Consider the following 144,179-nt stretch of genomic DNA (forward strand, 5'->3'; position numbering starts at 1 on the left):
TCAGCCAGGATGACCCTAGCCATATCCCCGTGAATGGGACGCCGGGACCCCAATCGAACTATCCAACTAACCAACCACCAAATCTCACGGCCCTACCTACGAAGGGTCTGACCTCGGCAAGAACGAATCACTGTCCATGCCGTGGGCGACAAAAGAAGGCAAGGGCCCTCAGAGTCCTCCCTTTCGAAAAAACCTCCGAAGGAGTATTCTACTCCTCTGTAGGCTCAAGGGCTACACCCACCGGGTGCGCTCGCGCGCACCCACCGGCAAGTCAAAAAATCCCCTAGACGATTCTACCCGAATCACCCGGGGGCTCGGAGGCTACTGTCGGGGACCAATACTAGGGTACCCGAAGAGGAGGAGCTAATAACCATCAACGTTGATTCATCCGAGCGGTCAAGAGCGCGACCACACCTCTTGATGGGCTCTACCTCATCAGACCCCCGAGGCCATGGGCTCTATCTCGTCTGACCCACGAGGGTGGCTTCGCCTCACCTAACATCTGAGAGCTGGCTCCGCCTCGTCTGACCCCCGAGGGTGGCTTCACCTCACCCAACGCCTGAGGGCTAGCTCCGCCTTGCCCAACATCTGAGGGCTGGCTCCGCCTTGTCAGACCCTAGAGGGTGGCTCTGCCTCGCCCGACATCTGAGGGCTGGCTCCACCTCGCATGACATCTAAGGGCTAGCTCCACCTCGCCCGACATCTAAGGCCTGGCTTTGCCTCACTTGACATCTAAGGGCTGGCTCCGCCTCGCCCGATCGCTCGGATATGGATCCAAACGGAAGCTCACGACAACCACTATGGTCCAGAAAGTACAACCCAAGGTCAAAGTTCTGGCATCGTGCAGGGAGCGCTCACGTATCAACATGGCCCATCCCCATGACATGTCATTCAAGGGAACTCACATCGCCCACAGTGATGGACACGCGGTCACTATGCTGCCCACTCCCTGTACGGCCGCTGACCAGCGTGCTGGTTCGCGGCGCCGCCCGCGGGGGCAAAGTGGGACATGACGTCCCGCTGACAATACCATGGCATGACCCTGTCAGTGGACAGGTGCCCGGCGTGGAGCTGTCCCTGTCGCCACCTGTCGTGTCAGCGAGGCCCACACAGAGGAAAAGAAAGGTCCGGTGACCCTGAAGGACTTCCTCTGCCTCCCGTTCTCCTTTTTTTCTTCCATTGTAACCCGTGCTTTCCCTTTGCCTATAAAAAGGAAAGCATGGTGTCCCATTAAGGGCATCGGTTCACCACACCGCATAAGATCAAGAGCACCAGCATCGAACTCGGACACATAGCTGAGCAACGACCGAGCTCTCGGCATCCATTCATTCTTTCCACCAGAGACTTTGGACCTGTCCCTCTCTCGCCCGTTTGTAACCCCTACTATGAACTTTTTAGTGCTAGTAACACGAGCAACAACAATGAACTGGATGTAGGAACATTCAGCCCGAACTAGTATAAACCTCGTGTCCTCTTAGCACACCATCCGAGCCAGACGCGCAATAAAACAAATTTACTCGTTGGTGTTTACTTGAAACACCGACAATAGGGTTATCGGTTACCTCTCTCTAAATAAAAAAGAGATCCTTCCTCAGTTCCATGGAAAAGATCTTCAATGGATTAGGCAGATAGACAAATAAGATGTCAATGATGGTTGTACAGTTCATTGATAATGGTGATAAATCTTCTTGCCTAAATTAGTCATGGTATTATTAGTGGAGGAAAAACAAATCTGTCTCAGTAAGATAGAGAGTAACAACTAACTTATGAGTGCCCATCAGTTCGGATGGCTATGTGAAAATTTAACAAAGAATACGAATCACACCTCTTTTATGAATTTGACTTGAATAACAACTATATAGCTTTGGGACTGTAAAACTGGTGAAAAATCCTACGGTTCTCAGCAAACACAACATTATATTACGACAGTCATGCCAAGACTGGCTGCTTGTACCTTATGCATTCGATTATACCTACAGCTACAAGCCTCCACACTACAAGGCCCCCATATTTAGCACTGAACAAAAGTACCTGAAATTCCAGCAAACACAGGCTCCTAAAATTATTAGAAAAACAATGTCTCTTGTGGTAATGCCAGATCCTGAAGCAAATTTGGGGCTTACTTTGAGAGTAATTGAAGGTTCACCAAAGAAAATCACTTGTGTAGTTGTGCCATAGAGTTTGCAATCGAAAGATCAGTTTGAGAAGCACGAAGCACGCCTTCTTCAGTCAACTAGAAGCTTCTCTCATTCTCCACATGTGTGGCCATTCCAATTGCAAACTCATACTACGTCTGGTTCAATCATCCATATGGACAACAAAAAATTCAAATATGATCAAGTCATACCTCTAAGGGATAGAATCTTTGAAGAAAGCTAAGCCTAAGATCATAACGCTGAGGTGACAGAGAGCTGAGATTGGGCTGCAAATCATCACCCAAAGCCAAGTACCAGATTACAACGAAGAAACATAGGTAAATCAGTAATTTTCAGGTAAATGAATATCGAAATTTGCATGCCTGAAGGTGACGTCTCTTAAAAATGAGCATGAGAAGAAGAACATAGATCCAGATCTGAACCAGAGTGTCGATTTATCCACGTTCCTCCACATCACCAACTCAACGATCATTCCCAGTGACCTTTCAACTCAAGAACAGTCACAGTGGAATGCTTAGCAAAATTGAAGCAGACATCCTATAGGTTATAACCATCAAGACTCAAGAGCTGTCATAGTGGAATGCTTAGCAAAATGAATCACGTTTAGCTGAAGACTTGGAGCAAACTTGTGAGGTCCTTGCTGAGCCAATACAGACAATAAGGCATTTGTTTTCTTCTGTCCATTTCCCCTTGAATTCTATTCTAGTTGCTGTCAGAAAGTGCTTATTGTGTGCGCATCAGGCAAGTATCACGTTACTGTTATTACTCTTTGTAGGTAATGCGAAGATATGGAATACACGAACCTTATGAGAAGCTGAAGGAGCTGACCAGAGGCCAAGCTGTCATGAAGGATAGCATGCAACAATTCATTGATGGTCTAGACATACCGGAGGAGGTTGTGGGTCCTGAGATCTTCCACGGGTGAGCCGACCACTCACCGTCGTTGTCGACCACACACACTATGGCTGGAGGTAGAAGAAGAGAGGGAGAACAGAGCGCGCACACACACGCAACACAAGCACCAGGGTTCGTCGGAGCTCTGCAGAGGAGATGGCAAAACTAAACTATCTCACTTTACTGAGTTGCAGTGGGAAGCTATATATACAACTCTACACATCTAATCCTAGTACACAGACATGCCAGGCTATCATGCTGCTACAGTGACTAGATGTGACAGCAGGGCTGACTTTGTCGCCTAACCCTGCTGTGGCCACAGTGCGGCAGGGGAGCCTTTCGACGCCTGCACCTGCCATGGCTATAGTGCAGTAGCAGGGAGCCCTTTCGGTGCCTACCCCTGCCGCGCGTATAGAGGGGGAGCAGCAGATTACTTTACAATTCTTCCCCTAATCCTGCTGCTAACCCTAGAACCTCCACCATGCCGATCATCTTCTTTAGCTCCGTGAACCAAAGACTGCCGAGCGGCTTGGTGAGGACGTCCGCAAGTTGCCGACCAGTTTTGACGAACTCAATGACGATCTGCCCTCCATCGACACAGTCTCTGAGGAAGTGGAACTTGACGTCGATGTGCTTGCTCCGGTCGTGGAGAACCGAATTCTTCACGAGGGCGATGGCGATGGCGGGCTGGTTGTCCACCATCAGTGCTGGTGAGTGAGCTTCCACACCAGTCATCTCGCCTAGTAGTCAGCGTAGCCATATAGCTTGCCACGCCGCTGTGGCTGCCATCACGTACTCTGCCTCACACATGGACAACGGCACCACCTTCTGTTTCAGCGACAGCCATGAGATTAGAGCTGACCTGAGAAAGATGAGCACGTGCAGAGGTGCTCTGCCGTCCGTCGAAGTCCCCCGCCATGTCTGCATCGTTGAACACAGTGAGCTATAGTCCACTTCCACCAATCTTGGGGAAGACGATCCCCTGATCCATCGTCCCCTTGATGTAGCGCAGCAGTCGCATCAACACGGCCTAGTGATCCTCTCGAGGATCCTCCATGAAGCGGCTGACGTAGCCCACGGCGAACGCAATGTCCGACCTCGTGTGGACTAGGTAGCGCAAACCGCCGATGATGCTCCAGTAGAGCATCTACCTTCGCCGCCATACTGGCCTTCGTCAGCTTCAGCCGCTCCTCCATTAGAGTCACACACAGCTTTCACTCAGCCATGTCGCTCCGCTCCAACAGCTTTGAAGCGTAGGCGCTCTGACCGAGCGTGAGCGCCTCCTTCCCCTATCTCACCTTGATGCCGAGGTAGTAGGAGAGTTCTCCGAGATCGCTCATTCGAAAATGAGCCGCCATCTCACGCTTGAAGATATCGATGTCCTCCGCACGCGCGTCGGTGACGACCAAGTTGTCCACATACACGACGACGACGAGCTCCTCCTTCCCCCGTCGCCTCGTATAGAGCACGTGCTTGGTTGCGCACCGCGTGAACCCAAGCTCACCCAGCGTGGCATCAAGCTTGGCCTTCCATGCTCGTGGGGCCTACCATAGCCTGTAGAGCACCTTGCGCAGTAGGAGTACCCTGTGCTCCGCTCCCTTGACGGCGAAACCTGGAGGTTGCCTAATGAAGACCGTCTCCGCCAGCTCGCCATTGAGGAAGGCCGATTTTACGTCCAGATGATGGATGCGCCAGTCCTTCGCTACTGCCAAAGCTAGCAGTAGTCGGATAGACTCCATGCGCGCTACCAGTGCAAAGACTTCCTCAAAGTCGATGTCCTCGCGCTGGACAAAGCCTCGGGCGACGTGACGCACCTTGTGCTTGATAATGGCGCCGCGCTCATCCCGCTTGACCTTGTACACCCAATTCAGGCCGATCAGACGACATCCTAGAGGTGGATCGATGAGCTCCCAAGTCTCATTTTCCTAGATCGCCTTCATCTCCTCTAGCATCGCCCGTCGCTAATTTGCATCGCGCTCGGCCAGCGCGAACGTGGGTGGTTCCTCTGCATTGACAAGAAGCAGCTCTGGGTCATTGAGCAGTCGACCCACCAGGCCTGAGGACCCTGTGCTGCCAATGATGTCGTACAGCCTATGGAACCGCACCTCCTCACCATCGTGGAAGGCATCCACGAACTCGGTGATGTCGCTTGTCGGTGAGGTGAACTCGATCAGCGTCGATGGAGTCCCCTGTTCTGCCGGAGTGATCGCACAGCACCTGGACTGCTCGGCACCCTGGCTGCAGTGCTCAGCACTACTCCTGGACTGCTCGTCACAACTCCTAGAGTGGTTGGCACCACTGTAGGAGTGCTCGGCACCAGTCTTGGAGTGGTCGGCACTACTATAAGACCTCTCGTCTCCGCTACGGGAGCGTTCGGCACCCATCCTAGAGTGGTCGGCACCACTGCAGGACCGCTCGGCTCCACTACGGGAGCGTTCGGCACCCGTTCTGGAGTGGTCGACACCACTGCAGGACCACTTGACACCACCCCTGGAGTGATCGGCACCCCTCCTGGAGTGCTCGGCATCGCCCTAGGAGTGCACGACTCTGTTGCTGGAGTGGTCGGCACCTCCTCTCCAGCATCTCCACCACCATGGATGACTAAGTGCTCGACGATGAAGGTGTTGGTGAAGTCGCCAGCTTCCCCCATGCCTGGACTGTCCTAGTCCCAGGCCACCTTCTCATCGAACATGATGTCGTGCGATACAACCACCTTGTCTCTGCGTTGGTCGTAGAGCCGGTATGCCTTGGTACCTTCCTTGTAACCTAGGAGCACCATCGGTGTGCTCCTGTCCTCTAGCTTAGTGAGGACCGGCTTCGTCTTCCTGACGTGGCCGCTATAGCCGAATGTCCGAAGGAAGGACATGCTCGGCTTACGCCCATACCAAGCTTTAAATGGCGTCTTGCCCTTTAGGGTCTTGGTGGGTGTGCGGTTGAGGATGAACACCACCGTGGTCACCGCCTCACCCCAGAACCTTGCTGGCATGCTCTTGGCCTTCATCATGGATCGAGCCATGCCGACCACCGTCTAGTTCCACCGCTCCACCATACCATTCTACTGCGACGAGTATGGCTCGGTGTGGTGTCGCACCACACCCTGATCCACACAATACGTAGCGAACTCCACCAAAGTGAATTCGCCGCCACGATCAGTCCACAACACGCATAGCTTCTTGCTGCTCTCCGCCTCCACGTGCGCCTTGAACTTCTAGATCGCCTCCGCCGCCTCATCCTTGCTCATCAGGAGTTACAACCACATATAGCGACTGCAATCATCCACGAGCAGGAGGAAGTACCGCCGACCACCGTTTATGGCTGGCGTGATTGGCCTACAGAGATCGCCATGGACGAGCTCGAGAGCGTCCGCTGTGCGATACTTGGCCGCCTTTGGGAACGGCAGCCTCCTCTGCTTTTCAGCCAGGCAACTGTCACACAGCTTGCCTACGTGTTTGATGTGGGGCAGCCCTCGGACCATCTTCTCCAGCTGACCGAGCGCGTCGAAGCTAAGATGGTCAAACTGAGCATGCCACAGCCATGGCTCCTCCATGTGCCATGCAGCCAAGCAGATGGGCTGCTCTACCTTCAAGTCGAGCAGGTACAGCCAGTTCCGGGACCTCTTCACCTTGGCAAGAAGCCGCTGCTCCCGATTCCTGATCCTAAGGACGCCGTCCTTGATCAGTACCTCGCTACCGCGCTCATCCAGCTGACCAATGCTGATGATGCTTGAACGTAGCTGTGGGATGTAATATACATCCGTCTGCATGCGGTGCTCACTGTTCTGGCACCTGAAGATGATGGTGTCGCGCCCTCGGATCGTCGCCCTTGAGCCGTCACCGAACTTCACCGTGCCGGTCACGTTGCCATCGAGCTCAGAGAAGGCTGCTTAGAACCCGTCATGTGGTTGCTGGCGCCAGAGTCCAGGTACCACAGCTGCTCCTGCTCACCGCCCACACATCCGAGGTGGACTTGGGCGCGTGGTTCGTCAAGGTTGACAGCCTTCAGAGCCTTGTCGTGCCCTTCTATCGCCATCACCTCTCCCTTCTCCTTGGCCTCAACGTCGTGTAGTGCATAGAACATCGCCATCAGGAGAGTGGCCTTATCATCCTCATCAGCCTGCCCTAAATGAGCCTCAGCCTTCTTCTGCTGCTTGTGATTTGGGCACTCCTTTGCCCAATGGCGCCTCGTCTTCCCGCAGCGCCGGCAGGCGTTGGGGTCGACCTTCTTCTTCTTCTCTGAAGAAGCCTTATCGCGGCGCTTGTCATCACCACCGCGGCTGGAGGAGGCTTCCCCAGACTTCTTCTCCTTCATCCAGACAGCCCACTCCTCCTTCGTTAGCAGCAGCTTGCCGCTGTACGTCGTTGTTGTGGCCTACTCCATGGGCTCGTCCATCGCCCGCAGATGGTCTGTCACATCCTTAATGGTGAGGGTGGACAAGTTTAGCATCGTCTCTATAGAGAGAATGATCTGGATGTACTTCACTGGCACGGAGTGGAGGTACTTGGAGACCGCCTCTTCTTCGTCGATGGTGACGCCGTGGCTCCTCAGCTTGCTGATGAATGACTGTAGGCGGTGGAAGAAGTCCTCCACCGACTCACCATCCTTGAACTTGAGGGTGGCATACTCCTGATTCAGCAGCTGGGCCGTCGCCATCTTTGCGCGGTCGGAGCCGACGCGCATCGCTACAATGGCCTTCCACGCCTCCTTAGCAGAGTTCTTCGCCCCCAATGGCTCCCTATACTCCGCTGGCACAGCAGCGAGGATAGCCTCCAACTCTGACATGTCGTATTTTTCGTTATCGGTGCTCTTGTCAATGGCATTCCAGAGCCATCGGGCTCTGAGCTTGACCTTCATGGTCACCGCTCACTCGCCATAGTTGGTGCGAGTCAGCGTCGGCCAACTGGTGCCGCTGACCTCCTGCACCGTACGCACGACTACCTCCTATCATGGCTGGGCAGCCACAGCAGCGCCGCTGCTGTCGCCCATCTCCAAACCATCCGTCATCACCAGCGGTTAGTCCGGCGACGGCGCTTGTATGGCTCCGATACCACTTGTTCGTCCCGAGATCTCCCGCACGGGTGAGCCGACCGCTCACCGTCGTTGCCAATCACACACACTACGGTTGGAGGTAGAAGAAGGGAGGAAGAACAGAGCACGCACACACACAATACAAGCACCAGTGTTGCCCGGAGCTCTACAGAGGAGATGACAAAACTGAACTCTGTCACTTTACTGAGTTGCAGTGGAAAGCTATATATACAACTCTACCCATCTAATCCTAGTATACAGATATGTCAGGCTGTCATGTTGCTACAGTGACTAGATATGACAACAGGGCTGACTTTGACGCCTGCCCCTGCTGTGGCTACAGTGCGGTAAGAGAGCCTTTCGGCGCCTGCCCCTGCCGTGGCTACAGTGCAGCAGCAGGGAGCCATTTCGACGTCTACCCCTGCCACGCGTACAGAGGGGAGGAGCAGATTACTTTATAGAGGTTCTATCAAAGCTTTCGCAGCGAACCCCGCATTCGTATACTGGGCTAGCGGAGCATTTTGTCAGAGACATCGAGAAGTGGGTTGATCTTGAATCTGGATTTCAAATCAAGTGAGTTTCCATTTAAAAATGGACACCTCTCCACATTTTTTTCTTTTTGACAACGATGGAGAAAAAAAAAACAGACGGGAACCCTAGAAAATGGAAGTTCAATGCTGCGTGGCCTTGAATTGTTGAACAAGATAATTTGCGTGGTTCTCATTTATGATATTTTCGGCACATGTAAAATGCGCCTCAAGGAATTATGCTAGCTGTATCTTGACGGAAAATTATCGAGCTAAAAAAAGTTGCTTGCTCGATTTCTTATAAATATGGAGTTGTTTCTTATCATGCTATTTTTCTATTTAGTTGCCGGCAAGTGCTATTTTTCTATTTAGTTGCCGGCTTGCCGCATATACAGTAATAAAAACTGGATTACAGGAGAAGACTCTCCTATTATGACTTTGAAAATATTTATAATGGCAAATCTCCAAATCTCCCTTGAAAATAAGGAGGTGCCAGACTCCGAACCTAAGGTCGGACGGGATAGTCCTGGAGCTCATTGCTCTAACCGGTCGCACCGCGAGAAGGTTGACACATACAATAATACTTTCTGTTAAGTTGCTTTGTTGAGGTCGTGTGGGATGTAAATCTGTCGTGCCGCTTCGAAGCTACAGCAATTCCGCTGAGGCCCTGCAATGATATTTTCGATTTTCGGAACAAAAGCAGGCTTTGGTTATCGGAAACACTGAAACGATGCAAATGCAGACTTTGGTAGTCGTTAGATATATTGGTTCCACACGCATTGATTCGTATACAAAGCAATATAATATAATAGGCTAATGATGCTCGGTAGCGACGGAAAAGGAGGTTTACGAACTTACCAGCGAGAGGCAGCCAGCCCGTTCGGAATTGACACCAGCGGTTGTTTGTGCCCCTGAAACGGTGTTTCATCCTTATTCAGGTCCGTCCAGCACCCAGTCACACACTACCAGCCTCCGGGAGTTTTTTTTTTAAACGGCACGGAAGACGGCGGGGGTGAATCCTTCCGTGCTCTTTGCTTGCCGACGACAAACACAGCGAATGTTGGCCGGGCTCTCGACTTTGGAGCCCGGTACTCTGGTAGCGGTAGGGGAGATCCGGCGTTGCTGCCAACACCGCGACCCATGAGACGAGAGCAGCCAGCTGCGGCGTCTCTTATGGTGCTTTTGGTTGGAGGATAAAGTTGAATGAGATTTAGCGATCTATGAATATTAGGATAAGAATATCCATGATATATGTTTGGTTGATGGATGGGATGGACCATTTTTTTTTTGTTTGGTTGGACGGATAAAAGTGAATAAGATAGGAAGAGTTGACTAATTATATGTATTATTTAAAAATAATAACAACTAATTAGACACTAATAAATATACACCAATACTAATTTTGTCATTATAATCAGTAATTTAAAATAAAATATGTTAATTAGCACCCCTCGTATCTACTACACCTAAACAGGAAGAATCCCACTAGCAGATTTCTCCGTGATTTCGTAAAGCCACGTCATTTTAGGGCCCCACGACCACCGGTCACTACGTAGGCTTCTTCCTTTCAGCGAAGCGAACAGGCTTAGTGAACGTGTGGGCATGCAGATGAACGTAGAAACGGAACACCATCGGCCTCTCCTCCTTGCTAGCAACTCCCCCGACCACTTGGTCGCTTCTCCTTCCCAGCGTCTCTTCTCCTACCGTGACCTACGGCCACGATCCCTCTACAAATATGCTTGCGTGTGATGTACTTGCCACGCAGAGCAAGTGATGCGCTCTGCCACCTGGTCGCAACCTATGATCTCCCAAAACACAAATGCAGCCACGATACACCTGAAATAAGGTGAGATAATGAGGATGGGGAAGAAACAGCTTGATCCAACAGAATCGTCGATGTCTTCGTGTTTAAAATGCCTTACTGTAGTGGCATGGTCACCCAAGGCAACGGTCTGCTTGCAATCTATGGCGCTAGCGAACTCTTTGGTAAGTGGCAATTCCTAATTTGCAAACTGTCTTGGCTCAACTCCGGTCCTTCAGATCACCTCCCCTGTTTTATCGTATCCTTGATGAGGTTATTGCTCACACTGCGTTGCAGCTTGAAAGGTGTTCGACGTTTTGCCCAAAAGGGCCATTGCCTGCAGATTCTGTCATTTCTGTGCTCTATTTCTTCAGAGGTCTCTTGCTGCTTGGTACATGAGCTCTCATCTCTTATATTTTTCTGATTTACATTGGAGGAGCAAAGGTATCTTCTATTTTGTAACTCTTTGCGGTTATTGTATTTGACACAACCTAGCATTTCCGTTCATGCAGCAAGAAGACTTCGTTACTCTCTTGACAAATCGTCAGAAACGATTACAACAATATCATCAGGGATGGCACTTGTAATTAGCGCCTCACCTTCAACACAATCATAACCTAGACTCGCCAACACATGGGCTGCCTTGTTTCCAGCTCTACCCAAGAAATTACAAGCGAAATTGCGAAAGTTTAAACTAGCAAAAGACTTTAACTCCTCAGTCAAGCCTCCTTCAGGTCGAACGTCATAGCTTTGGGACTGCAGTGCTGTCTGGACATTGATTTCAAGGATCAAATTCCCAATGCCCAGGTTACTGGCCACATGAACACCTTGCAAACAAGCTATCAGCTCAGCGTGAAAAGCACTCAGCGCATAACTGATTCTTCCTCGGCCCGACATCACCACTTCACCATCATGGTCCCGGATCAAGAACCCCCAGCTGCCGGCCTTTGTTTCATTTATAAATGACGCATCACAATTAAGCTTCAGGTACCCTTCTGGAGGTTTCTGCCATCGCACACTCCGCAGCGGCTTCGGTGATCGTGGAGAGCGAAGTGTCTGGGATACTTCATTCGCATAAACTCTGATCGATCTTGCTAACTCCTCAGCACTCCTCCCCCGCTTCTCTTCTCTGACGGTATTCCGATTCGTACAGTGAAACCACAGCGTGATAACCATGAGCACTGCAATTTGTTCTCTTTCCCCCAAGATATGTGAAATAACATCCTGAGCTGTCAGTAGCCGCGCCAGGTGCTGCCTCTTACTCTCCAAAGCTAGCAAGTTCCAAACCTGTTTGGCGAGTTTGCATTTGAAAAAGAGGTGGCCTCCACCTTCACAGTCTCTTGCACACACCTGGCATTTTGTATCAATGTCCATGCCACGACGTGCTAGACTGCAGCGGAGTGGGTGACTCTCATGCGTCATTCTCCAGAGGAAGTGTTTGACCTTACTAGGACAGCTTAAGCTCCATATCTTCTTCCAAATCAGATCATCTTGTTGTCGGCTTCCTCCTTGTGCAGCTCGGCAATTCCGGCTCCTAATAGACTCATCCCAGAAGACTTTGTATGCACTACGCACACTAAATTTCCCATGCTTATCAAAGTGCCATGCCAACATATTGTCTCGGCCTTCAAAAACTGGGATTACCAGGATGACTTGCTGATCTTCTTCCCAAAACAAATCTTTTACCAACTGCACTTCCCAGTCCCCGGTGACAGGATCAATCAGTTCATCAACATCAGCCACCAAGCTGGTTCCCCTCGGCGTGATAGGCTCTCTGGAAGCATCCCTCGGCAGCCAAGGATCATTCCAAATTTTCAAGCCTCTTCCATCCCCCACTCTCCACACCATACCTTTCTTCATAAGCTGAATCCCCTTCAAGATGCTCCTCCAAGTGTAGGACATGGCTGCCTTTGGTTTAGCATCCAGCACCGTCCCATCCTTGAAGTATTTAGCACGCAAGATACACGCACAAAGAGAGTCCGGTTTCTCCCAGAGTCTCCACGCCTGTTTGGCCAGCATAGCTAAGTGGAAGGCATGAAAATCCCGGAAGCCCAATCCTCCTTCCTTCTTCGGACGCATCAATATGTCCCGGTGCAACCAGTGGATTTTGTGCTTGCCCTCCTGTTGATTACACCAGTAACGGCACACCATCGTGCTCACTTGATCACAGAAAGTCTTGGTTAAGTCAAAATATCCCATAGCATATGTAGGGATTGCTTGCGCCACGGCTTTAATAAGAATCTCCTTCCTAGCCCAAGACAGGAATTTCTCTTTCCACCCCTGGATCCGCTGCCAAATCCTATCCTTGATATAAGCAAAGGTCTCAATTTTTTACTTGCCAACCCGTGCCGGTAGTCCCAGGTACCTCTCATTCAAAGTTTCTTTTGTAATTTGCAGCAATGCGCAAACGTCCGCCCTTCTGTGTGTGTTAGTGTTTCTGCTAAACAGTACCGCCGACTTTGCTTTATTGATCATTTGTCCAGCGCAACATTCATAGAGATCCAGGATTTCTTGTAGCTGTTGGATTGATCTCCCAGCCAATAAGCCCAACGGTCTATTGGGCCTTGGTCATGCGCTCTGATCGGAGGCGCCCAACCCTAAATGGTTGGTGGGCCCCCGTCGCACTGCGCTATATAAAGTGGTGGGGGCCGGCGGCTCAACGTACGAGGTTCACTGTGAGCCAATCTGCCCCACCAACAAATCCTAAGTCCAATCTAGCAAGGGTGCGCAGCCAGCGACGGGAAGACGCCACCGTCATCACCGTCGGCCTCACTGCACCCACCGTGTCGCCGGACTTCACCGACTCTTCCCCATCCATCGCTGCCCGTGCACAGACTGCACCAACGAACCCGATGGAGGCCTCTGGATCTACTCCTTCCGCGGTATCAGGTCGTAAGACCTAAACTACCCCTCTCTGTTTTTCTCTGGTAGTACTAAAACTAGTTCTAGGTCTTTGATCTATCATGCACCCCGGCTAGATCCCTACCTAGACAATCCGAATAGCATAACAATGGTACCAGAGCTTGTTTTCTAGGGTTTTGATCTAGAACGGGTGAACCGTTTAGAAAGAGAAAGAAGTAGATAGATTCGAATTTGGATTCGGATGAAAGAACTCTAACCCTGACCCTAGATCGGGTTCGGGGAAAAGTGAAATCTAGTGCGGATCTAAAAGAAGAAGGGGGCTTCGGCCGACAAAGGGTTCGGTTGAACCCTAACTTCGACCCTTTCGGATCTGAGAAAAGAATAGGGTTCAGATGAACCCTAACCCAAACTGGGTTAAAGAAGCATGGCTCGTGTTCATGTCAAAACCGAAACTCAAACCCGTGGAGAAATCACGGGAAGATGAACAGTGAAATCCCAATCCCTAACCCTAACCCTAATCGGGAAATCGGATGAAATCCAAGCACAAGAACAAAAGAAACCAAAAGGGGAAGAGGGGAAAGGGGTGGCTTACCTCGCCGTCGTGTACGCCGGCGCGCGGGGAAAAGAAAGGGCCGACCGGGGGTGAACTGCTCGCCGGAACAGGCCACAGGGGCGCCGCGGCCAGGCCGCTCGACGGCGGTGCGCTCACCCGCTGGGGAGCGCGCTCGCCGGCGAGGGGGCCGGCGACGGCGCCGGGGGCTCGCTGCTCACTCTCGCCGTCGAAGCTCGTCACTCGGTGCTGCGGTACTGAGGAGAGAAGAGAGAGCTGTGAGGCGAAGAGAGAGAGAGCAAATGAGAATGAAACTAGGGTTTCTGATCGGGGTGGCCGCGGCGGGTTTTTAATCATCCGAACTCACCGCTCGGCCGTCGGATCTGAACAGACGGCTCAGATCGAATGGGCCAGCGTCGCGGCCCAGGCGGGATAGAGCGCGAGGCCGAATTCCCGGCCCAGGCCTAGGTTGCGGCCTGGGCGCGGGGGAGCGCGCAGGAAGACGCCTGCAGCCGTGGGCTGTGGGCCGTTTGCGCTGCTATGGGCTGAAATGGCCGAACACAGTGAAATTGAATTCGTTTTATTTTTTCCAGAAATTTTTTATACATATTTGATGAATTACAATGTCCAACTCTGCACAATTTTGATCCAACGACAATTTTGTTCAGAGAAAAGTAAAGTTCTATAAAGTTTCTGGAAAAATAATATTGAGAATATTTACGTTTTCCGCTGCGTATGTAAAGATGTAATTTTCATTATTAAATTCGAACCAACGGGAGAATTTAATTTTGAAAAATAGATATGTTTAATTGATTATAATATTGTTATTATTCTGACCAACGTTGATGAATGGCAATATTATGATATTTTGTCTTGCATCAATTCTATTTTCTGCCCAACGGTGATATAGAATTAATGTAGAGAACAATTGTATGTTTTAATTTTGACCAACGTTGAACTAAGATATGCAATTGTTGTTGTTATTATTTGTGTTCTCACACTATTTGAATTGTGTTTTCAGGAGGATACAACTTGATGAGTTGTATCAAAGAGATCCCCACTCTAAAAGGGGATAACTACATTGAATGGAAGAAAAAGATCAACTTGGCCTTCATATTGGCTGAGGTGGACTGGGTAGTCACCACACCGTGTCCCAAAGAACCTGTGGCACCGGTGATGGAGATAGATGAGACTGATGCTGCATAGCAGAACAGAGAGCGGGACTTTGCTCCCGTAAAGATGTCTTTTGACCTTGAACATAGAAAGTGGGTCACAGCCAATAAGAAATGTTTGGCTATGATAAAGAATACAATTGAGCCTGCAATAGTGGGCTCAATTCTAGACTGTGACACGGTCACAGAGTACCTAGAAAGAATAAAGAGTCAGTTCACTGGCTCTTTAAAGACATATGCAACCCAGCTGATCAAGCAGCTGGTCATAGAAAGGTACTCTGGTGGCGGCAGTGGCATTAGAGAGCACATATTAAGAATGAGCAATTTGGCATCTAAGCTCAAACCAATAGATTTGGCACTCAAGGATGAGTTTCTTATTCATTTGATTTTTGCTTCTTTGCCAAAAGAATTTGACACCTTTGTTGTTAATTATAACATACAGCCCAAGAAATGGGATTTAGAAAAGCTCATAGCCACGTGTGTGCAGGAGGAGGAAAGAATAAAAGTTTCACAGGGTGGTACTATCAACTACCTAAAAGATAAGAAAAAGAACTATAATAACAGTTCTTCCTCCAAATCATCTAGAAAGGGTCCCATGCAACAGTCTCAGAGCAAGCAATTCCCAGTGGATAAAGACCAGTGTCTCTACTATAAGAAGACAGGACATTATAAGAAGAATTGTCCCGATTTTCTAAAATTGATTATAAAAAATAAAGGTGAGAACATTATTACGTTCGTAAATGAATCCTTGTATGTCAAGTTTTCAAAATCTACTTGGTGGATTGATTCAGGTGCAACTATTCATGTTGCTAATTCATTACAGGGATTCCGTTCGATCAGAACTTTGCAAAGAAGCGAAAGTTTCATTAAAGTTGCAAATGGAGTACAAGCAGATGTTGAGGCCGTTGGTGATCTTCCGCTAGAGCTTGCTGATGGCTTCATACTTTTTCTTAGAGATGTTCTTTATGTACCTTCTTTGCAAAGAAACTTGATTAGTGTATCAAAGTTGGACCATGATGGTTATGATTGCCATTTTGGAAATGGCAAATGTTAGATATTATTTAATAATAGATGTATTGGTCTTGCCTTCCGACAAGACAAGCTTTATTTGTTATCACTTCGTGAAAATGTGAATTCCGTATGTGATGTGAATGAGAATGTATCCTCATCGAACAATGGAAACAGAAAACGAAAGAGAGCTCACGATGCATTGTCGAAATTATGGCACTGTCGTTTAGGCCATATTTCGAGGCGGAGAATAGAAAGACTAGTTAAGAATGATATTCTTCCTCCATTAGAGCTCTCAGATTTAGAACAATGTAGAGATTGCATAAAAGGAAAGTATGTAAAGAAAATTAAGAAAGATGCCAAACGAAGCGCAGGAATTCTACAGATTATTCACACAGATATCTGTGGTCCCTTTCCTGTAAAGAGTGTGGATGGTTTTGATTCATTCATAACATTCACAGATGATTACTCTTATTATGGCTACATTTATCCAATCAAAGAAAGAACAGAAGCATTGGATAAATTTAAGATATTTAAGGCGGAAGTTGAAAACCAACACAATTTGAAGATAAAGATAGTCAGGTCTGACCGTGGTGGGGAGTACTACGGTCGGCATACCCCATATGGCCAAGTTCCTGGACCTTTTGCAAGATTCTTATAGGAGAATGGCATAGTAGCCCAGTATTCTACACTGGGCGAACCTCAGCAGAATGGAGTAGCTGAAAGGCGCAATCGTACCCTGATGGATATGGTGCGCAGTATGATAAGTTACTCCACTTTACCGATGAGTCTGTGGATGGAGGCGTTAAAAACCGCCATTCATATTCTCAATAGAGTACCAAGTAAGTCGGTGCCCAAAACACCGTATGAGTTGTGGACAGGAAGAGTACCCTCACTTAACCACTTGCGTGTGTGGGGGAGCCCTGCTGAGGCTAAAGTTTTTAACCCAAACATTGGGAAGCTAGATCCCAAAACAGTGAGTTGCCATTTCATTGGCTACCCAGAAAAGTCAAAAGGTTTTCGTTTCTACTGTCCAGATAGACATACAAAGTTTGTAGAAACGAGACACGCTGTCTTTCTAGAGGATGAAATGATGAGGGGGAGCATGGTAGCTCGAGAAATTGACCTTGAAGAGAAGCGGGTGTATGCACCCACTCCGATAATTCATGAGCTATTTTTCTCACTACCTGCTGTTGCTGCACCGACAGTACAAGACACTGTGGTGCCAGCACCTATTGTTATTCCGCCTGTGGCAACAATGAATGATGATGAGGAACCTGTTCCTCAGGATCCTATAGAACCTATTGCCACACATGAGGGGGAGCAACAACAGTCTCAAACAGAAAATGTGCCAAATGAGGAGGCCCCTAGAAGGTCTCAAAGAGTTAGAAAATCAGCTATTCCTGCTGATTATGAAGTGTACAACACTGAGGAATTTCAAATGGAGGATGATCCCACCTCATTTGAAGAAGCCATGAAAAGTGATCATTCATCAAAGTGGCTTGAGGCCATGGAAGATGAAATGAAATCAATGAATGCAAATAAAGTTTGGAATTTGGAGATAATTCCTAAAGGAGCCAAAACAGTAGGCTGTAAATGGGTTTACAAAACAAAACTTGACTCTCAAGGGAATATAGAGAGATATAAAGCCCGACTTGTGGCAAAAGGCTTTACACAAAGAGAAGGGATTGATTACAATGAGACCTTTTCTCCAGTCTCATGTAAGGATTCCTTTAGAATCATAATGGCATTAGTGGCACATTACAATTTAGAATTACATCAGATGGATGTAAAGACGACATTTCTCAACGGAGACTTAGAGGAAAATGTTTACATGGCACAACCGAAAGGTTTTGTCATGGAAGGAAAAGAACGATTGAGATGCCGCCTAAAGAAATCCATTTATGGATTAAAACAAGCTTCAAGATAGTGGTACTTGAAGTTTGATCAGACAATAAAGAATTTTAGGTTTAAAGATAATGTTGAGGACAATTGTGTCTACGCAAAGTTTAAGAATGGGAAGTTTATCTTCCTTGTCCTGTATGTGGATGATATCTTACTTCCTAGTAGTGATGTCAGTCTACTACTGGAGACAAAGATGTTGGTGAAGCTTTGTTCGTTCTAGGGATCGAGATTCACCGAGATAGAAGAAAAGGGGTATTAGGACTGTCACAAAAAGCATACATAGAAAAAGTCTTAAAGAAATTCAGTATGCACAAATGTAGTCCCTCACCTGCTCCTATAGTCAAGGGTGACAGATATGGGGATTTTCAATGCCCCAGGAACCAATATGAGATCGATCAAATGAAAGTGGTTCCATATGCTTCAGCTGTTGGAAGCTTGCAATATGCTCAAGTGTGCACGCGCCCTGACTTGGCATTTGTTACCGGGTTACTTGGCAGATTCCAGAGCAATCCTGGAATAGAACACTGGAAATTGGTAAAGAAAGTCTTGCGTTATTTGCAAGGAACGAAAGGCCTCATGATGACGTATAGAAGATCTGATTCACTCCATATAGTGGGATATTTAGATTCTGATTATGTGGGAGATAATAGAAAATCCACGTTTGGATATGTATTCACTCTCGCAGGGGGAGCTATTTCATGGAAAAGCTCAAAGCAAACCGTCACTACATCATCCATAATGTATGCCGAGTTTGTAGCGTGTTATGAGGCAACGGGGCAGGTGAACTGGCTAAAGAAGTTCATACCCGGTTTGAAGGTGGTTGACGACATCAATAGACCACTAAAGTTATACTGCGATAATAATCCAGCAGTACAGTATGCTCACAACAATAGTTCAAGTGGTGCTGCCAAACACATTGACATAAAGTATTATGTTGTGAAGGATAGAGTCCGGGATCAAATAATAAGTCTTGAGCATATAAGTACCAAAAAGATGCTCGCGGATCCGCTTACAAAAGGCTTACCACCCAACGTGCTCAGAGAACATGTAGCCGGCATGGGTTTAAGGGAAAGCCTATGATTCCTGGACTATAAAGGGCCCAAAAGTTAAAGTAACTATTTCAGATCAGAGACGTGCATTGTAGTTGTTAAATCTATCGGTGATTGGCCGTGATGATGAAACATGCTCTATGCATCATCTGTGAAGAAATGAGTAAGGATAAAAGGATTGAAGTTTAAAGTTTAAAGATAAAAGTAATAGTATGAGATCAAGGGGGAGAATGTTGGATTGATCTCCTAGCCAATAAGCCCAACGGCCTATTGGGCCTTGGTCACGCGCCCTGATCGGGGGCACCCAACCCTACATGGTTGGTGGGCCCCCATCGCACTGCGCTATATAAAGTGGTGGGGGCCGGTGGCTCAACGTACAAAGTTCACCGTGAGCCAATCCGCCCCACCAACAAACCCTAAGTCCGATCTAGCAAGGGTGTGTAGCCAACGACGGGAAGATGCCACCGTCATCACCGTCGGCCTCACTACAACCACCGTGTTGCCAAACTTCACCGACTCTTCCCCAACCATCGCTGCTCGTGCGCAGACTGCACCAGCGAACTCGATGGAGGCCTCTGGATCTACTCCTTCTGTGGTGTCAGGTCGTAAGACCTAAACTACCCCTCTTTATTTTTCTCTGGTAGTACTAGAACTAGTTCTAGGTCTTTGATCTATCATGCACCCTGGCTAGATCCCTACCTAGATGATCCGAATAGCATAACAGTAGCTATTTAGCGCCCCCCTCTGTTGCACGAATCAGAATCAAAGAATCATCGGCAAACAAGAGGTGTGAAACACTAGTGCACTTGGACAAACTTTCACTCCCGCAATCTTTCCTTCCCGCTCTGCTTGCTACAATAAGGCCAAGAAGCCTTCTGCACATATTAGAAACAGATATGGAGACAGTGGATCTCCCTGCCGTAAGCCTCTTTCGGGTTTGAATCCTTCTGACAACTCACCATTCACCTTAATACAATAGCCCACTGATGTCACACATTCCATAATAAGGTTAATTCACTGCTCACAAAAGCCCATTTTCACCATCATATCACGAAGGAAGTGCCACTCAACCCTATCATATGCCTTGCTCATATCTAGCTTGATCGCTGCATAGCCAACATCACCCTCTCTTTTATTTATCAAATAATGGGTAATCTCATAAGAAATAAGAATGTTATCTGATATTAGGCGACCAGGTACAAAAGCATTTTGATTCGGAGTGATTATATCAGGCAGCACATCCCTTAACCGGCTAGACAAAACTTTGGATACCACTTCGTAAACCACATTACAGAGACTGATGGGGTGGAGATCAGTTACCTTCTCCGGTTTCTCAACCTTGGGGATCAAAGCAATGGTCGTTTCATTCCAACCCTCCGGTATATGCCCTCCATTCAGCACATGCATCACCTCACGAGTTAGCTTCTCGCCGACCACATCCCAATTTTTTTTGTAAAAAACCGATGGCAGACCATCCGGGCCAGGAGCCTTTAGATCACCGATGGAATCTAAGGCTTGCTTGATCTCCTCGTCAGTAAATTCGGCCACCAGTTTGGAGTTCATGGCTGCCGAGACATGGGTTGGGACAGCACCAAGGACTTGTTGGAATTGTGCCTCAGTGCCGGCCTCCCCCGCCCTGAAAAGCTGCACAAAGTGGTTAGTTATAAACTCCTTTTTTTCCTTTTCATCCTTCACCCAGCCCCCATCTTCCTTCTTCAAACTCCCAATCCGCTTCTCTTCCCCTCCGAACACGCATTGTGGAAATATCTTGTATTCCTGTCTCCAAACCGCAGCCAATTAATGTGAGCACGTTGTTGGTATTTCTTAGCACAATCACTAAGTGTGGAAATTTTAAGTCCATCTTTGGCAACAGTGCCTGAAATAACTGTTGGTATTTCTTAGCACCATCACTATAGGGGTATGGCCCCCGGTATCCACAAGACAAGACATGGGCCGCACCATCAGAGGTGGCCCAGCCCACAAGATCAAGGCGTGCACGGCGCTATTCGGTGTGCACCACAAGCTATTGTATAGTACCAAATAGGCTACTTTCCTTGTAACCCTGCCCTTCCAGACTATATAAGGAGAGGCAGGGGTCCCCTAGCGGATAAAGGAGATACATCAAGATCTATCTACTACATCTCAATACAATACACCAAAGACACAAGACGTAGGGTATTACATCGATCAGACGGCCCGAACATGTCTAAATCGCTGTCTCTGCGCCTTGTGTCACCATCTGGTTCCTGATTACGAACACCCCCACTGACAAATCTACCATCATAGGATACCCCTTGGTGGACTGCCGATGATATTCTGTCGATAGTTGGCGCGCCAGGTAGGGGCGTGCGCTTGATCCGTGGCGAGCCAGATGGACCTCAAATCAACAGCGTGTTCTCATCATCAATCTCGTAGAGATCCATGCCGATCCACGACAACGATTCATCGCTGGCTACATCAGCCCCCACGACAGTAGATCCGATCTTGGAACCATCTCCGAGGTCATCTTCACCCACAACTCACCACCCGCCAGGTGCTCGCCATCAACACCGACCAGATAACGCCATACGTCACTGACCAGACATTCTGTCTAAAGCTAAATCACGCTTTAATATTCTTTTAAATATTCTCCAATCTTCGTTAATCGTCATAATGTTTCTTCGAACTGTTTTCTCCATATTTGCTCTCCAAATGATTTTTCGAACCCTCGAACAGTCATGTTGATGCTCGGACGCCTCCAGAGACAGCCCTATCTCCGGCTCCTCCCTACACGTGCACGAGCGTCTGCCCTCTGTGTTATAGGTGGTCGGCAGCGGCTCCTTAGCGACGCCTGTTCCTCCTACACGTGCACAGGCTCCGCGCTCGACGTTATGGTTAATGGGCTAGTTAGGGCTGGAGACTCAGCTACACACTAACTGTTCGGATGGTTTATATTAAATATAAATATATTTTCATGCCAACTGATCGCCGAGCTACATACGCTATTTTTTTCTCCGAAGTTCATATATTTTGACATCATGTACTACCCATTCTACATGTTTGTATTACAGGTCATCGTCCAGGTGATCGGACCACCTGGTGCTCGGACTTCTCCATCGATCAACTAGTCGGACCGCTTGGTTCATCGACTTCGTCGCCAATCAGTTGATCGGACTGTTCGCCGGTCGTTTCTAGTCAATGCTCACCTCACCGCCAACCAGTTGACTAGACTATTCGTTGCTCCTACTTCATCGCCAGCTACGGTGGGGACTCCTCAGCGCTCGGATTCTTCATGCTCGAGGACTAAGTGGGCACACTTCACTGCACGAACGTCGCCAGCTACGCCGGGGACTCCTTGGTGCTCGAACATCGCCGCCTACGCTGGGGACTCCTCGGCGCTCGGTCATCGCCAGCGACGCTGGGGCCTCCTCGCTCCTCGGTGCTCGGACATCACCGCCTACGGCAGGGACTCCTCGCTCCTTGGTGTTCGGTCATCGCCAGCGATGCTGGAGACTCCTCGCTTCTCGGTGCTCGGTCATCGTCAGCGACGCCGGGGACTCCTCATTCCTCGGTGCTCGGTCATCGCCAGCGACGTCGGGGACTCCTCGCTCCTCGATGCTCGGTCATTGCCAGCAACACCGGGGACTCCTCCCTCCTCGGTGCTTGGTCATCGCCAGCAACGCTGGGGACTCCTCGCTCCTCGGTGCTCGGTCATCACCAGCGATGCTGGGGACTCCTCGCTCCTCGGTGCTCGGACATCGCCAGCGACGCCGAGGACTCCTCGCTCCTTGGTGCTCGGTCATCGCTGTCTACGTCGAGGACTCCTCGCTCCTCGGTGCTCGGTCATCACCAGCGACGCTGGGGACTCCTCGCTCCTTGGTGCTCAGATATCACTAGCAATGCTAGGGACTCCTCGCTCCTCGGTGATCGGTCATCGCCAGCGACGCCGGGGACTCCTCGCTCCTCGGTGCTCGAACATCGCCAGCGACGTCGGGGACTCCTCACTCCTCGGTGCTCGGTCATCGCCAGCGACGCCGAGGACTCCTTGCTCCTTGATGCTCGGTCATCGCCAGCGACGCCGGGGACTCCTCAGTGCTCCCTTGGTGGTTGGATCTTGCTACGTCTCCTCGGTGTGCTATCAAGCTGCTCCATGCTGTTCGGATCAGGGTGCTGATCTTGGGTAGCACGTCTAGGGTCTTGATACGCGATGTCAGCAAGCTTTTAGACTTCTTTTTCTTTGACCCTGCTACAAGATTCATTCGTCATCTTCCAGCAGGTTCGGGGACTAAGTGGACACACTTCACCTTGCGGTGAATGTGCTTTTTCTCATCTCGTTGCTACACCCGGGGGCTGGCTGCCTGCTCAGCTGGTCTTCTACTTTCTGACCCTAGCACCACATGACTACGTCACCTACTGTTAACCTCAGGGACTAGCTTTGGGGGTATGGCCCCCGGTATCCACAAGACAAGACATGGGCCGCACCATCAGAGGTGGCCCAGCCCACAAGATCAAGGCGTGCACGGCGCTGATCGGCGTGCACCGCAAGCTATTGTATAGTACCAAATAGGCTACTTTCCTTGTAACCCTGCCCTTCCAGACTATATAAGGAGAGGCAGGGGTCCCCTAGTGGATAAAGGAGATACATCAAGATCTATCTACTACATCTCAATACAATACACCAAAGACACAGGACGTAGGGTATTACATCGATCAGATGGCCCGAACCTATCTAAATCGCTGTCTCTGCGCCTTGTGTCACCATCTGGTTCCTGATTACACGCACCCCCACCGACAAATCTACCATCGCGGGATACCCTCGGTGGACTGTCGACAATATTATGTCAACAATCACTAAGATTGAGTTAACCTTAGCAACACCGCCAAGAAACATGAACTACAATAGTTCTTAACGATTACAGAAATGATCCGCAAGCACACGGATCTATCATTGTAGCATTTCACCCGGAAGTATTTCGGGTATCGTTATTTATATTTTCCCAAAGGAGGGCAAGGTGTAAGAGTCTAGCATGAGCATGAATAAGATTACATACTTGCATAGTGGACCATAGTTCATGACAGGGGTAAAAATGGTATTTCATGGATAGTGGACACACATCTGAGCCAACCTCAAGGATAAAAGAAAAACAAAGAATAAAAGAATATTCCTACGTGGAGCAGGCATGTTCTAATATAGACATGCAAAGATCAAGTGGTAATCATACAAATTACATGGTTAGAGCTAGAGCTGAGCTTAAGATAGGTCAGGAGGCCACCGAGTACTAGTCTGCCAGCAACCTCATGTGACAATTTAGACTCATGCACCCTACCCGAACGTGGGGGATTACAAGGGACGGATAGGGCTATCACCACCTGCCACCTACCCCTCAACCAGAGAGTAGGAAATGTATTCACATGTCTCTCCATACCCAAGCACCATGCTTGCGTACACAGAAACTACCCAAATTCCCCTGGGTCTCCGACCCTACGGATCGATAGGTAAAAAACTTGGGCATACCCAAAGGCACGATGAACCGCCACCTCAACTTAGCTCTACTTCTACTCATATAAGTCATATGAATGATTAAGCATAAAGTTCTCCATGTCAAGATCATTACATACAAACTATATGCTAGTTCATATATCATGATTATAAACTATAGTCTAGTTCATATGCATTACTATATTGATAATATGAGAACAAGGCTATGGAAGAACTCTTCATAGTATTCATATCAAAGTTGCTCTTCTTCCAAGGAGACAAGCCCTCCTTGATAGCTTTGCTAGCTCCAGATACTACTAAGAAAGTAAAAGTACAAGATGTGGTAGTGAGGTGTAGCTCCAAATGATGTGTGTTTTGAAAGTGAGCTCTACCCTCTCTTTTATACTAATCCATGGTCGGTTTGGCACTGGTATTTTTGGAAACCACCATGGACCGACATAGCATGGCGGCATGCAACCGCCAGAGGAAGCCAGGCCCAGGAGGTAGTGGCATGGGTGCGGCCGCACCCCTGGTGTGCCTGCACCCTGGTGGGGCCGCCGCGTGACCATCTTCACGTGGTCGGTTCCTCTGTGGGCCTGGGCCTTTGCCATGTCGGTGCTTGGCCCAAATGCTTCATTGGAGTGGGCCTTTGCTTGGCTCTTTAGCGTAGAATCTGCATTACGCTTTCTGGATTGCGCATTTTGTTTGTTTTCTACTTGTATTTGAATGTGTGTCCTGCAAAACATGTTTTCTCCAATACAAGTGGAACTATGTCAATAGTAAAGGCATATGTGTCAAAAGATTGTTTATTTCTCCTATTTTGGACTATAATTGGTGGTCAGATTTGATTGATAATGACTGTCAACACACGTTGTCGCCAATATGTGTCTATTTGATACTCCAAACGATCTACTTTGAAGCTCCAAACCGCCTCTCGGGCGGCAGTATGGTTACTACTCGGTGCTCCCTCCACTTCTCCAGCTCCCTCTTTGCTTCCTTCAACCTCTTCTGCAAATCTCCTAAACTATTTGAGCTCCACAACTTTAGGCTACTAGCAACACTTTTGAGTTTTGTATTAAGATTCTCCCCACTCTCCTCCTACATCCATGCCTCCTCTACAACACGCCTGCAGTCCTCCTCTTTTAACCAGTTGGCCTCAAACTTAAACCCATTATCACCTCTCATTGGTCTGCCTCCTTGTATTTTCTTAATGAGAATAATCACCGGCCTGTGATCTGATCTATACATGTCCCCATTTCTCACTAGAACCATGGGAAACTTCCCTCTCCATTCACCATTTGCTATAGCTCTATCTAGCCTTTCTCTCACATGTGTGCTCCCCTTCAGCTACTTATTTCGCCATGTGAACACATCCCCGTAAAAACCCAGGTCATGTAGCTCACAACTGTCTAACGCCATCTTGAAGCGGTCTAAGCAGGACTGCGCTCGAGGGACTCCCCCCTCCTTCTCATGGTGAAAGAGAATTTCATTAAAATCGCATGCACATGACCAAGGAATCCCCGTCAGCTGGTGTAACCGAAGTTCCTCCATCACCTCCCATGTTTTATACTTCAGATTAGTGCGAGCCTCGCCATAAATCCTCATGAATCACCACTAGCCCCCTCCTGTCTCTGAGACCTCCATGTCAATATGGTACTTTGACTTGCTGTGACATACCAAATCAACTCCTCTTTGCCATAACACTGCAAGACCCTGCCTTTTCCTTCACAATCCACTACCTCCATGTTCGCCATCCCCAACTGCACTCGAATTATCGCCATTCTTCTCTCATCCAGCTTCATCTTAGACAAGAAAAGAATGTCTACCTCCTTGGACTTCTGACACTTCAGAAGCCCTCGAACTGCCAGGGACTTTCCCAACCCTCTACAGTCCAAGCAATAAGCTTCATTGGGTCCTGCAGGACCAGTCCGCCAGCCCCACCAAATCTGAGTGTGAAGCAGCAATGTCACCAACAAATCTCCCCACCTTTGCACGCCCTTCCTCATCCACATCCATCTTTGTATCTATTGGTATTTATTAACTTGCCACTTGATTTAGTAGTCACCTAATGTATGTCTACATCTCTTAACATTACTTTATTAGATTGTCATCCCTAGTGATGATGCTAGAGATGCTTGTTGGTACTACCTAGTATTATTACTAGAATGATACTAAGTACTTCTTTATTATTTTATGTGACTAGGAAGAATATATATATATATATATATATATGAAAGTAATCTACAAGCGCACAGATAATATACCATTGTAGCACTTCACCTGGGAGTATTCTAGGTATTGTTATTTATACTTTTACCACAGGGAAGGTTTGGCAAGGACATGTATTGATAACTTATGCTACTGATGGAGAAGTAAATCATAACCAATATTCTACTCACAACAGGGGTAAGTCAAGAGGTAAATGTATATATGAATGGTGCATAATAACTAATCATTGATCACTCAGAGTACTCCTTTCTTTGGCATTAGCATGGTTAAGTAGAATATAAGAGAAATAATTCCTAAGTCATTCTTAATTACAAGTCAAAGCATACATTGATTAGTGCAATTACACTTAGTAATCATGGCTAAGATCAACTTCATATCTACACATAAGGGATATTACTAAGGAAGATTAAGAACAAAGCTTGTCTTCATTCGTAACTAGATCCTACTTGTTCTATATTCGGGGAGTGGACTACAAAGGACTCAACGGGAGTGTCACATCCATGATCTACCACATGACCCAGAATATAGGCTGTATCCGTAGGTAAACAACATATAAGCACCACGCTTACACAATGTTGACCACTCACCCCGTGTACACCAGGGCGAGCGCTATACGAACTTATGCATGAATATGTTAACAATCCAACTATACTAAGCATATAATCAAAGTAGACGATGAACATGATAATTAGGAACATAAACGATATGAATAATAATGTCATAACAATTGTAGCAAACATATAAAAGTAATGAGAGATACAAAAGAGAGGGGGTACAAAGATTATACCAAACCACGCTCTTGACACGATCAGAAATCCAAGCGAAACCCGCTTGCCTCCCTCTAGCCCTAGCCTAACTAGCTATGCCCTAGAATATGATGGAGCTCTAAGGATGATTAGGGTTTCTGTCTTCTCAATTGACTTGATCAGGGTTTCTTGATATGATCCTTGGGGGTGGCAGGGGTTGATATATATAGGCTGAAGTGTCAATTCTGAGCCATCGGATCAAACCGACTTGAATAAACGGTGTAGATGCAATCCCTAATGCGGTGGAGAACCGATGTAGCAACGAGGGGCTGACATGTGGGCTCTAGGGGCCGTCCGGCCTATAGGTAGGGCCAACCGGCCCCACCTGGCGACACCTCGCCCTCCGCTTTGGTGTGGTATCTTCTCGAGTCTTCTGGAACCTTCTGTGGTCATTTTCGCTGTGGATAAGCACGATTAATTTTGACATCTAGGTCCACCTTGACGGTTTTCTGGATAAACCCTGCAGAAAATACAGATTCACCAAAACTCATGAAATTTGTTAGTTTAAACCCCTAGACCTTTGTTGGTGATCATATTTATGCCCTTATACTTGCTGTATGGAGGGTTTATAATGGTTGTTAACTACCGTCAATAAACTCCCCAAGCTTAACCTTTACTTGTCTCTGAGTAAAGCTAAACTCAGTAAATGGCTCAGAAGTTTTAGGATTTTTAAAAACATTGAAGCAACTCCTCAAAAGTATACATGTGTTCAAACAAAAATTCTCCTTCGAATTAGAATAAACCAATCTGACTTTCAAACTTACCCATATTACCTTCAGCCATGTGTCTTCTTAGCCTTCACTTGAGTCTTGAGCAATTGAAAGACAGAACGATCAAGTCAAGCACTATGTCTCAAGTTCTTTGCTCAACCATTATTCTAGAGTTTTTATGAGTTTTTTAAAATAAAACTCAGAGCTTTCATTGTATGACACTCTCAAATCTCTCAATATATGTGGTATTTGTGGATCCTTACCAAGGCAATAGTGATGTTATGCCTTTCTCTTTCTACAACTAAGGCTTATGTGGAGCTCATAGGAGTGGAGAAAGCATGAAAGAGTATACTTCCAATACATATATTGTAAAGTCAAACCTCAGATCCAGAGAGAGTTAAGTCATACAATCAAATCAAGATGTGCATGTGTGTGGATATATATGGTGGCTAACTTAATTCTACTATGCTCCTTGAAAATATATCTCTCTTTTAAAACTTAGAAAATACTTTGCAAGAAAAACATGGGCTATCTTATTCATCTCTTTCTTTTTTTCAGGCAGGCATCTGAGTACCTATTGTTTTAGATATCTCAGACACTTGTCCATTTTTTCTTATCTCTTTTTTTTATTTTCTCTTTTTTTCATGAATAACTTTTGCATAGACCCATGCTTCTTTTCTGCAACAAACTTTTTGAAAGATAACAACAAGAACTTGGAGCATTGATTTGGTGGAAAATCCTATCAGGCATATTTTTTGTGTTTACTCCCAGTGTAGAAGTAAAGCATTTTTTGGTGGATTCAGATGGAATGGCATGTTTTTGCGCCTACCCCTAGTGTAGGAGTAGTGCATATATGGGTGGTGTGTACGTGATATTGATTTTAAGAGCATGACAAACCTCTCATAAGGGTCAACAAAGCTTGACTAAACTCAATGCAAAACAAGCAGCATATATGTGGAAGTTTTCCTATTCTAAATAACATATATGGCTCTGGTAGGAATTCAAGCTTTGTCATATAGGAACTCATCATAAAGCATTTTTATGTTTTTTCAAAAGATAAATCTCTAGAACTTTAGTATTACTTGGAACAAGATAAATAGCAGCTCTGACCTTCTCATATCATATCCGTCAATTACCTAGACTTAGATCAAGCATACGCTACCCATGAGTTTTAAGTTCAGAGTAAATTCTTATATCAAAATAGTCTTATCCAAAACTCGAGAGAATTCAAGGCTGAAAACTAGATACTTGAAAGAAATTACGACAGAGCAACTATTCATCATTTCCATTGCAAGAGATTATCCTCAGAGTCCATTTTATTTAGCTCTTAAAAATCTAGACACACCTTTTATTTTGTTTTCATTCAATTTTTTTAGATCACACCTTACTACTAATATATATATATATATATATATATATATATATATAAGACAAATATAAATTTTTATTTTGCTTTTAGCTATGCATCTCTTTTTTTAAGTAAATGTAGAGCAAACTTAAGAATAACAAAAGGAAAGAAATACTTAGCTAGATACATGGGGGATGCCTTTCCCCGGCCCCAAGCTAGATGTTGTCGTGGTCTAATGTTGAAGTTGAGTGATCCTTCTCACAGCAGATTTGCCAATAGATGTCCTTGTTCTGAAGTGGAGCGAGATGAAGACAACCAGGCAAAATTGCTCTTGATCTCATGTGCATCATCCTACAAAATACCAATAAGAATACCAAAACTCGTGGAATCGATTAGGATAAAGGGTTAGCGGTCAGCCATCCGGAGATTAGTTATTCTTGAGGGTTAGAAATATTTTTGTATTGGCAGAATTTTAACAGGATGTTCACCTAATATATATTTTTTTAGATTTCCTAATTTTATGATATGCATAATAGAAAATATGTATGCATGGTATTTTTAATTTTTATGCCTCCATAGTGAATATTCCCATGGGTATTTACACTGTAGATCTATTCACATGGGGCTTAGGATTTATAATGCAATGATAAAATGCAATCATAAAACTTTTTATCTTTCTTTTCTAAATGCAATGCTAATGCAAAAAAGTAAGTATGCTAAAGTGAAAAGAATTCATGCAATGCTAGAAAGTAAATATGGATAACTACCATTATTACCTCACGATGAGGGTTCAGAATTTTTAAGAAAGACCTTTATTCTCTAGGTACATCTGTCGGTCCTGAAGATGGAGATCTTGATGGCTGCACCTCTAGTGATGGTGACTCGGATGATGTCATCTTTTCTTTTCATACTTTCTTCGTCTGTGGACTAGACTTTGGCGGAGTAGGTTCATCTTTCACAACTTCTTCAGGTTCTTCATTCTTTGGAAGTTGATTCTCTTGGCATCGGGATGAATGATGCCTCCTCCTAGAGTGGGTCTTCTTTGGCTGTTCATAAGTGGTATAACAATTGAAATAGCAGCGTACCTTCTCTCTAGGGAATTGGAAGTGGACTTGTCCCGATCCAACATAGATGATTGCATTGGTCATGTTGAGAAATGGTCTTCCAAGGATGATGGGTGTGTCATCTTCTTCTTCACCCATGTCTAGAACCATGAAGTCGGTAGGGGCATAGTGATCATGTATTCTTACCATGACATCTTTTGCTATTCCTTCCAGAAATCAGATCGATTGGTCCGCCATCTACAATTGTGTATATGTGGGGAACAAAGGTTCGTCACCAAATAAGTATTCATATGTTACCTTGGATATTATATTGACACCCGATCCAATGTCGCTGAAGGTGTTGTGGAAGATCCTTTGTCCAATGGCACACTCAATCGTGGGTACACCTGGATCATCCTTCTTAGCAATGAATGGTGAAGCGAGGAGGTGGTCGTACTATGATCGGAGTGTGTTGATCATGTTGACTGATTCTTCTTGTGGCCGTCTAACCTTGTTCTTCCTTCTTCTATTGTTCTTCTTCTTACTCACTGTCGTCTCTTTGGGCAGGTATGACGTCCGCGGATGTCGAGGAGATCGCAAGATACGATTCTTGAAAGAAAACTTCTCCTTTTTATCCTTGATTGTGAAGCAGATTTTAGCACTGTCCGCATAGATGATGGCTTTTGAGGTGCTTAGGAAAGGTTGGCCCAAGATAATGGGTGCCCTTACATCTCCATCTGTTTCCAAAATCACAAAATCTACGGGAACATATGATTGTCCCACTCGAACAATGGCATATTCAAGACCTCCCTTGGGGTAGCAGAGTGACTGATCTACAAGCTACAAATGCATATTTATGTATAACAAAGTATCTCCATTAATTTTATCATAGATTACCTTAGCCATAATGTTGACACTTGCTCCGAAGTCACAGATAGCTTCTTAGAAAATGTGTGGTCCAATGGTGATGGGGATCATAGGTCTTCCTGGATTGCTCTTCTTTTCAGGCAAGGTATAATCTATCCACCTTCCCATCGATGGTTGTATACAATAGTATGTTGCATTGTGAATATCAACAAGATTTGTGGTTTCTAGATCTTCTGGTTGCCCCGGAATCTTACCTTTGTTGGTCGGAGGAACAGCAGCAGCCAACTGAGCTATTTGTGATTCTACCATTTTATTAAAGCTATGTTGGTTCTTAATAGCAGACGAGAGGCTATCCATTCTATTATTGATATTTTCTAAAACTCTATCATTGGAAGCTAGTTTTCTAGATAAGCCCTCCATAATTTTAGCTTGGCCAGAAATCAATTCTCTCAAGGGTGGTTAATTGCAATTATTGAAATTATTACCTTGAGGGTTACCTTGGTAATTACCTTGGTAGTTCGGCCTCTGTTGTTGATTCCATCCTTGATTCTATTGAGGACGAAAGTAGTTGTTGTTGATGAAGTTCACATCCTGATGGGTTTCAGGGCAGTTGTTCCCTGAATGCCCAATTTTTCCACACTCTTCACATGTCATGCGGGAATCATGAATGTGCATGACTTATTGCTTCTCATTAGCTCGGTCTTCAAGCTTTTTCATCAGTAGGTCTATCTTGGTAGACAACATGACTACCTTCTTAAGTTGATGCATACCTCCTCCTCTCTTGTGGGTCTGAAGACGTTCTTCATTCCAATCTTGGTTGGAGGCTATCTTCTCCACAAGAGCTGTTGCAGCTGGTATGGTGAGTAACAGGAATGCACCTCTAGTAGTAGCATCCATAGTCTCATGGGTACTGTTGGTCAACCCGTGGTAGAAAATCTGCATGAGTAGCCAATTCTCTATCCCATAATGAGGACATTCTGCAATGTAATCTTGAAAGCGTTCCCATGCCTCAGGGATAGATTCATCATGTTGATGTTATAAACTTAAAATTCTCCCACATAGAGCATTGGTATTGCCCGTGGGAAAGAACTTGGCTAGGAAGGCAGTGAAGCAGTTATCCTATGTAGTGTTTCTATCTTTGTTGGCGTAGAACCATTTCTTTGCATTCCCTAAGAGTGAGAATGGGAAGAGGCGAAGTAGTATGGCATCTTTGGTCACTCTTGATGATGAAAGTGTTGTAGATCTCCAGGAAGTGTTGAAGATGAGCACTCGCATCTTCATGTGCCTTTCTACAAAACTGGCTGGCTTGCACCATATTGATGAGAGCTGGCTTGAGCTCAAATCCATTGTCTCCAACATCGACTATTGGTCTAGTACGGATGTTGGCTATAGTTGGAGCAGAGAATTCACAGAAAGTCTTGTTAGCCATGGCTTCAAATTCTGGTGTTAAGCTTCGCCTTATTTGGTTGTCTTCCTACTCTAAAGCTAAGACTTTCTTGAGTTTGGCTCTAGTTCTCCTGATTAATGTTTCTAGATATTCAACGTAGTTTGTCGGAAGGTCAAAACCGGTCATACATTACCCTGCATAAGATACAAAAGTAGACAAAACAAGGGTAAGCCTATTTGAGCAGAGGTCAATGTTTTATCTCGATCACATCAATGAGTATAAGTTTATCCATACTTCCTTTGCCTAGCTACCATCCTCGGCAACGGCGCCAGAAATGCTTGTTGGTATTTATTAACTTGTCACTTGTTTTAGTAGTCACCTAATGTATGACTACATCTCTTAACATTGCTTTACTAGGTTGTCATACCTAGTGATGATGCTAGAGATGCTTATTGGTACTACCTAGTATTATTACTAGAATGATACTAAGTAGTTCTTTATTACTTTATATGACTAGGAAGAAATATATACATATATATACACACACACACACACACACACACATATATATATATATATATATACATGAATGAAAGTAATCTACAAGCGTACAGATAATATACCATTGTAGCACTTCATTTGGGAGTATTCTAGGTATCGTTATTTATATTTTTACCACAGGGAAGGTCTGGCAAGGACATGTATTGATAACTTATGCTATTGATGGAGAAGTAAACCATAACCAATATTCTTCTCACAATAGGGGTAAGTCAAGAGGTAAATGTATATATGAATGGTGCATAATAACTAATCATTAATCACTCAGAGTACTCCTTTCTATGGCATTAGCATGGCTAAGTAGAATATTAGAGAAATAATTCCTAAGTCATTCTTAATTATAAGTCAAAGCATACATTGATTAGTGCAATTACACTTAGTAATAATGGCTAAGATCAACTTCATATCTACACATAAGGGATATTACTAAGGAAGATTAAGAACAGAGCTTGTCTTCCTTCGTAACTAGATCTTACTTGTCCTATATTCGGGGAGTGGACTACAAAGTACTCAATGGGAGTGTCACATCCACGTTCTACTACACGACCCGGAATATAGGGTGTATCCATAGGTAAACAACATATAAGCACCACGCTTACACAATGTCGACCACTCACCCCGTGTATACCAGGGTGAGCGCTATATGAACTTATGCATGAATATGTTGACAATCCAACTATACTAAGCATATAATAAAAGTAGATGATGAACATGATAATTAGGAACATAAATATGAATAATAATGTCATAACAATTGTAACAAACATATAAAAGTAATGACAGATACAAAAGAGAGGGGTACAAAGATTATACCAAACCACGCTCTTGACACGATTAGGAATCCAAGCAAACCGGCTTGCCTCTCTCTAGACCTCGCCTAACTAGCTATGCCCTAAAATATGATGGAGCTCTGAGGATGATTAGGGTTTCTGTCTTCTCAACTGACTTGATCAGGGTTTGATGATATGATCCTGGGGGTGGTAGGGGCTGATATATATAGGCCAGAGCATCAATCCTGCGCCCTCGAATCAAACTGACTTGAATAAGCAGCGTAGATGCAATCCTTAAGGCAGTGGAGAACCGACATTGCAACCGAGGGCTGACAGGTGGGCCCCAGGGGTCGACCAGCCTGCAGGTGGGGCCGACTGGCCCCACCTGGCGGTGCCTCGCCCTCCGCTTCGGTGTGGTATCTTCTCGAGTCTTCTAGAACCTTCTGGGGTCGATTTCGCTGTGGATAAGCGCGATTAATTCTGACATCTAGGTCCACCTTGACAGTTTTCTTGATAAACCCTGCAGAAAATACAGATTCACCAAAACTCATGGAATTTGTTAGTTTAAACCCATAGACCTTTGTTGGCGATCATATTTATGCCCTTATACATGTTATATTGATGGTTTATAATAGTTGTTAACTACAGTCAACAGTCTCCTCATCCCTGCTTCTCTTCTCCACCATCTTGTCCCCCTCTTCTTTCTTCTCACCACCTGAGTTCCTCCTCACCCTTTTGAAAGTTTTTGCAGAGCTTCCACCCTTCTTCTTCTTCTTATCAGCCTCGCCTGCAGGAGCAGGCAAGTCCTCATTGGGAGGGCTGCTAATATGCACTAGTGCCCCACTCTCCTTTGGTGGCACTTGCATGGTACTGTTCACGTCTAGGGCATCCCTCACTGCACCCCCCCCCCCCCCCCCCCCCCCCACCGATTTAGCTCCAGCACTCAACTCACCTACCTCCACTCCCATTACAGTATCTGTCAAGGCAGGGAGCAAAGATTTCTGGGAACCCCCTCCACCATGACCTGTTTTGCTACCTTCAAAGGGCTAGTAGCTCCTTTCTCAAGCTGCACCTCACAGAAGCGATCCGTGTGGCCGATAAGACCACACGTGTAGCAGAAATCAGGGAGGTACTCATAGACAAGAGGACACCACTTCATCTCCTCCTTCCCATCCTCCCCCATGTCCAGAGTCACTCCTCTCATCAGAGGTTTCTTGATATCCAATCTCACCTTCACCCAAAGAAACTGGCCGATCGCCATCTCCTGATCATCAAAATCCACATCCAGCACCTCCCCAATTAAATCTCCTATCATCTCCCTAGCCCTCTTGTTCATCATCCCCAATGGCATCTTCATGATACGCGCCCAGATGGGAATCACAGTGAACTCCACTTCATCAATTGTCTTATTCCCATCAAAGTTCGCCATCACCACTAGATCCTTGCCAAACATCCATGGACCGTCCTCCAGCGCCCACCTCTTCCCCGATGCTTGCAGAAAGGTGAAGAGGAAGCGGTTCTCACCCAGATCTCTGCACTCCACACCCTTGAACAGGCACCAAACCAGGCGTAGGGAAAGCTCTAGGGCTTTCGCTCGGACCGGTTTGTCCGACAACACATTACCCACCGCTTGCGGCTCCAACTTCCCCTTGATCACGCCACTAGCTCCACCAATCTTGAGACCCTTCTGTTCTATCTCTGACAACCGCAGTTTCACCAGCATCACCGACACCTCATCCGCCTTTGGATCCATGGGCACCAACACCAATAGTTGGACCCCGAACCCTACGTCTCGGGCAGCAGGAACTTGGTTAGAAACTTTAGGCTAGGTTCCGAGAAGGAGAATTTGGCGTGGACACGAATGATGGATGGGACATGAACTCGATCTCAGATCCCAATGAAAAATCTAAGCCAGCGATAGAGAGGAAGGAGGAACCCTAAACGCCACCGAGACCTGACTTGAATCGCCAGTTAGGCGACGAGACCTAGTTGAACCATATACTTGACGTCGGAAGCAAGTTGGTTTTGATTAGTAGTGAGACAATTTTCTCTAACATAAGTATGTTTACGGTTTACCAAATATAATAATGATAATTGATAACTATAATAATTTTTTTCTGCCTGCAAGGGTAAGTTCCTGTTACTCTCTTTCCTTAATTCATCCGGTGCGCTCCTCTAAAATTTTCCCTAATTCTCACATCAGCTCAAGATAAGCTCAACACACATACATTTTTATTTTTTATACAATTTTATTTTAGTGATTTTACTATTTGATGCTATATAAATGTTTCTATAATATATCACTACAAAATTCCCGCAATAACGCGTGGGGTATCATCTAGTTCTAATTAGCACACGAAACATACATTAATCAATGTATTAGCACTTATTAAAACTAATTCTACCATCACAATTACAAAGTAATAATATGACATACTAATAATCCTTAATTTATTTACTAATGACAAATATTAGAAGACATGGATAAGCTAGTCTGCCAGATTTTTTTTGGCTCAGGAAATCCAGCATCTAAGGGTATATTCCCTATCGATAGATTTACTTGTCCCAGTGATCATCCAACCAAATGCTGAGCAACTAAAGGCAACCTTAGTCCCTTCTTCGACTCTTTTCCTAGTTTGCTTAGCGCCGTGGGCTGTGGTGGCCGTCGGGCGCCTCGGCTGGGACCATGGCTCCTGTGGGCTTTGTCTAGGAGCATGATTGCTGCTGGGCGCTGGCTGGCAACTAGGCGTTGCTGGCTTGCTGCTGCTACTACTGCTAGTACCAGTAGTAGGCTGGCCCGATGATTTTGGCAGGGACGCAAATGCGACGCTAGTCCTGTACGTAAAGACGGAAGACGCTTGGAGCACTACTACAGATATGAGATTTAGGCCCCGTTTGGTACCGCTCTGCAGTGCTTCGGCTCCCGCACTGTTCATGCACTGTAGCGTGTCAGGAGAAGCAAGAAACTCGAGCTTCACCGGCTCCATGAACAGTACCAGCGCTACAGTGAGAGGAAAAAGGTGGGAAGAGAAAAACAGCTCTGATGCTACAGTGCTGCTACAGTGTTCGTTGCAGGGATGTCAGCCGGAGCCGGAGCTGCCGGGAGCGGTACCAAACGGGGCCTTAGTCCTGGTTGGAAACCAGCTTTACTCCCGGTTTCCCAACCGGGACTAGCAATCCGGGGCTAAAGGTGTTGTTCTTTAGTCCCGGTTTACCACAACCGGGACTAAAGATCCTCCCAGCTTTAAAAAAAATAATGCCTTCCACCGCTGCGCTCTGTGAGATTCGAACCCAAGATCTCAAGCACTGCCTCGCGCGTAGCTTACCACCCCACCTACACAACACATCTAACAATGGATGGGATGCTTTCCTTTTGAACTAACCCATCCGGAAACCTTTAGTCCCGGTTGGTGTTACCAACCGGGACTAAAAGGTCCTTTAGTCCGGGTTGGTGTTACCAACCGGGACTAAAGGGTCTACCTTTAGTCCGGGTTAGTATTACCAATCGGGACTAAAGGTTGGAGGACTTTTAGTACCGGTTTAGCCGTTGGGCAGGGACCTTTAGTCTCGGTTGGAGACACCAACCGGGACTAAAGGCCTTCTAGTCCCGGGGGCAAAAAATACCGAGGCTAATGCCAAATTGGGACATCGTTCTAAAGTCTGTTCTGTAGTTGTGGAGTTGGCCCTTTGCATCTAGAGATGTCGGCCGCGATCGGGCAGCGGATTTGCTCGCTTCCCTTAGCTTGCGGCGATGGTGGGCATTGCCCCTAGAGCAGATAGGAACGAGTAGATGAGAGGATTTATATTTGAGAAACTCTCGAGCGAATGGGAGGGAATAGTTGGGCTAGCGACGCGACCCACCAAGGAGCGTCCCAGCGGACGGACGCCTGTACAGTAGCGTTACCATTTTTATTACTATACAAGCTATAATTTCTTCTTCTACTAAATTGGCCTTCACTATGGGAAACAGTAAAAATGCCGAGTGATCTATGTTTGCCGAGTGCATTATATCGGGCACTCATAAAAAAGTAATATACAGGAATAATTAAAACCGAATTCCCGGAGAGGGAACTCCGGGAAGATACAATAAATTAAGATTAAGTGGTAGGAATCAACGAGCATGTTGCAATAAATAAAAAAACTATTTCTTTTTTCCCATTTTTCTTTCTTATAACAAACACAAGAATCAGCAAACGGTAGATTTGCCGAGTGTTTCCTTCGAGACACTCGTCATATTTACTATTTGCCGAGTGTCAACACTCGGCAAACATCAGACACTCGGCATATTTAATTTTTGTCGAGTGTCAACACTCGGTCTCGATGGGACACTCGGCAATAACCAACACGTGACCCGCGCGTGCGCCGTCCTAACGGACGGCGTGCCGACCGTTAGTACTTCGCTGAGTGTCCGTTAGAGGCACTCGGCGAAGTACATGTTTGCCGAGTGTTTTCTGCCGACACTCGGCGAAGTATATGGGTTTGCCGAGTGTTTATGGAGACACTCGGCAAATCCAAAACTATTTTTCCTCCTCGGCCCTCCACAATTTTTCTACTCCCCACGTACGACATTTGGTACTGCATGTTAAAAGTTGGTCTATTTCTTGGTCTGTTTGCTATATTTAGTGAATTAATTTCATTTTGAGTAATTTATTGATTTAAGTGAAATTTGAACAGCAAGTGATTGAAATAATAGAATAAAATGAGTGGAAAATCATATTCGTGTCATTGAGTCCGGATTAGTGTCTCATGCAGTAAATGAAAAGAAATTTCGAACATTTTGTTCAGGAAACACGACCACGAACATGTGTCCGAATGATTTTTAAATTCTACAAAAACCAAACAAAGTCTGAAAATCACGAGATTTGTCAAGATGTCATGATATCATATGTGGAAGCTGTGGTAAAAAATTGAGAATGTTTCGCACAATTTGTGACGTACGATGCTTACAAACGGAAGCATCTCCAGAGAAGATTCGTAGAACTTAGAAGGATCCGGTAAGATTTAGTGTCCAAGTGACATGTGAATTGGGGTTTGAGTTCAAAATTTTTTGTATAGGCAATACACAACATAGATTGGTTCATGTCAAATTTTGATAATTTTTCGGATCCATTTGATATTTTTTATTTATTAATTGTAATTATAGAATTTTAGTTGATATAAATTAATTTTGAGCTATAACTGCATGAAATAATGAAATAATATTAGTAGAAAAAACAAATATGCATTTTTGAGTGAATTGGACAAGTTTTTTTCAAAATATATAGGAAAAATGTTACTAAAACCAGCTATTAAAGATATACATGAAATATTAGCGTAATTTGCCGAGTGTTTCTATATAACACTCGGTAAAGTAGCTCCTTGCCGAGTGTCTTCTACAAAACACTCAGCAAAGTTTGGGTGCTGGTCCACTGCCAGGCGAGTAGACCTTTTGAAAAAATAAAAAAAAATAAAAAAGGGGGTATGCCGAGTGTCAGATTTCGGACAGTTAACCCGGCGTGACCTCGCACGCCACGCACACACACCACAGACACACGCCGCGACCACCCGACCCCGTCCCGTCGGCGCCCCCGCGCCATCCCCCGACGGCGCACCCCGGCGGCGCCCCCGCGTCCCCGACCCCACTCCATCCCCGGCGGCGCGACCCCGCTCGGCCCGTAGCGGCTCCACTCGGCGGCGCGCCCCCGCCCCCCGACATCGCCCTCCCGGCCCCGGCGCGCCACGCCCGCGGTGGCTCCACCCCCCCCCCCCCCCACTGGCGGCACCTTCCCGGCCCCGGCGCGCCACACCCGTGGCCCGATCGTCCCCCGGTGCGCCACGCCCGCGCCGTCCTAGGTAATTCTAAAATTTTTGTTGTTCTAGTTAATTAGAAACGAAATTAGAAATTAGAAAGATGATTTAGAAAATAACTTAGAAATTAGAAATTTGAAAAGCAATTAGAAATTAGAGATTATAAAAAGGTAGGATGAATTGGAAATTAGAAAAGAAATTAGAAAGTGATAGAAATGGACCATTTTTAGAGAAGATTGAGAGGTAGTAGGATGTCTATAGAGGTGATATAACTTTTTTTTAGAAATTAGACAAGGATAAACCATGAATTATTTGCTTTCTTGTGAGCTATATGCGGTTGTCGGCCATCGTGTCGTTCTGTTGGTGTGGATGTGGTTGTCGGCCATCGTGCCATTATATTTGATGCAGGTTTTTGAAACCTCCCCGTGCAGAAGAGGTGCTACCAAAATTTTGACTTGACACTACTATGTTCATTTTCTTGCAGGAGAGACTCACAAGGACCATCCTCGGGTGGGATTAGGAACTATCTTTACCTAATAGACATTATAGGAACGTGTAGATGCAACGTGATTTTATATATTACTCGCTGATATGCTAGAGGATGGGTGACCGTGAGTGGATGTACATGGGCCACTCTAGTCAGAATTCGTTGACCAATGAATGGATTGACAAGACAGATGCTTTAACTTAGACAAGTTCCTTAGTTAGCTCAAATGATACCAATATTGTCTCACACATGTCTTCTCCTATGTGTAGAATCAATAGGCGGCTTCGAATACTCAACCACAAGACCCGAATCAGTCGTAGTGGTTCCAAGGGCCTCCTCAGTGACTTGTGGATTATTTGTGCATTACTTGTTTAAACTAGAACTTGTGGATTACTTTCTCAAATAAACTAGAACTTATTTGTGTGCCTGTGATGCTTAATATATGCATGTGATGTAATATACATGCCTGTGATTTTTGTTGGAGAGGGGTCCTTTATACGTAACAAAACAGTAAAAACAAGGGGTTTTGGACAGTTTGCCGAGTGTAACACTCGGCAAAAAGGTCCTTTGCCGAATGTTTTTGGCTTTAACACTCGACAAAGAGGCTAGTTTCTATTTTCTGGCAATTTTTTGCCGAGTGTGCAATGTTTGCCGAGTGTTAAAGTTAAAACACTCGGCAAATAAGTAGATGTTTGCCGAGTGTATTGGCTTTAACACTCGGCAAATACGTAGATGTTTGTCGAGTGTCGGAGGCTTGGCACTCGGGAAAGTTGAAGATGTTTGCCGAGTGTCTTCCGTCTGACACTCGGCAAACTCTCCATTACCGTGGACGTCGTTAACCCCCTTTTTGCCGAGGGTTTAACTTCGCCGAGTGTTTTTTGACACTAGGCAAACCCTTTGCTGAGTGCCTGATATTTGACACTCGGCAAACATCTGTTTGTCGGTGGAAAATTCGCCGAGTGCTAGTCGTCGAGTGTTACACTCGGCAAAGTCTTTGCCGAGTGTATTTGGGGCTTCGCCAAGTGCCTGGGGCACTCGGCAAAGTCACTGTTTCCCGTAGTGCTTTAGTAAAGTGGCATTGACTTTTTAGCCCAAAACCATAAAATGATAGAAGGGTGGGCGTTCTGATTCAGCCCGCATGAGCCAAACAAAATAGCCCCCTAGGGTTTTCACTACATATAGCCTCTCACGCAAACACTTCTCTTCCAGCGCCGCCTCCCCTTCCGCCCTCCTGCTCGGCCGCCGCCGCCGTCGCCGCACAGCCGCAGCAATAATGGCAGATTCGAAGGCCACTGCGGCGGTCACCCTCCGCACGTGCAAGGTCATGACCAACCGCCTCGTGTCTCGCAAGCAGTTCGTGCTCGAGGTCATCCACCCCGGCCGCGCCAATGTCTCCAAGGTCGGGGATCTCGTCCTCTCCTCGTTTCTCGGTGATGTTCGGCGGGATCTTGATGGTATGTCTTTTGCGCAGGCGGAGCTGAAAGAGAGGCTGGCAAAGCTCACGAGGTGAAGGACTCCAACTGCATCTTCGTCTTCAAGTTCCTAACCCTCTTCGGAGGCGGCAAGTCCACCGGCTTCGGACTCATCTATGACAACCTCGAGGCCGCCAAGAAGTTCGAGCCCAAGTACCGCCTCATCCGGGTATGTTATTATTGCCTCGCGATGTCATAGTGTAATCGAGTTCCGCGCTTGATTTCGTTGTTTAATTGTCCCGATGTAGGAATGTGTGGTTGATTTGTCTATAACATTCGGTGACTTTTAGCCCTTGTTTAGTTCCTCCGCCAAAACTTTACAACCTATCACATCGAATGTTTGGACATATGCATAGAGTATTAAATATAGACTAAAAAATAACTAATTGCACAGATTGCGACTACTTTGTGAGATGAATCTTTTAAGCCTAATTAGTCCATGATTTGACAATAAAGTGCTATAGTAACACATGTGCTAATGATGGATTAATTAGGCTTAATAAATTCATCTCGTGGTTTACTGACAGATTCTGTAATTTGTTTTTTTATTAGTATCCAAACACCCCATGCGATATCCCATATAACATCCGATGTGACACCCCAAAACTTTACATCATGGATCTAAACACCACCTTAGCTGCTCTTTCAGTGTCTGAATTGTACGAGCTTAGACCAAGGCCCTATTTACTGAAATGTGCTACAGGTGTTCGGTTTGGGCTACAGGGTGTTTGGTTTGAGAAGTCGCTCCATTCTTCAAATTTGGTGGAATGACCCTACCCACATACTATATTAATCATTAGCTTGTGACAAATAAGGTGACGATGGATCAACCTATTCCATTCTGCAAACGAAACCAAAAAGTGAATAGGGAGAAGATGATGGACTTACTCATTCCTCAAAGCAAACACTCTTAGAATCCGCTGATGTTGCCCTGCTATGGTAGTATTAATCATTAGCTTGTGACAAATAAGGTGACGATGGATCAACCTATTCCATTCTGCAAAGAAAACCAAAAAGTGAGTAGGGAGAAGATGATGGACTTACTCATTCCTCAAACCAAACACCCTAAGTGTCTCTACTCCCTAGTATCGGCTGATGTTGCCTGCTATGGTAGTTTGGGCTTTTCCCTGAATGGCTGAATCTTCTGTCTTAAGGCTATGCTGGTTTAGTGGATGCATTTAACATCATAAAAGCCTAAACTGCTATAGAGATATATACTGATGTGTTAGCTTTTACCCCCTCCGTTCCAAATTATAAGACGTTTTGGCTTTTCTAGATACATTGCTTTTACTATGTATCTAAACATAGTGTATATCTAAGTGTATAGCAAAAACTATGTATCTAGAAAACTCAAAACATTTTGTAGTTTGGAATGGAGGGAGTAGCTTACTTGGTTGAGTGCTTGTCCTAACATGTAATTGTGCTTCGTTAAAATGGTTTTAATCTGGGCATTGATGCAAAGTCATGTAATTTTGTATATCACCCAATTTGATGGTATCTCGGACGCTTTTTTTTTTTGGATGACAAGCTTGTTGTAACAGCTGTTATTGCTACATTATTTTAGTGCACATTGTATAGATATTTTCATTCAAGCTTTGACTAGATATTTCTTTCATATATTTATCTTTCTATATCTCGAACCAAGCAAAATTCTTGTGAACCAAGGATGTCTTACCTATCCTGCTGTTGTATAAGAGAACATCCCACTGTTGTATAACTGAACACCAAACTACACCTGAATGGTCTGGGTTAGCCTCTGATCGGTGTTCATTTTCCTTGTTTTCATGATCTAGCAAAGCTCAAATGACTACCCAACCGCCATAAGCAATCCTTTTGACCTTCATCATTGAAAAAATCGGACACCTACTATTATGCTAACATCGGAGCAAAAAACCATGCATATTATTGTTGAAACAAAGAATGGTGGCAGATTCTCTGTGATCATTTTCATGTGGCAGAATTACTGCACATGTTGTATTTAAGCTCGCTAGTGTTTGACTGTCTTGAACCTTCAGATGTCGCCATTTATTGTTGCTGTTAGCCTGTGTTTGATACACCTGTTTGTAGGTGCTAATATTCTGTTTTTCCTTGACAGAACGGCCTTGCAACTAAGGTAGGGAAGTCACGAAAGCAGATGAAGGAACGTAAGAACAGGGCAAAGAAAATCCGCGGTGTGAAGAAGGTGAGTACCAGTAAACAACTGCTACTTTCTAGGTTGCTACTTGTATTCCCCATTGTTCTGGTAGCCAACCACATAATCAATTATGTTTGCTGCGCAATTTTTGCAGACAAAGGCTGGAGATGCCAAGAAGTAAGGGGGAAGTTGCTTGCTTGCCATCTTCGTCTTATTTGGCTTCGGTTTGTTTAGGGTGGGTTCCTTCTGGCAATGCTGAATGTTTAATTAGAAGTAGAGAGGATTTTGCCAGTTACCCATTACGTTGAGTTTCCCGCTGTGCCTTGTGTTCAGTTTTGGGGTACCTTATCAGACACTAGAACATATACTTGTTTATTATTTTGATTTATATTTTGTGTCTGCTGATGAGAAGTGTAAGCCAGACTTCTGATGAAAAGTGTCTGCTGCTCCCTCTAAGACTGTTCATCTTTAAGGCGTTTTTTTACAAAATTTATATATGTACTGTATATCTAGAGAACTTTTCTCACTAACGACGTGTTTTCTTACAAAATTTATAAGTGATCTCGCAAAGTGTCGTTGGTATGGTCAATCGAACAAAAGGCCAGCGAGACAACAAGATGCAACCCTAGTTACACTTGCACACGAAAACCCGTTTAGGTACCACTGGCCGTGGCAGTGCTGCTGCAGTAACCAAACAATAGAGCTACGGTACATCAGGTCAACTAGAAATAAACGAACAGGCCCATTGCCATTGCATCCATTTGTACTGGCTGTGCCTGCGACAAGCCACGCAGGGACCTCTGCCAAAATGGACTGGTGTACCTAGATCAATGGAGCCGGCCCGTTCGCAGAGAAGAAACACAGCTCCGGGCCATCTGTTGGAAGCATTTACATCTTTACTGTTGAATAGAAACGTTTGCTCTCTGATCCGTCGCCTTTTAGGAACGTTTGCTATCTGAACATGGATCGTTCATGAATCGTTGCCCAAACCCCAAAGCACATGTACACTACGTCATGCATGAACAGTACCACCGTTCGTAAAATGTGCGGTTAGTTCAAAGCGCGTCACTTGGCATGCAAGTGAGGCAGGGCTCGTAGTCACTGGAGTGATGAGTTTGACACAGACATCCGGGTAATATATTTGTCAGTTCAAAAAGACCAGGAGCTACTAGCAATGGAAGATGGCTCTATTCACTGGTACCATGCCATGGCATGACAAGATGCTGCAATCCACACATGCACGACCGACCCCGTCGAATTTCACTGGTACTCTATTCCTTGATCGCTGGCACAACTACTAGGCTACTGCTAAGCTAGTACTGCTCCGTCCTCGCTCTAATCTTCATGCTGCCATAGCAGTATGGCATACAGTACAGTGAGAGGGAGCTAACAACGAACACGAGAGGAAGCACACATGAAAATTTAAAGAGCAGTGCTGCAACAGCATCAGCTAGCCGCCGCATTGGTAAGCTACTAGCTTGAGGCGACGCAGTTGAGGCCCAAGCAACCCATCCACAAGCTCCTCCTCGCCGCCCTCTTCTTCTGAAAATCAAAGCGATCGAGGAAATTTTTAGGCCCGTTTGGCACGGCTCGCACCGGCTTCAGCTCATCCGACGAAAACACTGTAGCAGCACTGTAGCAAAAGCCGGTTTTCTCCCTCCTCCCCTCTCCTCTCACTGACGCCGTCACTGTTCATCAAAGACGCACAAGCCAGTTTTCCTGCTTCTCCCCGCGCGCTACAGTGTTTTTGCTACAGTGTTTTGTCAGATAAACCGAAGCCGGTTGAAGCTGTCCCAAACGGGGCCTTAGTCTGCAAGAACCAACCGAAGGATAGCAAGAAGAATACGCGAGCTTTATTTTGCAGTCGCTCTACTATATGCGTCACGTACGACGTACCCGCCGCCTTGGAAGGTGGGAGACAGTGGTATGGTCGTCCGGCGGCGGCACCCGGTACAGGTCCTCGTCGAGGGGCCTCACCACCACCACCCTGCGTGCAGCACCCATGGCTGGGGCGCACGCACTTGCCAGCGCCACCGCCCTCTTGTGCTCAACAGCTACAGAGACGACGTCTCCGCCGCCCGCGGTCCCCGGCCTCCGCGCCTTCTTGGGCGCCGGCGGCCTACGGCGCGGGGGCGGGGAGTACCTGAACCAGACGTCGCTGCAGGCCTCGGGCTCCGGCGCGTACCACCAGGACTCGGCCGCTGCCGCGGCGCTGGCGTCTGGGGAGGACGACGTCGAGGAGGAGGAGTAGTTCCACTCCCCGAACGCCGGCACGTGCCGCCGCCTCGCCTTCTCCATGATCTCAGAAGCCTAGGTGTTGTCTCAGATCAGAAGAAGCCGATGGAAGGCAACGAGGTCGAAGGTGGTGAGTAGACGGATAGCAGCAGGAGCAGAGAAGCTAGCTATGGTGGTGGGAGAAGGACAATGGGCGCTGGATGCCTTGGCACGTACAGCATAGCCTTTATAAATGCGCGCTCCGCTTCGACCCCCATGCCTTGCCGCCTTGGCATGCATCGTCTGGAAGGAAGAACTGCACGCTAGGCAGAGTGGCATGGCACTGGCAGCATGCCAGGCCATAAATTTCTCGGTCGACTGTTGCGCATGCAGTGCCTGAGAGGTCGAGTTGCGCGCGGCCGACGGGTACAGTGCATGCGGCGCGAGTGCACTGTACATGCATGTGTACCCGCGGCATGGCGACGCCTGCGCTCGCATTCGTTGCGCACCACACTACTGGTGCTGCTGGGCCATGGCCATCAACCACGTCAGGGCTGGCGGTAGCAGCGTTGGCTGGGCTAGCCGCCGGCCATTGCCGTCGAGATGAGTGATGAGTGTACTAGAGCGACTACTGAGTGGACCAGAGCAGCCGAACCTGGCCGTTTCCGACACACGGGCTTCGCCCAACCGTTGGTTCCTTCTTTCACTCGTCGGCCTCAGTTTAGTCTTTTCCCAATCACATCGGATGTTTTATACATGTATAGATTATTAAATATAGACTAAAAAATAATTAATTACACAGATTACGACTAATTTACGAGACGAATTTTTTAAGTCTAATTAGTCCATGATTTAACACTGTGGTGGTACAGTAAACATGTGCTAATAACGAATTAGTTAGACTTAATAAATTCGTCTCGCAAATTACTGAGAACTTCTATAATTTATTTTACTATTACTAAACTTTAGCCCCCTATGTTTAAACACCGTCCAAATGTAATCTAGGGTAGCGTCCCAATGCACGTACATTAATGGCGCGTGTGTTGGTTCATTTCTTTCCAAATGTTCACACCAAGCATCCGGAGTGGATTTATTTCTCTTCTTTTTTACAGGATTTCGGATCCCCCCGTCGTAAAAGCGCACCCTACCCAGCATGCTGTTGAGCTAGGAGTAGCTGTGTCCTATCTAACCGTAGTATTCTACTCATACCCAAATAATACGCTCGACCACCAATGTACTACGGAGTAGTACAGTGCAATGGCAGCGCCCCCGCCGAAAAGCCTGCAGAGCTGCAGTGGATTGGGTGGCAAGCTGTTGCACAAAGGCATGCAACACAGGGCCTCGCCACCACCATGCGGGCGCCCTTGGCCGGCCCGGGCGCGCCCTGCCGCCACCGCCCTCGCTTGGGTCCCCGTCGCAACGCTCTTGTGCTCTCCGCCGCCGCCTGCAATCTCCGGTCTCCACGCCTTGTTCTTAGGCGCCGGCGGCTGGCCTACGACGCGGGGGCGTGGACCAGGGGTACGTGAACCAGGCCTAGCTGCAGGGCTCCGGCTCCGGCTCCGGCGCATACCACCGGCACTGGGCCGCCGTGGCGCCGGAGCGTGGCATGCATCTCGTCGCGCCAGGCACGTGCCGTCGCCGCGCCAGGCCTTCTCCATGATCTGGTCATGTGTCTGGACGCACGGAGTCAGTCAAGTTAACGGGTGGGTGGGAGTGGGAAAAAGGGAATGAGGGGGGCAAGTAGTGGGGCTTGTTGTGCATTTATTAAACAGGTCAGGTACAGCGAGGTGAGCAGTGCCGCTCATGGCGCGGCCTCGCCAGCTACAGCCCTACAGACCGGCGCGCGGCAAGGAGGTAACAGAGTCGCGGCAGCAGAGACGATGGACGACGCAAGGATAGGGAGCTCGGGCTCGGCTTCCCTGCGGGTAATAATTCATGCAAGCCTGTGGCAAAATGGGGCGCGGTGTCCTTTGTGGCACGCCTCTGCTCTCTTCTGTGCAACTGCATGCTACTGCCGCGTCTGCAAGCTTTTCGATCGGCGGTGGCCCTGCTGCCCTTCAGTCCCTGAAGACGGGACATAGGTCATTTTTGCTGGGATCTGTTTGGCTTATAAACAGTAGTATTTTTAGGCTTATCCGCTAAACAAACACAAGCGAACAGGGATTGTGCTGGAGCCTGCACATTTGGGCATAAGGAGAGAGAGGGAGAGTGTGTGTGAGAGAGAGACATTGATTAGCTAAGAGCCAGGCTAATAATACAGCTGGCTTGTTGGCTGTAAGGTTCCTTGTAGTCTTCTCTCGGTCCACTCATATAGTAGTTAGGTGTTTACAGTTAATACATGGCCCACTTGTCTCTCTCACAGACTTTCTGGGTTCTTGTGTCCAAATCGGCTGTAAGCTTACAGCCCGCTTCTCCTCTCTCTCCTCCCATCTCTCCTCCACCTCAGCATTTAGTCGGCTTACAGCCTGCTATTATACTTGCTCTAAGGACGCATGACTTTTGTTCTACACTGATTTGAATACCTCATTTACGGTTGGCTATTGACACAACTACTGGGGGTCAACACTCAACGGTGGCTTGTTACTTAGGTTTGTATCAAAATACTTATGATTAAGATTTGTTCTACATATATAAATGATATACAAATAAAGTAATTGGTTATCAAAGCTTTATCCCAATGATAAGGTTTTGCAGCAGCTTATGAGTAGAATAACGCTAGCTTAATACGCTGCACTTAGTAGTACATATAATGATTGTTAGCATAAAACTTAACAGTTTTGCCATTTTTTAGAATGTTGATTCGACCAATTTGAACTTGATGCCTGCTGTCACGGTTTTAATTTGGCCCAGAGTGTTCTGAGAAGTTCTGTAGTCTGCAACTTGCCAAGCATGACCAAAGTGAAAACTTTGTATCTTGAGAAGTACTCCTTACAATCACAAGTCCATCCTAATGTTGTTCTTGCAAACTTCAGCATCACATCCCCTGAGACCTGAGATCGTACACAGTGACGTTTACAAGGGTAACCAAAATGTAATCTAAAAAAAAGGATATTTGGATTCTTGCCATTACAATTTCTCAAGTTTTAAAAACATCATTCCTATTCTTCTTATTGGAAACTTGTCATTACAACTCTTGATCCAACACATCCATGCCCTGATCTACGTCTCCTACGAAGCTGGGCCCACTGGCAGGCGGCGTATTCTCGTATAGGACCGTATTGCCCCTATTCAATTGGATAAGGTAGAGCAGCTGGCGTCCATTCTTCTCCATTCATCCCTCCGACAAAACCCTAACCCCAGCTCTTTCCGCGGCGAACCAGGCGTGAGCGCCGGCGGCGAATTGAGGCGTGGTTGGCGGCGGCGATTGGAGGTGGTGGCGACGGAGACAAACCCTAACCTCACGTCCAGTGGAGGTGATAGAGGCACCCTGATGGCGGGGATCTTAGGCTTAGCGCCTCCGTGTGCGTCCACTGCTCCGGCGGCGATGGAGGACAGCGGCAGCAGGTACCCTTTCTGCATCCTTCGTCTCCATGTGGTCAACACAGTTGGCGATTAGTTGTTATTATGATGATTTGTGCATGTATACACTTTGATTTGGGGATGAATTTACTACTTCTTAGGGCTGGGATGTTTGCGCTAGAGGTTAAAGTCAAAGCTTTTGCTTCCAAAGACTCGACTGGTAGAAAATCATACACAAAAGGCCGAGTGTTTAAGTGGGATGTGGAGTATGGGTCACTGACACTAGACTTGCTGTTGAAACATCTGGCAACTGAAATGAATCTGTGCACTAACCGGACACCCACTGTTTGGTTCTTTGACAAAAGATTGAATGAGGATGTCAAACTAGTTGATGAGATACAGATGGTTGATTTGTTTGAAATGCATAAGGAGGAGATGACCTGCCAGGTTATAGCAGGTGTATTTGATAGTTCAATTTGTGTGGAACATGAGTTTGATGCACTGGAGCCTCTCTGTGTGGTTCCTCCTGATGATGCAGCAGAATTAGGCACTCATGATGCTAACATGCCTAAACAACCAGTAGTGGTGGTACTGAGCCAACAACCTTGCCATGTGCTGCTCCTGAGAATCCAGAGGTGCCTGATGACTTAGAGCCAGATAGAGAGGCATCTAGAGAGCCAGATATCTTTGATAACGATGAAGAATACGTGGGAGTTGATGATGAGGCCATGTATGATGAAGCGCCACCTACTGAGTTTGCACAACCACAACCATTTGACAATGCTAACACTCATGCTACTATTGATCTATCTGATGACTTTGTCCATGTTGAGGTAGAGGTGGATGATGCTGATCCTCTAGAGATAAATGTATTGCATGACCCTGAGAACCCGAAGATTGTGAAGGGGGAGTTGTTTCCTGATATCATTGCATTCAGGAAAGCATTAAGATATTATGATGTGAAGACTGGGTTTGAGCTTGCTCCTGGTTGCAAAACTGATAAGCAAAGGTTCATAGCAAAGTGTGCTGCTGAGGGATGCCCTTGGCGCATACATGCTTCCACCATTTTTTATAAGAAAACTGTACAGGTACATTTCTTTTCTGATTTGTGATGTATCAGTCTCTGTTAACATTTATTTTTTGATTTTTGATGTATTATTTTTTGTTAACATTTTCTTTTACCCTATGCTATTGTAGATGAAAAAGCTTCATGCTGACCACAATTGTCCTACCACCAAGCTAAGAGAAGGGAAAATGGCCAGTCAGGGCTGGTGTGCAGATAGGATTGGAGATTGGGTTAAGAAGAACCCAACAAAGGGAGCAAAGGACGCAAAGGAAAAATTGGAGGGTGACTTTGGAATAAAGTTGAAGTACTCAAAAGCTTGGTCTGGTTTGAAGGTAGCCTTGGATCAGATACATGGTAAGTATGAGGAAAGCTTTCAACTTCTTTTCAATTGGGTTGCACAGCTAGAAATAAGTTCACCTAGAATTAGAGTACAAATAGAGTTGGAGAATATTGGTATCGGTGTTTTGAGTCACCACCAACAAGTAAATTCCTAATATTGTGCGTCTGGCTCGGATGATGTGCTTAGAGGACACAAGATTTATACTGATTCAGGCAAAATGTCCCTACGTCCAGTTTGTCACTGCTACTCGTGTTACTAGCACTAAAAGTTTGCACTAGGGGTTACAAATGGGCGAGAGAGGGACAAGTCCTAAGTCTCTAATGGAAGGAATGAACAGGTGCTGAGAGCTCGGTTGCTCCTCAGGAGTCGTGGTGCTGGGAGAGGGGTCGATGTCCTTACTGCTGACCCCTTCCATCGCCGGAGGGGGTGTCTTGGCGGGGACGTCATGGCGGCGCTTGGAGCCGGTGGGGAGTCATCCCTAGCCTTGATGTCGGCGGGCAGCGGTTCACCTGCGCGGAGCGAGCCCCTGCTCTAGTGGACAAATCCACAGGATCCAGCGTCGACGCTCTTCACCCTTGACGCCGCCACCGAGAGCATGTAACGGGAGAGCCTCGACGTGGGGATCGAGTCCGTGCTTGAGGCCCTGAACCACACCACGGGCGTATTGCACGACGTTGTCGTTCCTCTAGACGGGTATTGTTTGGTCCTGCTTTTTGCCCTTATCTTCCTTTATATGCTTTTTGTATCCTGACAATCGTCTTCATGCAGTCTCTCTTGGCTAGCAGCTGGGGGATATCTCAGTTCCTTCGTCAACAGAAGGATGTCCGGGACCGCATCATCAAGGAGGCGCGGCTACACGGGGAGGTAACAGCTCCGCTTGTTGCCGCCCAGCAAAGGGTGGCGGTAACACCCTAAAATTTGAAATTCAGGAAATGGACCTAAAAAGACTAATTTGGAATTTTTGGTGCACATGAAATATAGGAAAATAATTTTTTTTCATTAAATTAAAATTCAACATAAGGTAGCAACATGTTTGAGCAATCATGCCATTGCATTTGACTTATTTGGTTGAGTGGTTTTGATTGAAAACTCAAAATGGTTAAAATTGCTTTTGCAAATGAAATTAAAAATGGCTTTGAAATAAAAGAAAAGAAAATTTGAAAATAAAAGGATTTAAAAAGTGGTCAATTTTATTTTTGAAAACTTACCAAAATTTGTTCATTTATGTTTGAATTAAAAAGTGTATTTTAAATCATATTTATACTCGATTCAGTTTATATTTGAATTTGTTTTGAATTAAGAAAATAAAAAGGATTTGGAAAAATAAAAAGAAGAAAAAACTCCTCTCCCTCAGTGCATCGTTGGGCCCACTTAGCCCAACTCAGCATCGCGGCCCGTATCGGCCTGCCCTAAGCGCTCATGCTCGCACGCACTTTGCCCTGCTCTCCCTCACTGCATCGCGGGGCCCGCTCGTCAGCGTCCTTTCCTTTTCTTCTCCAAGCGCTTCTTTCCTTTCTTCCTCGCCGGCGATGGCACGACCAAGCATGGCAAGCCGCCGCCGTCACACATGCAAGGAAGGCGGCCAATCGCCCGAGCGCTCTGCTTCCCTTTCATCTACACAGCACCTGCCCACCTACAAAGCCTCGAACCGAGCACCTCCCTCTCCTTTTCTCTGACTGCCGCTCGAGCTCACCACTACCGCCCGTAGCCCCGCTGCTCCGGTGCCTAATCGACGACGTTGACACGCCCGTGAGCTCCGTCGTGTTCCCCCGCAGCCGAAGGTATCACCGATTTCATGGTTTGGTCATGGTTTGCTCGAATTCATCCTCACCCGCGTGCCACTTCTCTCTCCAGCCACCGCTGTCGTCGACCCGTGCCCACGAAGCCTTCCCGGACGCATCTATCGTCTTCCCTAGACTCGCGGTGAGCCCCTGAGCCTCCTTGTCCCTTTTCTTGTCGCGTTTAGCGCACTAGAGTGCTGCAACGGTGATTTCCCAAGCTGACAACCATGGCACCGCCATGGGGAACGCCGCCCCGACGTGCTCCCCATCCCTGTTGCGGTACCCTAGCAAGTTCGCGAGCGCATGTAGTTCACTTTAGTGTGTTTGGTTTCAATCGGGGTGGCCGGAATCGCCATCTTGGCGTTCAATGGTGAGCACGGGCCACCGGCACCCATGGCGCCACCGTCGTGTGCGTCTTCCCTAGCGGCCCGCTGCCCCCAATCACGCCGGCGCCGTCGGATCTATGTTGAACGGCCGAGATTCGAGCGTAACGGTTGGGATGTGTAACCGGTCCACCGTGGCTATGGACTCGGTCCACCGCGCCGCGTCAGCGCGCGTCCACGCACGCGTGGTGCACTGCGCCAACCGCATGCCACCACATGTCAGATCGGTCAGCAACGCGGTCAACAGCGGTCAGTCGCTAGACTTTTTGCGCTTAGGTCCCTGCAGTTTCTAGAAATCAACCCGCAATCCAAATCAGTTCAAAATAAATACAATTTAGTCCTATTTTTATTCGTTTAGGACCCTATAGTTCCCATAAATAGTGCGCGCAGTCCAAAATCCTTGAAAATTCAGATTTTAATTGTTTTAATTGAAAAAATGAGTTTGAGTTAATTACAGAAATGCCATTGAACCTTATTTCATGTATAACTTTTACGTTTTAAGTCCGATTTGACCTGTTAGAATGGTGTTAGGACCGTATTTACATTTTCTAGGTGCTTATACTATTGTTAGGCATGTTTTCAATATTTAAAATTCATGGGTAGATTTAATCTATTATTTAACTAAAGGAAAACTTGTTTAAATCATAACTTTTTCATTTTAACTCTGAAATTGTCTGTTCAAGTTGCGTTGGATTCATAAGGACGTCACCTACGCTTTGGTATCAATGTTTTCTATGTCAAAATCTCAAGAATTTCATGGGTTTAAATCCCAACTTCAATAATAATTATGTCACTAGATTTATAAATAAAAAGTAATAAATTCCACTTCGATTTTAAAAACCAAATATAAGTTTGACTTAATTCAACTTAAGTATTTTCTCTGAAATAACTTATACATGTTTTATATAATTATTGAAATAAATGAAGTATGTGGTTTTGTTTTTAAAGTAAATCTTTCGGTAGTTGTATCTTTTCAACCGTAGCTCCGATTAGCGTGCCTCTCGTGACTGTGTGTTCGTAGCGATGCATAGAATCGTATTTCAAACTCTTTTACTTATTTTTCTATGATTGGTGTACTATTCTGATATAGATGCAATTGTATGCTATGCATGTATGTGTATGGATGTTTGTGTGGTGTTCTACGATTACGTCCAGTCGGTGAGATATACGTGGTGATCTAGAAGAAGAAGGACGTTGAAGATTAAAGCTTACCGAAGGATCAGTGTTTAAGGCAAGTATAGCATGGGACCATCCTTGTTACTTATTCACCTTTAATCGCTTAATTCATATTGCATGTGTCTACCTTGTTACCAATAACGATATCCTAGATATTTGATATCTTGTACCTTGAAACCATGGGTGATTATGCATTGGGTAATATTATGCTAGTGCTCAAGATGAATAACCATGATCTTGTAACTTGACTAATAGAATATGCAATAAACATTAAAACATGACATTTTAGCAACATGGAAACAGGGGGCTGGAGTGTTTAGCTACTTTCTAAATGCTTCAGATTACTCTCCCTAAGGACTTATCTGTAAGTGATCATCCGGGACTTATAGTACAACTGTGAGAGCTATATGGCTCTGGCTTTATCTTAGTATGAGGACCTTTTCTAGCTTGTTAGTGGTTACCTTTATGGCGCAAGAGGGGCTCCGACGGGTATGATCTCAACCTGCCAAGTGGGTGCACTTTGTTAGTCACTCCTTGGAGGGGAGTTTATGCTTATTGATGGGGAAAACTTAGCGGCCCTAACTTGTTAGACAAACCTTTGAAAGGCTTCATTGTGAACCCTGCCGACCTTCCTTGGTAGTGGGTCAAGAGGCTGATCACCTCGGGCGAAAGGGTAAATCACGACTCACAGTGAAAGTGTACAACCTCTGTAGAGTATAAAACTATTATAACAGCTATGCTCATGGACACGAGCGGCCTTGGAACCCTTATAGAATAGAAATGATCACTAATGATTAATTGTTTATGCTATTCATTATTCATGTTTACCTGATCATGTTTTTAAGGGCCTATGATAAATTTGTTGCTACTCAATTGCTTAAAAAGATTAACTATTAAAAGCTAATCGCAGTAAACTAGTGTCAACCTTTTGAGCCTCATGAACCCCATGTTATATTGTTGAGTATGATATGTACTTACGCTTGCTTTAATTTTCTATAATTTGGATAAAAATCCCAGATGGGTACCAGATTGCTAGTCTGGAGGAGATAGGCTTGTGGTCAACCAGTCAATCGTCCCTATGGATTTGGAGTACTCGCCTAAAGATCAAAGTTGTCTTTCCGCTGTCTATACTCTGAGGTTATATTTCATATACTAGTATGTTATGTAATAAGTATTGTCTTTTGATATTACCCTTATTTTGTGGCTATATGTGAGATTTTACTTTCTAGGCTCACATATGGTGTGTATCAAGTTTTGTCCTTAAAACCAGGTGCTACAGTGTCAAGCTGACTCTCCTCGCTGAGGAGGCGGATGGTCTTCAGTCGTAGGTGGTCAAGGTCCATCAGGACACTGATGAGGCCGAGAAGGCATTTGAGGCCCAGTCGGTGAGGTCATGGAAGGACAACGAGGAAGCCACCAGGGTCAGGAAGGAGCGTGATGAGCTGCTCTAGAAAGACGCTGAGACCCACCAGCGGGTCCCTGACCTTCTGGGTGAGGTTGAGAAGGAAAGGGAGCTGAAGCTAGGGGCTAAGGAGAAGCTCATGGCCCCAGAGAAGAAGGCAAGCCTAGATATCACCGCAGCCGCTCGGCTACGTAAGGAGCGGGATGAGCTGCTCCAAACCTCAGAGAGGCTTCACTCAGAACATGGCGTGGCTCATGAGGAGCGCGACCAGGCTTTCCGAGAGTGTGACTAGGCCTACCAAGAGCGCAACGATGCGCAGCAGAAGGTTGGCTCCCTCTGGACTGAGCTCAAAAGCACGATGACTCAGAAGCTGGAGGCTGAGATCGTCTCCGCTGGGTTGGCTGTGGATCTTGCTCAGGCAAGGAGGAATCTTCAAGCGGAGAGCGATGAGCTTGGTATCCTAAGCACTACCCTTGGAGTGTTCTGCGATGACCTTGAGGTGGTGCAGTCCGAGGGGATCAGCTCGCTCGTGGCCCATGCCATCGAAATCATGGCTCGGGTGCGCTAGCTCGAGAGGAATGCTCTTCGCGCCGGGGTCAATCAATCCTTTGTGATTGCTCATTCTCATTATGGGGATAGCATCGATTTGGAGATGATGAGCGATGGCTAAGCGCCTCGCTATGAATTCCACAAGCTAGAGGAGATGGAAGCGGCGGTGGCTCACCTTTCGCAGGACCTAGCGGATAGGATAGAAGATGTAGTTCTCCCCTAGAGAGACTAGTTAGTCAGATAGGTTGAATGATCATTTTGTCATAATCGGACAAGTTCTGACCCCTGTGTATCATTTAAACAAACTTGTCATTTCGGTTTATCAAATCTATTCTTTTGTTTCGGTGTGAACGAATTTGCTTTTCCTCTCTTTTTATGTGTGAAAAAGGGGTAATGCGTTCTGACCCTTCCATTTGTTAAGACCATAGAGTTCGAGGTGTAGGAGGGAAACTCTGATTAAGCTGGTAAGCAAGAGTGCCGTAGCCACTGGGGCATAGGTTTCTTGCAATCTGACCAGCCTTACTCAGCCGTTCATTTCCGCAGACCTTGCCACTAGGTTTTTTTAATGTGAGGAAGGGGTTGGGCATGGCGACTATTTCAGAAAGGGTGTATATATAGCCTTATTAGCCCCTGAGTGAGACCCGACCCCTTGCCATTGCTGGGGTCGGGTGTCACTAAAGATCAAGGAGATGATAGCGAAACTAGTAGGAGAAAGCGTCTCTTATTTTCATATGTCCCCCCTCCCTAGGAGCTGAGCCATCATTCTGCGACCACGCGTTCGGTCTCCTTGCGAGTCCCACTTTCCTTGAGCCCCCATGCATAGCGGGGGCCCAGTCGAGGGTAGGCTCATCTTTGTGATCGTCGCCCCGTCCGTGGTTTTCACAACTGGAGGGGTTGAGCTAATGTCACTTGTCTCGATGGCTCGAGTGACATGCTCGGTGAGCTTGCTAACGGGCATGTTCGAGTGGAATTCGGGTCTATCATTCGCTAAGGGGGTCGGCATAGCCCTCAGGTGGCATTCCACTGCTCCTTAACCCGCCTCCTGGCAGATGCCCATGTCGCTCTAGAGAGCGACTTAGGTGGCCCGCTAGCCTCTCCTCGATGGAGATTCTGTGGGCTTGGCTTGAGGTTAGGATCGAATGAGAAGGTTGAGATGACCCTGTCCGCTTCTAAGTGGGTCGGGTGAAGGTCGCTAGGGCTCATCTGCATTTTTCCCCTGGCTCTGTTTGACACGAGGTGGCCTTCAGCTCTTCGTGGGATGGCCTTTGAACCCCGGTCAGTTGGATTCCCAGGTTAGGGTCGGGCGGCTCGATCCCCCGAGCCTCGTTGGGCTCGGTAGGGGTCGACTGAATTTCATGCGTCACCCCATCCATGGTTTCCACAACCGGAGGGGCTGAGCCAACGACACTTGCCTCGATGGCTTGAGTGTCGCACTTGGCGAGCTCGCTAACGGGCCTGTTCGAGTGGAATCCGGGTCCATCATTCACTGATGGGGTCGGCATAGCCCTTATGTGGCATTCCATTGCTCCTTAACCCGTCTCCCAGTAGATGCCCGTGTTGCTTCGGAGAGCGACTTAGGTGGCCCGCTGCCTCTCCTCGATGGAGATTCTATGGGCTTGGCTCGAGGTTAGAATCGAACGAGAAAGGTCAAGATGTCCCTATCCACTTCTGAGTAGGGTCGGGCAAGGGCCACTGGGGCTCATCTATGTTTTTCTCCCCTGGCTCTGTTTGACATGAGGTGGCCTCAAGCCCTTCGTGGGCCGGCCTTCGAACCTCGGTCGGTCGCCGCTCATGTCGAATGAGACGACTACCGCTTCGTGACACGATGCGAAGCATTGTGATGCAATAATTGCATATGCAATGCTTGGGTGTATGAGATAAATGTATGGATGAGTGTATGAATGCATGCATGGGAATGTATGAATGAATGATCATGCACTAGAAAAGAAAAGTGGGGGCTGGTAAAGTTACCTCGATGGTTCGAGTGACGGGTTCGGGGAGCTCTTACCGGATATGTCCATGCGGGGTGTGGGTCCATCGTTCATGACGGAGTTGGCGTAACCAGCACGGGGCATCCTGCTTCTCCCTACCCATCTCTTGGCAACGACCCGAGCCATTCGATCAACTTGGGCGACCTAACGACCTCTCCTCAATGGAGATTCTATAGGTGGGCCCCTCCAAACCCTTCCTAGGAAGGCGAAGGCTAAAGCTAGGGGTGTGGGGATGAAAACTCTGATCACGCTCATGAGCAAAAATGTCGTAACCATGGGGGCATAGGTTTCTTGCAGTCCGACCAGTTTTACTCAGTGTTTGTGTCCGCACACCTTGCCTCTAGTTTTTTAATGTGATAAAAGGGTCGTTAGGTCGCCCAAGTCTTGTAAAGTAGCAGAAGCAAATAGTTTAACTCACACACACGAGTTCAAATACAAGTACCAGCTTGCTGATCACATCCCACAAAACCATTCAGATAAGATAAACAGAGATCATGCCCGTGATCTAGTCTTCGTCACCCGCCGGGTGGAGACAATACTTACAGAAAGCCTGATAAAGAAGGTCATCTGCAACAAGAGGGAATAAACCCTAAGTACGAGAATCTACTTAGCTAGACTTACCCGTCGAAAACCAAAACAAATGACACCAAGGATCATGCATAGCGTAATTTAGTGGATCTGGCTGACACTTTCTTTTTGCGGAAAAGAATAAGTAATAATGATCAACTCTTAACCTGAGCTAGCAGTGACTTTTAGCCATTAACCTGTCATCTATCTTAGCACCTGTACTAAGCAATCATTTGATTAAGATGCAAACATTAATAACCATAGTAGGTATAAATCGTGGCAACATTATCATCATCGTCCATTTAACCATATCGTTAAATTAATTGAATCTACGTTGCCGCTGCTCAGTCAAGTTCTCACTATCCGGGAGAGACAGCGATTCGAATCGATTCCTATCCAGCTGGAGGGGTATTCCTAAACACAAACCCTGCTTCCCCCGTCAGGGTCACAATCAAGTCACCTTTGGCACAACTCTGGAGTCACGAGTCCGAACAGATCGGCATTCTCTGAGAACCACTCTACCAAGGTTGATCGGGACTCTAACCCGCCTTGGGCTTATGCCAATGGCTCTCCGCACATCCTTACTACCTCCAGAATGTGCGCCACTGCTCGCGTTCCCAGCCTGAGTCGAGCTACTAGGCTTCATGGTCGGAACGAGTTATCTAGCCAGCTAAGTGTTAGGCTGCGTTCGACATGACATAAGGACGTACAGCGTATCGGTCCTTAAACGACACAGACGGAGTCACTATGTCCAACCCTACACAAGACTCCGCTCGGTCTTCATTCATTATTAGCATGGTTCTTTTCCACGATAGCAAATATAGCCAACCGTGATCCACCTCATCCTAAAGCTCGTAGGTGACAGGAAATCACCTGACTTCTACCGCACTAAGCATGGCTAAGCATTTAACCCGTTCCTGAACTTAATTAGGATTCAAGTGCGATATCTGGACAAGGATAGATATATAATGCAACAATTGGTTCCAATCAATTCCTATACTTAATGCATCATCAACAATAAAAGATACTCAAGATATTTGTAAAAACATGGGAGACTTAGAATGCTCCGGGTCTTGCCTTTTAGGAAAGACGATGGGCTATGGTCAGGGCACTCGGGCAACTCCTCCTCAGCGGCTGCTTCGTCGATTGCCTAAACCTCGGGCTCCTCCTCTTGGCTCGCTCCCTTGAACTCTAGAAGCGTCACTCTCTTCAGCACACCTATTGCATGCATGCGCAAGATAAATATCATGGATGCACATGAACGAAGTTAGGAATGCTTGGGGAATGCACATGCTTACTGCAGTCCGCATTTTCTGACTTAAGCTCTATTCAAATCACTTTAACTTACCAAGTTTATACAACCTAATGTACAATTGCTCATCTTCGGTTAAGGACCTAGCACCTGCACCTAAGCATGTTCTCAAGTTAGGCTAGCACCTAAAAAATCAACAAGAACATAGCAACAAAGCATACACACAAACATTCGTATTTCGGCAAATAGGAACTATGCAGTGGTACAGTAAACTGATCATAACCGGAGATCTACAAATCGAAATGATAGGGAACAAGACAATTTGGAAAGTTTATGAAATTGCCTACAATCCATTTTAAGACCTCAAGGCATGATTCCAACGTTTACTAGGTCTAATTTATAGAACCACAAAATCAGGTCCAAACAAGACAGAGAGCAAGCAAAACTATGATCCAACTTTGAACAACTGTAACTCCTAAACTACTGGGCCAAATGCCACCAAATTTTAACAGGATCTAGATACATAAGTTATCTACAACTTTTGTATTCACGACTTTCCCAGAAAACCAAATTATCATGGTGAACTTTGTAAAGTTCCGAGAACTGTCCAGAAAGACATAATGCAAGGAAATATTTATTAACCTATGTTGTAAACATATAATTGGACAAAACCAACTTTACTCACTTATCACATATATCACAAGAACACCAGAAAGTAAAGTGTTCACCACCAATTCCTTTCTTTTAATGCCTTTCTTAATTTATTTAATTATTTAAGAGGAATGATAAACATATATGAAAGCTGCACCATTTAATCTATAAAAATTATAGTAGGTACTACATGCTCCAGGTAGGCTACTGTAAAAATTGTAAATCATTTTAACAAGTATAACCTCCTACACAAAAATGACAAGGCATAAAGGCTCAAAATGACATAAATAGGAAACCCTAGTGAAAAGTGTCAAGCAACAGATTTTATATTTTTCTTAGCATCCTTAAGGTACTAGTACATCCTCCAATAAATTTCATGGTCAATGGATTCATAGATAAATTACTAAAATTAACACAATGATCATCCAATGATAAAAGGAAAATCTATAACTCAAAAACTATACATTCACTGACTCTGAAATTTTTACCAGAGCTTCTACTCATCAAGAAGAGCTCACCACCAAAATTTCATAATTTTGGGAGCACGAGAACTCAAGATATAAATTAAACAAGTTTGTATTCATTTAAAAACACATTTCAAGTTTCAATTTAATTCTTCTAGAAATTCTACTACAAGTGTTCATGTTATATTTTTTCTAAATACTACACTTCACCATGATCCTAACAAAATTGGAACCACCTAATTTGGATCTACAAAACTGGAGATACAAATTTTACAAAACAACACACAAATCTGAATTAATGAACTAGCTTTCAATTCCACAGTCACTGACAGGCGGGGTCCATCGGTCAGGCGGGCCTGCACGTCAGTGAAACGAAAATAGGAGAGGCGGCTTGCTCGACGCGGAACCGGCGGAGCTCGCCGACGGCGGCGTCACTGGCGACGAAGAGGGTACCTCTGTGTTCACCATGACCTCCCGCACCGATTGATATCCTAACCCAAAACCCTACCGGCACCTAAGTACCCCGACCATGGAGCTCGGTGGCTCGGCCATGGCGCACGGCGGTGCACGGCCGTGTTCCGGCTTAGCTGGACCGGCGTTGATGGTGGCATCTTCACCCGAGCATCTGTACATGATGGAGAAGGCTAGACGAGAGCTAGGGAAGGAGGAGAGAAGCGGTGCTGTGCTGGCCACGGAGAGCACAACTCTGGCGAGGTCCAGACGGCGGCGGAAATGAAAATGTGGCCACTACCTTGGTTCTTCGGCTCAACGGCGAGGTGGATGAGCTAGAGGAGGCTACGGTGGAGTTGTGGGTTAGCTAGAGGCAGCGATTTTGCGGTGGCGAGGGCGCTAGGAGACGGCGGTGTGCTCGGCGTCAATGGCGGAGGCAGTGGCTGCTATCGTGGGTGCAACGCTGAGGTGAAGGAGAAGCGACATGCACTGGGGCGCTGGGAGGCTCACGGGTGCATGCTGGGGCTTGATGTGGTGCTCACTAGCCCATCGTGGCATAACCAAGCAGGCCAGCGGCGACGCGCGGCGCCACGCGGTGTTCAAGCCCTAGACGCGGTCGGGAACTGTAGCGCCGATTCAGACTTCGATCGGACGACTGACAGCAAGACTTGACGTGTTCTCCAAATCCATTGATCATTAGTGAAAACAATCTAAATGAAAGTTGTACACCTACATACCAGCTACAATTTCTATTAAAGGATCAAATCCTAATTCTCAACCGATGCAGAGTAAAATCATGCCAAAGTTAGCTTCACCAAACTGTAAATGAAATCAATACTTAGAAATTTTTCTAAGTGTTGAATCAGCCCTCAACACTAACTTGTGGGCCCTTTTTTAGCATGTTCTGCACATTTTCATGAGATGATCATAAAATAACTTTTGTTCCTTATAAAATTTGCTACAACTTTGCTTTAGGTTGCTCAAACATGCAAACACTCTAAGCTATACTTTTTAAATAGTCAAACCAAAGAGCTCTAGGGGTCAACACAAGTCCAACTAGTACTTGGAAGCATAATTAGACAATATGGTCAACATGAACAATGTTCCTAATGACATTCTAAGTGTAGCTAAGTTGTTTGAGAGGCTAATTAGCCACACCACACATTGATCACACAAAAGTCAAGCATCACATGTATTGAAACAAGGAAAAACAAGTGACTTGTTACTTATGTTTCAAAACCATGTTTCATATGTTTCATGAGTTTGTGGCATAGTACTAGCTAACCATGTTTCACTAAAGTGTGTGGCACATGTTGCACTTGAGTGTTGCACACTATTTATTTCCTGAAACATACACACATGGAATATAACAATATGTTGCGATGTTTCAAAAGCATGTTTCATACAATCTAAGCTCATGAATGGATGAATGATGCTCATGTTTATGAAATGCAAGTGCAAATGTGGAAGCCAAACACCTGGGGTGTTACAGTAGGTTTCTCGCAGTTCGACTAGTTTTACTCAGAGTTCGTTTCCATAACCCTAGCTTCTAGGTCTCAACGTGAGAGAGGGTCGGGCACAGAGAATGTTTTCTAGGTGGATATACTCTTAAACGCACGCCGATGCTTTCGGTGCAGAAAAAACTCTAATCACGCTGGTGAGCAGAGGCGCCGTAGCCACTGGGGCATAGGTTTCTCGCAGTCCGACAAGTTTTACTTAGCGTTTATTGCCACAAACCTCGCTTCTGGGTCTTAACATGAGAAAGGGTCAGGCGTAGAGAATGTCCACCAAATATGCTCTTATTAGCCTCCGAGTGAGGCCTGACCCCTTGTCGTTGCTAGGGTCAGGTGTCACTAAAGATCAGAGAGTCGATAGCAAAAATTGATAAGAGAAAGCGTGCGTATATTAAGGGTAAAAGCGGCATAGCCGCTCGATGTTCTAGGCATTGACAAAGACCTCACCGTCGATAGTTTTGAGCTTGTAGGTGCCTGGTCAGAGCACTTCAGCGACGATGTATGGTCCCTCCCACGGTGGAGAGATCTTGTGGTGGTTCTTGTTGCTCTAAACGAGATGGAGCACCAGGTCCCCGACATTAAAAGCCCGACCCCACACTCGACGGTTGTGGTACCGGTGCAACGCTTGCTGGTACTTGGCCAAGTGGAGGAGGGTGATGTCACGTGCTTCATCTAGCTAGTCCATGGCATCCTCGAGGGACGCCTTGAATCCTTGTTCGTCGTACGCCCTAACCCTCAATGCTCCATAATTGAGGTCGGTCAGAAGGATAGCCTTAGAATTGTAGACCATGAAGAATGGTGTGTAGCCAGTGGCCTAGCTGGGGGTCGTCCTCAGGACCCAGAGCACTGTGGGAAGCTCTGCGACCCATCGTCCGTCAAACTTGTTCAACCGGTTGAAGATCCTAGGCTTGAGGCCTTGTAGGACCACACCATTTTCCCGCTTGACCTACCCGTTCGTGCGGGGGTGCGCCACGACAGCCCAATCGACGTGGATGTGGTATTTATCGTAGAATTGGAGGAACTTCTTTCTAGTGAACTACGTGTCGTTGTGCCCTCTATAAGCTCAAAAGACTCGGCTGACCGTTTGGGGTCGGGTGCTTCTTCGGCAACCTCCTTCCTAATGGCCGCAAGCTCCTTGGAGGCGACGATTGTCATGGCATGTTCACAGCACTCGACCATACACTCGTAGGCGTGCCGGAAGGAGGTACCAATGGTGATGACCCCGCATGGTCCTGACATCTTCAGCTTTAGATAGGTGTAGTTGGGGACGGCCATGAACTTCGCGTAGCATGGAAGTCCTAGGATGGCATGGTAGGTTCCATGGAACCCAACCACCTCGAAGGTAAGGGTCTCCACCTGTAATTGGTCGAATCCCCAAAGGTGATGGGCAGATTAATCTACCCAAGTGGCACAACCTACTTTCTAGGCATGATGTTGTGGAAAGGCGCTCCGGTCGGTCGGATGTGTGATCGGTTGATGCCCATGGCGTCGAGCATTTCAGCATACATGATGTTGAGGCCGCTGCCTCCATCCATCAGTACCTTGGTGAGCTGCTTTGTACTGATGATTGAGTCGATCATGAGCGGATATCATCCCGGCTATAGGACGCTTTTCGGTTGATCAGTCTGATCAAAGGTTATGGTGGACTCTGACTATCGAAGAAAGTAGGCATGGTTGGCTTGACCGTATAGACCTTGTGATGCGCAAGCTTTTGGCGATGCTTGGAGTCATAGGCCACCGACCCTCCAAAGATCATGAGGCAGCCATCCATTGTTGGAAAGCCACCGTCCCTCCCCTCAGCATCATCCGCGGTCGGCTTGGGGTCCCTCCCATGCTCCCCCTTGTCGAGGCCTTCGGACAAGAACTGCTTCATGAGGTCACAGTCCTTGTATAGATGCTTGACGGAGAAAGCATGGTTCGGGCATGGCCCTTCGAGCAGCTTCTCGAAGTGGTCTGGGGTACCCTCAGCGGGCTTCTGACCCCACTTGCAGTCGACGGCGGCCACGAGCGAGCCCTCGTGCCGCTGCTTGCTTTTCTTGCTGGGATGGTTGGAGGCGCCTTCGCCGGCGTCCTAATCCCACTTCGCCTTGCCCTTGAAGTGATCGAAGATCGCTCCAACCGCCTCCTTGCCTGAGGCATGGCTTGTGGCAATGTCAAGGAGTTCCTTGGTGGTTTGTGGGCCCTTACATCCTAGCTTATGAACTAGGGACTCGTAGGTGGTCCTAGATAGGAAACCTCTTATGATGTCGGCGTCGGTGACATTAGGCTGCTCGTTGCACTATCAGGAGAAGCGTTGAATGTACCCATGAAGGGTTTCCCTGGCCTTCTATCAGAAGTTTTTTAGATCCCATGGGTTCCCATGATGCTTGTATGTGCCCTAGAAGTTTCCCACAAAGATCTCCTTTAGGTCCGCCCAACTTTGAATTCTGTTGGACGGAAGGTGTTCCAACCATGTTCGTGCCGAATTGGCTAGGAACAATGGAAGGTTGTGGATAATGAAATCATCATTATCCGCTCCACCAGCTTCGCGGGCAAGCCGGTAATCATCGAGCCATAGTCCAGGGTTCGTTTCCCCAGAGTATTTTAGGATGTTGGTTGGTGGTCGGTACCATGGCGGGAAGGCGGCGTTGAGGATGTGTCGGCCAAAGGCCTAAGGTCCTGGTAGGTCAGGGCTCGGGCTTCGGTCCTCACCACTGTCGTAGCGTCCACCACGATGAGGGGTGGTAGCCATGGCTAGCCCCCTCCCTTGTATCCAGCGGGCATCAAGGGTGTCGTGTGCGTCACAGTGGCGGTCGAGACACTCATGCATCGGGATCGTGGTGCGCATCCTACCGCCTTATGGCACCTGGTGGACTGACGCATCCTTGTTGGGTCGCTCTGAGGGTGTGCAATGGCTGGCGTCGAGCTCGCGCCATCGATATAGCGAGCTCTTGGCCTGTTGCACCACTGCACTCTCGAGTAGCGTGTGAATCTCACAATGGGCCTGACGATCCTTGGGCGTCGTAGGCCCTAGAAGCCCCCAAAGCAAGGCCGACACAGCAGCAATGTTCTGGCTCGCCCGAGTGAAGTGTGGGAGGGCTTCATCATCCTCGATGATCCTCCAGTTCATGTCATGGGCCATGGCATGCGCGCGTCCACTGTCTCTATGGCGCTCGATCTCTCGCTCGAGCTCCACGCATTCCTGCTCGAGCTGGAGTTGCGCTTTCTCGAGCTCTTGGTGCTAGGCCTTCAGCTGCTCCACCCACAGGAGGGGTGGGGCCCTCGCATCCCCCTCAACTTCATCGTCGAGGTCATTTGTTGGGGTAGCCTCTTCCTCGTGGATGCTTTCGACGTGTCCCTCGGGGGTACCTGCCATAAAACATTCACAAAAGGGGTGGTGGCTCCCCTGCTAAAGTCAGAGGTGGAGGATGACTCCATTTCTCCCACGAGGAGGTCGTGGAAACTCTGTGACGTATTCGGTCATCCCCACAAACTCGTCATTCTTGGGGGATGGAGGCACGCGTTGCTCCGTAAGGTGGCCAACGGTTTCTGAGGCATTGCGAAGAATGGATGGGAACGCTGTCAGGGCACTCTGGATGAGGTATGCCAGAGAGAGCAGCTCTCCTCCGGCAAGCTGCGCCATGACATTGGCTAACGAAAGGTGAGGTGGCGCAGGTCCTCCTAGGATGGTCAGGGTCCCAAGAAGGCGCCGAGCTAGCGCTCTAACCTCCCATAGTCGAAGCTGAGGAGCTAGTCGCTCCCTAGGGCGTAGGCCTCCGGTGCGTGCAGCTGCAGCTCCTCCAGTGCCTCGGCGATCACATCGAGGCCGGTGGAGTGGAGAGGTTGGATGGCGGCGGGAGCCTACGCCAACTCTTCTTCCACCGTGACGATGAAGTCCAGGTCCCCAAAGCGCACGTACGCGCCTAGGACCCAGCTGACATTGCGACTAGCCATCCGAGGCCTAGTGTGGATGTCAACACGCGCAAAAGGCCCCAACCTAGTGGGCCAACTGTCGGTGTTTCGAGTTGCCACCAACAAGTAAATTTCTAATATTGCACGTCTGGCTTAGATGGTGTGCTTAGAGGGCACGAGATTTATACTGGTTTGGGCAGAATATCCCTACGTCCAGTTCATCGCTGCTGCTCGTGTTACTAGCATTGAAAGTTTGCAGTAGGGGTTACAAATGGGTGAGACAGGGAGAGGTCCCAAGTCTCTAATGGAAGGAATGAACAGGTGCCGAGAGCTTGGTTGCTCCTTAGCCGTGCGCTAGTGTTGTGATCGGTTCGAGGTTCGATGGGTTCATGATTTTTCGATCAGGTCTGGCTTGTATCGATCGTTCGATTGTTCGATCGTTTTTTATCCCCTACATGGGGTGCCCTGCTTTCCCTTTTATAGGCCAAGGGAAAGCATGAGTTATAACAGAGGAAAGGAGGAGAAGGAGAGAGAGAGGGGATGTCCTTTAGGATCTCTAGGTCCTTCTTGTCCTTCATGCGGGTCCCTCTAAACCTATAGATGTCAATAGGGATGGCTCCACGTCGCTGCTCTATCCGTCACTGGCGCCATGCGCAGGCATCGTCTGTCGGTCATGGCGCTCCACTCCGTCCTGGCGGATGTCATGGAGAACTGACACTCCTATCAGTGTTCATACGAGGGTTAGGCAGAACAACACTAGTATGCTCGACAATGTTCCTAATGTGAACCCTCAGGTGTGGCCTGTCGTGGCCACGGGTTATATTGGGGCATGCTAGTCTCTTCCCTGGTGTCAGAGCTTTGACCTAGGCCCATACACTTGGATCTAGAGTGGTGGGTGGTGGCATGGGTCTCCATCAGGAGAGACAGAGTCTGCGGCCTTGGGGTCAGGTGAGGCAGAGCCTGTGGCCAGAGGCCGGGCAAGGCAAAGCCCGTGGCCTGGGAGGTCGAGCGCGGTAGAGCCCGCGGCCATGGTGTCGGGCGAGGCAGAGCCCATGGCCATGGTGTTGGGCGATGCAGAGCCAGCCCTCTGGGGTCAAGTGAGGCGGAGCCCGCGGCCACGGTGTCGGGCGAGGTGGAGCCAGCCCTCAGGGGTCGGGCAAGGCAGAGCCCGTGGCCTTGGTTTCGGGTGAGGCTGAGCCAGCCCTTAGGGGTTGGGCGATGTAGAGCCAGCCCTCAGAGGTCGGGTGAGGCAGGGCCCATGCCCGCAGTGTCGTGCAAGGTGGAGCCATCCCTCAGGGGTCAGGCGAGGCAGAGCCAGCTCTTAGAGGTTAGGCGAGGCGGAGCTCGCGGCCACAATGTCGGGCGAGGTGGAGCCCATAGCTACGGTGTTGGGCGAGGCGGTGCCAGCCCCTAGAGGTCGGTCAAGGCAGAGCCCGCGCCCTAGAGGTTAGGTGAGGCGGAGCTTGCGCTCCTAGGGGTGGGTTGGAGCCGTAGTTGCGCTCTTGATTGCTCGGATGAATCAACATTAATGGCCATTACTTCCTACTCTTCGGATACCCTAGTATTGGTCCCCGACAATTGGTAAGAAGAATAGGTTCAAGAGGGTTTTTGTTGCTTTGAAGCCATGCATTGATGGATTCCTAACTGGTTGTAGACCCTTTGTAGGAGTAGATGCATCTTTTCTGAATGGAAAGTGTACTGGACAGTTGGCTTTAGCCATAGGTGTTGCTGGGCATAACTGGTTGTACCATATTGCATTTGGTGTGTTTCACTCAAAGACTGAGGACAACTGGAAGTGGTTCCCAGAGAATTTGCACAGTGTCATAGGAGACCCACCAGGACTAGTAATATGTAGTGATGCTTGTAAAGGGTTAGAGAAAGCTATGGGGGCTATTTTCCTACAGGCTGAAAATAGGTAGTGCACAAGGCACATGTACAATAACTTCATGAAACACTATTTATGGGATATTTTCGCTGACCATCTGTATCCTACTGCAAGGAACTACACAAAAGGCATGTTTAGGTGGCATATGAAGAAAATCTTTGAGTTTGCTCCAGCTGCTATTGACTACCTTCAGGAGCATCATCCTAGCATATGGTATAGATGCGGCTTCTCTGAGGAAAGTAAATGTGATTATTTAACTAATAATGTATCTGAGAGCTTCAATGCTTAGATCAAGGACTTCAAAGGACTGCATATCCATGAGTTAGTTGATAGGATAAGAGAGGTGATCATGGAGAAAAGGTACATAAGGAAGAAGATTGCACAGAAATGGGGAGATGGAATCCTTCCTCGTGTCATGAAGGACTTGAACCTTATAAGCAAAAATCTGAAAGTTGTGAAGGTTAAAGTTAGTGATGATGAATTTGTAGAGGTAACACTGCTAGATGACTGAAATAACCATAAACAGCACACAACTGATCAGTGGCGGACCCAGGATTCAGTCAAGACTAGGGCCAAATTTCAAAGGCGAAATACCAATCGCTACACCATAGTCTATATGACTATATATATGTGTGTTATACTGGTCGAGAGCAACATGATGCTAAAGTTCTAGTCCTCTTCATCTTCTAAACAAATTAAGAAATCTATAAAATTATATTCTAATTGGAATCAAAAGTTCAAACTCTACATAGAAATGACAAAATTGTAATTGTAAACCTAGAAGATAGAATCAAAATCAGCAGAGAATTGAAATAAAGAGAAGAAATCCCTTCACTCTTCCTATTCTAGAGTTCCTGCTCTGCCAGCGCGGGGCTCCGGCCAGCGAGCGACGGCGCAACAAAATTGGAGACCGGAAATTTGGAATCACAATTAGTTTCAGGTCTAAATCTAACAAGGGAAGCTTGCTTGGTTGCTCTGCTCGCATGCAAGGAAGGTGCCAGGCAGCCAGCAACATCGTAGCAGGTAGTGGGTAGGCGGCCGGCGCCACCATAGAGCGCAGAGCGGAGGGGGCGAAGCCATGGAACCGGAGCGCGGAGCGAAGCATGGGCGGACCCAACACTAGGGCAGCCTAGGCCATGGCCCTAGTTGTGGCCCATGTAACAAGAGAGCAGGTCTTCAGTTTTTGGCCAATCAAGCAGCCCAACACAAGTAGGCCAAGCAACAGAGTAGGGCAACAGAGCACTAGAGCCGCTCGGGGCTTGCCTTCTCGCTCCATAGCTTGCTCACTTCGTGAAACTCATGACTGCCACCACCGCCTGTCGCACATGCTGCACCGCCCACCGTCATCGCCCGTCGCCCTTCACCCCCTCTAGCCCTCTGCTCCGTGCTCCGGTTCCATGGCCTCGCCCCCTCCGCTCTACGCTCTACGGCGGCGTCGGCATGGCTCCTTCCTTAGCCCGGCGCGGCGGCGCCAACCGCCCACCCGCTGCCCGCTACAACGCTACTGGCTGCCCGGCTCCTTCCTTGCATGCGAGCAGAGCAACTGAGCAAGCTTCCCTTGTTAGATTTAGACCTGAAACTGATTTTGATTCCAAATTTCTAGTTTCCAATTTTGTTGTGCCATCGCTCGCTGGCCGAAGCCCCGTGCTAGCAAAGCAGGAACTCTGGAATAGGAAGAGTGAAGGGATTTCTTCTCTTTATTTCAATTCTTTGCTGATTTTGATTCTAACTTCTAGGTTTACAATTTGAATTTTATCATTTCTATGTAGAGTTTGAACTTTTGATTCCAATTAGAATATAATTTTATAGATTTCTTAATTTGTTTAGAAGATGAAGAGGACTAGAACTTTAGCATCATGTTGCTCTCGACCAGTATAACACACACATATATATAGTCATATAGACTATGGTGTAGCAATTGGTATTTCACCTTTGAAATTTGGCCCTAGTCATGACTGAATCCTGGGTCCGCCAGTAGAGGGCTGGAGGGGGTGACGGGAGACGGCGGCGGGTGGTGCAGCATGAGCGACGAGCGGCAGTGGCAGTCACGAGTCTCATGAAGCGAGCAAGCTACGGAGTGTTCATGCAGGGCCTGCTTTTGTTGGGCTGCTGGATGGGCCAAAAACTGAAGACCTACTCTCTTGTTACATGGGCCACGACTAGGGCCATGGCCTGGGCTGCCCTAGTGATGGGTCCACCCATGCAGCTAATCTTAAGAATCAGAAGTGTTCATGTAGGGAATGGCAGGTAACTGGCAAGCCATGCAAGCATGCCTTGGCTTGGATCTTGTCCAATAGAGGTATGCGGATAGCTAACTTTGTGCATGATTATTACTCTGTTGCTAAGTTCAGAGCCGCCTTTGAAGGTAGAGTAGAACCAATGCCATATAGATCCCAATGGCTAGAAATTGATCTTGGGTACAAGGTTTTCCCACCATTACTAGGAAGAGCAGCAGGTCGACCAAAGGTTGTGAGGCAAAGTGGGTGCCTAGAGAAAAGAGCCAACAAAAAGAAAGTTAGATGTAAAAGGTGTGGAGGTTTTGACCACTTCTTCAAGACTTGCAAGCTTGAAATGGTTGGAGAGGACGGTGAGACTGCTAGCACAAATAAAAGGTTAACATTAATTTCACTGATGTTCTGTCATTTGTATTCTTTTCATTTATCATGGCACATAACTGGAATACGTGTGTACACAGGAAGAGACCACAGGATGATACTGGTGGACCATCGAAGGTGAAGAAGAATAAAGCACCAAAGAAGAAGAAAACCCCTAAGAAGAAAAAAAACACCACTAAAAAAGAAGCAGAAAAAGGATGCTGATGCTCCTTTAGCAAGGGTTGTGAGAAGTCTGATGGACCTCATCTCTGATGGACAGTGAGACTGTGATGGTTGTGATAGCCTTTTGTGATGGCCTTTGAACTTATTTTGTAGTCTCTGGTAATGTAATGCCTGTGATGGCTTGTCACTGGCTAGGTGATGGCCTGGAGGTTTTATGTAGTGTTTCTGGATGTCTTTTAGTTGCCTGAGATGGCCTATGCACTTGATCAGTACTTCTGTGATGACCTATGTAATGGCTTGTCAAACTTGTGAACTTGAACAAGCAGAAACTGGATGCTTTTTCTGAGTGCCTTTAATGGCCTATGCTGCTTGTAAACTTGAACAAGCTTGAATGCTTTTGTAAAGCAATGCTATTGTCAGTAAATTTAGTTTTCAGTTTGTGATGTTTCAGTTTCCTCGGAATATATGCACATAGTGCAGGCAGCATACATAGATTCTAGTTCACCCTCTTGCATACAAAATGCTTCCTAATTGACTACTTCCATACAATTGACTAGTTCCATATCTTGCTCATAATACAACCCAAAGCTACACCTACACACACTGCCGCTATCACAACATAATTCGTTTTCACCCTCTGTACTTGCAACTTCAGTTCCAACACGTCCTTCACGGCACTGTCAATGTTCTTGTTCAGTGCATCCACCTCTTGCTTCATGTCCACAATGCGGTCGACAGAACCACCTTAACGGTCTCTAGACCTGGGAGGGATCAACTTCTTCCACCGAGTTGGGAGCTACTCTGGGTTGCGTAAGTATGCAACATATTGCGCCTCCGACATGATGATGTCACAAGTTGTTGGGTCATCCTGCATCCCATGAAACCCTAGCCGCATGAACACCAACCAAAAACTCAAAATCGAACACAAATTGACTTACTTTGATGTTGTTAGGGCACTTCACGAAGCTTTGGCCATAAGTGATCCGCTGTTTGCATATGATCCGCACGAGCTGGACGTAGCAATCCGGGCACTCCACGAGTGGGGGCAACGACGCGCTCTGCGCCGAGTTGGAGCTGGTCGCTGGCGGTGGCCTAACCTGGTTGCCATTCATCCTCGACAATGGCCAGCGGCGAAGGCAGGCCAGCGTCGGCGGGAGAAGAGGCACGCCGCAAGGGCAGGCAAGCGACGACGACAATGGCATGCAGGAGAATGAGGAAGGAGAAGGGAGAAGAATGGACGCCAACTGCTCTGCCTTATCCAATTGAACAGGGGCAATACGGTCCTATACGAGAATACGCCGCCTGCCAGTGGGCCCAGCTTCGCGGGAGCCGTAGATCAGGACATGGATGTGTTGTATCAAGAGTTGTAATGGCAAGTTTCCAATAAGAAGAATAGTAACGGCGTTCTTCAAAACTTGAGAAATTGTAATGGCAAGAATCCAAATATCCAAAAAAAAAAAAGATAACCAAAATGTACATCTGGGAGTATGTAATATTACCAGTGAAGGAGAACCTTGGCCGTACTGCTTTCGGTGTGTTCAGGCAACAATATTGACCTTTGCAATGCGCTCATTGCTGTTATAACTTATCTGTATGCATCCACATTTTTATCATAATAAATAAGAGTATAAGATGATTCAACAAGAATCTAATGACACTGATTTTATTATATTACAAAATTTATTTTATAATAAAGTAATTGTTTGTCGAAGCTGATCCTAACAAAACAAAATATGCTTACCATTCACTGAGAGAGGGAGTAGTGTTATTTACCTATGATACTAAGAGCATCTCCGAGCTCACTCGCTAAATCATAATTTAGAGCCATTTGCATAAACATCGCTTTCTATATCTTTACACCTCTATAGAAATCATTCCAGAGTTAGCCCCACATTTCATCTTTGCTAGGAAGAAATTCGGAATAGAGAATAGCTATATATATAGTGATTTAATTAAATAAGCTGCTGGAGGGTCTTTTCTTACTAATAAAATCTCTATTTCTATTAATTAAGAAAGATAATGGAGTTTCTCTAAAGAGCCCAAATCTATCTTAACTGAAACCTATCTTGACTTAATGATGATACTATGTACAAATAGTAGAACAGGTTAAGATTAAGAGTCCACAAATTTACACCACGGGACGACAGGTGGTTCTCATTGAACTCAGCTCATTCGTCAGAACTTTAAAAAAGCGATTTTGAATCTCAATTTTTGCGGTAAAGTACAACTACGGATGTGCCAAGTCATATTTTTTCTTGAAAGCTTCTTTTATATATATATATATATATATATATATATATATATATATATATATATATATATATATATATATATATATATATAATGAAAACGTTGTGATTTCCTGAAAAAAATGTACCTAGAAGCTTTCAAGAAAAAATATGACTTGGCATATATATATATATATACACTTGCTGTCCCGGCTGTGCTTCTACTGTCTTCTAGTGTGGCTTGGCTTGGCTTAGTTGCGATGGAACGCATTGCACAACTGGCCATTGAGATCTATCTACACATCTAGATATACGGTACTCCATCTGATCATCTGATCACAAAAAACATGTCGTTTGAGATAATATCTAGTTAAATATAAAAACTATAAATATCAATAAATACTCTACTGCTTAGTTTCGAAATATGCAAGATATATGTATAAATTTTGTATTCACAATGCTTGCAAAAATCTCTTACATTTAAATGATTTTAAAAATACATATTAGAAGAAGCCAGTAGTAAAAAAATATGCATCAAAGATCGTACAAGTCAAATGTGTATTTTTGACTGGAGGCAGTACCTGTTAGCATCTTGCTCTCGTAAAAGAAATCTTGATTGCCTACTCAATTACTAACATCTTCAATGATGACTTATAAGTTCTCTAAACATATTATTTCATTTTTATAGAAGAGAGACAAAAACTATCTCTTAATCAAGAGTTAGTCTCATACACATACTCGATGATCATTTGAGACTATTCGTATTATAAGCTATATGTTAAAAGTTAATGTCATAGATAGAGCTAGTAACTGGCTTCTACTGCAGAGGGTGCCCTAATGGGTGTTTAAACGTGCGATGGCATTGTGGTATAGTAGTTACAGTTCCAGTAGCCCACGAAAATATTTCTAGCTTTTCATTATAGTCCTGAAATGAACTTTGTGACTATCAGTACAACTGGAAGGGTATAATTTACAAATGAAACTGTTACAGATACTGTTTGCATGTCTCAACAGAAAATTTGTGTCATTCACTCAAATCATAGAAACTTTGTAAGATACTCTCTGCATTTTCTTCAAGTGCCCGCTTGCTTTTTATCATGTACTTCAACTTGAAAGTTGGTCCAGTTGCTAAAACAAAGCTATTAGAAATGGTTACTGAACATGATTTGCAGATAAAAAGACAGCAAAATCAATAAGACAACTTCTCACTATTATTTCCCTCAGATCAATCTTTTTAAATACTTAACTCAGAATTCTCTTAAGCATTAATGATTTCCCAATCTGGCAGGCACCATCAGAAGAATCATGTGCTTAACTTAGCTTCTTCTATCTGTTGTCGCAGATTCATAATACTTGAATCATCGCTAGGTTATCCAAGCAATTAGCTTGTCTCTGTAATCGCACTCTACCAAAGCTTGTCTTTGATTAACCTCGACTTGAACGCTGATCCCATAATGAGATCATTGCCATGGTGACAATTCCAATGAAAACCTCTGGGCATGATCTTAATGCACCAACTGATCAACAAACTATGAGAAAGACAAACTCAGAAGCTCCAGATGATACTCCACACCTATTACTCAAGCAACAGATCAGAGCTAATACCTCATCTACGTCAAACAAGGCTATGTCAAACATGACAGCTGTTCCTTTTGACTGCTGAGGAAAGCATACACCTGTTTCAAGTTTCCTCTAGATGGCCGTGCATTTACAGCAAATTTGCAGATGAATACTAGCCTCTTCCTCATCTCCAACTTTGTGACATCACTTTTGACAAAATAATTTTCATAGTCAAAGCATCCTTGAAAGAAAGAATTAGTTATTACTTATTCATTCATGATGCAACCATACTAGACATACTTAAAGTACAGACACAAGAAAGTAGGACCTGAGGGCACAACTACTCATCAACAAATCTAGAACATGCATCATTATGTTTTTTGACATGGCATAACAAAAGTGCATCTGCAGGAACTAATAATCTCAAGCACTAATGCAAATTAGGAAGAGCATCAAATCCTTGTGTAGCAGTTTCGCAAGAGAAGCAACATTATTATGCTTACCGTTATCATCGAATAACAAGGCCAATATTGCCAAGGCCACACAAATACTTATATCTTCTCCTGAAGGGAAGTAAAACAATAAATCAGAGCTCAATTAACCACGGACAGAAATGCAAGAAATCATATGACATTCTTATTTGCTGTGCAAGAAAAATAGATGAAATACTGTTTCTTTTTGGTAGGTGAACCTTGTTAACTTACCATTTTGACAGCACACAAGGATTTTTCTCCCAGCAATCAAATTCCTCTTTGCAAAGTCAACTGCTTTTGGAAGGTTTCTCATCAATGAAAATCGGTCATCCTTTGAGCCCTACCAACATTATCAGCATGAAGTAATGTAAGAAAAACCTTACATAAAGTGAAAACACATAAGGTCACAGAAAGGTGCGCTTACCACAACAGATAGCTCAAGGTAAGAATTTTCTGATGAATTAGAAGGTAGCTTTGACGTGCTGTCACAGTTCAGTATGCAGTCCACACCAACTAAGGCATCTCCAACTAAACAAAAGGGCATACCAAAATAACTACCATAAAGAGAATAAAGAATTAAATATGAACACACTTTTTTTTAAATAAAAGGCAGGAGCTCTGCCACTCAATTAAGAGAAAGAGTTTAGAGTTTATGTACAAAATATGAATGCTCTTTGCCAGCAAAATAGTAGGCTTAATTTCCTCGCAGAGCTAAATTAAGTACATAATTATTATATTGACGTGACTGCTTGCCACAAAATTACAAAGAATGGCAGATAAAAAAAGTAATCTAGACATATATTTGCAAATTTTCATATGACACAACTGACAACAGAACATGCTATACAGAAAATTGCAAGTGCCCAATTAATCACCATACCTTGGAATGTAGATGATACTGCAAGGTTCAATGTTCCAATCCAAAAGAGTGGAAGACCATTATTAGAACATTGTGCATCCATTGTACTGGTACAAGGATCCAAGTTCATAGTCCACATCTCGCTTGTCTGATCATCATTACATTTGGCACCACCAAGGCTCTTCAGAGACTTAGATGTAATTTGAGGACAATGTTCACCTCTCTGTGAACGATAAACCCTATCTTTTTCAACAATATCTGCAACTAACTGGTTACAATACAATGATCTGGTCCAGCATCAAGAAGGTCATATGAATGCTTCCAGAATAAGGTAGGAGTTAGACCACGTGCCCAACTCTCTTCATCGTCTCCTGCTCCAGGAATACAGTGCCAGATGAATTCTGAAGACAGTAGCAACTGCTTCAGATGCGGAAATTAGAATAATAGGAGTGAAATCCCATGACTCAAGCTCCAGCACTTCATTTAACTATATGAGTGTCCTTTGTGAGATCCATAGAGGACGTAGTGGCTTTTGCAAACCTACCGCAAGAGAATGAATATCTGCACCACATGATTCAAATTGGTCTGTCCATTCATCAATACACCCCTCTATAGCATTTTTCTCAGTGCCTAGAACCCATACAGGAAGGTGCACGGAGCTATCCCAATTAGATAAATCAGAGTTATTTTCGGCATCTCCATTCAGCAGAGTAGATGACTACAAAGAAAAGTGAAATATTATGAGAACAAGTGGACAAAGAAATCAAGTGATTGTTACTTCAGACAAAAACGATAGGAATATAACGGAGATTATGTTATAGACATTGCATAATCCAAGCATCAATTACTAGAAAAAGTACTATAATTTTTATCTGAGATAATATTATTGGCCTTTATCAACAGTATTGTGAAGCATTGCTGAACTAGTGAACTACTTAATCCTTGCTTCATTTGCTCCTAAAGTTAAGTTTAACCTAAGGATACAGTAAACAAAAAGAGGCTTCTAATGACATGTTCACAGCGCAGAATTATAGCAGGATTTAGAATTAGTAAGGAATGACCAACCAATTGATAATTCACTTCGGCGCTTTTGCGGATAGCACGCGGCCGATGCCTCTCAATCGCTCGGTTCAGGACAGAGCACCAAATGGGTATGGTCTTTGACATGCTATCAGGGAATCGTTTCCCTCTCCTTGTTGAATCAACTATTATGCACCCTCCTCTCTCCCTTGGTCAAAGGAAACAAACAAATAAACTGAGGCTAAATCAAGCTATCACTCAGAAGTTGACGTATTTTGCATTATCCAGGTATATTTGTGCTATTCACTCAAAACAAGGGTGATCTCCAAACACATTGACTCAAATATCCGGATAGTTTACCTAGGATATTTGTGCTTCAGTTCACCCCAAGCTTGTGTTATGAGCATAGAGAAACCAATGAAGCAAAGTTCCTCAGCCTTCTTGGACAGGGAACGAAACTACACTCATAAATCCTAAATTCTGGTTCAAGATTCCTGAAATACCAGAACATATGCTAAACCCTGATTCAAGGTTCCTGAAACGCTTTAACAGTAATATAACTTTACAATTTATTATTATTTTTTGAACAATTAATTCGTTTCATGGAAAAAACCATTGTATTATAGTAAAGTTGAAAGCACCCCCAATTCACAATTCAATCCAAGCAAAGACTACCCGGATCAGCCGTCTCTCGCTTTGAGTAACCACACCAATAATTTTTTCCAGTATACGGAGTAGCAAGAGCCACCAAACTGACCAAAAGACGTACGTAGTACAACACATGTGGTACGCCAAGAATAATAAGGAGAGAAGCAGCACGCACCGGCGAGGAGGGCGAGGTGGAGGTTGAGGCGGGCAGTGGAGAAGGACCAGTTCCCGGCGTGGCCATCCGTGGACTTGAAGTAGCAGGTGGCGGCGAAGGCACGGGGCAGGGCGTACCAGAGGCCGCAGCGGAGGTTGGCTACCAGCGGCAGCGAGGGCCACAGCGCCGCGACCTCCGCCACGAAGGCCGCGTCCTCCGCCACGCTCCGCAGCTCGTTGTACAGCGTGCTCGCCCGCCGCTTGATGCGCCGTGCCGCCTGGTAGACGCTCAGCGTCGCCGAAGGCGCAACGTCGGCCGCAGCCTCCGGCGCCGCCGCGGCCATGGGGAGAGGAGAGAGATGCGAGCTGCGGTTTTGCGAAGTGGGCGCTGGGAGAAGTCCAAGCCCATGAATTGAATCATCTAGATGATCTCCTCCAATGTGAATCCTCCGGGATTTCGGCCCACGCAAACCAGCCTGACAAAAAGGACTGAAATATTACTACTCCATTGTTTTTGTTTCAGAATTACTTCAGAGGTTCTTCTAACCTGCGAATCACTGATGATCTCCTCCAATGTGAAATCACTAAATTTCAGGTGTCATCCATCACCAGTCACCATCAGAGGTGCCAATTTCTGCCGGAGTTAACTGTTTTAAGCAGAAAGCAATCAAGAAGAGCCTCAACGTCATGTGAAATGATAGCGTTTCCACTTTCTGAGGTTGCTGGGAAGTCTTGATCCACATCCAACGCCATCTTTGTACTCCCTCCCCAAAATATGTGTCGTTTTCGCTTTCCGAGAAATAACTTTGACAAAATATATATTAAAAAATATTAATATTTATGGTATATAATTGATATCATTGGAAAGATATTTGAATCTAGTTTTTTCATAAATTTATTTAGAGATACAAATGTTGCACATATTTTCTACAAATCAAGTCAAACTTGCGGCACGGAAACCAAAAGCAACAAATAATTTAGGACGGAGGGAGTATGTTACAACAAAAATGATAGCGTTTCCACTTTTCTGTGGTTCTGCCAATTTGATTTCTCACCAAGTCCTGTCACACATCCATCCGAATTCATGGACACTGCCGAAAATGACAAATAGGAGGGGAGTTGTTGTAAAGTTGTAAGAGCATCACTAAGAGTGCCCCATATCCCCTTCTTCATCTATGTTTTTAGAAAAAAAAGAGAAAAACTCATCTTCAAGAGTACCCCATATTCTTTCTTCAACTTTTGGCACTTGGCAAATAGGGCGCCTCCGCGTGTCGTGCGCATCGGTCTTTCCCCGTGCACGGCACGCGCCATGGACGAAGGACGAACTACCGCAGGCCATGGCGGCGGGCAATCATCGGCAATGCCTTGTCCCTCCGGTCTCTGCCTGTGCGCATGGCCGGCGGCGGGGCGCAGGGGTGTTTGGCAGCCGCTTGCTGGGGCATGGGCGCATGGCCGCCGCTTGCTGGCACATGGCCGAGCAGAGTAGATTTGCATTATCAAATTAGATTTGATTTGATCCCGTGTATATGAAGTAATGATGTTGGCCGGCTGCTCTACTGCTTGTAAGGGACTGTTTGTATGGCACTGTTGGCTGGCGCAAGGTGAAGCTGATACTGGCTGACGAGAAGCAGGCGACGGAGAAGCGACCCCTGTTTGGCTGTTTACGATCTCGCGCGCTGGAAAAAAACTGCCGGCTACAAAATGGTGCGTGGGACCAGAATTTTGATGTTTTGGGAGTGAATTATTAGAAACACTTGGAGGTGGCCTCATTTGTGTCACGAATAGGAGAAGGCTTCAGAATACTGTTGTCGAACCGACAACAGCGACGGAGGCGGGAATGTATAGTGAGTAGCCGGTAGTTCAAGTCATGGGCTTAGTTCTGTTGTTAGCTGGGCTTAAGCTTTGTAATGAGCCTGTGGCCGGTGGCGTGGTGTCGGTTAGCGAACAGCGTCGCGTATAAGGCGCGTTCGGCTTCATTGTAAAGGCAACGAACCAGAACAGTTATATTCTAACTGAATGCTACCTCCCCTGTTCTTGCTATCGCCCCCAATTCCTTGTTGAATCCCAACCTAAATTTCGATTCCTTCTCCAAGTTATCCAGGGATCCATCCGGACCCTGACAATTGGTATCAAAGCCGCGGTGGTTGATTTGCCTTGATCACGCTCGTAATCCCTGTCGGCAGAATACGCTGAATCCTCATCTCGGTGGGGAATCGCGTTGTTCATAGGTCCGAGCCGAGGTTGAGCGGGTTGGTGATCAATCACGGGTGTTGGTGCCGGATTCCTTCGTGCATCGATCCTGTTGGTTATCAGCAAGGCTGGCGCCGAAGCGGGGGTACGAGAAAGCTACAGCAGGATATGGCGAAGACGGTGGAGGAGCTGGCGACGCAGCTCGAGCCCATGATGAAGCAGTTCTCGGGTTTCCAGAACATGGTGCAAAACTCTTCGGATTCCTTGAACGCAATGGGATCATGGCAGACATCTGCGGATCAAGTGTTCGGGGAATTGCGTCAGAAGGCGGACGGAGCGGCTACATCCTTGGAAGCTGTCTCGAAGCGGGTTGATCTCGTCGCGTCACGTATGGATGCGCTGGAGGCGCGGCTGACGATGGCTCCCGCACCGCTCCCGACGACGCAGACGATGCAAGGTCCGAGACTCGTCGATCTCAACCTAGCTCCGGGTTCGTCTTCGAGCAGCCCTGCTCGAGGCGAGGAGCAGCCCATGGGGCCCGGCGAACACTGCAGCGGAGTCTTAGGACCCCGGCCGCAGGACATCTTGAAGGGTACGTGCCTTAATCCGCCACCTGTTTTTGTTCCGCCTGATGATGTTCCTCATCCTCATTCCCCACCTTTCCTAAAAATGGATTTCCCAAAGTTTGATGGTGAATTTCCTCGCTTATGGCGGGATCAATGCGAGGTCTATTTCGAGGTGTACCTGGTGCATCCGGCTCTGAAGACAAGGTTTGCCACGTTGAATTTCAAGGGCGCTGCTGCAACCTGGCTTCAGACGGTGCAGAGAAAGGGGCGGATTGTTGATTGGGAGCGTCTCTGTGAGTTGGTGATGGAGAAGTTTGACAAGCACCAATACCAGAATCTGTTGAAGAAGATGGGATTCGTTGAAGCAGAAAGGATCAGTCGAGGAGTATCAAGCGGAGTTTGAGAGGATTGCTCAGGGAATCATGCTGTACAATAATGGGTATGACGACACCTACTTCGTGACTCGTTTTCTGGCAGGGCTCAAGGAGGAAATCCGAGCTGTTATTGCACTGCATCGGCCAAAAGATGTTGACATTGCGAGTGCTTTGGCTCTGATCCAAGAGGAAGAGTTGGGAAACTGTCGAGGCAAAACTTTTGGCAAAGGGCTGGCTAAGCTTGCTTCAGAGAAAGGAAAGGCAACTGAAGTTGAGGGATTCAGGCAGAAATCTGATGACAAGTTGTCTACCCTGAGAGAATTTCGAAGGAAAAATGGACTGTGCTTTAAGTGTGGAGAGAAGTGGAACCATGGCCACAAATGTCCTCCTTTGGTGCCTCTACATGTGATTGAAGAACTGCTGGATGCCTTGGAAGAGGAGGCTCATGAATCTGATACAGTAGAGGATTATGGAGTTGAAGAAGTTGTGTTAGCAGTGGGTCAAGATGCCAGTACTGAAATTGAAAAGAGAAGAACTCTGAAGATTTATGGAAGAATTGGCAAGCTGGAGGTGCTCATTTTGATTGATTCAGACAGTGTGGGAACTTTTATAAGTGACAAACTTGCCAGTAAGCTGCCAGTGCAATCTGTGTCCTGTACTTCATCCAAATTTTTGGCTGCTGATGGTAGCCCTATGATCTGTGCTCAGAAGATTGAGGATCTGCAGTGGCAACCTCTACTGTGGGCATTCTCCCATTGAAATGTTTTGATATGATATTGGGACAGGATTGGCTGGAGTCTTGCAGTCCCATGTGGATTCATTGGTCCAGAAAGTTGATGAAATTCACTTACAAAGTACAAAGGGTGTCCCTACATGGTATCACTGCTGATATGACCCAGTGCCCTGCTGTTAATCACAGGAAGTTTCAGGGGTTTTTGAATAGGCAGGCTGTTGCACATATGATTCAGCTTCAGTTTCAGCAGCTTGATTCCCAATTGCTTGCTGTGAATGAAATAACTGCTGTTCATGAGGAAATCATTCCTGATGGGATTCAGAAGTTGTTGGAGGTTTATCATGATGTCTTTCAGACTCCCACTGAGTTACCTCCACCCAGACCATTTGACCATAGGATTCAGTTATTGCCAGGCTCTCAACCTATCAACATCAGACCTTACAGATACTCACCTGTGCAAAAGGATGAGATTGAGAAACAGCTGAAAGAAATGTTGAGCAGTGGCATAATCAAACCCAGCTCTAGCCCTTATGCATCACCAGTATTGTTGGTCAAGAAAAAGGATGGAACATGGAGGTTCTGTGTGGACTATAGGCATCTGAATTCCCAGACCATCAAGAATAAACATCCAATGCCTGTTGTGGATGAACTGGTTGATGAGCTAGCTGGTGCTCAGTGGTTTTCCAAGTTAGACTTCAGAGCTGGATATCATCAGATCTGTATAGAGCCTGGAGATACCTACAAAACTGCTTTCAAAACTCATAATGGGCTGTTTGAATTTTTGGTGATGCCATTTGGGCTAACCAATGCTCCTGCAATATTTCAGGGTATCATGAATTTGATTTTTGCAACCTTGCTCAGGAAAGGGGTTCTAGTGTTTATGGATGATATTCTGGTATATTCCAAAACACTTGAAGAGCATATACAGTTATTACAGCAAGTGTTTGATATATTGAGAGCTCAGAAGTTTTACATCAAATTGTCTAAGTGTTCCTTTGCTCAGAAAGAAGTGGAATATTTGGGCCATGTGATTTCTGGTGCTGGTGTATCTACTGAGGGGGTGATTGGTTGCTTTGGTGATGGGGAGCTGAGATGGAGAGCCAGTCCAGGATGGTGAGATGCATGCTCAAACCGTGCACCCAGTCATGTTTGGTTGTCTTTATTGTTGGTCCAGTACGAGATGAAATCTTGTTTGGTTGCATGCATGGATGGGAGTTTTGAGTGTATGACACATGGGCCTCTGTATCATGGGTGCATCGCGTCGTCCTGCATCGCGAGGGAAGTGGGAATCGAGAAGACGGATCCAAGCGGGATGGAGGGGTGAAGATGAATGAGACGGAGCAGGGAAAAGATGCGAGATAGGCATCCAAACACGGCCAAATGCACCGAGCGGTCCTGGGATGGGGCACAGCATGGCCTCCTGCGTGCAACCAATCACCCCCTGAAGCAACAAAGGTTGAAGCTGTCAAGAATTGGCCTACCCTAACTAATCTCAAGGAGTTGAGGGGTTTCTTGGGTCTGATTGGCTACTACAGAAAATTCATTAAGCACTATGGCATTCTTAGTAGACCATTGACTGATATGCTTAAGAAGAATGTGCCTTATGTGTGGACTTCAGTTACTGAGAAAGCCTTTCAACAGTTGAAATCTGCTCTGTTACAGGCACCTGTATTAGCCATACCAGACTTCAGTAAGCAGTTCACTCTTGAAACTGATGCCAGTGATCTAGGCTTTGGTGCTATCCTCATGCAGGGGGCCATCCTGTAGCTTATCTCAGTAAAGCAGTCTGTGCCAAGAATCAATCTCTCTCCACATATGAGAAGGAGTGCATGGCAATTATAATGGCTGTGGAGAAATGGAGGCCATACTTACAACGTCAGGAATTTCTGATCAAAACTGATCACAGAAGTCTGTTGCACTTAACTGATCAGAGAATATCCACAAAATTGCAGCAGAAAGCCTTATTCAAACTAATGGATTTACAGTTTCAGATAGTATACAGGGCTGGATCTTCCAACATGGTAGCTGATGCTCTATCTAGATGTCACCCAGCTCAGACTATTTTGGCAGTCTCATCTTGTCAACCTGATTGGGTGGCAAAAGTTAAAGAAGGCTATTTAGAGGATGCAGTAGCCCTTAAGCTATTGGAAAAATTGGCTGATACAAATCATCAGGATTATACATTGCAGGATGGTTTGATTAAACACCGAGGAAGGGTGTGGCTAGGCACTAATAAGTTGGCTCACCAACATGTTATACCGGCATTTCATAGCAGTGGTTTGGGTGGTCACTCTGGATTTCATGCAACCTATTACAGAATCAGGCAACTCTTTTCTTGGCCTGGAATGAAAGATGATATTGTGGCTTATATTCGAGGCTGCTCTGTGTGCCAACAGGCCAAAGTAGAACACATCAGGACACCTGGTATGTTACAGCCCTTACCGGTTCCTACTCAAGCCTGGCAAGTTGTGTGCATGGACTTCATTGAAGGCTTACCAAGATCTCAGAGGTATGATTCAATCCTTGTAGTAGTGGACAAATTCACTAAGTATGCCCATTTTGTGCCACTGTCACATCCATTCACTGCTTTACATGTGGCTCAGGCTTATGTGGATAACATTTACAAACTGCATGGCCTACCAACTAGTATTGTGTCTGACAGAGACAAGATCTTTACCAGTCACATTTGGAAAGAATTGTTTCGGCTCACTGATACTCAGCTCATGATGAGCTCTTCTTATCATCCTCAGACTGATGGCCAAACTGAGAGGTCAGTGTGTTGAGACTTATCTCAGGTGTAGTGTGCATGCTAGCCCAAAGCAGTGGAGTAAGTGGTTGTCTATTGCTGAATTTTGGTACAATACCAATTATCATTCAGCCTTGGGACGGCCTTTCGAGGTTCTTTATGGTCATCCACCCAAGCACTTTGGTATTAGTAATGATGCTTTACTGCATTCAGCTGATCTGGAGCAATGGCTCATTGAAAGGAATTTGTTGAATGATCTGTTACAGGAAGGTCCCGGGTTCGACTCGCGGTCTCCTCGCATTGCACAGGCGAGGGTAAGGCTTGACACTACACCCTTCCCCAGACCCCGCACAGAGCGGGAGCTCTCTGCACTGGGTACGCCCTTTTTTTTTATCTGTTACAACATCATCTCCACAGAGCTCAGCAGAGGATGAAGTCACAAGCTGATAAGCATCGCTCTGAGAGGGAGTTTTCTGTTGGTGATCTGGTATATTTGAAGCTACAACCTTATATCCAGTCCTCGGTTGCCCCAAGAAGTAATCAGAAATTGAGCTTCAGGTTTTTTGGGCCATTCAAAATCTTGGCAAGGGTGGGCGCTGTGGCCTATAAATTGGATCTCCCAGCTGATTGCCGTATCCATTCTGTGGTTCATGTATCACAGTTGAAGAAGCATGTGCCACCTTCCACGGTGGTTGAGACTGATTTGGAGGCACTACCTGCTGATCCTCAGTTATATCTGGCTCCTATTCAGTTTCAGGATACTCGGTCCAGAAGGGCGCATCGTCAGTTGAGCAGCTCAAGGTACAGTGGTCATCGCTTCCGGCGTCCATGACTACCTGGGAGGAAAATGAAGATATGCGCTGCCGCTTTCCGTCAAGTCCAGCTTGGGGACAAGCTGCATTTCAAGGGGGGAAGAATGTCAGGAAGAGGAGAAGGCTTCAGAATACTGTTGTCGAACCGACAACAGCGGCGGAGGCGGGAATGTACAGTGAGTAGCCGGTAGTTCAAGTCATGGGCTTAGTTCTGTTGTTAGCTGGGCTTAAGCGTTGTAATGGGTCATGACCGGTGGCGTGGTGTCGGTTAGCTGGGCTTAGTTCTGTTGTTAGCTGGGCTTAAGCGTTGTAATGGGTCATTGTTCGTTGCCTTACAATGAAGCGTTCTAATCTACTAGATACCGAGAAATTTTGCAACTAAAGAAACGAAGGCTTGAACGCCAGATCGGAGCATAATCCAGAGAAAGAAAAAAATCATCGACATGAAGTTTGGTGACTATATTAGCACGGAAGCTGATTAATTTGGCATGCAAGCCGATTAATTACACCAGTTCACATACATCTGGATCTACTAGTAGTAGAAACACTCACCGATGTTGAATATTTAAAAAGAAGAATCTATACTAGTTGTTGCTTGCCTGCACGCGTAAGTCGCAGCACTTGCAGCTGCTGCATCTCGCCGTCTGCTCGCACGCATGACGCGCACCCTGCCCACCCGCATGCGAGCTGCCGCGCTTCGCCATCTGCCCGCCCGCACGCGAGTTGATGCGCCGGCACCGCCGTCTGCTCGCCCGCACGTGAGCTGCATCGAACATCCACTCGCCTACATGGTCGTCGTTGTCTGCTCCACTGTACCGGGGCTTTTACATTTTTACCATTAAGATTGACGTTCATCCGATTATCACTTTTAGAATGACACTTACAACTTTATTAGATGAGAGAAGTTTGAGTTTCTAAATTTACCACATTTACGCATGTGGCAAGCCACGGCAACCCGACACGCTGGCGCCCAGTCAGCATAGGCACGTGAAATGGTCTTGCTCCGCTCTCTCCATCTCCGACAGCCAGGTCCCACAGCACCTATCACTGTCAGGTGGGCCCCACTCGTTAGCTTCATCTTCCAGCTCCAGCAACTGGATGGAAGACAGCCAGACAGGCCACGCTCCTCCATCTGCGCGCAGGAGCACCACCGGGCGCCGCTCTTCATGGCCAGAGCTCCATCGCCCAGCGCCTGGATGTGGCACGCACCACAGGCTCGACACGGCCTTCATGCCCAGCTCGTCGAAGCAGCTGCTCCCCATGCGAGCTCCCAAGCGGGTGAGCCACCACCTCGGCCTCCACAATGCGTGCAGCTGCCTCCACAGGCCACTGGTCGCTCGCGATCGGCGCAATGCGTGCAGCCATGGTGTGCTGGGTCTGCTTAGCCTACATGCGCGGTGTGTGCGACTGGTTGCCATTGCTGCCGGCAGTGACGACGACCGGGAGGACGACGAGCACCCCACGGGTGGGGCTGCTGGTGCTCTTGGCGTTCGTGGCGCTGGTGGCGGGGTGGTTCCTGAACGCCGTCCGGCCGCCTCCACCGACGCCGTGCGGGACGCCCGGGGGCCCGCCGGTGACCGCGCCCAGGGTGCGACTCCGGGACGGGCGGTACCTGGCGTACGCCGAGTCCGGGGTCAGTAGGGACCGCGCGCGCTTCAAGGTCGTCTACTCGCACGGCTTCTCCGGCGGCCGCATGAACTCGCGCTTCCCAGGTTGGTGACGGCGGCCTCGCCCGTCTGCGCTGCACGTCTCTCTCCGTCTTCTTTCTTGCACATTCATGCATGTATGCATGTGCTTCAGGCCGTGGCAACCACTACCACAAGTCCGATAGCGCACTGGCACCGGAACAAGCAGCGGCGGACCCAGGATTCGAAACCAGGATAGTCCTAGTAAAAAAAATTATCTCATGCTTATCGCCAGAATTATTTAATACAATACGGTAAAATCTAAAAAAAAAGTTCAGTATACATGACTATAAATTAACCAAACCTAGGCTCAATTTCAGAAGTAATGCTATTTTTGGCATCATACTTCTAAGAAAAATGCAATATTTTGATTTATTCATGCATTGATTTCATGGAAAAAACAACAAATTTCAATCAATTCTAGGCTCACAAATCCACACTCCCTAAGCCCAATTGGCCAATTTACAGTCCAATCTCCATTCTATATTCTCCAATGTCCAAATCAAGTTCAGAAGTAAACACAAGAACTCACGACAAGACCCTGGAAGGATCTGACAATAATCTGAGATAAAATAGAGATGATTTTGGGGATAAGTTGGGAGGAAAAGAGGAGAGGAGTTTAGGCTAGGAGAGAGATAGATCAATTGTTTTTCCTCAGTTCTTTTCAACCGGCGCACCAGACCTGCTAACAGATAAGCTCCATGTACTAACTCTCACCAACCCATGAACAATACAAATCTTCAGTTTTGTCAGAAACTCACCTGACAACTCACCAGGGACTGGAGTAGGCCAGTGCGGGGCCAGAGCGCACGGCGGACTGGGGCACTGCCGCACTGGGCGGCTGCCGGCTATCCCGACCAGCTCCTTGGCGCGCCCGCCGCCGTCGGACTGGCGGAGCGCGGCCACGCTGGGCCGCGGGGCGGCGCTGCGTCGGGGCTGCCGCATGGCGAGGTGGGCAGGGGGCGAGCAACCGGTGGGCGGCGGCCGACAGGGGATCTTCGCGCCGCTCGACCTCGGGGCTTGGGCGGGGGCGGGGGCGGTGGTCGCCAGTATGGAGTCGCGGACTCGCAGTCGTGGACTCGCGTCGCGAGCGGGAGTGGCTGGTTGCTGCCTGGGCGGACCGCAGAGGCGCAGACGATGTTGCCTGTTTGGGCCAATTTTTTATGGGCTGCGAAATAGTAAATTTTTGTTGGGCCAGATTTCAGGGTAGTCCTGGGCCTACCTGGACTATCCGCTGGGCCCGCCACTGGGAACAAGTTGGTGGCCAACACCAACTCCACCTCCAACCCCGTGCGGGCGGGCTGTCTCCCATCCAGTTGCTGGAGCTGGAAGACGAAGCTGGCAAGTGGGGCCCACCTAGCAGTGATAGGTGCTGCGGGACTCGGCTGTCGGAGATGGAGAGAGAGCAAGACAGGGGTAGCAAGTTCATTTCACGTGCCCATGCTGACTGAGCGCCAGCATGTCGAGCTGCCGTGGCTTGCCACATGCGCAAATGTGGTAAATTAGAAACTCAAACTTCTCTCATCTGGTAAAGTTGTAAGTGTCATTCTAAGAGTGATAATCGGATGAGCGCCAATCTTAATAATGGTAAAAATATAAAAGCCCCACTTGTAGACACAGCCGCCACTTTAGCTCTGCTGCACAGAGAAAAAGAAAGAAGATAAGGTAGGTAGTGGAGGGCGGCGGCTAGGGTTAGAACTAGCGTTTATACCTGAGCAGTGTTAAACGGGCCAATTGGGCCGGTTGGACTAGATCATTTTTGCCTCGTATCAGAATAGTTATCAGTTGCGTTTATAAGTTTTTTTCCTGTAGAAAATATTTCATGGAAATTGATATCATATAGCAGATTCTGAAAATCATGTTTTGCAGTAAATAAAATATCTGTGAGTTCTCTGTTTTTGAAACCCCCCACCAGACTCGCATTCCATTTTTTTTAATTGGTGAATAATTCTGAAAATTATATAGAAAGTTAATTCCTGAAGATGCTATAAATTATATTACTAAGTTTTTTTCTCCATCCACGTTACTTTTGTATACTATATGTTTACTAGCAGTAAACTTATATGCACATTATTTTTATCATGTAGTCATGTCTGACCTTGTGAAGCGTGAGATCACTAAGCTGCCCCGAATGGCAGCAACTATCTCTCTTGGCCCTTAGATGCTGAGATTGTCTTGGATGGGAAGAATCTCTTGCATGCTATCAAACCCAACAATGACAAGAAAATAATAAAGAATAGTCCCACAATTGTTCTCTTGTGTTCAATTCTATGTTTGCGTTGCTATTGAGAGCGAGAGCCGATCTGACGTCAACGATGTGTGAGCTAGCCCCGAATGGCAGCAACTATCTCTCTAGGTCCTTAGATGCTGAGATTGTCTTGGATGGGAAGAAGCTCTTGCATGCTATCAAACCCAACAATGACAAGAAAGCAACAAGTGCTTAAAGGGCGTAAGCTCTACACTTTCTCAGGCATCATATAAGCTCATCACTAAAGAATGAGTATATGACTGAACGTGATCCTCAAGTCTTGTGGAGTGCATTGCATGAACGTTTTGAAAAGATGGAGACTGTACTTCTCCCTCGGGTGAAACGCGAATGGCAGAATCTTCGCTACCAAGACTACAAGACTGTTGAGGATTACAATGCCAAGCTCTATGAGATTGTCACAAGCATGAAGCCATGTGGCATTACTCTGACTGAATCAGACCTCATAGAGAAAACCCTCTCAACCTTTCACCCTAAACTCACCTACTTAAGTCGCCAGTATAAGAAATAAAAGTACAAGAAGTACATTGACCTTAGTAATGCTTTACAACAAGACCAAGGTGAAGATGAAGAGTTGATGCAGAACCATCTAACTCGTCCTACTGGCAGCTTAAGTAAGCCTGAAGCGCATGCTGTTTCCTCATCTCAGAAGAATGAAGGAAAAGGGAAGGGGCCACAGAAGGCACCATGGAAGGGAAAGAACCAGAAGGCTCATAACTTCAAGAAGAAGGAACAGTGGAAATCAAAGAAGATTCCACCAGGGGGAGAATATGGCAAGCAGGACCAAGAATGCTATAGGTGTGGGATGAAAGGCCATTGGTCTAGAATTTGTCACACTCCTAAGCATATAGTGAAACTCTATCAAGAACTGAAGGCTCAGCTCAAGAATAATCAGCATGAAGCTAAGCATGAAGCTCACTTTGTCTCTACTAAGAAGATGGAAATTGGAGAATGTTCCAAGTCCAAGGACAGGGAGCAAGAATCTTGTGAACCTAGAGAAAAAGAAGAGATGTTCCAAGTCCTCAGGCCCTGTTCGGCTTACCTCATAGTCGGCTTGTTCGGCTTCTTTTTTCAGCCGGAACAATGTTTTTCTCTCACAACAATTCAGCTGGAACAGTGTTTTTCAGCCAAGTTTCAGACCAGCGAACGGGGCCTGAAGCTCCTGAGAAGACTGAAGATGTGCCTGCAGCCATCACGTCCAATGACAGCTGGGATGTTATTATGAAAAACCTTGAAGGCATGCGTACAGACATGGAAACTGATGATATTCAAGATGATCAAGAAGAAGATGTGCACGGAGACTCTATTTGAGCTCTTATTTAGCTATCCAGTAGTATAGTAATAAATAATAGTATACATTAAGTATTTTAATTCTTGCATAAATATTGTTGTTTGGAGTCGGCTCATGTAGAGCCTAATAATGTAATAAGAGTCTTGCAGATGGTTTTCAGTTGAATAAATTCTTAGTTATATTAATGTTCTATTTAAAGCTTATTTTAGTTGCATGCTGAATAAATTAAATTACTTTATTATAGAACCCGTGGAGTACAAATGGCTATGGAAGAGAAATTATGTTTAATTGATAGTTGCACAATCGATACAATCTTTAGGGACACGATATTTTTAGACTATTAGAAAGAATGATGAAAATATTACTACTATCACCGGAAGTGATACGCATATAGTTGGCGTTGGAAGAGCCACTATAATTCTCCCTAATGGAACGGAACTAGTAATCCAAGAAGCATTACTTTATCCGGAATCAACTAGAACGTTGCTTTCATTTAAGGATATACGTGCAAATAATTTTCATTTATAAACAAATGATGATGAAGGCAAAGAACGCTTAATCATGACTAAGTCAATGGGAGACAACAAGAAGATTGTCGAAATTTTTCCTTCCATGCGCCAAGCATTGTACTACACATATATATATTAAGCCAACTCAAAAACATGTTACCATGCAAATGATCCTAAGAAATAATGAGTCATACAGAATACGGCACGGTCGTTTGGGACATCATGGTCTAAGTATGATAAAAGAGAATTACTAATAATTCAAATGGTCATAATTTAAAGAAGAACGATTTCCCTAATCATGAAGATTTTGTGTGCGTTGCAAGCGCCAAAGGGAAATTAATAGCTTGACCCTCTGTTTTAAAATTGAGAGATGAATCACCATCATTCTTGGAAAGAATTCAGGGTGATATTTGTGGTCCGATTAATCCCCTGTCAGGGCCATTTAGGTACTTTATGGTGTTAATTAATGCTTCCACGAAGTGGAGTCACGTATGCCTTCTCTCTACTAGAAACCATGCTTTTGCACGATTAATGTCTCAATTAATTTAATTACAAGCCAATTTTTCAAACTCAAGAATTAAATCCATCAGAATGGATAATGCTGGAGAATTTACCTCGAAGGTATTTAATGATTATTGTATGGCTCTCGAAATTAAAGTTGAGCACTTTGTGCTACACGTGCATACACAAAATGGTCTAGCAAAATCATTAATTAAGAGGATCAAGTTAATTGCAAGACCATTGATACAAAATAGTCAGCTACCACCCACTTGTTGGGGGCATGCTGTGTTGCATGCAGCAGCATTAATTCAACTTAGACCATCTGCATATCATGATGTATCACCGATATAATTAGTGCAAAAAATAAACCAAATATTTTCCATCTGCGTAAACTTGGATGTGCCGTATACATTCCTATAGCATCACCTCAGCGAACAACGAGGGGCCTCAGCGTAGTCTGGCGATCTATGTAGGATTTCAAAGCCCATTAATAATAAAATATTTAGAGCCATCAACTGAAGATTTGCATACGGCTCGGTTCGCTGATAGTATTTTTAATGAAGATCATTTCCCGGCATTAGGGGAGGAAAGTACCTCGCTAGGGACAAATGCCGAGAAATAACATGGGAAAGCACTGGGGTCCTTGGAATGGATCCTCGCACTAAAGAAAATGAACTTGAAGTTCAGAATATAATAGATTTGCAAAGAATTGCAAACGAGCTGCCTGAAGCCTTCACTAATACTAAAGGGATTATGAAATCTCACATAGCTGCAGTAAACGCACCTGAGAGAATAGAAATACCACATGAAGTGGATGAATTGGAATTCAAAGTAAAGTCTACACTGACTCTCTCGTACCCTGAAGAGGGGGAGACAAAGTAGAAATACTAATAAAGAAAAAGGTGCATCTACTCAGTAGCTACATGGAGACGTCCTAAGAAGCTTAAGACTGTGCAGAACGAAAATAAGAATAAAAGTGAAGGTACACCTGTAGTGACACGTCTTGAAGATGAACAACCCAGTGAGAATGTGCACATAGAAAAAACTCACGATGGGAGACCGAAAATTCCTGAATTAAATATATCGGTTAATCAGGATGAATGTGAAAGAATAATAGAGAATTCAACAAATTATGTTGAAACAGGAAAAGTATATGATAGAAAGACTACTAATGTTGACATATATTTTGCTGAGAAGATTGCGAAAATTGATCTAGATCCTGAGCCAAAAACATTGATAGAATGCAAGAAGCGTTCTGATTGGCCTAAGTGGAAAGAATCAATCGTAGCTAAATTACTCTCGCTAAATAAAAGAAAAGTATTTGGTCCTGTAGGCTGAACCCCTGAAGGTATATTCCCGATAGGACACAAATGGGTTTTTGTTCGGAAGAGGGACGGAAATAATGAGGTGGTAAGATATAAAGCGACACTAGTAGCATAAGGGTTTACGCAGAGACCCGACATCGATTTCGATGAAACTTATTCTCCTGTAATGGATGGAATCACATTCTGGTATTTGATATCAATGGCAGCAAGTATGAACTTGTAGATGAAATTAATGGATGTTGTGACCGTATATTTATATGGATCATTAGATGCTGAAATTTATATGAAAGTCCCTGAAGGAATTACCGTCCCTAAACCAGAAAAACGTAACATGTATAGTGTAAAATTGTAACGATCACTTTATGGCTTAAAATAATCTGGAAGAATGTTGTATAATCGTCTTAGCAATTTTCTTGAAGAGAAGGGATTCCTGAAGAATGAAGATTGTCCCTGTGTATTTATATGAAAATCCGAGAAAGGTTTTTGTATAGTATCTGTCTATGTAGATGACCTGAATGTCATTGGAACTACAAAAGACATCGAAGAAGTGAGTACTTACCTAAAATCTGAATTTGAAATGAAAGATTTGGGTAAAACTAAATTTTGCTTAGGTTTGTAGCTTGAGCATACCCACGAAGGGATTTTAGTACACCAGTCTGCATATACCAAGAAGGTATTAGAAAAATTCCATCATGAAAATGCACATCCTAAATGTACACCCATGACGGGGAGATCCCTCGAAATAGAAAAAGATCCTTTTAGACCCAAAGAAGAGGGAGAAGAAATATTAGGATCTGGGTATCCCTATTTAAATGCCATTGGTGCGTTAATGTACCTTGCAAATGGTACAAGGCCAGATATTGCATTTGTCGTTAACCTATTGTCAAGGTTCAGTTCAGCACCAACAAAAAGGCATCGGAGTGGTGTAAAAAGAATTCTGAGGTACCTTCGAGGTACTATTGATTTTGGATTATATTTCTGGAAGAAACAAGATCTTAGCATAATTGGGTATACGGATGCAGGATATTTGTCTGATCCCCATAACGGATTATCACAAACTGGGTATGTATTTCTTAGTGGTGGAACAACTATCTCGTGGAAGTCATCTAAGCAGACTATGGTAGCAACATCCACTAACCACTCTGAAATCATTGCATTATATGAAGCAACCAAAGAGAGCATTTGGCTTAGGCGTGTTCATCAGCATGTACGGAATGCATGTGGAATTAATATTGCGCCTACCCCTACTATTATCTATGAAGATAACTCTGCTTGTGTTGCACAAGTTCAATCGGGTTATATTAAATCAAATGTCACGAAGCATATTTCACCTAAATTTTTCTATACGCATGAATTGCAAAAGAATGGAGAAATTATGGTAACTCGTGTCAAATCTTGTGATAATCTTGCAGATGTATTCACAAAGGTTTTAGCTCCACCAATTTTTGAAAAGTGCATACGTGGGCTTGGCATGAAGAGACTAAGGGAAATACAAGAATCAGGGGGAGAACTCCTTGATTAAATAATCATGATTGTTATGATGTCTAGAAGACACGGTGACCATTCTAGAAGAATGTTCAATAAAATCTTGAAGATTATTATTGTACTCTTTTTCCTATTGTGAGTTTTTCTGAAGTTTCTCATAAAGGTTTTAATGGGGCAATATATGTGCAATTAACAAGAACGGTATATGTGTACTCTTTTCTCCATAAACCGTTTTTTCCCACTGGGTTTTTCAGATGGAGTTTTTAATGGGGCATAATATCGTGGTAATCGTCCAAGGGGGAGTGTTGTAAAACATACGGACTTTGGAATATACAAAGAGGAGAAGGAGGAATCATAATCCTAATCCGTTTATTGTGTGGACGCTTACCAAACTCTAGGACATATTTAGGCTATATATACGTGGAAGATCCTCCATTGTAATCATTAATATCGAGAAAGCAATAAAGAATAGTCCCCACAATTGTTCTCTTGTGTTCACTTCTGTGTTTGCGTTGCTATTGAGAGCGAGAGCCGATCCCACGACGTGTTTTATAACAGGATTATGACAGATTACATACAATTTTTTGTTGTTGCAACTGGTATGCATATGTGTTGACCGTTGTGTTGGAATAGAACTCGATCTACTCCATAATAATAAAATACATATACTACAGGAGAAACAAGAGTCCAAAGAGACCACATTTGAAAGGCAACAAACAAACATCCACATGGAGCAAACGCGCAAAGAACACGCAGCGCTCTCGCAAAGAGTATCTGATATTATTTAATCGTTGCATTGCATTGCATTTCTTAAGCCTTGATCATCATCAATATATAAACCCTCGAGACAAAGAAAGCTGCAAAAGATTTGCTTGAATATATATGCCAGTCCGCGTGCACATCGCGACATGTGGATCTCATTGTTTGGACTTTGGACATTTTTTTTTCTGTTCTTTTGGCGCTTTCTTTCTTATAATAGTTAGCGCGACAGAGAATAATGCCCGTCTGAACGCCGTGTGCGACGTGCCATGAAAATTAGTTAAGTATATCCAGTGAAGTGATCAGTACGTTTGGGTTTGTGATCGATACACACATTTGTTGATGTGCGTACGTATGCGAATTTGAGGACCACCCGTTGATTGATGAAAGTTTTGTTTATTACCACAATTATTAATTTGGTACATAATAATTAATGAACTAAAGGAGGTACGTACTGTACTCGCAAAGGCTCCTCGTTCAACTGCGCTGGCGCTGCCACCGGTATTAGTATTGCAAGCTAAGAACGTTGGTCATTGATTGATAAGGTTCCATATAATAGAACATGTCTATTTGGATTTAAAATTCTGATTCGACTCAACATACATGCTTATAGTTTGACCTAATTATTCTTTCGTTCGTTGGAGCTGGTATCCTTTGAAATAAAATCCTTTTTCTATATGTATATTTATTTCAGTAGCTACTATATCAATAGAGGAGCATGCACGTAGGAAAAGAAAACCTGAACAACAGTACGGTTACCTTGAGTGAACTTGCCTAAAACATGTGTTTCATGCATGGAGATGGAATGGAGCAAGCAGCGTGCTCCTCATCATCGATCTGTTGAGGTCACGGTGTAAGCCTGGTGATCCACATCCCCACTCGATCTCGATGCGATGAATCAGTCGCCGTGATGCAACTTACTACTCCGATCCGATCCTTAATTCACCCTCTGCCCAACCGAGAGTAGAATTGCTGCCTGTCCTTTCTTTTAGAAAGTTCGTGTCTTATCTAGCTCAGCCAGCCTTGCTGTAACAGAGCGCTCGTTCGCTAGTGATGTTGAGGCTATATCCCCCTTTATATGGGACACATGCGATACACTATCTCCGATCGAGGACAAGTATATTGTTGTCTTGTAGGCAGTCTTATATATAATCTTGGATTGACTTAGGTCCCTCCTGCTCTGGCTCAGCGCTACAGTGCTCGAGGAGCTACAAATCGTGGTTTTCTCTTGATTTCATTAGGAGAAGCCGAAGCCTCAAGAAGTTGCGCCAAACATGCCTTAGTTACTGGTCCACTAGTCATACTACTTGTTAGACCATTAGTTTATAGATAGGAGCCAATAAGATTAGTTGGTAGGCTTAGTCCATCCAAACAAGCCTTATTAGACAACATATATAATGAGTTATCTTTTGGGGTTATCTATAGTAGGAACTCACAATTGAACCCCGAGTAGTCGGCCTCGTCTATCCTATGTCCAGGGTGCTAATTACGTCCTCCACGATGATACCTATGAACCATGAGTTATCACCAGTCACTACGGGAAACACGTGATTTGCCGAGTGCAAAAATCTTTACCGAGTGCCAAATTTTGGGCACTCGGTAAAATATGGCACTCGGCAAAGAGGCATTTGCCGAGTGCCTGGCACTCGGCAAAGGCAGACACTCGGCAAAGATTGGTAGAGGCCTAACGGCATCCAGCGGCGTCCTCTTTGCCGAGTGCCTCCCGTTTGGCACTCGGCAAAAAAAAAAAATTTGGTTTTTTGCCACTAATTTTTTTTTGAAGCTTTAGTACACTACCACAAACAACATGTTTAAATTTGGGACATTTTCATTGCCTTTTAGCATATTTCTATAGTTTATTTTGTTTTATTGAATTTTTCCAGAAAATGTAAGTTTGAACTGCAGGTGCATCGAATAATGGATTACATTCGTTCAAAAAATGTTATCCTTGTTTCTTAGTGTAAATTTAGGCTAAATCCAAGAACTGTCTCGAAATTTCGATCAACGTGCTCACGGGGCAACGCCGCCAACTTGCGTGGGAGTGGTTTTTTAATTGTAAAAAATGCGAACGAATTCCGAAAATCATGAAACTTGTCGAGTTGTCGCCGTATCGTATGCGTATGCCGTGGAAAAAAATTTGAAAAAGTTTCGACCACGTTGTCACGTACGATGCTCACAGAGATGTCCTGGTTTGTGAGCATCGTAGCTTTTTCAAAAAATTTCCACGGCATAGTTCTTGGATACGGTCGGAGGTATGCAGATCTTTGCATATCTGCAACTGTATCTCTTTCAGATTGTCCATGTATTTTGGACAGCCCGTGGATGCGTAGATGAGGTTAATTTCCATGGTTCGCTCCGGTCCGAGACAGACTTTCGACATCACCTCCTTGTTGTTCTCTGGATACACACTCTCCCTTGCAGGAAGTGTATCGGGAGAACAGCGGGGAGGTGCTGCCGAAATTCTGTCTCGGATAGGAGCGGAGCATTGAAACTGACCTCATATACGCATCCGTGGGTGGGATTAGGACCTATCCTCACCTATTAGATGGTAGGAACGCCGTGCAGATGCAATTGATGGTTATATTACTCGCTTACATATGTATATGCCAGAGGATGGAGAACCGTGATTGGATGTACACGGGCCACGCAAGTATGACCCCAGAATGGATGACTAAGACTAATGCTTTCTTGGAGCATTCATTTGGCGAGGCTGCTAGAGGGTCGAGTCGGATGCCGTGTCCCTGCAGCAAATGTGACAACAGTGTAAGAAAGAATAGGAAGAACGTGGGGGAAGATCTTTGCAAGTATGGATTCACGCCAAACTATACCTGCTGGATCCACCATGGTGAAGCCGATCGTATTAGAGAGGAGGTGGTGAGACCACACCTCGAGGCTTTTGATGGAGATGCCGGGGTAGCAGACTGGATGAATGACTTTCAGGAGGCACGGTTCAATGAAAGATTAGAGGATGAGCCAGAGGAATCCGCAAAGGCGTACTACGATATGTTGTCTTCGGCACAGAAGCCCCTTCACGAAAAGACAATGGTTTCGCAACTGGATGCCATTGGACGCCTAATGGCGTTCAAGTCGCAGTGTAGCATGAGTCGAGACAACTTCGATGGTATGTTGGCAGTTGTTGGATCCCTGCTTCCGGAGGGTCACATTCTGCCGAAGAACTTGTACGAGTCACAGAAACTTCTTCGTGCCCTTAAGATGCCGTATGAGCACATCCATGCTTGTCCAAATGGTTGCGTCCTATTTAGGAAAGATCACGAGAAAGCAACGCACTGTCCAAAGTGCAAATCCTCTAGGTATCTGGAGGTCGACACTAGTGATGGCAAGAAGGAACAGCTTGGTATCCCCATGAAGGTCCTACGGTACCTTCCTATCATACCGAGGATCCAACGGTTGTACATGATAGAGGAGTCCGCGAAACAGATGACATGGCACAAACATGGCAAAAGATACAATGCTGACAAGATGGTACACCCATCGGATGGCGATGCATGGACCCATTTCGATGGCATACATCATGGTAAAGCTAAGGAGGCTTGAAATGTACGTGTAGCGCTGGCAATAGATGGGTTCAACCCCTATGGATTGCTGGTGGCCCCGTACACTTGTTGGCCCATGTTCGTGATCCCCCTCAATCTCCCCCCCGGCATCATGTTTCAACCCAAGAACATATTCTTGTCACTGATAATTCCTAGACACCCGGGGAACAAGATGGGTTTGTTCATGGAGCCTCTCATTGATGAATTGATCCTTATTTGGGAAAAGGGGGTACTGACATACGACCGAGCTACAAAGAAGAACTTCACAATGCATGTGTGGTACCACTACTCCCTGCATGACTTCCTGGCGTATGGCATATTCTGCGCGTGGTGTGTTCACGGGAAGTTCCCATGCCCAATATGCAAGACAGCTGTGAGGTTCACTTGGCTGAAGAGGGGTGGCAAGTTTTCTTCGTTTGACCAACATTGTCAATTCCTCCCTCTTGACCATCCATTCAGACGAGACGTCAAGAACTTCAGGAAAGGGGTTCAAGTCACCGACCCTGCACCTTAGATGATGACCGGTGCTGAGGTCCGTACTGAGATAGAGGCTCTCAAAGATGATAAAGAGAAAGGTGGTTTTATTGGATATGGTGAGGAACACCAGTGGACTCATAAATCGGGCTTGACTAGGCTCCCCTATTTCAATGACCTTCTTCTTCCACACAACATTGATGTAATGCACATAGAAAAGAATATCGCCGAGGCGCTTTTTGCAACACTCATGGACATTCCTGATAAGTCAAAGGACAACGTTAAGGCTAGACTAGACCTGGCAACGATGTGCGATAGGCCAAAGCAAGTGATGAAGCCTCCCGTGCCCGGCAAGAAATGGAGAAGGACTCCGGTCGATTTCGTCTTGAAAAAGGACCAAAAGAAGGAAGTACTGCAGTGGATCCAGACGTTAATGTTCCCTGATGGGCATGCGGCAAATTTGAGTAGGGGAGTGAACTTGTCCACTATGCGAGTCTTAGGGATGAAGAGTCATGACTACCACATATGGATTGAGCGGCTCCTTCCTACGATGACCCAAGGATACGTCCCTGAGCATGTGTGGCGCGTGCTGGTAGAGTTGAGCTATTTCTTCCATCAGCTTTGTGCCAAGGAGTTATCTCGGGACGTGATTGATGACTTGGAGAAAGTGGCACCTGTGTTGCTCTACAAGTTGGAGAAGATCTTCCCACCCGGCTTCTTCCTGGCGATGCAGCATCTGATTTTGCACCTACCGTACGAGGCACGAATGGGGGGGGGGGCGTGCAGGCCCGTTGGTGCTATACAATTGAGAGATATCTAAAGATTCTTCAGAAAAGTGTAGAAATAAAGCCAAAATTGAGGCTTCTGTGGCAGAGGCATTCATTCTGGAGGAGGTGTCAAACTTCACAACAGCATACTATAAGGATGGCCTTCCCAGCGTGCACAATCGTCCCCCTCATTACAACGCGGACGAGAGTTGAACGAACCTCAGCCTTTTCAAAGGGCAACTCGGAAAGGCAAGCGTATCGGGCACCAAGACCTTGTGGCATGATGAGTGGCACACTATCATGTTGTATGTGTTGTTGAACCTTGACGAAGTGAAGCCTTATGTGCAGTAAGTTCTCAATGAGCTTGTTACATACGCCCTTGTCACTATCCTCCATCTATCGAACCCCCTTATCTCTTGTTTTTTCAGGGAATTTCTGAATAAATACTGGAGAGGGAATAGGGCTCCTTCCCCTCAAGAAGAAGATAGTCTTCTCAAAGATGGTGTGCCCAATTTCATATCCTGGTTCGATACGAAGGTACCGTCCAATTTACCTCGTTCAATCTTTGACATCCCACTTTGCTCCTACGAGCGAGTAATGTAACGATCTATCCGGCCTCACCTTGCAGGCCTGCAAGGATGCGGAAATGGATGCTGAGTTGAAAGGGCTCGCCAAAGGTTTCGCCTACAAGGTCAAGTCATTCACCGTTTATGATGTGAATGGCTATCGCTTTCACACAAGAAACTACGAGCGGAGTCGGCCCAATCGGAAAACCACGAATACCGGAGTTCGTACGCCCAGCACCGATGAGCGCGACTACTACGACATAGTAGAAGAAATATACGAGCTCAATTTTGAGTGTCGCAAAGCTCCTAATCAAGTCGTATTCAAATGCCATTGGTTCGATCCTAATGTCACGAGAACAGCCCCTGAGATTGGACAAGTCGAAATTCGATAGGATTCTGTCTATCAAGGAGAGGATGTCTATATTGTGGCTCAACAGGCCACGCAAGTTTATTATCTCCCATGGGCGTGCCAAAAAGACCCCAATCTTATCGGTTGGTACCTTGTGCAGTTGGTATTGCTGCACGGTAAACTGCCTGTCCCAAACGATGAGGATTACAACTTTGACCCAAACACACGGGAGTTCTATCAACCAGAGGGGCTAGAAGGGAGGTTTGACATAGACATGTTTTCACTGATGGGCATGGAAGTAGACAATGACATTGATCAGGACGATGGAGATGAGGACAATGGAGAAGAGGTGCAAAATGCTAAGGACTTACAAATGCTTGAGCGATTACAGTTAGGCGATGACAATGATGACAATGATGGAGATGAGCCCGATTTACTCGACCATATTGATAGTGATGACGACACCTATGATCCAGTCGCTGCCGATCGTGAAGAATATTTCTAATTCATGTAATACTATATTATTATTATTATTATTATTATTGCAATTATGTTTCGTTCATTTTGCATCTCTTTATAAGTACTTGTAATTTAACTGTGCTAATTGGTTTACTCTTTGAAATTGCAGGCACTCGACAAAATGCCGGGCGGAAGGCAGGCCCGTCGGTGAAAGCTCTAGTTTGGTTTTGGTTATTTGATGAAACCCTAAGTGCTAACCTAGTTTATCAAGATGATTATGAGATAGGTAGCACTACCCCAAGTGATGAAGCAATGGTGAAGATCATGACAATGGAGATGGCATGGTGATGGTCAAATGCTTAAACTTGGAAAAGAAGAAAGAAAAAACAAAAGGCTCAAGGCAAAGGTATAAAATGTAGGAGCCATTTTGTTTTAGTGATCAAGACACTTAGTGAGTGTGATCACATTTAGGATAGATAGCCGTACTATTAAGAGGAGTGAAACTCGTATCGGAATGCGGTTATCAAAGTGCCACTAGATGCTCTAACTCATTGCATATGCATTTAGGATCTAGTGGAGTGCTAACACCCTTGAAAATGTTTGTGAAAATATGCTAACACTTGTGCACAAGGTGATACACTTGGTGGTGTTGGCACATCTACAAAGGAGGAGGTGATTCGACGCTTTCGGGAAAATGAAATGCCTATTTTCTATTGCGCCGGATGCAAATTCTTGTGGTTGGCACATTGGATCAAGGGTGAAGAAGTTAGAAGTGAAAACGAGTTGATCGCGAAGACGCTGGCGTCGGTCAACTGACCGGACGCTGGGTCTGAAAGCACCGGACGCTGGTTTCTGCGTCCGGTCAAACTGACGGGTCTGCACAGTGCCGAGGGTATTGCACCGGACGCTGGTCTGTGTCCGGTCAAGGTGGACCGGACGTGTCCGGTCGAAAAAATATGCCTCAGGGAGCTTACTGGAAACGACCGGACGCTGGGGCTTCAGCGTCCGGTCAGTTTTACCGGAGCGTCCGGTCAGCTTCGTAGCCGTTGAAATCTGACGAACAGCGTTTGAAGCTGGTGACGTGTGGCGTCCATCGGGCGACCGGACGCTGAGGGCCAGCGTCCGGTCAGTATGACCGGAGCGTCCGGTCAGAGCGCGTTTTGCCCAGTGAAGGGGTATAACGGCTCTATTTGATGGGGGCTCTATTTATAGCCCCATGGCCGGCTCAAGGGAGCTCTCTTGCACATTTTCATTGATATAGCAACCTTGTGAGCTTAGCCAAAGTCCTCCCACTCATCTCCATCATTGATTCATCATCTTTGTGAGATTGGGAGAGAATCCAAGTGCATTGCTTGAGTGATTGCATCTAGAGGCACTTGGTATTCGTGTTGCGCTGCGGATTTCGCTTGTTACTCTTGGTGGTTGCCACCACCTAGACAGTTGGAGCAGCGGTGAAGGATCGGCACGAGTTGGTGATTGTTCGTGGCCGCCTTTGGTGATTGTAAGGGGAGTTGTACCTTCCCCGGCGGAGTGCCGAAAGGTAACTCTAATAAATTGCTCGTGTCATTGAGTTACCTCACTTGTGGGTCGGTTCTTGCGATGTCCAATTGTGTGGACGAGGTTTGTGAAACACCTCTTAGCTGCCGAACCACCAAGTGTTGGTCGACACAACGGGGACGTAGCGTGTTGGCAAACACGTGAACCTCGGGAGAAAATCGATTGTCTCTTGTCTTTGGCATTCTCCCGGTGATTGGCTATATATTCATCTTGTGATTGGTTCATCCCCTACACGTCGATATAATCACCTTACTCACTTATTTACATTCTTGCAAACTAGTTGACACAAGCTCTTTAGTGTAATTAGAATTGAGAGCTTGCTTTATTATTTATATTCATCTAGTTGAGCTCTTTAGAGTAGCAAGGTTGAGAGCTCTTAGTGAGTAATTACATAGCAAGTTTGTGTGCCTAAGTAATCATTGCAACTAGAATTGTTGGATAGGTGGCTTGCAACCCTTGTAGAGCTAGAGCAAGTTTGCATTACGCTATTTGTCATACTAATCAAATTGCTCTAGTTGATTTGTAGATTTTTAAATAGGCTATTCACCCCCCCCTCTAGCCATATTAGGACCTTTTAGTCGGGGGGTCAACTCCCTCTACATGAGGGAGCGCTCACCACCCCACGTTGAGGAGGACCCCTTGCCGGAGCCGCTGATGAGGAGGACGAGGAGCGGCCGCCCCCGCGACCGTCCGAGGACGAGGGTGTAGCCGGCTGCCACCCCGTCGGTGGACGAGGACGACCAGGCGGTGGGCCTGCACATAGGAGGGGGTGGCACTTCCTCTGACTCATCGAACCACGAGGAGGCGGTGATAGCGACAGCAGGGGGTTCCACTTGCACTGCCTCTGGCTCTAACTCGTCGGGAGTCTACTTGCGCGGGCCCTCGTAGCTCTCGGCGCGGCCGATCCCACTTCACCGGCGCCCGGTGATTCGACCCAGCGGCGACAAGTAAGTATTATTTTACTACTATTTCATATGACATGTTGAAAATTGAACTGGAGACTAACAATTCTTCTTAATGACTCTTGCAGCAACTGGGAAGTTGTGTTCGGAATGGGCCGGCACATCAATGGCACCCTGGGCCTTCTAATTCGGCAGCACTACCCTAGCATGGTCACCTACACCTCGGTGACTTCGCCGCCCTGGACGTGGGACCACTTCTACGCCGCCGAGGACAGCGAGTTCGGCACCGTTGCGGCGTGGATCAAGGCCGAGTTCTGGGTGAGTCTTCATCGCACTAAATTGGTCAATACTACGCATTCATTGGTCGTTCTTGAAATAATGAAACGATACATGATGTCTGTATGCAGGACTTCTTCAGGTGCGACGAAGGGTTTGAGGACCGGGCGGCGTGAGTGCAGGACAAGGTCTGTAGGTCCCGACTCTCGGACCTGTACCACGAGATGCGGCTCTAGTGCATCATCAACTACAGCGCCGACATCCTTGGTCAGGTGGTGAGGAAGGCCGATGCCAAGACCAGGACGCTCACCAAGGAGCAGTACCTCTTGGTAAGTATGAAACATTAATACTGACTCCTTCCATGAAGAATAGGTAGGCTTCATTTCATCTTCTGACATATCAATAACTTGATGGCATGCAGCAATGTCCTGATTGCTGCGCCAGGCACCGCATCTGCTAGGAGGCCATTGTGGTCAGGTGGCTCTCGGAGGAGTGGGCGGAGAAGCACAACATCCATCGGGACTGCCGCCTGCAGATGGGTGGGGCGCCACACCACCAAGGCAACCGGAGCCTCAGCGCGTACGCCCAGACATGGGAAATCTTCTTTGTGTTTTCCTCGTAGTCCCAGGTGCACCAAGGCTAGGAATGCAACGAGTTCATGGCGTACGCCCTGGCACACAAGGGCAAGGCGACGGCCCCGGAAGTCACCAACAACCCGACAGACGGGCCCGAGGCGTACACCAACACGAGCGTCCACAGCAAGCTTAGCGAGTACACCTCGGCGGCCCGCGAGCGCCATGGGGAGGACTTTGATCCGGCCACCTAGCCCTTGGACACAGACCTCCTGATGAGGATGGGAGGAGGGAAGCAGCATGGCCGGTACTGGATGGCGGACAGCACAGTCGACTCCGCCTCTGTTCCCAACCTCGTCGAGATTCGAGCAAGGAGCACGAGCTCCTCTCTCCCCATATGCTCTCGGCAGCAGAGCTCACAGCAGCAGATGGCAGAACTCCAGGTTAGTACTGTTTTATTCATCATTCATTGCTTTTACACATCTACCTTGCCTTTGCATTGTTTAAACATTGCGGGTGGAATGTTGCAGGCCGACTTACGGAGGTTGGAGGCCCAGCAGGCGGAGGCCCATCGGCTGGAGATGGAGGCTGTACAAGCCCAGAGGGCGGCCGAGGCGCAGAGGCTGCAGGACATGTTCAGCTTCATGACGAGCCTTCAAGCCTTGCTAGGTGTGATCGTGCCCCAGTCGCTGCTCGCTCCAGTTGTAGCTCCTTCTCCTCCTATAGGGACTCCGGTGAGTATATATGGTTTTTAATTCCTTTTGCTTGTGCGGCCCTCCTGTAGATACTCATGAATTCGCTTCTCCTTTGTGCAGCCACAGTCGGCGGGTTCAAACCCGACTCCTCAAGGTGGCCCTTCTCCACAGGCCAGGTGGACAACTGACCCTCCTCAAGGTGACAGTTCACACTCCAGGTGGGAAGGCTGGTAGTAGGTATCGTTTATTTATTTCTTTTCATGTTGCATGGACTTGTGTTAGACTTAGCCTTATGTTGGACTACTACTAGAGACATATATATTGTGATGGATATTGTCAAGGATGATGCGAATGTATGTGATGGATTATGGACAATGGATTTGTATGTGATGTATTATGGATGGTGGATGTGTATGTGATGGGTTATGGATGTGTATGTGATGGAATATGGATGTGTATGTGATATATCCTGTGTTGTGTGTTGATATATATGTGATTTCTTTGTTTGTGCTGATGGAAAGTAAAAAAAACCAAAAAAAAATTAGCATTTTTCCCCTCTTGGCTTTGCCGAGTGCCGTGACCATGGCACTCGGCAAAGCTGGGAAGCAGAGACCCAATTTCCCAGCTTTGCCGAGTGCCAGAGCCATGGCACTCGGCAAAGCTTTTTTTTTTAAAGAAAAAATTTCTTTGCCGAGTCCAAGAGTATGGCACTCGGCAAAGAATTTTCAAAAAAAAAATTCTTTGCCGAGTGCCGCTGAGGTGGTACTCGGCAAAGAGGCCGTCAGAGTTGACGTCGGATTTTTTTTTGCCGAGTGCTAACGTGACACTCGGCAAAGGCTTTACCGAATGCCCGATATGTGGCACTCGGCAAAGAAACCTTTGCCGACGGGTTCTTTGCCGACTGCTCTTTGCCGAGTGCGGCACTCGGCAAAGTCTTTACCGAATGTATTTCGGGCTTTGCCGAGTGCCGTAGGCACTCAACAAATTGCCGGTTTCCAGTAGTGAGTTGACTAAAATCGACGACAATGGGTAGGAAGGCCAAGGGCGAGGCTATGCCACCGGTCCGAAGTTGGCGTTGGCCAAAAGAAGACCAAAACAAATGGTATAATATGTTAATCGTCATTGCTTTGATTAACATTTTTTGTATGCACGTGCGACACGCACGTGGCTATAATTTATTTTTGAATTAATAATAATATTTTTCTACATCATATACTTATAAGATTAAATAAACAAAGTTTTGCTTTTGAATATAAACTTCATAAAAAATGTTGTCAACAGCACTTGTATAACAGGGGATCATCTAGCTCAATCTAACCTGGCTTGCCAAATTTAAAGAATTTTGAATTGCACTGTTCATAGGGTGGATCCCCCATTTGTATGCAGGTCTGTCAGATCTTTGTCGCTAACTAAAATCCAACAATTCCTGTAGCATTAGTTGCAGAAACAGACTTTATACCAATATGATAGTAAAAGTTTTTGAAAAAAATACAGTCCTCACTTGAAATTGAACCAGTGTTATTATGGTATTTTACCAAAATGGTTCAGATTTTTTGTAAAATGCAAATATCAACATTAGGTGATTCAAGTTATGTACTTCCGACAATTGTATGGGGAGGTAAATAATGATATGAACCCAAATAACCGTAGAAGGTATCTGAATGTTATCAGAAACACAATGTGCCACAATATAACCCTAAAATCAATGATACAAAAATTAATTGGCTGAAAGGAATAGCTCACCCTAATTTTGTTCTTTTCCGATTCTGAGACCCTTTCCTCCTCTCGCGTCTTTTGGACCTCCAGTGCAATCCTATGATCCTCCGCTAAAAGGCTTTCACATTTCTTAAAATGAAATATACTAACATTTCCATGATGTCTGAAAAATGTTTTTGGTTTCACCGCACAACAAAGAATTAAAAAAACACTAAATGCAAGCTAACACATCTAAAAGGAATGGAGATAAATAATTCTCTACACCTACATAAAGAGGCCATATAAAATATAAAACCTGTCATGTGAATGAACTATCGTTATTGGTCACACTGTGCACGAGGACCAAAAAAGCCATAAACTCCTATCATAATTATCTGAATTAGTTGAAAATCCGAAAATCACAAAACTGGATATTAAATTACCTTAAATGAAGCTGTGCAGCTTGATTTCGGATCTGCACATAGCATAGAAAATTAGATCCCCAATCAATTAATGAATTGCAATATCAAGTGCATCACAAATCCACTGAAGCCATGGGCAATCTTGAGGAAGGGAGGAGGGCATGATCTTCTCTAGGATGAGGAAGGAGGGCCAGATGTGACAGCCATGACGGGAGCTTCTAACCACTACACGAGTAAACGCTAGCGTCATGCCTCAACGCCTCTAGCTCCAGCATCACACACCAAGGCACCAGGCTTACAATAATCTGTGAAGAGCAGCTTTTGTCCAACCATGGGTCACAGCTTAAAAAAACACCAAATCCAATAAAAGATGGTATTTTTCCACACGAACACAACCTAGGAAGGCCATCACATGGCCAAGAAAGCGAGAGAAAATTCCGGCCATATTTACCCAACCCAAATACGGTAAGAGGTAACTGTACATTGTAGCTTAAGTTGGCTGTTAAACATCGTCTAAGAAGGTAAATATGTCTATTTATTAAAAATTATAAAGTGAATATAAATGAATGAAAAAAATTAAAGAAGAAACAAGGAACAAGTTAATCACTAAATCACACCATGAGTTCAGCTAATTCATTGCAACAGAATTCATACCATAATTTATTCTTTTTCAGAAGGCTACCACAAACTGCATGAGAAAACAACATTAATAAATGTGATATCAAAGTCATACTTACGTTGATTCTGTGAACACTCAAAAGTATATAAGGAACCTTGTCCTTCAATATAGTAATAGCAGGAGATGAGAGAGCAAGGTCTGAAAAACTGGAGAAGTCCCCAACCGCCCTTTGCAGTTGTCTACATCAAATACACAAGAATTAATATCAATCAGCATGCACGACGGAATGCAATTTGCATTCACACAAAAATATTTTTGCAGATACAAAAGTAATCTTCATCAAAGCTTATACTATATATGGGTGGCGTGCTTTTTAATTTAAATTTTGTCAGATCTAAATCTAAACCAAATAAGTAACGAAATTATTTAAAAAAGTACTGGATACTTCAACTACCTCCACTTGCGAACTTGACGTTGTGCAGCGCAATCGATAATTAAGTTAGGTTGAATAAGGCAAAGATGTGAGCAAGGCTTGCTGCAGGTGGATACACGTATCGCCGTATCGGCTTGTGCTGTTGGACTTGACCAACCACCTCATCTCCGATGTACACCGGTGCCGGAGCGTCTGACTCACGTACACCGCGCCAGGCTGAACCAACCATGAAGCGAAGCCACACCGGCGGAGGCCGCGGGCACCGCCGTCGCGAATTTTTTACATTTTAACCCTTTTTTTTTTTGAAAGTTTCTCACAAATAAACCCTTGGCGGAAAGAATTCAGAAAATGGACCCTTAGCTCGGCGTCATTGATGCTGGCGCCGAGCTAGACGCCAGCGTCTTTGGCGCCGAGCTGTTGGGCACGGTGAAAATGCCTGCCAGGGGGCTCGGCGCCGGTCACTCTGGCGCCGAGCCTCCTGCCATTTAAAAGTGCATGCAGTGCAGTGACGAGTAGTACATGCGCACTTTTAAAAGTGCATGCAGTGACGTAGACTGACACAGCGTATTCAATTGGACTTGAAGAGTCACATCAGAGTAGTACATTCAATGGGGACCGTGCAGCGGATGGAATTTTTCACTGCCTCAGTCTCTCCCTAAATATGGAATTTTTCAGCTGTCTTACTTCACTGCCTCAGTCTCTCCCTAAATATGGAATTTTTCAGCTGTCCTATGTGCACATTAGTTTGAGAATAAACTAGTACAATTTGATTCAACGATTGTTGTGGTGTAATCGACTCTTTGCTGCCTGTTTCTCATGTTTCGTGAATATACTGAATTATTGAAACAAGAAGTTGATCTTTAGTGTTTTTTCCTACACATTTACAGGAAAAAGATGACCTGGAAGCTCGGTTTAATGAAGTTAATCAGAAGGCTGAGCAGGCTGCTTCTCTGCAATTAGCAGCACAGTAGGAACTGGAACGTGCTCGTCAGCAGGCCAGTGAGGCCTTAAGGTCAATGGATGCTGAAAGGCAGCAGTTGCGGACAGTGAACAGCAAGTGAGTGACTTTATTAATCTCACTGTACAATGTATGTGTCATCTTTTAACATTGTGCAAATATAGCACTAGGCATGTCATTTCTGTCCTTGCTTGGGGGGGGTGAAACTGAGTGGTATCGTTATATGAAACCTGAATATGTTGAAGTGCAGCTCCTGCATGCACTGCACGGTCCCCATTGAATGTACTACTCTGATGTGACTCTTCAAGTCTAATTGAATACGTTGTGTCAGTCTGCGCCGCTGCATGCACTTTTAAAAGTGAGCATGTACTACTCGCCACTGCACTGCATGCACTTTTAAATGGCAGGAGGCTCGGCGCCAGAGTGACTGGCGCCGAGCTCGGCGTCAAAGTGACCGGCGCCGAGCCCCCTGGCAGGCATTTTCACCGTGCCCAGCAGCTCAGCGCCAGAGACGTTGGCGCCTAGCTCGGCGCCAGCATAAATGGCGCCGAACTAAGGGTCCATTTTCTGAATTTTTTCCGCCAGGGGTCTATTTGTGAGAAACTTTCAAAAAAGGGCCAAAATGTAAAAAATTCGCCGCCGGGGGCTGCTGCTGCACCACCGTCTTGGCCTCCGCCGCCGCAGCGGAGCGCGCGGGCATGACTGCCACGAGGTCGTATGCAGGCCGCCGAATCACACGATCAGATCGAAGGAATCCAATGCGCACGTAAAAGCCCTTGTAGCCGCCCTAGATGCCACACGGACGAAGCTGCGCAGATTGGAGCGGGATGGGAAACTGATCGGGAGTTAGGGCGACGCTATTTCAGGCCGGGTACAGGCGGGCGGGTATGTTTGATGCGGGTCGGCAAGAGAAAAACACTTGTAAACGTTTGCAAGTTTTTCGGTCGGGTCCACTTGTCAGATTAGGGTGAGAGATTTACATCCATTGGATCGGACTTTAAAGTAGATCTAACGAACAAAAGTTTAAGGTGGGTAGAAATATCAGGGTGAAAGATTATTTTCAATTTCTTCGTTCTTTTATATAGAATAGATAGGCTATAGAACAGATAGATAGGTTGACATAGATAGATAGATTAGAAGAGGTTTTAAGCCATGAATTATCAGAGAGTGAACATGCAATACAAACCTACCTATATGATGTTTATCTACTATATATTATACACCTAAAAATATTTAACCGTATCGTCTGCGCCTCCACCTCGCTCACCCGCCCCTGCCGCGCGTCCGAACCGACTTCCACGCCCTGCTCGAGAGTCACCCCGCGGCGTCCGAATTCGGGAAAAAATGCCCGCTCGATCTGACAGTATGCGGGACGCCGGAGGATCTCGGTCGGAGCTGTGGTGGTGGACGTCCTTGCGTCGACGGAAGGCCACACGTGCTGCGCTGGTACATCCTCACCGCCTGAGACGAAGCTCGGCACCGTTTGCACGCACTGCACCTGCAAAACGTACCAGCGCCCTTGCCCTGTGTCGCCACCGTCCAAGGCGGAGGAACTAGGCGTGCGTCCTTGCTGTTGCGCCCCGCTTGCCATCCCGGTCGCACGATCGCCGTCGTTGACGAGGCATGTGCACCCACGAACGTGCGTTGCCGCCATCGCCGCATCCAGATGAACTCCAGCGATAGCAAGCTCCCGCAGATCCGGCCACTATCTGGGCGCCCAAGGCTGTTGCTGAGGCGGCGGACGCGGACGTCCTCGAGCTCGGGCGGCGTAGCCCGTGGTGGCGGCTGCAGGGATGTCATCGGCGTCCATGACAGATGCGCGCGTAGCTCTTGAATCGCCCTCCCCTTCTGCGGCCGGCGCCAGCTTTCTCTTTACCTTTGGATCCAGCCCCACAGCTCCACAAGTATCTCTGATTTGCAACAGATTTGGGATGAGTTATGGAGGAAGACGGGGATTTAAGCGGAGGCATAGGACGGGGCGAGCTGTGCGGATATGGGAAACAGAGAGCCTGAACACCGTTGTTTTTAATCTAGTAGGCAGCGGGGCCTTGCGTTGCTATGGGATAATTAAATATTTTATACTAAAAACACACGCATCGTACGATATGATAATAATATTGTAAAATTAAATATCGATGTTAAAGTGATATTTAATTCAAAAAGTAAAGTTCGTGAAATTAACATAGTCACGGAGAGTGCGACGTCGCAGACTCACAAACTCTATTGTATAAACTTTTCCGTAATACGACTAAGATAATATTTTATATCGGCAGAAAGAATTCTCCAATATCTATTTCTTTCATACGTCAATAAATCCATAAATAAGTTCCGCTGTATCTCCATATAATCCTGTACACACAGGTTCGAATATATATATAAATATTAGTGCCTGTCATATGGATAATACTGCGTGCCTTAAAAAATCTCTCACAAAATCTTAAAACAATATATGTTATACTCACCGTATAAATATGTGTGGCTTTAGAACTATTTCATACAGACATATATTGTAGAATAAGGTATCCACTTGAGTGTCTGTTCCAACATGTTGAATTAGGTGTTGTAATTCTTAATTTCGACACATTTTTTAGGCCAAGGCAACCAATTGTGACACTTTTCTTAGTGGTGCATAATTTTATGGTGCACCTCTTGACTATCTGAGTAAGGACAAGTTAGCACTGCAAAGGCTCAGAAAAGCTGCTGAGAAAGCCAAGGTTGAGTTTTCCTCCACTATGCATACTAAAACCTACGTCCCCGTTTATCATTGTCGATGCTTTTGATGCAAAGCAATTCAACATTACCATGGTCAGATGTAAGTTTGAGCTTCTTGCGAGCAATCTCATAGAGGGACTCTCATCCTTTATGTGGTCTGCATCAAGAATATTGGCATCTCTACCTTACATCGTTCTCTTCAGCAATCAATTGATATAATTTCTAGGGTTGAAGGAGTTGTCTGATCTTTGGAGGAAGCCTTGTACTGCCCTAATAATACGATTTATTTTCCATGAATACATGCAGGTACTATGATAACACTAACTACACCAAATAAAAGATTAGAGAGAATTTACATAGCCTCCAGAAGGATTTATTTATTAAGTTCTTTTGACTACAGATAGTTTTGAAATATCTGTTTGCATGTCTTAACTCGTATCCTAATTCAAAATTTTGTAGTTTAATTAGAATATTTAGGTGATTGTATATATATAATATTCAATACAAGAATAATCTATGCATGTTGTTCTTGAAAGATTTCTACAGTATAAAGACATCTTCGTTTTTCGTGCATGCTCGTGCTAACGCTACGGTAAAAACAAAAGGACAATATATCAATTAAAAAATAAAACAAAACTCATGCTCAAATTCAAAGAGATAAATTATAGATGCTTGAATTTTGTCATCCATTATCTACCGACGTGCCTATAAAATTGACTGAATAAACAATTAAACATAGATAGAAAAAGAAATTAATGAAAGGATCATTGCAAGCCATCAATCATCTCATAGCTTCGGACAATATCGCAAAGCTACTAAAAACTGTAACTATGCCCTCACCTCAAACATTGTTCAGATAAATGGATTACAATGAAAATAGAAGCAAATGTTAATACACATGGAAATAAATGCACAAGTAGAGTAAATAATGCCATTTCAGGGGAAATTTTCTGGGGTAAACTTCGAACCATATCATAAGAAAATTTTCTGGGGTAAACTTCGAACCATATCACAAGAAAAACTATCTTCTCAGGAAACCACAAAATCAAGTTTTGTTCATCTTATAACACCGATTTTTAAATTTGCTTGGCAAAGAAAAGCATGAACTCTTCATTGAGGTTGATGGCTGTCAGGTTTACTACCTCCCGAGCACCATCCAGTTACAGTGAACCTCTACATGTCTAAAGTTTTTAACACCATCAAAGCATCATCCCATGCTTGACCACCCCTTCGTAAACAAGCTCTGCTCCTTGATCATCCCCTCCACACTATATGACCTCCCAGTCGCACGATCCTAGGACCTCACTGCTTCGTGGAAGTTGTATGGGTGCAAAGAAACTACATGGTCATCCTCCAGCCCTGGGAGTAGCCTATAATTCAGAAACAATGATGAAAGCATCTAGGCCCCTAGTTGGGTTTCGGTGATTAATGACAATACGTGATTACTATGACTAACGTGTGTTTTGCAGAGGACAATTAAGTTAGGTCATGGTAATGGAGATCGATTGGGCTATCATTATGGTCATGCCCCTACGATGGAAATTGTTTTGGTTTTGAAGGATGAACGACAAGGTTAAGGATGGACTAGTTCTAAGTGTCGATTGGAGTGGAAGAGACACTTAGAGTAGTTTAGGACTTTGTTTTTCCTTTGGCCGTACTATTAAGGGGGTTATGGACGGGTAGCTTGACCTAGGTGAGTCTAGTGAGTTAGGTGTGGTGCACACTTGCTAAATCTAGCACTAGGTAGCTCCTAAGAAGCCCTTAGATCCATTGGAGCAATCTTTATTCACATATGATTGAGAGTTGAAAGTGAATGGACGGTCAATACTGATCGGACGCTGGCTTCGGGGTGGTTGGACGCTGACGCAGAGTCCGGTCAATTTATTTGATCAAGGTGAAATCATCTAGTGTGACCGGACGCAGAGAGGTGAAGTGACCGGACGCTGAGTCCTAGCGTCCGGTCAACTCCATTAAGGTTCTAGAGAGGGAAAATCACGACCGAACGCGTCCAGTCACATCTTAAACACTGGAGTTCAGGGAGAACTGACCGGAGCGTCCGGTCACCCCGCAAAGGCACATAACGGTTTGTTTTTTCAGCCATGGTTATAAATACTTTCTCCATTCGTGTGTGGGGGTACTTTTGCTCATTCAAACAGCTAAGAAACACCTTTGAGAGTACCAAGAAGAGCAAGGTCCTAGTGAGGTGATTGAGATTTGAGAATCCCAAAGAAAGCCCTCATTAGTGAAAGCAAGAGTAGCAAAGTGTGCATCCACCCTTCTCATTAGGCTTGTTGTGGAGTGAGAGTTCGTGCTTGTTACTCTTGGTGATCACCATCACCTAGATGGCTTGATGGTGATTGGGAGCTTGGTGATCATCCGACGGAGCTTGTGTATGACCCAACTCAAGTTGTGAGCGGTTGTGAGTGATTCACCGCGACGGAGTGTCAAAGAATCAACCCATAGAGAGCACTTGATCCTTGCGTGGATCAAGGGAGAGCTACACCCTTGCGTGGGTGCTCCAACGAGGACTAGTGGGGAGTGGCGACTCTCCGATACATCGGCAAAACATCGCCGCGTTCCTCCTTCTCTCTTTACTTTGAGCATTTACTTTAAGCAATTCAATTCTTATCTTTTACATTGATAGAATTGCCATGCTAGAGTAGGATTAGAACATAGGTTGCTAAACTTTTGTGCGGTAGATCAATAGAAACACTTTCTAGGCACAAGGGGTTAATTGGGCTAACCATAGGACTTAATTATTGCAAAATAAATTTAGAATTAGCCCAATTCACCCCCTCCTCTTAGGCATCTTGATCCTTTCAATTGGTATCAGAGCCTCGTGCTCACGTATTTAGGCTTTACCGCCTAGAGAAAGATGTGTCATGGGGATGGACCTCCTCCTATCTTTGAGGGGGGTGATTTTCCATATTGGAAAATCCACATGGAGGCGTATCTAGAAGCTCTAGATGTTGGAATACTTAGAGCCGCCTCACAAGGCTTCCCAAAACCTCGGGATGCTACACACCTACAAGGCGATGAGGTGAATTACGAAAAATAGAATGCAAAGGCTCGAAACACCATCTTTAGAGGCCTTTGCAAAGATGTGTTCAACCGGGTGAGGAACCACAAAGACATCCATGCACTATGGTCTGACATTTGTGCGTTCCATGAGGGAACCAAGAGTGAGCGTGAGGAATGCTATCATCTTGTCATGAAAAAGCTTAACTCTTTTGAGATGCTTCCTAAAGAATGTGCTAATGAAATGTACTCATGCTTGAATGTTCTTGTAGAGGAAGTCAATGGGCTTGGACTCACTCAAATGCAACCATCTGATGTTGTAAGAAAGATCTTGAGTGTCCTCCCCATTGACAAATATGGGCATATTATGACCGTGCTTCATCAAGGTGATCTTTCCACCGCTACACCGACACAAATCTTGGGAAAGATCAATGCTCATGAGATGTACATGCACATCACACCTCAAGATGGCTCATCCTCTAACAAGAAGAACGACAAAGACTTAGCATTCAAGGCTGGCCAAGAGAAGGGCAAAGCAAGGCTTGAGTATGAGAGCTCAAGTGGTGATGAAATTGATGATGCAAGTCTTACTCTCATGGTGAGAAGAACCGCCAAGATGCAAAAGAAGCTCAACAAGAGTGGCATCAAGTTTGATGGCAAGAAGAAGAAGTTCTTCACTAGCTCTAGAAGGAAGCCAATCTCCGAGATGGATTGCTACAATTGTGGAGAACTTGGTCATCTAGCACACCAATGCACCAAGCCCAAGAAAGACAAGTTCAAGAACAAGTACAAGGGCAAGAAAGATGGCTCAAGCAATGAAGAAGAAGATGAGAAGAAGAAAAATAAGCCATATAAGAAGAGAGATGGCAAGAAAAGGACTTCCACAAGAAGAAGAAAAGTAGAAAGGCATACATCGTCGGTGATTGGCTCACGGACATTGATTCATCTAGTGGCTCATCCGATGATGACAGTGACAACGAGAAGGTGGCCGCCATTGTTATTGACTCTTCATCATCTTCACCACCACCACCGCCATCATCCCTTACACACCTATGCCTTATGGCCAAGGGTGATCGCAAGGTATCAAATGATGATAGTAGTGGTGATGAACATGCTAGCAATGATGATAGCGATAGTGATGATGATGAATATGAATCACCTTCTAATGATGATCTTGTTAAATTGCTAAATCAATACACTAAGATCATTAGAAAGAGTAGAGCTAAGAATGAAAAACTAGAAGCTAAGAATGATTCACTTTTAGCAAAATGTGATATAACCAAAAAGGCTAGAGTTGAGCTTAGAGAAGCAAATGATGCTATATCATCCAAGCTCAAGGAGCTCAAATCTTCTAAGAAAGAGCTTAAAGATAAACATGATAAACTTGAGAGGATACATAATGAGCTCATCACTAGACACAACAAGCTAAAAGAAGAATATACTACTCTTAAGATTAATCATGATAATCTTGTCATTGCTCAAGAATTTCTATCCAATAAGCCACATGATGCTACTAACAATGTTGTTAAGATTAATATAGCTACATCATGTGATGATTTGATCATTGAGAGCATTGAGCAAAGTTCTAGTAGCAAGGGCAAGCAAGTGGTTGAGGCTGATGATTATGATGAGTTTGTCAAGCTCAAGAATGACAATGAAAAGCTCAAGAAAGATCTTGAAGAGCTTAAGACCACCAACACTATAGTGCTTGAAACTAGTGATCATGATGGTGACTTAACTCTTGAGATTGAGAAGCTCAAAGAAGAGAACAAGAAGCTCAAGCAAGAGAAAAATAATGATGCTCTCAAGGAAGAGAACAAGAAGCTCAAGTTAGAGAAAGAGCATCTCAAGATTGGATTGAGTAAGTTCACAAGAGGCAAGCATCTTCAAAGTGAGTTACTAATGAACACCGTCATGAAGATGGATAGAAGTGGCATTGAGTATATGGCAAACAAAGAGAAGAAGGCTCAAGCTCAACAACAACAAAAGCCATAGCCAAAGAAGTGTTTTGAGTGTGGATAAGAAGGCCACTTTGCCTATGAGTGTCAAACTCCACCACCACAACCCTTGCCCAAGCATGCTAGACCTTTTGCCTTCAATGCTCATTACATACTTAGAAAGGATTCTAGTGGAAAGATGAAAGTCATGTTCTTAGGACCTCCAAACAAAAATAGGCCTAAGAAAATTTGGGTTGCGAAGTCACTTGTTGAGAAGGTGAAGGGCCCTCAACAAGTTTGGGTTCCTAAAGCTTGATCTCTTGTGTGTAGGTGAACTACAAGACCGGTGGAAGTCATTGGGTTATTGATAGTGGTTGCACACAATATATGATCGGTGATCCTCGTATGTTCACCTCACTAGATGAAGAAGTAGATGGATAAGAAAGAATCATATTTAGAGATAATTCAAAGGGCAAGGTTAAAGGATTGGGTAAAGTGGCAATATCAAATGATCATTCTATCTCAAATGTGCTCTATGTTGCTTCATTGAGATTCAACTTGCTATCCATTGAACAATTGTGTGATCTTGGCTTTCAATGCTTGTTCACCGAGAAGGAAGTTGTTGTATCTAAGAAGGATGGTGATCAAGTGATATTCAAAGGATTTAGATACAACAACCTATATTTAGTGGATTTCACCTCCAAAGATGCTAACTTGAAGACATGCCTATTCACCAAAACAACACGTGGGTGGCTATGGCATAGAAGACTTGCTCATGTTGGGATGAGCTCACTCAAGAAGCTAATGAAGAATGATTTGGTGAGAGGGTTGAAGGATGTGAAGTTTAAGAAGGACAAGCTTTGTAGTGCATGTCAAGCCGGCAAGCAAGTTGAAAATACTCATCCAACAAAAGCTTTCATGTCAACCACAAGAGTGCTAGAACTCCTTCACATGGACTTATTTGGACCAACAACATACAAGAGTTTGGGAGAAAATCTTTATTGTCTTGTGATTGTTGATGACTATTCAAGATACACATGGGTATTCTTCCTTCATGACAAATCCGAAGTTGCATCATGCTTCAAGAAGTTTGCCAAGAGAGCACAAAATGAGTTTGAAGTGAAGCTCAAGAAGATTAGAAATGATAATGGGAAGGAATTTGACAACACAAACATAGAAGCCTATTGTGATGAAGTTGGGATCAAGCATGTGGTCTCCGCAACATATACTCCTCAACAAAATAGTGTAGTTGAGAGAAAGAACCGGACATTGATCACTCTTGCAAGAACAATGCTAGATGAGTACAACACCCCCAAAGCTCTATGGGCGGAAGCTATCAACACCGCATGCTATGCATCCAACCGCATATTCCTTCAAAAGTTTCTTGGCAAGACACCTTATGAGTTGCTCAATGGGAAGAAGCCGGACATCTCCTTCTTTAGGGTGTTTGGTTGCAAATGTTACATCTACAAGAAGCGACAACACCTAGGGAAGTTTCAAAGATGTTGTGATATTGGTTTTGTTGTTGGTTACTCATCAAAGTCCAAAGCATATAGAGTATTTAATCATGCCACTGGCTTGGTTGAAGAAACATATGATGTGGAATTTAATGAATCTAACGGCTCCCAAGGAGCACATGAGAATATTGATGATGTAGGTGATGAACCATTGAGGGAGGCTATGAAGAACATTCCAGTTAGAGATATCAAGCCTAAAGATGATGAAGATGATGTACAAGTGATTGATCCACCTTCTTCATCAAATGTGCCACAAGATGGTGATAAAGATGTGAGAGTAGAAAATAAAGACACTCATGTCTCCCATGATCAAATGGTGGTACAAGCACAAGATGTTGATGCTCCACAACCTCCTCCTCAAGTGGTCAATATAAGAAACACACCTCTACTACAAGATCATCCATAAGATCTCATCATAGGAAGTCCATCAAAGGGTGTAATGACTCGCTCATAAAAACTTGCTTCATTTATTGCACATCACACTTTTGTCTCTTGTTTTGAGCCTACTAAGGTAGAAGAAGCTCTTCAAGATCTGGATTGGATAAATGCCATGCATGAAGAGTTGAACAACTTCACCCGCAATGAAGTTTGGACTCTTGAAGGGCGACCAAAAGGTGCAAGAGTTATTGGAACAAAGTGGGTGTTTCGCAACAAGCAAGATGATCAAGGCGTTGTTGTGAGGAACAAGGCAAGACTAGTTGCAAAGGGGTTCTCTCAAGTTGAAGGTTTGGATTTTGGAGAAACCTTTGCACTGGTTGCAAGACTAAAACCCATTCGTTTCCTCCTTGCATATGCATTACATCATGACATAAAACTATATCAAATGGTTGTGAAAAGTGCATTTTTAAATGGCTTTATTAATGAACTAGTCTATGTTGATCAACCTACCAGGTTTGAAGACCCTAGATACCCTAATAATGTCTATAGGTTGTCCAAGGCGTTATATGGGCTTAAGCAAGCCCCAAGAGCTTGGTATGAGCGCCTTCGGGACTTCCTCATTGAGAAGGGCTTTCACCATTGGGAAGGTCGACACCACACTATTCACCAAGAAGCTTGATGGACACATCTTCATTTGTCAAGCGTATGTTGATGATATCATCTTTGGATCATCAAATGAAGATTCTTGCAAAGAGTTTGGTGAATTGATGTCGAAAGAGTTTGAGATGTCAATGATTGGAGAGCTTACATTCTTTCTTGGTTTTCAAGTCAAGCAAATGAGAGAAGGGATTTTCATCTCTCAAGAGAAATATACAAATAATCTTCTCAAGAGATTCAAGATGGATGAATGTAAGCCAATCAAGACACCAATGCTAACTAATGGACATCTCGACCTAGATGAGGGAGGTAACACAGTTGATCAAACTCTCTACCGCTCTATGATTGGTAGCTTGTTATATTTAACCACATCTAGGCCCGACATCATGTTTAGTGTGTGTATGTGTGCTAGATTTCAAGCTAATCCTAAGGAAACTCATTTGATTGCCATTAAAAGAATCCATAGGTATCTTAAGCACCACACCAAACATTGGCCTTTGGTATCCCAAAGGAGCTATATTTGAATTAGATGGCTATTCCAATTCGGACTATGCCGGTTGCAAAGTGGATAGAAAAAAACACATCCGGAGGGTGCCATTTGCTTGGTAGATTCACTTGTGTCTTGGTCCTCCAAGAAACAAATAGCGTGGCTTTGTCCACCGCCGAAGCAGAATACATTACCGCGGGTGCTTGTTGTGCACAAATTCTTTTATAAAACAAACTTTGCTAGACTATGCTGTAGTTCTAGAAAAAGTACTTCTTTTGTGCGACAATGAAAGTGCGGTAAAACTTGTAAATAATCCGGTTCAACACTCTGCGCCAAGCACATAGATATCCGCCATCACTTTCTTAGAGATCATGTTGCAAAGAATGATATTTCATTAGAAGGTGTAATGACCGAGGATCAATTGGCGGATATCTTCACTAAACCGCTAGATGAGGCAACTTTTTGTCGATTGCGGAATGAGCTCAATATTCTTGATTTTAGTAACTTCACTAAAAAATGAGCTTGTGTTGTCCCTTGCATTGCATTGTAATATACAACATGTTTACTTTTTATGAAAATGCATATAGGGCTTGTCTAACATGGTTAAGATAACCGCCAAAAAGCGTGTGAAGAAGCTTAACCTTGGATCAAACTTGACAAGCAACTAGATTTACTTTCAAGTATTGCATTGCATATGCATGAATGTTGCTTCGTTGTTTATCTTAAATTGCCCTCTTATTGCTTACTTTCTTAAAAAAGAATTATAGCCTAAGGCAAAATATTTTGAAAATTTTGAGGGTTTGAGAGAGGTCACTCACATCAGTCCCAATTGGTGCTTATCTGGATCTTATTGAAGTTGGGACTTGATTGGGAACAGGAAGCATGAAGGACTTTGAAGATTTGCTAGAAAAAGAGTGACCGGACGTTGCACCGGACTCTGATGTCCAGTGTCCAGTCAGTTCACAGGAGGTGAACTACTGCGGAGAAGGAGTGACCGGACGCTGAAACTGTGCTTTCCCAGCATCCAGTCAGATGGCGATCCAGCGTCCGATCGATCAAAGACGAAGGAGACTGCTTGCACTAGACTCTGGCTGCGTTCGATCGAGGTTCACCGGACGTGTCCGATCATGATTCCAGGGGTTTTGGACCGGTCTGGAATCGACCGGACGCTGGCTGGAAACGTCTGATCGCTGCCACCGGAGCGTCCGGTCAGTAGAAAACATACGGGATCCGGTTTATTCTCTATTTCCTTATCTATCTTGTCGGGGGCCACCATAAATCGCGCTGCGCCCCTTTCGCCCGGACCCTAGCCATTGAATTCACGTCAGCACCGCCTCTCGCACTGTCATGCTGCACCACTATCTGCCCGTAGTCGTGCCTGCGTGCCAGCACGCCGCACCACTCCCTCTTGAGCTCGTGCACCGCCGTACGCCACCGCGCCGCGCCGCCGCAGCGTGCTCGCGCACCACCGTGCCGCACCTCGCCGTCTCGAGCCCACACGTCGCCGTCTGCTCCGCGCTGCTAGCCCATGCTGCTCCGCACACCGCCGAGCTCCCACAGCAGCAGCGTCGCCTCACTAGCACTACCCCCATGCACCAGCACCGACGCCGTGCTTTCTGCTCCCGTGCCCTAGCTCCAGTGTCGCCGCCCGTGCTCATGCCCTCATTGCATTGCTCGTTCAGTTGCTGACCCGGTGGTTCCCCAATTCGTTCCTCTTCTTGTCGATTCGCCTGTTCGTAAGGTAGCAAGCCCTCATTTCCAAATTCGTATCCATTACTTGCTTTCTTAGGGTTTTGTATCTCTAGATATATTGTATTTATTTATATATCCTATCTATTCCATCGTGCAGCGAGTCGATGCCATTGTGGTCCCATTGGCAGTTGTAAGTTAACTTGGGGCCAAGCTCGTGAGTACGGATCGAGGCCAAGCCTTGGAAGTGACAGTTGATAGTTGATCCTTGTCAGCAGCAGTTGTTCTTCTCAGCTTCGTCATATGGCTCATGTCAAGAATGTCAGAGGTGGTCCCAGCGATGAGGATCCAAGGCCCCCGCCTCGCCAGCCTACAGATGCAAAAGGCAAGACGACGAAGAAGCTAGCAACTAGGAAGCGCAAGTACCCTGATGCAGATACGACGAGAGCAGCCGTAGTTGCTGAGGCCGCCGAGCGTGTGGAGAGAAGAGGTGCTCAAAGTGGTGTTGTTATTGCAGATCAGCTTTCTCCATCTACGAGGGCTGCACTTGAGCAGGTTGAGCGCCGTCATGGTGGTCCAGCTAGGACTCTCGTGGTTGGAGGATGACATGTTGCTATTGATGAGAGTCAGTCTCAGGGGGAGCCTCAGCAGCAGCCGCACCCAGTAGAGTAGACTCAGGAGGGAGAGCAGGCCGAGGAGACAGAGTAGGCACCTCAGCCACAGCTTTGCCGCTCTGGTCGTACCCGTGCTCTAGTCGCACCGAGGTCAGAGACACAGTGGAGGGGTTCATGTCCACCACCTTGACCATAGGGTCCGCCTCCAGTGACTCACTTGGATTTGAGGGCCGCCACGGCCAAGCAGGTTCAACAGCTTAGATTTGTGGACTTTGAGTAGTGGTTTCCACCGAGGTGGGATGAGCGTGCTTCAGAGGGTTTCTACACACCTCTGCAGGAAGATTTTTATAATACATATCTTAATAGTGGGGCAGTATTCAGATCTCAGAGGGTGTGCAACATTGAGACCATTATAGCAGTAGCTGGAGAGCATATTCGCCCTTACCTATCTTACCTACCAGGGCTGACAGATTTACTTGGATGGACAAGCTTATATGTTCCATCTTGGGTCCGTCAGTTCTATGCTACACTTTGGATTGGCCCGCAGCACAGATTCATTCACTTTGCTTTCAGAGGCAGAGATTACAGACTGATGAGCACTAGGATCAGAGAGATACTCAGACTTCAGGAGCAGCCCATCCGGCTACATGAGGTTTGCTATGGATAGACAGCGCCTCCCAGACACCCTCACGGCGGTCTTGTGCCCCCTACAGATCTAGTCCGCCATTGCTTTACAGAGCCATTCGGTGAGGGGTCAAGTAGGACACTCAGTGATCTCACTCCTACAGCTAGAGTGCTGGATGCTATTATGACGAGGACACTGCTTTTGAGGATGGGGTATCACGAGGGCTTAACTCGCATATAGTTATGGTTACTAAACTCTCTGATGTAGCAAATAGTGTTTGACATTTGGGATCTCCTTCTATCAGAGATAAATGATACTATTGTAGAGGGGTTCAGGGGTCATAGGCAGCTGTCATATGCTCACTGAATTACATTCTTGATCCACAGGGCAGTTACTATGAGGCCACCAAAGATGCTGGCAGAGTATAGTGGTGCTACTACAGAATTCCCTGCATACAACATGACTCAGATGATCCATCATAGTGCAGTGAGGACACCCAGCTAGCCAAGCCGATGTCCAGAGGTGCTAGAGACTGTAGCTCGGTAGGATGAGACCATCAGGGGCATATCAGCTATAGAGGAGGAGGAGCTTGATGCTCAGCAGGAGGGGATTGTCGTGATCGACCCTAGTGACAGCTCAGATGATGACTACCAGCCTATTCCTTAGATGCCTCCACGACGACATGGCCATGAGGCCGGTAGCTCTAGTTCAGCTCCACCTGCACCGTAGATAGACCCCGCTCTACTTGTCATACTTGAGCGGATGAGGTAGGATCAGGCTCGCTAGGCTCAGGAGATAGCTGCCACTTTTGCATAGTTTCAGACTAGGCAGGATGAGTTCTAGCGACAGCAGCAGGCTATACAGCAGCAGCAGTAGGCCATGCATTAGCAATAGCTTCTCATGCAGCAACAGTTACTGGAGTTTATGTAGCATGTTGTGGCATCTATTGGGGCTCCACCGCCACAGCCTTCACCCTAGCTTGGTCAGCCTGCCACCACTTCTATGACTCTAGCATTATAGCCTAGTGGGCTTCAGAGTCAGGGATAGCCACCAGCACAGTTTGCTTCACCTATAGAGTAGGTGTTCCAGTGGTTTGCCTCACTAGTGCTAGCCTCGCAGTTCACACCTTTTTAGATGGGCTTCACACCGGCTCAGACTTCTTCGCTGCTAGTGCTAGATACCTCAGTCTCTAGGAGCCTTGGAGCGACTTTCAGTGAGTTGACAGGGCATCCTACTCCGCCATATTTACATGTCCCAGGTCCTTCTATAGTTGCACCTATTACCGGGACTATAGAGACGCTTCCTTCTTCTGTTGCATCATCAGAGCCGCCTGTTTCAGTGATACCTGCACAGTCTACGGCCGCTCCAGTCCCTGATCCGGCCCAGACCGCTTCAGCATCACTTCCAGCTACACAGGGTCAGACAGCTCAGAGCTTAGGGTCGGATGATGATGGCACACAGTTCTAGCTCGCTCCTCGTACCTTAGCGCCCGACTCGTCCGCTGCAGCCCCGCCGACCGACCCTTAGGTTTTGATGTTTGACGCCAAAGGGGAAGAGGGATCGAGTATGTTAGACTAAGGGGGAGCGACTTAGGGGGAGCTTAGTATTCTATTATATTTGGTTTTTATGTGTGATACACTATTATGCATTCGTGTGTGTTTACTTTCATGCATCAAACTATATTTATGTGATAGTGATATCTACGTGATCGTGATATTTGACATGTGTGCTCTCTACTTTGAATCTTTTATATGTCATATCACTAATGTTATGCTCATTTGCTTTGCTTCCGTGTTTTACTCCAATGCAAATGAGCTTTATTACTTGTACTCATGCTTATCTCATATCGTTTGAGTACATCATGTTGGCTTGGGTCATAGAAGCTTGCCTAACTCCTTTGTTCTTATTGTCAAAAACTTATACGAACCAAGCATGTTAAAAACCTCAACTCTTTCATATACTCGAGGTGGTATTGTCATCAATCACCAAAAAGGGGGAGATTGAAAGCATCTAGGCCCCTAGTTGAGTTTCGATGATTAATGACAATACGTGATTACTATGACTAACGTGTGTTTTGCAGAGGCAATTAAGTTAGGTCATAGTAATGGAGATCGATTGGGCTATCATTATGGTCATGACCCTACGATGGAAATCATTTCGGTTTTCAAAGGATGAACGACAAGGTTAAGGATGGACTAGTTCTAAGTGTCGATTAGAGTGGAAGAGACACTTAGAGCAGTTTAGAACTTTGTTTTTCCTTTGACCGTACTATTAAGGGGGGTATGGATGGGTAGCTTGACCTAGGTGAGTCTAGTGAGTTGGGTGTGGTGCACACTTGCTAAATCTAGCACTAGGTAGCTCCTAAGAAGCCCTTAGATTCATTGGAGCAATCTTCATTCACATATGATCAAGAGTTGGAAGTGAATGGAGGGTCAAATACTGACCGGACGCTGGCTCCGGGGTGACCAGACGCTGGCGCAGAGTCTGGTCAGTTCATTTGATCAAGGTGAAATCATTTGGTGCGACCGAACGCTGAGAGGTGAAGTGACCGGATGTTGAGTCCCAGCGTCCGGTCGACTCCAGTAAGGTTCTAGAGAGGGAAAATCATGACCGGGCGTGTCCGGTCACATCTTAAACACTGGAGTTTGGGGAGAACTGACCGGAGCATCCGGTCAACATGACTGGAGCATCCGGTCACCCCGCAGAGGCACATAACGGTTCGTTTTTTCAGCCATGGTTATAAATACTTCCTCCATTCGTGTGTGGGGGTACTTTTACTCATTCTAGCAGCTGAGAAACACCTTTGAGAGTGCCAAGAAGAGCAAGGTTCTAGTGAGGTGATTGAGATTTGAGAATCCCAAAGAAAGCCCTAATTAATGAAAGCAAGAGTAGCAAAGTGTGCATCCACCCTTCTCATTAGGCTTATCGTGGTCAAGTGAAAGTTCATGCTTGTTACTTTTGATGATCGCCATCACCTAGATGGCTTGGTGGTGATTGGGAGCTTGGTGATCATCCGACGGAGCTTGTGGATGACCCAACTTAAGTTGTGAGCGGTTGTGGGTGATTCACCGTGACGGAGTGTCAAAGAATCAACCCGTAGAGAGCACTTGATCCTTGCGCGGATCAAGGGGGAGCTACACCCTTGCGCGGGTGCTCCAACGAGGACTAGTGGGGAGTGGCGACTCTCCGATACCTCGGCAAAACATCGTCGTGTTCCTCCTTCTCTCTTTACTTTGAGCATTTACTTTAACCAATTCAATTCTTGTCTTTTACATTGATAGAATTGCCATGCTAGAGTAGGATTGGAACATAGGTTGCTAAACTTTTGTGCGGTAGATCAATAGAAACACTTTCTAGGCACAAGGGGTTAATTGGGCTAACCATAGGACTTAATTATTGCAAAAGAAATTTAGAATTAGCCCAATTCACCCCCTTTTGGGCATCTTGATCCTTTCAAATGACATGTCAGATTTTTGAAATTTGCCCTCATGATACTTGCAAAGTATAGTTTTAACTCAAGTGCAAGCTACTAGACAAACTAAGTTACTCGCTCCGTCTCAAAATAGATGACACTTTAGCTATGAATCTACAATCTAGACAGTTGTCATCTATTTTGGGACAGAGGGAGTACATCCTAATATAACTCACTGCACTTGCAGTTGAATGACATGTCTTGTGGTCTTAAAAAAAGAATGGCCTAACACAAATGTTCCCTGCTTGTGCCTTCCATTTGCAGTCTGAAAGACAATAGTTTCAGAGATCAAATATTGATGAGTGGTGACTAGTGCCTTAGTGATATTCGAGATGGCTGATACAGAGTAGTTAAAGAAAATGATGTACTACCATTGAATAGTTGTAGACCATCAGCAATATAGGAATCATCAATTGTCAGGCTATTTTTTAGTTAGTTGAATCACCATGTTAAATCTGGGTGGCAAAATATTTGTGTTTGACCGACTGCTCCCATCGTTCTTTCCAAAATTGTTGTTCTATTGGTTTGGTATCTGACGCATCTAGAAAGGACACCAAATAAAGAATTGGATAGGCCATATCCGAACGAACTAAGTCCTTGCCATATCCAAATATGAGAATTCCAAATCCAGCTCAAATACATTTGTCATTTCCAACTCTTGAGAAAAAAAGTAGGTTTTGAAATACAAACCAATAAAAAAATGGCTTCAAATTTTAGTACAGTTACAATATAAACTACAAACTGCAATGGAAAGCATTCAGATTTTTTATTCACATAGTAAGATACTTGTGCTAAACGAGCAGAACATTGAAGTCAAACAACCGATCACACTGAAAAATTAAGTCCAGCGTAGCAAATAAACAAAGCCTAAGTAAAACTTGAATGTAGCATGGCATTCTCCATATAAAAGCAGACCACCTTGTGTGAAGAATTACCTGCTTCTAGCATAGTAGAATTAACTAATCTTCATCACTCTCGCTAAAGTTCCCAGCCATGTATCCATTGCCATCAGAAGACGAGCTGAAGCTCCAACATGGACATATGTTCTTTGTAGATGGTTGTGATGGGAGAAATGAATCTTGAAATGTTCCTGTATTTTGAAATGGCACCTAACAATGCAGCCCTAAGATGCCCGTATTTGGTCAGGGAGTTGTTGATCAGCACAGCAGCAGGCAGTTCCGCTTGCATCGAAGGATGACATAAAATAGGTCCCCTCCATTGCCATCAATCTGCCGACATGGCAAAAATAAAACCAATAAATAAATATATGTGCCCGGATAATGCCACGGAGAAATAATGAAGTGACCTATAGCAGTGGAAAAGTCAGAAAATGATTCTGCCCTACTCCTATGCTACAACTACCAGTTTTCAATTTCATGACACTGACATATGAACCTACAATTTAGATTCAGAAATATATAAGCTGGGTACCCTTGATCCATAATTAAGTGTCCAACCTTATTTTGTATCTCAACCCCCAAAACATAGCGTCGGATGCGTAATGTTTCATTAGTTAGTGATTCTCTGATTCGCATGGTCGAACATTCAAATACACTATTCTGCAATTCCACCAGCACCGATGTAAAAAAGAACACACATAACTGACCAACCGATTGCACTGAATGCCTAGGTGAAGACTGGCAAGGAAAATAGGCGAGCTGAGAGCAAGAACGCATCACCTTGTCGCAACAATGTCCTCCTCAAGAGACCGCTCGTGAACCTTGCTGGTGGCCGGCCGACCGGCGCTGGTTCGTCTCGCTGAAGAAGAGAAGGATGCAGGCACGCATGACCAAGGTGGGGGGCGGGGGATTGGGAGGGGGCCATCACTCCACCGCAACGACAGCCGCTAGTCGCGCGCGGAGGCTCAGGCTCCGCGGCTTCCGCAACATCTCGATCAGCGATTCTGCCTGGGCAATCGAAAACAGAAGCACAATTAGTCTGCGATTCGTATAGGATTAAGCTGAGATGGGCGACTTGATTGGATATTTTTGTTGAACGTGGGGAATATGACACGGTGTGTACCTTGGTTTTGAGCCTGGTGTTGTGCGACGTAGGCGGGATGCGCGGCGCGGCCTTGGCGTCGGCGAGGCCGGCGTGGAGGGAGGCGGCCTCGTCCCCGGCGGCGTGGACCTGGAGGCGACACTCGGCATCCATCCAAGCGGCGCGGTGGCCCGCGAAGATCTCGGAGGCGCGGGCGTTGGCACGGGCGTCCTGGATCGGCGTCGGCGAGGTGCGTGTGGAGGGAGCCGGCCTCGTCACCGGTGTATCTCTTAGCAACTGCATCAACGCACGGGCACGAAGAAAGTTGCGATCGGACGCGGGAGCCGGGCGGGCGCATGCGGCGGCAGCACGGTGAGGGTGGACGGGATAGAGCGAGGGGTGCATGATCGCACCAAAAGGATGCCACATGCGGAAGATGTCGTGGGATCGCACGGGGAGAGGCAGACCCAAAATAAATGTCGCACTAAAAAATATCTACGTTTTATTCTTTTTAGTTGTATAGGAGATGGTAGGCCGGCGTTAATGATCGAAAGGTGTTAATGATGGAACCAGGCCTGCTCCGAGACGCCCGAGAACGGGACACACAAGACTACGGATAATAAAATGACAGGAATTTGTTAGGGACCCATGGGCCGGACAGGCATAGGACTGGCTTAGAAAGAGAGAGAAAAAGGCAGTAAAATAATTGAGGGAAAATGAGAGGAAAATTTGAAAATATGAGGATATTATAGGCATTTATTTAACCAAATGCTTATCTAAATTAGCTTCTTCATCCGAAGACAAAGAAAAACTACAACAGTGAAGTAGGGTTGTACCAAATACGTCCTTAATAAGTTGGCCTCCCCCCAGTCTCTGCCACCAATCCAACTGCCGCATCACGGCGGCCTGTTCGTTTTTCTTATAATTCATAGTTTTCAGCTTGTTTTTTTTAGCTGAAACATTTTTTTTTCACAACAAATTAGCCAGAACAATGTTTCAGCTTGCTTTTTCAGCAAAGCGAACGGGGCCTATGAGCCTATGATCATGCCATGGGTGACACCCAACGAGCTAGGCAGTATGGATTTTTTTTATTATTTTTAACACTTTTTGTAAACTAATTTTAAATCTAACATTGTTTTTTTTAAAACTAACACTTTTGGCCGCGCCTATTTCCCTGCCGCGGCGAAACGCCTATGCCGCGTCATGTATGGTGGCGCAACGAGAGGGTTGACGTGGCGACGACTAGGGCGCTGACCGGTGACGTGGCCACGTCAACCCTCTCGCCGCGCCACCATGCATGGCGCGGCACAGGCGTTTCGCCACGACAGAGAAATAGACACGGCCAAAAGTGTTAGTTTTGAAAAAAAAATTTAAACAATGTTAGATTTAAAATTAGTTTACAAAAAATATTAAAAATAAAATAAAAAATCACAGCATGCAGCACCATCATAAGCCTGGGGCCGCGAACGAACCCTAGGGGAGGTTGTACTGCCGCGAGGGCGAGTCAACCAGCTACTTCTACCTGTTGAGCGGTTGTGCATTCTAGCGGATTGGCATATAGCCTTAAGCGACATATTATAGGTGATAAAGATCATGAAACACGTAAATATTAAAAGAATAGCAAATTTATTAGACTTTATGTTTGTCACAAGCTAAGCATCGTCATAGGCTTATATAGAAATTTATACGCCGTGCACCGTACGGGCATATTTCTAGTATAATAAAATATATACATATCAATGTTTAAGGGATATGAACACTTTATTATTACTCACTAAATTTTCTTTAAAAAATTTATAGGTTATTAGTCCATTTTTCTTCTGATGTATTTTGAATTGTATCATGGAAGAACAATATTTATTCTCTAAATTTAAGGTGTCATATCAAAACATCCTCTGTGTTCATACATGTTTCGCTATAGTTTGTGCTACCGTAATACCTTTTGGTACTCTTGGTTTATCTTCGGCTAGAGTTTGCCTCACCTAATTTTTTTTCTTGGATCTGCCGCTAATTATGGTCTCGTTCGCTTCGCTGAAAAAAAGCCGAAACACTATTTTAGCTGATTTGTTGCGAGAGAAAAACATTGTTCCCGCTAAAAAAACAAACTGAAAAGTACGGATTATAAGACAAGCGAACATGACCTTATAACCCCATCAGATCTAAAGATTCTATGGCCGGCCTGTTTCAATCCAGACGGAGATCACATGAAAAATCCACAATCCAAATTAACTTATACAGTGCATTCAACAAAGTGGTATTTTTTGGCGGCTCTATCCAGTAGCAGTACACATTTACTAATTCTAGCCATAGTTTGACCCCCACGCCACGCACGTTGACCGCATGGCAGTTGGCAGGGGCCCACAGCCGAGACCCCAGAGAGAGTGTGCTTCCGAGTCCCGGCCGCGGGCCAGGCACGCGTTTTAACAGCTTTTTTTTTCCCCTTTCAAATCTGGCTCGAACTCGACTGTACCCTGGGCCCTACAGGCAGCGGCCCTGTGCTGCGTCGGACGCCCTTAATCGCGTCACTACTCTACTCCCGCGTGTATAAAATCTGGCGCGGCCCTTTGGTTCTCCGCGCGGCGCCCTCTCTACTCGAACGGGTTTCTTTCTTTCTTCGATTCGAGTTAGCAACAACAAAAATCCCCCACCCGCCCCAGCGCACGGCACGCCCGTCCCAGGCGGCCGCGGAGATGACCCAGGACCTGGAGATGGCGGCGCGCCACGGCCCCGGCTTCGGCGCCGACGGGGCGCACTACTACCCTCAGCCGCCGCGGAACGGCGCCGGCGGCGAGGAGCTCGACGACGACGGCAGGAAGAAGCGCACCGGTAAGTGATCGAACTGCCACCGATGTCTAGCCCCGCCGGCCGCCGCCGTCTCTTCTGTTTGTAGACGTGCCTCTCCTTTTTTTTCCCTGCCTTTCCTGGAAATTATAAAAAGAAACTTGGGGGGCAGTCCGGCGTCCATACGGCGGACTGTACGCCTCACCATACTCGAAGTAAACCGTTGTTCTTATTGTTTGCACTGCGCGAATTTAGGCAGGTATTCAAATCCTTCAGAACACCATTATAACTCTGAAGAATGTTCTCGGGTAGATACGTCTAGGCAATTTGCTTTGCTCTCTCTTTCGATGAAGTACCGTGAGTGCGAGGAGGGCCACTCTGAAGAATCATCCCTTTCCTTTCTCTTTGATTAGCAATCTCTCTTGCCTTGTTAGCACAACACACCAACCTCAACTACGACCAAATTTAACACGGGTGGTGTAGTATCATGCATCTGCCTTGGTAATCATACTAGCCATAAAGCCCATAATCATAGTAATAAGTAGTAATGGCTTAAAACTTCGGTGGCATCGACGGAAGCAGAATCAGCAGCACCTGAAGCTTGTGGATGAGGCGTACGCCATACGCGCTATTCGGCAGGTCTTGTATCCGTCCGTGACATCATGACGTGCACCGCCCAACCAGTTGGGGACGGCAGCTGTTGCATCGTTGCCTGATTAGCCCGATCGTGTCTGTCTTATTGCGCACCCGGAAGCCAGGAGGAAGACGCGCCTGTGGCTGTGGCGGCGACCGGCGGGCATGGGATGGATCGTCGCGCGCTGGTCCAGCGCAGACCCAGGTCAAATGCCACGGGCCAGATACAGGGCTGGGGCCATGCAGATACAGCGGTCGCCTTCTCATAATTGTAATGGCAGTGCTACTGCTACTTGTGGCTGCTGCTGCAGCTGCAGCTTTGAAACCAATTATAAGTTGATCACTTATTGGTATATAATATATATCTCTAGTCTTAGAGAAACTGGATTATCTGTCTATCTCTGCCAAAAAAAAAACCCTTAGCATTCTAGAATATTTATCTATTTGTTAGACCGTCTACTATAGAAAACATTGATTATATATTTAATGCATAATTGAATCAGTTAGTTACACATGTAGCTATATTAAGAGCCTGCCCTATCCATGTGGATTTAATTAATTAATCAATATTTTCGTGGTATTACATTAGACTGGATATATAAGTCAAAATCAAAGGTAATTGTGCTTAAAAGCGAATTGGCCTACGTACACGTTTCAGCTGCGTCCTTGTGTACTAATGTGAACATGGAACTACACGCACGCGACTTTCTGATTGTTTTCTCACTTTATAGATTCCTTCTTCACGTGTTGGGAAAAAAAGTTACCGCGCGTTTTGACACGCAATCAGCCTGCATTTCTATGCCACGGTCCCTAATTTTCAACTAAAAATATACCTGACTGAAAGTTCCATTTTGGCTGATCTTCCTGGTGGTTCTCTTTGAGCAGAATCTGTGTCCTTGACGCAAAACCAAACTAAACATTTCAGTGACATAAGTCTTGGTTTCTTCTCTCTCTCTCTCTCTCTCTTTTCACTCATTGTACTTTTTTATTTTTTGCTTCACATGGAAAACAAAAGAAATATACTGCTAGAATATTTTGGGTCAGCACTCAGCAGAGTTTATTGAGTGCACAATATGTGCTTTGACAATATGGCCGCACCTTTTTTACGGGAGCTACCCGGTGAGGAGATATCATATCCAGGCAAGAGTCTGTCGACGGAGGCGACGAGCATACCAATGCGAGAATACATATATGTGCCGTAGGCCTGCCGTCTCTGACTTTTTGGCGCACCACTATAACATCTTTTGCTCTAAGGGCCAGTTTAGATGCCCATTTTTTTTTGGCAAAACGCTACTGTAGCGTTTTTTTTTTTTTGTTGTTATTTAGTAATTAGTGTTCAATCATAGTCTAAGTAGGCTTAAAAGATTCGTCTCGTGGATTTCGTCTAAACTGTGTAATTAGTTTTATTTTTTATTTATATTTAATGCTTCATGCATGCGTTCAAAGATTCGATGTGACGGAGAATCTTGAAAAATTTGGCGTTTTGAGGTGCAACTAAACAGGGCCTAAATCTATTTTGTTTTTTGAACTGAACAGAATACCCTTTTTTCCCCTCTGTTTTGGTTAAGCAGTATTGCCCATTTTGTGAAGAAGCATGAGTTCATCTGCTAGACTATTTTTTCATTAGATTATACACTCGATGCATTACTAGGATGACGAGGGGTGAGGATGACGAGTACGTCCCAAAGGAGTGCAGTTCCCGCTTTTTTGAGGAAGTCAATTATCTTTAAGCTTTATGAAATCTATATAAAAGATATTAACATTTATTATACTAAATAAATAATTATAGAGTATATTTTTTATAATAAATAAATCTATTAGTGACATAATGATATTTTTTTATAAAATTAGTTATTTTTTTAGACTGTGAGATGAACATATATATTTTAGGCAGAGGCAGCACATGCTATTGGACGAGATAGGATAACCTTTGTGCGCCGGCAATCTCCGAGCGAGGACATCAGCAATCAGAGATTTTAGTACACCGGACCAACGCAAATCAGGGGGCCTTTGTTGACCAAGGGGTATGCAAGAGAGTGAGAGACCTTTGTGTCGCTGAATTATGCGGCTGTGGGACAGTGGGAGGGTGTGCTAGGAACCTTGGTCCTGCTAGAGAGGGACCGTAGGTTGTATGCGTGGGAGGTTGGAGGACGAGGTCGAAGTGCACGAGGCAGACGGCGTGGCGGCGCCGTGGCTGCAGCGAGGGAGCGGCGGCGGCGGCTGTAGCCCTAGAACCCACATGTGAACAGTAGAGGCGGCTAGGGTTAGGAACTCCTGGCTCCCAGGGAAAGCCAGAAACAATAGATTATTTCTGCTTGATTATAACTGATACATGGTTCTCTTTTTATAGAGATGACTGACTTGACCCCTAAGAAAATATCTTAACCAAATCAATCTAACATATCTCTTTCCTAACAAACCAAACCAATCTAATCTTCATGTGCTACAGTACCGCGTGGCCATAACGTGGCCGGCTCCACTTGCCATAACAGTGGCCTACACCTTGCATAATGGGTGCTGGTCATAACAGGGTGACATTTATCTCCGGGGTTCAGTGATTCCTTTGGACTGTGTCCCTGCTCCTTTGCTGACCGTCCGGGACATGGGTCAATGGCATGTGCACTCGATTTTTGTAGTAGGTAGCAGGTCAAAGTATAGCTTGTTGATCCTCCACCCCCTACTTATAAACTATAAATTGCATAAATGAAATCAAATAGGTCAGAGTGTGACTTAGAGTCTATTTGGATCTGCTCCATTTCTATAAAAATGTGTACCATATTACAAGGTCCAGCGATACGAATTGGGGTAGCTCGAATTTTCAGCCATCCATTTCCACCACTAAGTGTACTTTGGAGTCTACGACACACTAGTTCAAAATTGTGCCTTGTTGGTTCTAAAAGGGAGGGAGTTGTTAGTCCACAGGATCACCGGCTTAGGCGAGTTGACCACTCGCTAGTCTTGTCGAGCACCCGCTAGTGTTGCCGAGCACTCACTGGCTAAGCCGACCACGAACAAGCGTTGTCCGACCACACACACTATGACTAGAGGTTGAAGAAGATGGAGAACAGAGCATACACACACAGTACAGGCACCAGCGTTGGCCGGAGCCCTGTATAGGAGATGGCAAATTTGAACTCTCTTTAGTGAGTTGCAGTGGCAAACTATTTATACAACTCTATTCTATCTAGTCCTAGTACAGCTGCCATGCTGCTACAGTTACTAGATAACACAGCAGGACTGACTTCTACGCATGTCCTTGCATGTGGCTATAGTGCGGCAGGTGAGCCATTCGGCGCTTGCCTCTACAGTGGCTACAGTACCACAGCAGGGGCCCAGTTCGGCGCCGCCTTCCCTTACTGTGTGTTCACACAAGGAAGCAGTAGATTATCTAACAATTCTTTCCCTAATCCTATTGCTATCCCTTGTACCCCCTTCATGCCGATCATCTCCTTCAGCTCCGTGAGTCGAAGACGTCCAAGCGGCTTGGTGAGGACGTCCGCGAGTTGCCGACTAGTTTCGACGAAGTCAATGACGATCTACCCTCCATCGACACAGTCCCTGAGGAAGTGGAACTTTACGTCGATGTGTTTGCTCCGGTTGTGCAGAACCGAATTCTTCGCGAGGGCGATGGCGGGCTGGTTGTTCACCATAAGTGCTGGTGGGTGAGCTTCCGCACCGGTCAGCTCGCCCAGCAGCCGGCGCAGCCATACAACTTGGCACGCCGCTGTGGCCGCCGCTACGTACTCTGCCTCGCATGTAGATAGCGCCACCACCATCTGTTTCAGCGACAACCATAAAATTGGAGCCGACCCGAGAAAGACGAGCACGCTAGAGGTGCTCCGTCGTCCGTCGATGTCCTTCGCCATGTCTGCATCACTGAACACAGTGAGCTGCAGCATACTCCTGCCGGTCATGGAAAAAATGATCCCCTTATCCACCATTCCTTTGACGTAGCGCAATAGCCGCTTCACCGCAGCCCAGTGATCCTCTCTGAGATCCTCCATGAAGCGACTGACGTAGTCCACGGCGAACGCAATGTCCGGCCTCGTGTGGACTAGGTAGCGCAGACCGCCGACAATGCTCCGGTAGAGTGTTGCATCCACCTTCACCGCGGTGCTGGCCTTCGTTAGCTTCAGCTGCTCTTCCATCGGAGTCACGCATGGCTTGCACTCAGCCATGCCGCTCCGCTCCAACATCTTCGAGGCATACGCGCTCTGACCGAGCGTGAGTTCCTCCTTCCCTTGTCTCACCTCAATGCCGAGGTAGTAGGAGAGTGTGCTGAGATTGCTCATTCGAAAATGAGCCGCCATCTCATGCTTGAAGCTGTTGATGTCCTCCGTTCGCGCGTCGGTGACGATCAAATCGTCCACATACACGCCACCGATGAGCTCCTCCTTCCCCCATCGCCGCGTGTAGAGCGCGTGCTCGGTTATGCACCGCTGGAACCCAAGCTCGTCCAGCGTGGCGTCAAGCTTGGCGTTCCACGCTCGTGGGGCCTGCCGCAGCCCGTAGAGCGCCTTGCGCAGTCGGAGCACCCTGTGCTCCGCTCCCTTGACGGCGAAACCTTGAGGTTGCCTGACGAAGACCGTCTTCGCCAGCTCGCCGTTGAGGAAGGCCGATTTAACGTCCAAGTGATGGACACGCCAGTCCTTTGCTGCTGCCAAGGCTAGTAGCAAACGGGCAGACTCCATGCGCGCTACTGGTGCAAAGACTTCCTCGAAGTCTATGCCCTAGCGCTGAACAAAGCCTCGGGCGACGAGGCGCGCCTTGTGCTTGACAATGGCGCCGAGCTCATCCCGCTTGACCTTGTACAGCACTTCAGGCTGATCGGACGACATCCTGGAGGTGGATCGACGAGCTGCCATATCTCATTTTCCTCGATCGCCTTCATCTCCTCCAGCATCGTCCGTCGCCAGTTTCGGTCGCGCTCGGCCAACGCGAATGTGGGTGGTTCCTCTGCACTGACGAGCAGCAACTCTTGATCATTGAGCAGCCGACCAGCCAGGCCAGAGGGCCCTGTGCCGCCGATGATGTCGTCTAGCCTGTGGAACCGCACCTCCTCACCTTCGTGGAAGGCATCCACGAACTCAGTGATGTCACTTGGAGGTGAGGCAAACTCAATCAGTGTTGATGGTGTTCCCTGTTCCGCCAGAGTACTTGGCACAGCACCTTGAGTGCTCGGCGCTCTGGTTGCAGTGCTCGGCACTTCTTCTGGATAGCTCGTCACTACTCCTACAATGCTCGGCACCACTGTAGGAGTGCTCAGTCTCAGTCTAGGAGTGGTCAGCACCACTGCAAGACCTCTTGGCTCCGCTACGGGAGTGTTTGACACCCGTCCTGGAGTGGTCGCCACCACTGCAGAACCTTCCGGCACCACTCCTGACGTGCTCGGCATTCCTCCAGGAGTGCTCGGCACTTCTCCCAGAGTGCTCAGCATCCCTCTCGAAGTGCTCGGCACTGCCCCAGGAGTGCTCGGCTCTGCCGCTAGAGTGCTTGGCACCCCTTCTGGAGTGCTCGGCACCCCTTCCGGAGTGCTCGACACCTCTTTCCCAGCGTCTCCACCATCGTGGATGACCAGGTGCTTGACGACGAAGGTGTTGGTGAAGCCACCAGCTTCCCCCGTGCTCGGACTGCTCCAGTCCCAAGCCGCCTTCTAGTCGAACACTACATCGCGCAAGATAAGTACCTTGTCTCCGCGTGGGTCGTAGAGCCGGTACGCCTTGGTACCCTCCACGTAGCCCAGGAGCACCATTGGTGTGCTCCTGTCCTCCAGCTTGGTGAGGATCGGCTTCGTCTTCCTGACGTGGCTGATGCAGCCGAATGTCCAGAGAAAGGACACGCTCGGCTTGCGCTCATACCAAGCCTCGAACAACGTCTTGCCCGTCAGGGTCTTGGTCGGAGCGCAGTTGAGGATGAACACCGCAGTGGTCACCGCTTCACCCTAGAACCTTGTCGACATGCCTTTGGCCTTCATCATGGATCGAGCCATGCCGACCACCGTCTGGTTCCATTGCTCCACCACACCATTCTGCTGTGGTGAGTACGGCGCGGTGTGGTGTGACACCACACTCTGATCCGCGCAGTACACAGTGAATTCCATCGAAGTGAATTCGCCGTCGCGATCAGTCCTCAGCACGCGGAGCTTCTTGCCGCTCTTGGCCTCCGCGAGCATCTTGAACTTCTTGATCGCCGTCGTCGCTTTGTCCTTGCTCGTTAGGAGTTGCAGCCACATATAGCGACTGCAATCATCCACGAGCAGGAGGAAGTACCGCCGACCACCGTTTGTAGCTAGCGTGATCGGCCCGCAGAGGTCGCCGTGGACGAGCTCGAGAGCGTCCTTCACATGATACTTGGCTGTCTTTGGAAATGGTAGCCTCCTCTGCTTCTCGGCCAGGCAGCTGTCACACAGCTCATGTGGGGTAGCCCTCGGACCATCTTCTCCAGTCGACCAAGCGCGTCGAAACTGAGATGTCCGAACCGGGCATGCCACAGCCACGGTTCCTCGGTGTGCCTTGCCGCCAGGCACACCGGTTGCTCTACCTTCAGGTCGAGCAGGTACAACTGGTTCTGCGACCTCTTCACCTTGGCAAGAAGTCGCTGCTCCTGGTTCCTGATCCTAAGGACTCCGTCCTTGATCAGTATCTCGCTACCGCGCTCATCCAGCTGACCAATGCTGATGATGCTGGAATATAGCTGTGGGATGTAATATACATCCGTTAGTGCGTGGTGCTCCCCGTTCTGGCACCTGAAGATGATGGTGCCGCGCCCTTGGATTGCCACCCTTGAGCCGTCACCAAACTTCACCGTACCGGTAACATCGTTGTCGAGTTCGGAGAAGGCTGCCTTGGAGCCCGTCATGTGGTTGCTGGCACTAGAGTCTAGATACCACCGCTGCTCCTGGTCGGCGCCCACACGTCTGAGGTGGACTTGGGCACGTGGTTCGTTGAGGTGGACAGCCTTTAGGGCCGTCCCAGGTCCTTCCACCGTCGTCGCCTCTTCCTTCTCCTCGGCCTCGATGTCGTGTAGTGCACAGAACATCGCCATTAGGATAGTGGCCTCATCATCATCATCAGCTTTGCGCCAGATGAGTCTCAGCCTTCTTCTCCTGCTTGCGATTTGGGCACTCCCGTGCCCAATGGCCCGTCTTCCCGCAGTGCCTGCAGGCGTTGGGGTCGACTTGCTTCTTCTTCTCCGAAGAAGCCTTGCCGTGGCGCTTGCCATCGCCACCGCTGCTGGAGGAGGCTGCCTTCCCAGAGTTCCTCCGAGTAGCCCACTCCTCTTCTGTCAGCAGCAGTTTGCCGCTGTCCTTCGATGCTGTTGCCCGCTCTAGGCGCTCGTCCACCGCCCGCCGACGGCCTGTCACATCCTCAATGGTGAGGATGGACAAGTCCAACATCATCTCTATGGAGAGAGCGATCTGGATGTACTTTGCCGGCACGGAGTGGAGGTACTTGAAGACCGCCTCCTCTTCATCGATGGTGACGCCGTGGCTCTTCAGCTTGCCGATGAGCGTCTGCAGGCGGAGGGAGAAGTCCTGCACCGTTTCATCATCCTTGAACTTGAGGTTGGCGTACTCCTGCTTCAGAAGCTAGGCCGTCGCCTTCTTTGCGTGGTCGGAACCGACGCGCATCGCCGCAATAGCCTCCCATGCCTCCTTAGCAGAGCTCTTTGCCCCCAACGGCTCCCTGTACTCCGCCGGTACAGCAGCGAGGATAGCCTCTAACGCTGACATGTCATCTTCCTCATTGTCGGGTTCCCTTGTTAACAGCATTCCAGAGCCGTCGGGCTCTGAGCTTGACCTTCATGGTCACCGACCATTCTCCATAGTTGGTGCGAGTCAGCGTCGGCCAACTGGTGCCGCTGACTTCCCGCACCGTGTGAACAACGACCTCTAGTCGTGGCTGGGCAGCCACAGCAGTGCCACTGCTGTTGCCCATCTCCGAACCGTTCGTCATCGCCAGCGGTTAGTTCGACGACGGCGCTTGTACGGCTCCGATACCACTTGTTACCCACAGGATCACCAGCTCAGCTGAGTTGACCACTCGCCAGTCTTGCCGAGCACCCGCTAGTATTGCCGAGCACTCACTAGCTAAGCCGACCACGAACAAGCGTTGTCTGACCACACACACTATGGCTAGAGGTTGAAGAAGAGGGAGAATAGAGCATACACACACAGTACAAGCACCAGCGTTGGCCGGAGCCCTGTATAGGAGATGGCAAATCTGAACTCTCTTTAGTGAGTTGCAGTGGCAAACTATTTATACAACTCTATCCTATTTGATCCTAGTACAGCTGTCATGCTGCTACAGTTACTAGATAACACAGCAGGACTGACTTCTGCGCCTGTCCCTGCATGTGGCTACAGTGCGGCAGGTGAGCCGTTCGGCGCCTGCCTGTACAGCGGCTACAGTACCACAGCAGGGGGCCAGTTCGGCGCCATCTTCCCTTGCTGTTTGTTCATACAAGGAAACAGTAGATTATCTAACAGGAGTAACATGATGCTACCTGATTGAAGGTGCATGGATATGATATTAATCAGTAACATGTCTTGTGAAATATTGTTTCTGTGATCAAGTTATTTATATGTCAAATGTGAAGCTTTTCTGTTTCTTTTTATTGGAAGAAATAACCTTATGAGATGATGAACAAAAATTAGCTCTAATATTGTTTTATGATTGTATTGTGTTATATAGGGATGACTGATTGATTTTACAATATCTTGATAATTGTTTCAGGAACGGTATGGACGGCGAGCGCGCACATCATCACAGCCGTCATAGGCTCCGGCGTGCTCTCCCTCGCCTGGTCGACTGCACAGCTGGGCTGGGTCGTGGGGCCGCTCACCCTGATGATCTTTGCCTTCATCACGTACTACACCTCTAGTCTTCTCGCTGACTGCTACCGCAGCGGCAATCAGCTCACCGGCAAGAGGAACTACACCTACACGGATGCTGTCGCCGCATACCTGGGTACTTTTTTGTGCTCCCGTCATCTCATCTCAGATAAACCAACGGCTCGTTTTCTTAATTTCGACAGTGAAGATGATGCATTCGCGTATAATGCAGGTCGATGGCAAGTCTTGTCCTGTGGTGTTTTCCAGTATGTCAACTTGGTTGGAACCGCCGTTGGGTATACAATTACAGCGTCCATCAGTGCAGCGTAAGTAATTCTTGCAATATATAGGCTCATTTAATAGTGATGTTTTGGTAGATTCAATCTCATCGTCGATTGAGAAATCCCTTTTGGCTGAATGATGATGAGCAGGGCCGTGCACAAGGCTAACTGCTTCCACAAGAAGGGCCACGCGGCCGACTGCAGCACCTACGACACCATGTACATGGTCGTATTTGGGATCGTTCAGATCTTCTTCTCTCAGCTCCCTAACTTCAGTGACCTTTCGTGGCTGTCCATCGTCGCCGCCATCATGTCGTTCTCTTACTCGACCATCGCTGTCGGCCTCTCGTTGGCGCGGACCATTTCAGGTGAACTATCTACAAACCTATAAACTTTATGAAGTTCTCACACAACCATTAAGGCCTTCTGATCATTCTCATTCTCTGATGCCACATTGTGTGCCGTAATGTACGTGTTGTCACAGGCCGTACTGGTAAGTCAACTCTGACTGGCACTGAGATCGGAGTCGACGTTGATTCAGCCCAGAAGGTCTGGCTCGCGCTTCAAGCTCTTGGCAACATCGCATTCGCTTACTCCTACTCCATGATTCTCATTGAAATCCAAGTAAGCACAAGCACTGCATACGACGTGTCTGTATGTTCAGAATTTAGCATTATGAAGACCGGTCGTCAGTCACTAACTCTGAACTGAAATTTCAGGACACGGTGAAGTCTCCTCCAGCCGAGAACAAGACGATAAAGAAGGCGACCCTGATGGGCGTGACGACCACCACGGCGTTCTACATGCTTGCTGGCTGCCTTGGGTACTCGGCGTTTGGGAACGCGGTGCCAGGGAACATCCTGACCGGGTTCGGCTTCTACGAGCCCTACTGGCTGATCGACTTTGCCAACGTCTGCATCGTGGTGCACCTGGTGGGCGCGTACCAGGTGTTCTCCCAGCCCATCTTCGCGGCCTTGGAGACGGCCGCCGCCAAGCGCTGGCCTAACGCCAAGTTCGTCACGCGCGAGCACCCCCTCGTGGCCGGCAGGTTCAACGTCAACATGCTCAGGCTGACGTGGAGGACGGCGTTCGTGGTGGTGAGCACGGTGCTCGCCATCGTGATGCCCTTCTTCAACGACATCCTGGGCTTCCTCGGCGCCATTGGGTTCTGGCCGCTCACCGTGTACTACCCAGTGGAGATGTACATCCGGCAGCGGCGGATACAGAAGTACACCACCAGGTGGGTGGCGCTGCAGCTGCTCAGCTTCCTGTGCTTCCTGGTGTCTCTCGCCTCGGCGGTCGCGTCCATCGAGGGAGTCACCGAGTCGCTCAAACACTACGTCCCCTTCAAGACCAAGTCATGATGACTGATGACTGAGCTTCTGCGTGTACAATGCAATGGCCTACCACCTTGCACTGCTCACTCAGGGTCAGAGGTTTAACAGTCGCCTTTGTTGTGCCCTGCGACAGGTTACTAGCACTGGTATGGTATGGTACCATCGCTCAGGGTAGGAGAGAAGTGTTCCGGGGAGAGGTTCAGTCATTATGGATGCATAATGTTATCTCCGGTTGTGTAGAGAGGTTTCGATGGCGTCTTGGATATGTTGTAAAGTGTGCAGAAGCTTGAGCTGATGATGCAGGAATCGAAGTGTTACAAGCCTTGTTCAAACTAAAATGAATTAAAAGGTAATGCAGCCAACGCAAACTGAATTACAGTGTTGGTTTTTCCGTCTTTATGCGGGTCGACCTGCTAATGTGTGTTGAGCAATTATACACTAATAATCTGGTTGCAAACAAATGCCTGTGGTGTAGACATCAAGCTCTGGCCACTCATTGGGCCACGTCGCCCGTTTTTTTTTTCCTGTTCCGTTGGATTTTGATCGGATGTTCATCGTCACACCGTGTAGCTAGCGTTTCCAGAGGATTCGATCTCCTCCAGGTTGCGCGGTCTCCTCGGCACCGGCCTCGTCCCACTGCGAACGGCCTCCGCTGCAAGTGCTGGCTAGTAGCAGCGAGCACGCGTGAATCAGCGCCGCGCTTGGAAGTTGGAACCGCAGAGCATGGCGAGCCAGCGATGAGACTGCCACCATATCTCTCCGTCTGGATCCAGCCGCCTGCTGATGGTTGCCGACCACCCTCCAGCCCTCTTGCTCCATAAAGCCCGCAACTCCAGGTGGGATGGCCATCTCCAGTTCTCCACCACTTCCAGCTTGAACTCCACGGGGAGGACCGCTGACAGAGGCAAGGCAAGGTAGGGACGAAGAGCG

General features: G+C 46.4%; 3 protein-coding genes, 1 non-coding gene and 3 pseudogenes across 4 annotated transcripts; 5 read left to right on the forward strand and 2 right to left on the reverse strand.

Moving 5' to 3' along the window:
- Positions 1-32,368: 32,368 nt before the first annotated feature.
- On the forward strand, positions 32,369-32,477 carry LOC136524921 (small nucleolar RNA R71). The gene has a single exon (XR_010776268.1). It is a non-coding gene; the product is annotated as a small nucleolar RNA R71 (small nucleolar RNA).
- A 9,195-nt stretch (positions 32,478-41,672) lies between these two features.
- Positions 41,673-44,186, forward strand: LOC136522599 (small ribosomal subunit protein eS24z-like; annotated as a pseudogene).
- Positions 44,187-45,284: 1,098 nt separating this feature from the next.
- On the reverse strand, positions 45,285-46,303 carry LOC136519859 (uncharacterized). Its single transcript, XM_066513243.1, has 2 exons — positions 45,902-46,303; positions 45,285-45,547 (listed from the first exon to the last, which is right to left on the reverse strand). Exons 1-2 carry the CDS (start codon positions 46,301-46,303, stop codon positions 45,479-45,481), a joined length of 471 nt encoding a protein of 156 aa, XP_066369340.1. The 3' UTR covers positions 45,285-45,478.
- A 4,629-nt stretch (positions 46,304-50,932) lies between these two features.
- Positions 50,933-71,859, forward strand: LOC136524084 (uncharacterized; annotated as a pseudogene).
- A 3,087-nt stretch (positions 71,860-74,946) lies between these two features.
- Positions 74,947-79,389, reverse strand: LOC136522046 (tRNA A64-2'-O-ribosylphosphate transferase-like; annotated as a pseudogene).
- A 4,612-nt stretch (positions 79,390-84,001) lies between these two features.
- LOC136524085 (uncharacterized mitochondrial protein AtMg00860-like) lies at positions 84,002-84,388 on the forward strand. Its single transcript, XM_066517560.1, has one exon. The coding sequence runs from the start codon at positions 84,002-84,004 to the stop codon at positions 84,386-84,388; it is 387 nt and encodes a 128-aa protein (XP_066373657.1).
- Positions 84,389-131,967: 47,579 nt separating this feature from the next.
- LOC136521321 (amino acid permease 8-like) lies at positions 131,968-143,609 on the forward strand. Its single transcript, XM_066515036.1, has 6 exons — positions 131,968-132,210; positions 141,534-141,767; positions 141,864-141,957; positions 142,063-142,280; positions 142,397-142,536; positions 142,632-143,609. The coding sequence occupies exons 1-6, from the start codon at positions 132,075-132,077 to the stop codon at positions 143,274-143,276; spliced, it is 1,467 nt and encodes a 488-aa protein (XP_066371133.1). The 5' UTR covers positions 131,968-132,074; the 3' UTR covers positions 143,277-143,609.
- The last annotated feature ends 570 nt before the right edge of the window (positions 143,610-144,179 follow it).

Source organism: Miscanthus floridulus, chromosome 18, assembly GCF_019320115.1.
Source record: "Miscanthus floridulus cultivar M001 chromosome 18, ASM1932011v1, whole genome shotgun sequence".
Taxonomy (NCBI): domain Eukaryota; kingdom Viridiplantae; phylum Streptophyta; class Magnoliopsida; order Poales; family Poaceae; genus Miscanthus; species Miscanthus floridulus.

Excerpts from the sequence above, each read along its gene's own strand:
- LOC136519859 (XM_066513243.1), bottom strand. The coding sequence starts at position 46,303 with ATGGAGAAGGCGAGGCGGCGGCACGTGCCGGCGTTCGGGGAGTGGAAC. Across the intron at positions 45,548-45,901 it reads CCCACCTTCCAAGGCGGCGG|AAGAAGAGGGCGGCGAGGAG; the intron begins GTACGTCGTACG and ends TTTGATTTTCAG.
- LOC136524085 (XM_066517560.1), top strand. The coding sequence starts at position 84,002 with ATGCACCGAGCGGTCCTGGGATGGGGCACAGCATGGCCTCCTGCGTGC.
- LOC136521321 (XM_066515036.1), top strand. The coding sequence starts at position 132,075 with ATGACCCAGGACCTGGAGATGGCGGCGCGCCACGGCCCCGGCTTCGGC. Across the intron at positions 141,768-141,863 it reads TGCTGTCGCCGCATACCTGG|GTCGATGGCAAGTCTTGTCC; the intron begins GTACTTTTTTGT and ends CGTATAATGCAG. Across the intron at positions 142,537-142,631 it reads TGATTCTCATTGAAATCCAA|GACACGGTGAAGTCTCCTCC; the intron begins GTAAGCACAAGC and ends CTGAAATTTCAG.